Below are 125,102 nucleotides of genomic sequence, written 5' to 3' on the forward strand. Positions count from 1 at the left end.
AAACAACAAGGGACATGTGTACAAATGTACAAGTGTAATGTGTGTGGAAAATATAACCACATACTATAGCTCAGCTTTGCTACTGCAATCCTCATGGAAAAATCCCCACATTATTTAATCAACTTTTTGGAACTTTGGTGATCAAGAGATCTGTAAGTCTCATAAGCTTGCACATATTTTTGTGCACTTTTGATTGGCCCAATTAGTACTGACTAGCCTTATAATGGGCCAAATGCAATGCTGGAGACATCTATTAGATGTAAAAAAAAACAACCATTTCCTGGGGAAAAGAGTTGCAAAGTGAAGAAATTCTGGGAGAAACCCAAGTGGAATCCTGGACAGTGTAGAGATTAGGGGTAGGGAACCTTCAGCCCTCCAGAGGTTTTGGACTACAGCTCCTAAACAATCCCTTACTATGGACCAAGGTCTGAAGGGATTGTAGGCCGAAGACACTTGAAGGATAAAAGGTTTCTCACCCCTGATGCCGACAGACCAATGATCTGACTTCGTACAAGGCAGTCGTTTAGGGTCAGCCAATATCTCCCCAGGAGTTGCAGCTGCCACCACAGATTCAGAAGAGAAAGACCACTGCTCACATGGAGATGTTCCTGGGTTCTGTGTGAAGCAGGGACTGGAAAGACCTCTTCAGAGCCATGGCCACTCTGTGCATGAGTACTCCTGAGCTAGAAGAGCAATATATCAACCAAACTTGAGCTTGGTTCATAAGCTCTCCTTGCTATCTGAGAGAATGCCTACGGCCATACCACCTTGAACACGCCCAATCTCGTCTGATCTCGGAAGCTAAGCAGGGTCGGGCCTGGTTAGTACTTGGATGGGAGACCGCCTGGGAATACTGGGTGCTGTAGGCCAGTGGTCCCCAACCTTGGGCCTCCAGATGTTCTTGGACTTCAACTCCCAGAAATCCTGGCCAGCAGAGGTGGTGGTGAAGACTTCTGGAGTTGTAGTCCAAGAACATCTGGAGGCCCAAGGTTGGGGACCACTGCTGTAGGCCAGTGGTTCTTAACCTTTGTTACTTGGATGTTTTTGAACTGCAACTCCCAGAAACCCCAGCCAGCACAGTTGGTGGTGAAGGCTTCTGGGAGTTGCAGTCCAAAACTCCTGAGTAACCCAAGGTTAGGAACCAGTGCTGTAGGCTATCTGAGAACAGAGGTGGTCACCTGGCAGCTCCATCCTTGTTGACAAATTGCACCTCCCATCAGCAGCCCTCGGCAGCACATCCAGGGATGAGGGATCATGGGAGCTGCAATCCAGCTGCACCTCAAGGACACAGTTCCCCATACTATCTTCAGGGGAAGATTTCCAATTCCATCCAGCAGTCATGGAACACCAATGACGGAAACATGTCATATCCCTTACCTGAGCCCAACATGATGGGATCTGCCCCCTGAGTGGATATCCACTGCTAGTCACATGTGGTCGAAGCCCCACAAAAGGTCAGAGATCACACGGTGATGGAGGCAACGGCACAGAAGGAGCCAGTGCTGCCAAGAGGAGTGGAGGCCAAACTCCAAAAGATATCATGTAGGTCTGCTTATACCACGAAAGCTGGTCAAAAGCCTCAAAAAGTCTCAGCTGCAGGAACAGAAAGTCACGTAGAAACCCCCTGCGGAAGACACTGGTGGTCACAACAAGGAGACAGAGCTATGTGGGAGAATGCGGATCCCACCAGGGAGTGTCCCAGTTTGCTTGCCGACGCCACCACAGCATGACACAATGGGGTCGCTCTGTCTCGCTCTTTCTCTCATCAAAGGCAGAGCAAGAAGGCAGCCTCTGCAGAAGTGACAGCAGCACGGACGTGAAAAGCAGAGTGTGGCCATCAGCACGTCCCCAGTCCCTTCCTGGCACAAAGAAGGGAGAGGGTGGCAGGAAGCACAGGCATACGGCCGGCAGGAACTGAAGGCAAATCCTTCTTCAGTCCCAATGGAGAACGCTGGCAGACAGGACCTTGGTGTCTCCCGTCCAGCCCAGCTTAGCTGCACACACTTTCTCTCCTTGTAGCTGTGAGCAGCTGACATGCTTACTACGCAAGTGGGCACTGCTGGGAATTCCTGTCTTTGCTAAGCCAACAAATTCTGGGAGCTGGCCCAGAGAAGAGGGGGGGGCAGGCGGGTGGGGGGGGAGAGGCAGGAGGGTTAGTACAACTGGGGAATGGTGTTGGTTTTCACCCTCTGGGAGAGATGATAAAAAAGAGCGATGGGCCCTCCTACAAAGCAGCTGAGGAGCAACCTGGAAAGAACCACAGGAAACCTTCTCTGTTAAATAGGAAACCTTCAGAAATTTAAAAAGAAAAAGAAAAAAAAAGGATTTCAATCTCTTAAGGTTAACACTTGCTCTTACTGCCCTTGCTTCTCAGACTCTATTTGCAAATGGATTCCCAGGCTTTGAACAGGTAAGCCTGTAAGGCCTTCTTCCTACAAAGCAACCGAGGGAAGCAGAATTCACCCGGAGAAAGAAAAACACTGGGAAGCCTCTGTATTCTACCTCATGTGTAGGAAGAAGTGAGCGAAGAAGGGGCACGAAAGCTTACATTAAAATAGACCAGTTAGGCTTTAGGGTGACACAACGTTTTTGTCTTTTTTGTTTTGGCCTGATATACTAGGAAACCTTGTACTGCAGGCTAAAACCAAAACCTTCACAGCCCCCAAAAGCAGGGGTGGAGAGTTCAGTTCTCTTGGGATTAACACCTGTTTTTATTGGTCTTACAAATCCTGGGCTTCTATGAGCCACTCAGACTTCCAATAAATAAGGTTTTTGCACCGACTTCCTCTCCACAGCAGTTTTGTCTCTTTAAAAGCAGCCGTCAGGCTGCAGTTCAAAGTGCAACAGAAGGCCTCTTTTTTTGGAGTTGGTAGCAACTTTATAGCCACATACACAAAACAGAATTGATTGCTATTCAGAGGTCAGGATGAAGGAAAGGAAGTATATTTTTCTAAAATGGATAATTAGCATACAAAGTTCATTGTCACAAGGTCTGGTGATAATCACAAACTAGACAGCATGTTGTAAGTGTTCGGCAAATACCCTCCAAGAGTTTATTTCTCTCCGTTGTCTTTCAGTCACAAGGCTGGCTTTTGAGCTACACACAGGAATCTGGGAGACAACTGCCCAACTCTAACTTTTATCTAACTAGAGACCCAACCAGCAAATACAAAAAGGAATTACAAAACCTTATGAAAAAAATTCCCTGAAAAAGTTTGTGAACAAATCTTGACTAACACCTCAACCAGCCGCCTTCTACCAGCTACAAAAAATGCACAAACCAGGGAACTTCAGGAGGCCCATTGCATCAAGCATTAATACAGTCACTGTTGGGTTACCTGGATCCATCACGTCCACCCTCAAACCATATGCCACCAGTGCACCCCACTATGTAAGAGATACCACAGACCTTCTGAGAAAAGTCCAATCCACTCATGACCTCTCTGAAAACACTGTGTTGCCCAGGACTGATACAGGAGCTCTCTACACAAACATCCTACAGAGAGACAGTCTACAGGCCATAAGGAACACCGTACAAAATGAGGACACAGCCCACTACCCTCTGTGACTTTGTGCTCACACACAACTATTTAACCTTTGACAACAAAGCCTATCTCCAGAATAAGGGGGCTGCCATTGGTACTCATATGGCTTCACAAGATGCAGACATATTCATGGCTGATCTAGAACCACACTTTCTTATCTGTTGTACCCAAAAACCACTTCTCTACAGTGGACCCTTGACTTACAGACGGCTTGACTTACAGACGGCTTGAGTTACAGACTTCTCTGGCCGCAAAATTTAGGTTTGACTTGCACACTGAGATTTGACTTACAGACCAGAAAAAAACCCAAAATGGAACAAAAACAGCCTGTTACGGGATTAATCGGTTTTCAATGCACTGTAGGTCAATGGAGACTTGACCTACAGACTTTTTGACTTGAGAACCGCCTTCCAATACAGATTAAGTTCTCAAGTCAAGACCCCACTTGTATTTGAGGTACACTGATGACATTTTTTCCCTACAGACCCACAGAAAGGAAGCCGTAGAGAAGGATGCAAATGTCTCTTTGCAGTAAAAAGAAGGACATCCCAGCCACATTTTATCAACTGAGGCAGGAGAGCCACAACATAATGACACAACTCCAAGTATATAGTCTCCCAGGTGGGAAGGGCCTTATCCTCCTCCAGAGAAGCAACACCTGCCTCTCCAGCTCTCCCACTCTTTCTCAGCTGCAATCTTGGATCACAGCCCCCTCCTAAGACTTCCCCACCCACTGGGCAGAACCAAATAGTCTGTAGGGGGGTTACACCTGCACCTCCTCCTCCAAGTCAATAATAAAAATGTTGAAGAGGGCTGAGCCTTATGGTACTCCACTTGTTACCTCCTCCCAGTTTGAGAAGGAGCCATTGTTAAGCACTCTCTGAGTACAGTTCTGTAACCAACTGTGTATCCACCTGACAGTGGGTCTATTCAGCCCATGCCTAGTTAGCCTGCAACACAGAATATCATGGGGCACTTTGTCACAGGCCTTGCTGAAGTCAGGAAGATATATTCCATCTACACCACTCTGCCCATCTACCACAGAGCTTACCCAGTCAAAAAATGAGATCAGATGAGCCTGGCAGGATTTTTTTTCTTGACAAATCTATGTTGGCTTCTATTTAGTACTGCATTGTTTTCAAGGTGCTTGCAGAGCGACTGCTTTATAATGTGCTCTAGAATTTTCCCTGGGATTGATGTCAGGCTGACTGGGCTGTAGTTTGCTGGTTCCTCTTTTCCCCTCTTTTTGAAGATAGGGACATTAGTTCTCCTACAATCATCGAGCACTTCACCATCCTCCATGATTTTAAGAACATTATAGACTGTGGTTCTGAGAGTTCTAAAGCCAGTTCCTTCATGTCTTGGATGCAGTTCATCTGGCCCTGGAGATATCTGAACTCCTTCAAAGTTTCAGTTGTCCTATCGTTGTTTATTTACACTCTTGAACTAAGTTCTTCCTGTTTGTTTCTTATACTCCTCACATTCGTATATAGGCACCTGAGATGGTGTGATTTGTCACCTGCTTCCATTCATGCATTTTTATTAAAACCATTCTTGGGCCCTCTTATAGCTGCTTGCTGTGTTCCTCTTATTGCACATAAGCATTCATCTGTCTTTACCTCCAAGTTTATGATTCCCTCCACCTTCCAGTTTGGTTTAAAGCTTTCCTGATTAAATTCTTTTATTGGCACCTTCAGATGAGCATTTGTTCCGCTGTTTGGTGTGTTACAGGGGTGGGTCGGTTTGCTCCTTTTTTCCAGCAATCGCATAATGTGATCACCAGAGCAGTCGAATCTGTCTGCACAGCATCTCAACCCAAACCTTTCTGAGCTCCTGTCAAGGGCTTCTACTTTTTTGGTGCAGGTAAATGTGTTCTAGTTTAGTCCAGCACAAAATCTAGCCTTGCAGTCGTCAAAGCTGCCAAGGTTCCATCCTTTTTCACTATCTGGCACCATGCACAAGAAAAATAAAAAGAAATTTAATCTAAGTGATCCAATTCATTAGGAAAGGTCTAGCATAGGTAAACATTATAGTTTCACTTCCCCTTCTCTAGTGCAGAGGGGCAAGGGAAGTGTTCAACTGACAGAGGAAGGAGCCAAAAGATTGCTTGATGTTGATATGCCTCTTGGACACAAGGATCACTCCTCCCTGCAAACTCAAGCAATCCTATTTAAACCCTACCAGCCCATACTAAAAGGACCACTGTAGACATGTTCTATGATTCTATGAAAACCCTATGTTAAGGGATTCAAAGTTGTATTGTTATTTATTTTTTGTAAGATATTGCCCTCTTGTGGCTATCGTTTGCTAATGCACTGAGGTCACAGGGCTTCTTGTTCATCATCATCTTCTTCGTCTTTTGTGGGGGGCATATTTCTTTGAATTTGTTTGTTTCTCTGTCTACCCTCAAGGGGAAAAGAACACCTGAGGGCTGGTGGAGTGTACTGTTAATTAAACGTTGAATGCTGCAGGATTGCCAGTTGGCCAACAGGAATCAGCCGGGCTGTCTCCTGTGCCGTTAAAAAGTAGCTTCATGTGCAAAACTTGACAAGCAATGCCTAATTTGTTTGGCAGACTAAGTGGCTGCTGAACAAATAGAGACAGGTAAAAACCCTGGCTATCATTTCTTCATGGTTTCCTGAGGCAGTTATCAAGCACACATGTTTACAGGCATGAGAGCACAAGCAATGGGATGCTCTAATAAGATACATGTTAGAAGGAGTGAGGCGCTTAAACTCAGCTTCTTACAGGGGTAAAAGTTAATTGCCCATCTCTTCAACTGCACCATAAAGGGAACGCTTTAGGCCTGCAAAACTCCTCTTGAAAGCACAAAACCACCAGAAGAACGTCAAGAGGTGCTGGCAAGGAAGGAATGAAATAAGGTGATACAGGACCAAACCCATCCACTTCGTGGATAGCAGCTCTGTAGATGACAGCTAAAACTGAGGGAAAGTTTTCTACATACAGTACATCTCAAATTCCAAAGATTAAACCAGAAAGGCTAGGCAAAACCTATGGAGTCAAAAACAATGCTGCTGAATGGATGGATGCTGAACAGTGTCTCCCACCAGGACAAGATTTTAGCTGGACCATTTGGAAGTCACTTAATAGATTGTGAAGCAAAGTAGAAAGATCAAAGAATAATTAATGTTGATGTTTTAGTCGTAAGCCACCTGGAGTAGTGGCTTAGCCACTAGATGGGTGGGGTAAACATTTAAAAAGATCAAATAAGTGAGTAAAATGGGGCTACTTGGATACAGACAAATTTTCTGTGACTGTGGAGAGATTCAATCAATCAAAAGAAGATCTAGCAAATGACCAATATAATGCTATTGAAGAAACCCGCCTCTGGTTAAAAATTAGTCTATTTTTAAAATTTTATCTCTATTTCATATGCATCCAGAATTTTAAATTGTGCAACATTCTGATGTGAATAAAGAAAGATTATCTGATAACATTGGCTGTGATCAAGAAAGGATGCAAGTTGATCCAGAAACATCTGGAGAGCCACACTATCTTGGTACAATCTGGCTGATACTTTTTTCCCTTCCAGAGAAGAAAGTCAGGAGAGAGAGAGAGAGAGAGAGAGAGAGAGAGAGGTTTTCAGCTTTTAACAACTGTGTTATGGATGGATAGCCAGCAGGGGGAGCTTGCTTCATAAAATAGGGCCATGCTGGAAAAGAAAAGAAAAAAAACACCTGTGATACATTAATGCAACTTTTATGGCTCCAAGTCCAAACCATCTGGGCAAAATTGGACTCCCACTTGGGAATGAATGATGCCACTTGCCAAGTGGAGTGTGGAGGGGCAACACTGGTCAGACCTGGAGACCCAATTTGTGCCCCCTGTGCCTGTCAAAGGATGCCAACGTCCTTTGAAATGGCCAAGGTAAAGGTAAAGGTTCCCCTTGACAATTTTTGTCTATTCGTGTTCGACTCTAGGGGGCGGTGCTCATCCCCATTTCCAAGCCATAGCACCAGCGTTTTGTCCGAAGACAATCTTCCGTGGTCACATGGCCAGTGCGACTTAGACACCAAACGCTGTTACCTTCCCACCGAGGTGGTCCCTATTTATCTACTTGCATTTGCATGCTTTCGAACCGCTAGCTTGGCGAGGAGCTGGGACAAAGCGACGGGGGCTCACTCCGTCGCGTGGATTCGATCTTACGACTGCTTGGTCTTCTGACCCTGCAGCATACAAAGGCTTCTGCAGTTTAGCCCTCAGCGCCACTACGTCCCTGGCCAAATGGCCAAAAGGGGCCCCAAAAGTAAAAACTAGAAGTGGGGTAGGTTCATTGGTGTCTGGAGTTAATTGGGGAGCCCCACCCTACCCAAACCAGGGTTAGCTGGAGCAAAAACCTGTCAATCCTGGAGGCCACCAGAAGCAGAAAATATATTTTCATCTTTTTTTTTTTCAATTACACTGGATGGACATTGGGGGGGAAGGGTGTTGAGGGGATGCAACAATGTCAAGAGGAGGGTCTGCATCCATTCCAAGGGTTACACTTTGCTCAGCCACAAGGTGGAGCCGTCATGTCCTGAATGACAACAGTGAGTGACGGTGTTGTTTTCCCTCATGGCTGACCATGAGGGAATCATCCAAATCTGGACTATGCTTCCTGTCCTGCACTCTTTTCAAAATGTGGCAGTGCATTTCTCAACTCAAGACTGCCCACAAGACATGAACATACCAGAGACACTGTGTTAAAGCAACAACAACAACTTATTTTAAACCCCAGCTTCAACCCTTTCCATTTTCATGTGATATACTTGCTGAGGGAAAGAAAATGACTGGAAACCCACACCCCCATCACAGTCCTTACTGTGAGAGAGTGGAAAGTTATTCTGCAGCCACACAGGATCATGGCCCATGGCACTTCTTAATTTCTAGCAGCTGTTCACCACGTTATAGCTCTTTTTCAGTCTTTATTGCACCAACATGCATAAAGGAAGGAATGGCCATTACTTCAGACAGAAACTGGCCAAAATGACTTATAGCCCCCTGCAGTATTCCAATGGCTTAACTTGTTTCTGCCCTCCTGCCACAGGATGATGGATAGATATCCATTTAACTTTTCTGGATGTATATTCATGTGACTAAAACAAGGACGACCTACTGACGCCTCTCTAAATGTTGTTGGACTCTTGACTCCCATCAGCCCTAGCTAGCAGAGCCAACTGGGAAGGATGATGGTGGTCCAGCAGGATCTGGTGGGCCATAGTTGTCCACACCCGCCTTAAGAGAAGTCAGAACAAGAACCAGTATTTGAGAGATACGCTGGGTTTTTCCTTCCTTTCCCTCCTCCGAACAAGACACCAAAGGTACTTAAATGCAAGTGCTCTGTCAGACTCTGTAGGGAGAAAGATGGATTTCCTTTCACTTACAATCCCCCAATTAAGATTTGATAACCCTTCTAACCAAGACACTTTAGTCAAGCACAAGAAAATGAGCTTAATGCAAAAATGATAAGTAGAGGGAATAAATTCCCTTGCTGGCTTTGGAGACAAATGAGAGCCCTGCCATCTGCAACCGACTGGAATTCCTGCAGGAACGTCAGTCCTATGTGCAACATCCAGGCCTGAACCTTTCCATCACAGAAGGTCAGGTCAAATGGGAATGTCCATGTCTGTGCATACATGCACACGCACAGACACACACACCCTTTCTGTTGCCTTTCCTTTCCTACCCCTTAGGATGGCTGCTGACACATGGCATGGCACAAAAAGTCAAAAGATCTGCCCCACACCCTGCACAGCTAATTCCATTGGACACTCCAAATCTACTCATAGTGAAGTGCAATTTGAACAGGAGCAGCACAGTCATGGGGAAGACTGTGTTCAGGAGAGGTACATACCTGCTGCTCCCTCTGCTGTCCAGCTGCTCCAATGAATCAGGTGCATTTGTGATGGGAAGGAGTTCCACAGCAGAGAGACCACCACCAAGAAGGCCTTGCTGGTTTTGGTGGTAGCCACAAGAGACCACGTTTCTAGCCATCAAAGCAGAGAAAGATATATACGGCAAATATCGTGCTCAGATGCCCTGGACCCAGATAGCATAGGCTTTCAAGGCCATTACTCACATTGGAGAGTAGAAGGTTTCTCAGGGGACAGAAGTAAGCTAACTTACTTACCCATCCAAAGTGAAAAGTGAATCCTTAGCAACTAAATTTGGCAGGGCAGACCTACACAAGATGGATGGATGGATGGATGGGAGCCAGCCTGTTAGTGAGTCCACCCAACTGCCTGCCCAGATCCTTGCAAGGGCAAGGAGAATTGGTACCACCTTACAAACAGAAGCTTTGCCTCTCCAGCATACAACAGTGCCAGATGCCTAAAGAAGAGCGGGAAGCGTGCCTTTGGCAGTAGCTTTCTCTTCAGAGGACCCAGTGACAAGTCCGGCAGCAGTTGGGCAGGGCGCCCAGCAAGTGTCCAGCTCCCAGCGGGGAATATATATAGCCTTGGTAACCGCTTTCCTTTCAAAAGATCTAGCGCTGGGTCCAAGCCAAGAAAAGTGTTTCACTCAGAGGGGAAAGAAGGGGGGCTATAAGGTCCCCACCACCACCACCACTGTATTCGCCTTACCTGCAAATACAGGAACTGAGCAAAGGCAACAAGGGAATTGTGTGGTCTTATCACTAGGAGCTCAGCTTTGCAGAGTACAGGGACAAACTGGGAGCCAGATTTCAAAGATTTTATGTGGGGAATTAGGCAGTTTATCCCATACACTCCGTGCGTTTCCATGGCCAAGTGGGGATTTGAACCGTAGTCTCCACGAGTCCTACTTCGTCACTCGGTCCACTGCACCACCCTGGGTATCCCGATTATTTTAGGCCGCCCCAAAATTTCTTTTTCCCTGGGGAGAAATCCGGATGGGTTTTCCGGAGACCCAGACATTTGCTTCCACGCCCAGTTCAGCGCTTAGGGGCGCTTACTGAAAGAACAGGTCGGTCCTACTAACTAACTAACTGGACTCTCTCTCCCAAAGCAGAAGACTTTCCCGCCGCCTCCTGGATTCTTCGCCGGTTTTGTTGATTTCCGGCCCTTCATAGGCGGGACTGACGCGGGGTGTGGGGAGGGAGGGGAGGTGACAAAGTCCGCATAATTTCCTCCTTGTTTGGGCCCGTCCTGAGTTTACCCCACTCCCAGACAACAGAAGCGGAGGGTGAGCTTGGTGGAATTGTCGGAAGCGGGCAGCTTTCCGTTGTGGAGGTATTGTGTTTCCCCCGCGTCGTCTGCCAAAGCGTTGCAGCGTGTGCTGTTTTTAGGCGAAATGGAAGAGAAACAGGGAAAATTGGGGGGGGGGGGAGTTTGTTGCGCGACTATCACAACCCCGTGAAGAGAAGAGTTAGGCACTGGCTTCTTCCACGGCGGCCGTTGGGCGCGCCTCTAGGTCAGATTTGGCGGGCTGTAGTTGTAGCCTTGCGGGTTGCCCTCTTTCTGTCCGCCGGAAGGAAGGCGTCGACGAACGGGCGCCGTCTGAGGGCACAGGACGAGCTTCGCCTCGGCTACTCAACAGGAGAGCCCACTGGGTCCAGAGGGGGGGCGGACTCCCAGGAAAGCGGGCTGCCGCGCAAAGGCTGCTGCCGGAACTTGGAATAGCTGTTCTGAGCACTTGGTTAAAATGCCTTTGGGGCAGTCCGGAAGCTGACGGAGCCCCCTTTTATTTTGTTACGGACTGCAAGCTGATGTCTCGCACCGTGTGTGAAACAATCTGCTTTTCATGTTTCAAAAATAGGGGCGGCTGGAGGACTTGAGTCGCTCGCACGGATTTCGCCCGCCCACCCCAGTTACAAACGGCGTGTGTAGTTAAGTAAAGAGGGGGAAACAATAGGCGAGCGTCTGGGTTTTCCTCCCAGGGGGCTTTCAGATCCTAAAGTGTCAAAACACTTCTGAAAGTGCCAAGAGAAACCCATATCAGGGTGGTTGGACGGCAGATTTCATCAGATCTAGCCAGCGGTGAGGGATGACGGACGTTCTGCAAGAATCAAAGGGCCCTTGTGTTTCTCAAAGCAACTTTGCAAATGTCATATAGTTACACAGGAAAACTCATGGGTGTGAGTGTGAAGCTGAGCAGATTAGTAGTATTGGGCAACTGCCTGAAGACAGGTTAGTACCTGAGGAAGAGACATGACTGTAATGCACCTGTCTACCAAAATGATCTACTGTATGGTATCCATGGAAAATTATCTTGAGGCCTGAGGCAGAAGAAAATTATCTTGAGTCCTGAGGCAGATGTTGTTTTGGACCGTTAGGCCTTCAAATACCTTTCCTGTCAATAAAATTACGGCGGAGCATGAATGAACAGGTTGCTACTTCTTTCATGGTACCCCAGATCCTCCCTTTCTCTGTCTAATGGGAAAGCTGCCCAGAACCAGTTTGCTCCCTAAGATGAGGAGCCAGATAGCAGTATCGTCCCTACCAACATTCTGGAAGAGAAACTGGCTGGACTGGCAGTTCAGTGTTATTTTAGTACTAGTGGGAGCAGGAGAGCTGAATTGGGACACAGGCCAATTGCGTAATTTCTGTAACACGGTCTCCTGCTCTTTCACTGTTCCTGTCTTGCCATTTCACCCCAAGGTTAAGGTTTGCCCAGGATCCAGCAATGCAGCCCCTGGCAGCGTCTCCCCTGTTGTAGTAGGAATCTGTGCCATGACCTTATTTCAGTGCAAGGTGGGTTGGTTTAAAGCCAGTGCTGCCTAGCGTTCCCAACAAGAAAAAAAAGAAAAGGGGGTACTAAAATAAAGATTTCAATTGAGTTTTGGCTAATACGAGAGCCAATGTCCATCCACCCTTTAGTACTGGAGAACAATCTACTGTGAGATAAAGGGAGGAAATTCTTTGAAATTAACTGACCTCAGTTTCCAAACAAAAGCAGAGGTAGCCATGCTAGGTATGAAACAAACGTCATTTCCTGTGTGGATGGTTGTATCAGATACAGCTGCTATACCTAGAATTCAGGGGGGAAAACTGAACACTGGTCTAGAATGAGGGAGGAGAAGAACATGGAAGAGATTATCTGCTGAGGGCTCTAAAATCTTAATTGCTATACAGTATATCTGGTTCTTCATGTCATGGGAGAACTGATTTATACCAGATTGTGTTAATGTATGGTTTTGATAGGGTCTGGCATGTTTATCCATGTATTATGTATTATCTAGCAATGAAGGCAGAAATAAAGTGCGAATCTTGAAGAAATACTTGGTTTTTATAGATGGCTGAATAGCTCAATGGTTTAGGTCTCTGGCTGCAGAACTAGAGGTTGGGAGCTTGATTTCCCCCAATGTGTCTTCTGGGAGAAGAAGCAGCCTGGGTGGCTTTGGGCAAGCTGCACAGTCTCAGGACACCTCACAGAAGAAAGGAAGGGTTCTAAGTATTCTCTACCTAAAAAACCCTGAAAAAGTTCACCATAAATCAGAATTTAGTAGGCAGCATGCTATTATTCTTTGATGACGATGATAATAATAACAGTAGTAGTAGTAGTAGTAGTAGTAGTAGTAGTAGTAGTAGTAGTAGTAGTAGTAGTAATAATAATAATAATAATAATAATAATAATAATAATAATAATAATAATAATAATAATAATAATAATAATAATAATAATAATAATAATAATAATAATAGATCGAAAAACATAGAAACTAATGAACGTGCATCATGCAGTACATTCAAAAAGTGATGTGGACAGATTATATTAGCCACAAAAGATTGGAGGCTGTGGATTACTGCAAATACAGCAGATAGTAAAGGAGGAAAAAGAAGCCTAAATGATGGTATCAGTGCAAGTACAGAAAAAGTACTTAAGGTGGTGAAATGGGGAATTGGTTGGAAACAACAAAAACAAAGGCTCAATATAAGAAATGACAATTTAAAAATAAATTAAACAGTTGGAAAAATTAACGACCACATGGACAGCACCTGAGAAATACTGATGGAAAGCATGATCTTAATTCAACATGGGCACAGCTAAAACTGGGGACCCTTACGAAAGAAATCGAAGACTTGATTTTTGCTACACAGGAACAAGCACTCCAAACCAATGTGATGAAAGCTAAGATCCAAGGAATTACTGCTAACACCAAATGTCGGCTCTGCCAAGAAAAAGATGAAACTGTGTCACACCTTTTCCATGAATGTCCAAAGATTGCATAAAAAGATTATAAAGTTAGACATGACAGAGTGGCAAAATTAGTGCACTGGTCATTATACAAAAACTATAACTTGCCAGCCTTCAAAAACCCATGGGAACATCAGGTAAAGAAAGTGCAAAAAATGCAGAAGTCAAGATCTTGTGACGTTTCTGGATCCAAACTGATAAGACACCTTGAACATAACACACCAGACATAGTAGTAATAGAAGGAATACATGTTCAGAGTATTGACATTGCAGTTCCAGGGGATGCCAGAGTTGAAAATAAAGAATTGGAAAAACTAATAAAATACAATTGAACCACATAGTTGGTTGATGAAACACACTTCAGTGGTCCCCGTAGTCACTGAAGCTTTGGGAAACAATATTAAGAAATTTCACATGGTATTATAAGTAGTTGCATATCTCAGAAATAACACCATTAGAGCTACAAAAATGACAATATTAGGAACAGATTACATACTGCACTGATATGTAACAGATACTTAGGTTTTTGGTTAAAACTTGTATCTGTTATACAATACCAGTCAATGTTTTTATAATTTTGATTAACTGGTTGGTGTTTTTGAATAATAATAATGCGTTGCAGCACCCTTCAACTGATGTGCATTTTTGTTTCTGAATGCCTATGGAGTTGTAAGCCACTTTGAGCCCATTACGTGGAAAAGCAGCTCATAAATAAATGAAAAGTGATGGTGGGAGTGATGCTGGAATCCCAGTCTACATATCAGCCACTATCCTGCACAGGCTTTCTGGCAGAGAGAAAATTCAGACTGTAGGCTATGCATCTGTATCTAGGTCTTTTATCTGCAATGTTACTCTAGCTCTGTTCGGTTGATATTATTGATAAATAAGACACTGCTCCTCTCTTCCCCTATCAATGAGTGTTCTCCATAAACTTTCTTCTTCTCTTCCAGCCATACCAGTCATTGGCCATGTGGTTCTACCTGGCAGCCTTTCTGGGCCTCTATTTTCTACTCAAGTGGTACCGTGAAAAACAGATCCTAAGCAACCTGACGGACAAGTACGTCTTCATAACAGGTTGTGACTCTGGATTTGGCAACCTGCTGGCTAGGCAGCTGGACACACGAGGCCTTCATGTCCTGGCAGGTTGCCTTACACAGCAGGGGGCAGAGAAGCTGAAAGAGGCAACATCAGAACGCCTGAAGACTGTCCTCTTGGATGTCACCAGCACTGAAAGTGTGGCCAGAGCAACAGAATGGGTGAAGAGCATTGTGAAAGACAAAGGTCAGGGCAGAACATGACAGGTTTCAGGTTCTGTGTATAGTTCTAGGCCTTCATCAGTAACTCTTTGGAGGTTAAAGGCAGAGCACCAAAACATTTTGGAGTACAGGAAGGCACCTTATACCAAGGGAGACCATTGGTCTATGGTTCCCAACCTTGGCCCCCCTAGATGTTTATGGACATCCTAGAAATCCTGGTCAGCACAGCTGATGGTGAAGGCTTCTGGAAGATTTAGTCCAAAAACACCTGGGAACCCCAAGTTGGGGATCTTGACCAGTGGTGCTAAAACTGGGGTCTCCAGATGTTCTTGAACTGCAGTTCCCAGAAGCCTTCACCACTGGCTGGTATTTCTGGGAGTTGCAGTCCATCTGGGGACCCAAGTTTAAGAACCACTGGTCTAGACCAGCACTGTCAGCACTACCTAGGAGTAACTTTCCAGGGGTTCAGGCAGGATTCTTTCCAAACCTTCTAAGAAACATCAGGAATAGAACAGAACTTGGGTGATGTATAAAGCATTTAGGAGCTTAACCAGACCTGTTCTCTGTTCTTCCCATGGTTTCTGCACAACACACCCGAGATTAATATCTTGTATGATTTATATTCTTAGGTAAAGGTGTAAATCATTACTCATTTTGTTCTCATAGGTGAGAACGAAGCATTCCAAATGCTTTCTCACTGCTGGATGAGATCCTGAGCTTTTTTTGTGTGTATGTTTAATGTTTTGACTCTTTTTGCCAAAAAAAATCACACAAATGCTTTCCGTGCCGATAACTTCCATTTTGCATAAGGCCTTTATTTTTCATTCAAAACCAAAATACAAGGTTTTAAACATAACATAAAAAGTTATTGCATAAATATTACTTTTTTTCTTTTTTGCTAATGGTATAGCTGATGAAGTAAGTGTTAGACTTATCTCCCATGTGCAGGAGTGAAAACTATGGCAGTGTTTGACTGCTCTTTTTGGCAGGGTGTCTTGGAATGTCAAGACGTGCTTTTAGCTGAAAATAAAAACATTTTCAGTGTTACATACTTCAGCATACTTTGAGAATCCCACACATTACATAAAAACCAGTTCTATTGTTTCTGGATAGACCCATTTTCATTTTTTAAATCCCCAGAGTATCCTTTCAGAGAGAATTACTATATTCACATCTTGCCTTTCTTCCAACAAAGTTCATGGCTTTTCCTCTGTTTGCTCGGCTTAGCCTGCGGACGTGTCAAAGTTCAACCAGCAAGTGTCCTGGCTGAAACAGGTTTGGAATCAGGGCTCCCCCTTGTTCCAATTTAGCTTTCCCAATCTGTTGGTTTATACATATGTCTCTCATTTAAATGACCACCAACCAAGATGATAGTTGTTGATGGGAGTTGGGCTGTAGAATGTGGATGCATCAGATGGGGGAAAACTCATTCTGTTTCACAATTGTGTTGTCAACCTTCATGACTTTGTAGAGTTCCAGTGAAATGCATGAGTTGGGGTAGCAAAAATGAGTGACTCAAGAGCAGGAGGAGAATTTTTAATTTTTTTTAGTTCAGTTGTTGTATTTTACCACCCTGTAGAGTATCCTGTGGAATTTGCAGCTTTGGCACCAACAAGTATAGCCAGCTGTGGAAGTGTGTAGATGGGAGGGCAAGGTGCTCGAAACTGTTGTGTTTCTAACCATATCCTTCCTCTGCCCCTTTGATAGGGCTCTGGGGCTTGGTAAACAATGCTGGCATCTCGGTCCCCACTGCTCCCAATGAGTGGCTGACCAAAGAGGATTTCAGGAAGATCATAGACATCAACCTTCTTGGTGTAGTGGATGTGACTATCCATATGCTGCCCTTGTTGAGAAAAGCCAAGGGGAGGATCGTCAATGTTGCCAGTGTAATGGGCCGGATATCCTTCTTCGGTGGTGGTTATTGTCCTTCAAAATATGGTGTGGAAGCTTTCTCCGACAGTCTCAGGTAACTGCTATGAGTTGATGTCTTTCTTCCTAGTATTACACTGAGGTATCATTCCCTTTTAGAGGACAAAGGCCATCTTTGTGAAAAACAGGGCGTCCAAACCAATTGCATAACACGTCTATATTTTTAGCAAGGTTTGCAGAGTGTAACTTTCTACGTGTAGCCTGAGGATGTGAATAGGACTCCTGAAGAAGTAACGGCTGGTCCTTTCCTTTCCAGACGTATGAAAGCTGCCAGAGAGGGACTAGTCAAGTGAGGAGGAGGAGCTGGTGAATGTCTCCCTGCAGCAGAGTAGGGACCCAACATGCTTAAAGGAGGCCATTGCTCAAAAGGACATTCTTGAATCCCACCGTATTGGGACAATTATTGGCCAGCCTCTAATGTTCCATTTCTGGACAAGGTGTTGGAGTAAGTCCTGGCTTCTCAGGTCCAGAGGCGAGATGGATTATCTAGACTGATTTCAATCTGGCTTCAGAGATGGAGACTGGTTTGGTCAACTTGATGGATAACCTGGGCCAAGAACTGGACATGGGTAGCATCTCCCTGTTAGTTTTGCTGGACCTCTCAGCAGCTTTCAATACCATCAACTCCACAATATCCTTCCGGGCCTCCTCTCTGGGATGGGACATGGAGGCACCTTTTTATGGTGGCTCCCCAGTCCTTTCCTGGAGGATAGAAGGTGGTGCTGGGGAACTTCTATTGGACACCCTGCTCTTCAGCCTGTGATGTCCCTTGGGATTCTGTTTTGTCCTCCATGCTATTTAATATCTAGATGATGTATTTAACGTCTGCATCCACTGGGAGATGTTATCCAGAATGTTGGGGTTTCGTGTCACCAATATGTGGATGACACCCAACTCTATATCTCCTTCCCATCTGAATGCCAGGAAGATGTTTCAGTACTAGAGTGGTGTTAGGTGTCAGTAATGGACTGGGTGAGAATGAAATAAATTGAAACTTAATCCAGACAAGCCTAGAGGTGCTCCTGGTCAGTCAAATGACAGATCAGGGAACTGGCATCCAGCCTAGGTTGGATGGGATTAAACTCCACCTGAAAACAAAGGTGTATAGCTTGTGGGTCTTCCTGGATTCATCCCTGAGCCTGGATGCCTAGGTTTTAGCTGTGATCCAGGAGCACATTTGCACAGTTAAAATTAGTGTGCCGGCTCTGCCTGTTGCTGGATATGTCTTGTTACAGCAACTCTACTGGTTGCTAGTCTGTTTCTGGACACAATTCAAAGTGCTTGTTTTGACCTATAAAGCCCTAGACAGCTTGGGTCCAAGCTGTTTCAAAGACTGCATCTCCCTATATGAGCCTCCCCAGGTTTTGAGATCGTCAAGAGAGGCCTTTCTCTTGGTCCCACCACCCTCACAAGTGCATCTGGTAGGGACACAGGAGAGGGCCTTCTCTGTCACTGCTCCCAAACTCTGGAACTCCCTCCCACAGGAGGCCAGGTTGGCCCCATCTTTGCTGCTCTTCTGCAGGCAGGCAAAGACCTTTCTCTTCAGGCAGGATTTATCTTAGTCACTTGCTGTCTAAGAGGGTTTTTAATAATGGTGCTGTTGGGTTTTTGTTGTTTCAATATGTTTCTGTTACTGTTTTCATCTACTAGTTTTAATTTTTGTTTAATTATTTTTTTAATATAGTAAAAAACTTATTGTTCTTAGCATTTATTACGCCATGACATACAAACATTTTGAGTTACGAACAGCTCCGGATGCGAAATATTGCTCTGAGTTACGAACCATTCCTTGACTTACGAACAACAAAAAAAAACACCCCGCCTGCCCTTTTTTTTTGACCTAAGTTCATCTTAGGTCAAAAGAAGAAGAAAAATTATCCCCCTAGTGGTAGAGGATGGATTAATCTGCTGTGCATTAGTTCCTATGGGAACTAGTAATGCTTTGACTTACAAACCGTGCCTTGAATTAAGGACAACAAACAGCAGGAACGGATGAATTGGTTTTCAGTGCATTCCTATGGGAAATGCTGCTTTGACTTAAGAATATTTTGACTTACAGCCACCGTTCCAGTACGGATTAAGTTCTTAAATCAAGGCACCACTCTGCCTTGGGTCCTTTTTAGGAAAAAGACAGAATATTAATATTTTAATACACGCACAGAGAGACAGACAGAGAGAGAGAGAATATATATATTCTTTTTTATGTACCAGTGTGATATGTTCTGCTGTTTGTTACCAAACAGACTAATTCACTTGCTTTTCAAAAATAAAGATAGGAAAAATTGGTCAATAGAGAAGGAACAGTCTGATTTCCACACACACCTTTGAGTTATTTGTAGTGGTTTTTTATTGTCACCATCCCAAAGTTCTACCTGCTCCACTGAAAAAAGTATAAAGTAATCGGTGTCCTTTTATGGACATTGTCTTCTGGTGCTGCATAAGGAGATAAACATAATACTGTACTATAAAAATAATCTTATACAGCTGGCCTCTGATGTGCTTGTCACACATTTCACATGCATAAATACACACACACACACATAACAGCCCCAGTTCTGAGAAAAAGGAACAGGTAGCTGAGGCAAGAGCTGCTTTCACTCCTCTGTCTCTCTCTTGCAAAAGCAGTTTTTCCCTAACTCTGGCAGCCTGCTGTGAAGAAATGTCACCTTTCTTCTCACCTACTTCACAATAGGATTGCAGAGGTGAAGTGGACGAACAAACACTCAATCCACCCTTTGGTCTTTTTGATAAAAGTGCTAGGCACAACTTCAAGAATAGTCATAAAATCGTAGTAAAAACTGGAGGAGGGTTAAAGTTCAGAAGAAAGTCCACCTTCTACCTCAGATTACTACAGTTCATATTGGGATCACAGGTCACCTATCCTCCTCTGCCATTAATACTGCCCTCTTCCCCACCACTTAAAAAAAATTGGCAGCTGACATAATTCTGAATTGATAAGATAGTTTGCGAAACTGCAGTGCTAATCTGACGTAACACTACATTTGAAAAATGCAATTCAAATGCTTTTTGAAGGAGAGTCAAGAAGTGTTCATTTGAAGGGGGATGGCCCCCCTATACTGGCATACCTTTCTGCATCCCATAGTATGAACAAAAAGCAATCAGTTTACTATGAAAGCTGGAACCTATTCTATGAATGGTGGAAAACAAATTTATTTATTTATTTATTTATTTTATTTCTATCCCGCCTATCTGGTCGTACTAGACCACTCTAGGCGGCTCACAACAAACAGCAACAACAAAATTTTAAAACATTACAATTTAAGAAAGATAGAAATTAAAAAGATATAGAAAGAAAATCGTCAGGAGTTTTCTGTTGGAAAGGCCCGCTTATACAACAGCGTTTTTAATTGTTTCTTGAACATGCCCAGCGAGGGAGCCGCGCGAATCTCAGGAGGTAAGTTGTTCCAGAGGCGAGGAGCCACCGCCGAGAAGGCCCTATTTCTGGTCTTTTCCTTCCGGGCCTCTCTCGGCGTTAGGCTCCTCAGCCTCACCTCCTGGCTTGCACGAGTGACACGGGTAGATCTTGGTGGGAGAAGGCGCTCCATCAAGTATCGAGGTCCTAAACCGTTTAGGGCTTTGTAAGTAAGCATCAAGACTTTGAAGTCGATGCGGAATCGGATGGGCAGCCAATGCAACGCGGCCAGAGTGGGGGAGATATGTTGGTATCTTCTCACTCCACTGAGTAATCTGGCCGCAGCATTCTGCACCACCTGTAGTTTCCGCAGCAGCCTCAAAGGTAGCCCCACGTAGAGCGCATTACAGTGGTCTAATCTTGAGATTACAAGCGCATGCACCAAAGTGGTGAGAGCCCCAACATCGAGGTAGGGCCGCAGCTGGGCTATCCGCCTAAGATGAAAGAAAGCGGTGCGGACCACGGACGCCACCTGGGATTCCATGGTGAGCGCCGGGTCCAGATGGATCCCCAAGCTGCGGACCCCATCCCTGGCGGACAGAGTCACCCCCCCAAAAGTGAGGGAGTTTCCCATATCCCCAAGTGTGGGGGCACCCACCCTCAGTACCTCCGTCTTGTCCGGGTTCAGCCTCAGCCCGTTCTCCTGCATCCATTCCAGTACGGACTCCAGGCAACGCTGAAGGGACAGAACGGCATCTCCTGCAGTTGGAAAAAAGGAGATGTAGAGCTGTGTGTCATCCGCATATTGGTGGCACAGTGCCCCACACCTCCTGATGACCCCACCCAGCGGCCTCATATAGATGTTGAACAGCATTGGGGAGATGATCGACCCCTGTGGGACCCCACAATTGAGGCTCCACGGGGCCGAGACAGCCTCCCCAAGCTGTACTCTCTGGGGGCGGTCCACCAAGAAGGAACGGAGCCAGGCCAATGCGAGGCCACCAATTCCCAACTCAGAGAGCCTCCCCAGGAGGATACCGTGGTCAATGGTATCGAAGGCCGCTGAGATATCGAGGAGGACCAGCAGAGACACTTTGCCCCTGTCGGCCTCCCTCAATAGGTCATCACACAGGGCGACCAATGCCGTTTCTGTTCCATGGCGCGGCCTGAAGCCCGACTGGAATGGATCCAGGGCATCTGTTTCATCCAAGAGCGCCTGAAGCTGATCGGCCACCACCCTCTCGACTACCTTGCTCAAGAAAGAAACATTGGCGACGGGCCTATAATTGCCAATTTCGTCCGCCGCCAAACTAGGTTTCTTTCTGATGGGCCTAATGAGTGTTTCCTTGAGGGCAGAAGGAAATCTGCCCTCAAGGAAAGACCCATTAATTATTACAGTAGCCCATTCTGTTGTTGAAGGCCTGGCTGCCTTGATTAGCCAGGCCGGGCAAGGGTCCAAGGAGGAGGTGGTGGCACGACAGCGATCAAGCGTCCTGGCCACAGTGTCGGGCGAGACGGGCTGAAAGGAGTCAAAAGTCACCGGGCAAGACGGAGCGCTGGACATCTCAGCTCGACTCACTGTATTCAAAAAAAGGGGAGAGAGGTCCCGGCGGATGGCCTCCACTTTAGATTTAAAAAATGCTGCAAATTGGTCCGGTGTAAAACTAGGGGGAGGCCTATCACCCGGGCCAATTCCGGATAGGTCACGTACTATACGGAATAATTCCGCCTGCTGGTTGGATGCCTCACTTATCCGGTTAGTGAGGTAGGTTCGACTGGCAGCCTTTACCTTAGCTTGGTAAAGGTTAGTAGCGACCTTAACAGCTATACGATTAAAAACCGTCGGGTCCTTTCTCCATTTGCGCTCTAGCCGTCTCCTGACCCGCTTCGACGTCCGGAGATCCTGGTTAAACCAGGGCGCCGGGCGATCTCTGCGGCGGAGAGGGCGTTTAGGCGCGATCGTGTCTACGGCACTAGCCGCGGCGGTGAACCAGCCGTCGACCAGAGCCTCGACAGGAGCGCCAACCAGGTCAGCCGTAACCCCTCTCATGGCATCCTGGAATCCAGTCGGATCCAGTAGCCTTCGAGGGCGGACCATGACAATAGGTCCTTGCTCCCTGCGAGGGGGGAGAGCCATCTTGAGGGTGCATTTTATTAGGTGGTGATCCGACCATGACAAGGGAGCCGACTCAAGGTCAGTCACCATCGGACCACTCTCACTCCCATTGGTGGAAAAGACCAGGTCTAATGTATGGCCACCCACGTGTGTAGGGCCGTTAACATGTTGGGACATGTTCAAGAAGGCCATGGTCTCCAGGAACTCAAGAGCTGGACCGGAGGTCCCTGCCCCCGCATGCACTTTAAAGTCCCCCAGGACCAATAGCCTCGGGGAACCCAACAGTGCCGCGGAGACAAAGTCCACCAGCTCCGGTAGGGAAATGGCTGGGTCGCGGGGAGCACGGTAGCCCAGCAAGATCCCAATACCGTCCCTGGCCCCAATCCACACGTGGAGGGCCTCAAGACCCGGCTTTACCACCGAGGAGCGCCTAGCTACCTCCAAGGTGGATTTGTAGACGATGGCAACTCCCCCCCCGTCCCTCCAGTCTACCCTGGTGTTGGACAGCATAACCGGGTGGACAGATGAGAGCTAGGGGGGGACCCCCCTCACCGCCAATCCATGTTTCGGTTATGCAAGCCAGGTCTGCATCTTCCTCCAAGATAAGGTCATAAATTAGTTGGGTTTTGTTAGATACAGACCTGGCATTCAACAACACCAGGCGTAGAGTAGAGGGCTGGCTGGTCTGGTTACCTCGATATTGAAGGTTGGTCTCCGACTCAGAACAAGGAACAGCCTTTAAACATCTGTTCAAAGTTCTTCTGACACGAGTAGGGACGGAGCCAACGCCATATCGCCCTCTACCAATGGTCACAGAGATGTTTTGTGGCCCCTCGCTGGGAAAGCGGGCCCCCCATTCCATGACGAAAAGGAGAGCTTTGACGAAAAGCTTTGTAATACGTAAATAGAAAGTAAATGACCGCAATGAATAATATGGAGAAGATATTGTTGAAAGAAATGTATTATTATACAAGAAGGCTTATAGGCTAAACTTTACAGTATGTATTGTTTTTAGATAGAGATATATACATATAGATACAAACACACGCACACACACACACATATATATATACACACACACATATACATATACACATATACATATACACATATACATACACACACACATATATGATGCTGTTTCTTATATGTAAGTTTTTATGTTGGGAAAATAAAATTTATATATAAAAAAAGCAATCAGTACCCAAGAAAAGAGACCAAGCTTACTCACAGTTAGCTGTACATGATGTAATTGATGGAAAATACGTTGAACTTAAAGGTGTCAACTCCAGCGCAAATCACAGGTAGTGTAGACACCCTCAGACAGACTAATAGAGAGTTTGAGGACACTAATAATTAAAATGAGAGAACTACTTCCAAGACCTATGATTTCTCTTGATTGTCTAATCACAGCTAGGGAGATACATTGCATTCCCGCTGGGCTGAAACTCAGGCTGTTTGAGAAGTGGACTCTATCCTAGCTAGGAAATTGAATAGTATCATTCGCAAATACACTCACAGTGATCAAGTGGGGTTTTGTAAAGAATAGAAAACTAAAAACAGATTTAAAAACATTGATAGACAATATGAAGATCTCCCAGAAACAACAAAAAAACAAGCTGGTTTTCTTTTTCTAGATGCAGCATTATAGAAAAAGCATTTGACAGAATAAGGTGGGGAGTTCATGAGAACAATTTTGCCAACATTGAATTTAAGAGGACTGTTTAATCTTTTATATCAGCATCCAACATTAAGAGCACAAAAATCATCAACTCCTATTTAACTCCAAAGAGAGAGAATAGGGAGGTCCCTTGTCTCCCATTTTATTTGCAGCATTTTTGAAACCCATGCAATTATGATAAGAGATCATAGACCCAAACCCCCAGAGATACTCAGCCAACTTTGTCTAAGTACTAGAAGCTCCAAATCCTTGACCCGGGACCAGCAAATCTGGCAGTTCCCTTCCTTCCAATGCCAGCACTGCAAAGAAGTCCAAAATTCAATGTATAGCAGTAGCAATTCTGGTAGGGTATAAGATACCAAATGGCTAAGCACTGGATTTAGGGCGATTTTGCTCCCACCACACTCTGAAAATTTGGATAATTTTATTTTTATTTAAGAACAGAAGAAAGAAAGCCAAGTTACAAAAAAGAAAATGTTTAGATTAGTAATGTATTCACGAAGGCTTTAGATTAGTAAGTCAATTCAATTAAACAAGAAAAATCCAAATTGCAGCAGTTATAAGGAAAGAATATAAAGAATGCACATGCATAAAATAAGAAAACTAACTAGCCTGTCCTGCTTACCTGTAGGACCTAAGAATAGACATAGACAAGTTTCTGAGCTTACACAGAGCACATGGTTCCCTCCAGTGTGCTCCGGGGGGGGGGGGAGGCGATCTTAACAGTTCTTATATATTTATACCCTACCTGTGAATGGTACCTATCCACCAATCCTTGTGGGTGTTCCTCAGAACCTTAAAAAAAAAAAACCAACCAAGCAATTCCACTTTGATTTCTCACTAGAATACAGCTTTGAGTTATAACCAATTTATAGCCCCTATTTCAGATGGTGTCCGAGTGTCCTTTAGTTACTCCCTATAGATATCCTCTTGGTTAACCAGATGTCTCTCTCCTGGGAACTCTTAGCATTCTGTGCCAGCTGTCCTCTATCAGCCTTCCAGATGCTTCCGAGACAAGTGTAGATTGGCTTTTGCGGTAATTTATACCTGGGTGTTTTGGAGCATTTTACAATTTTTTCACACTTGGTTTTGATCGCTAATGACTAGAGATGGGCACGAACCTCAGTTCAGAGGTTCGTGGCAGTTTGTACATACAGCACCACAGGTGCTGCACATTCCATTCTGCCACCTCCCCAGCTAATAACCCACTCACAGCCAACTCTATATTCCAAGGTTTATAGTATATAAAGTAATTGCTGTTCTTTCTATTCTTTAAGGCTTGAGACTTCCAGTTTTGGAGTGAAGGTCTGTATAATAGAACCAGGCTACTTCAAAACTGCTGTTACAGATCCAAAAAACTTTGCGGACCACTTCAATAGCCTGTGGGAACGGATGCCAAGAGAGGCCAAACAGGCATATGGGGAGTCCTACTATAAAGGAAGTAAGTATCCTCCTGTTGTCTTAAAGTCTGATGGCTCTCCACTTCATGTTCATGGTCTTCTGTATTTTGCTGGATTGTAGAATATTGACCGATAGCACCCTATTTGTCCTACAACAGGATAACCTGGTTTCTACACTCAGAGTGCCTGGAAGTAAGTTCTGTTGAGTTCAGCAGAACCTGTGTCCAGATGTGCTTCTGCAGACTGACCTAGACACCAGTCCTACTCGAAGGAATGCAAGTTATTTGTCAGTACCTGCTTGCGATAAACACCTTGAATTAGAAATAGCCAAATATAATTCTTCACCAAGAAAGCAAAATGGCTAGAAATAGTGCATCAGCAGTTGTGCTTCTGTTCATATGGAAGCTTAAAGAATCATGTGGGTGAGTTAAAGATGTTTTGTTCTACTGTCCATAACTGTAACAAGTTTTGTACAGTGCACACAAATGCACGTGTGTACACGAAACTTTGCCAGTGATTATCCACAGGCTTTCAGAGCTAAGTAGAGGTGGATTTATCTATCTGATCTTTGGATGAAAGAGAGCTGTATCCTTCTGTCACCAGAGATTGCTATGATGTGTGATGTCAAGTCACTTTTTATGGTGACCTTTATAGAATTTTTCAGATAAACATAATGTGACATGTTCATCTTCTCACTTGCCCCAAGGAGCTCCCACGGATGAGAGGGGGTTTGAAGCCAAGTGTCCATGGCTCAGCTTCCAGATGCAGGATACTTTAGGGACCACCTTTTCCTCTGATCATCCCACCCAGACAAAATTGTAGAGAGGCTAGAGATGTGAAAAGGTCTGAGATTCGGTCTTGTATTGCTTCGCAGAATTGTTTCTATATTTATTTATTTTGCTTTGTGTCAGGTTGCCAGATTCTCTTGTTCCTCCCCATGCACACATGCCATCTTTATAGAGACGCCTTTCCTGTTTGGATCCCAGTTATGGCAAAGACATGATTGGAGACAAGATTTCTCGGAGACTGCACCTCCATGGGGCAGTTTCTTTGCCTCCGTTAGCAGCTTCTTTGATGGCATCTTGCTGGTTGTTAGGAGCCTTCTTGCTCAGCTCCTCTGATGTCAGAATGAGGTCACAACCAGGAGAGGTTCTTTTTCTCTGCAAACTGAGAGGCAGGTAATAGGCTGAGCCTTCAACTGGTCAGGATGGATCTTGTTAGGTGAAGATGATGGTTGAAGGTAGGCTATACAACCTGTTGACAGCTATGGTGTCATAGTGGATAGAGTGTCAGACAGGAATTTAGGAGGCCTTGAGCGAGGATCCTAGAGGAGTGAGCAGGTGCTTAAAAATAACTTTATTCTGAAAAGCTTCAAGGCCCCCTTGTACTAATAATCAACTACCCATTTTCTTTAAAGATGCTCCTGAAATTATTAATTCCTTATTTTTAATTAAGCTATTGATAGGAAAAATATGTCCTGTGACTGAGGATGTCACACTTCAGGTAACAAGTGATCCCCAGGGTTTGGGATCTGTGTCTTTGCTTTTCTACTGGAAGCAGGCTTTCGGGTCACGCTGAAGGTTTCTTTGAGTATTGTTACGAAGGCTGGTTGTGGAGCCAGAGGCTGGGAGTTGGATTTCCCACTGTGCCTTCAGGGAGGAAGAGTTGGGCTGTGTTGCTTTGGGCAAGCTCATGACATGACAAGCAGAGCTTGATAAAGTTGCTTTCTTTAAGACATAAGACATAAGAAATTTATTTGTCATTGCGCTCACAAGTGGGTGCAACGAAACGAGGTGCTCTTCCCCAAGGTAAAACTGGACAACACTACCAAAAAAAGTTAAAATATACACAACTTTCACCATCCAAATATAGATACCCCGTTTTCTCTCAGCAATTAAAATTCCACCAAAAACCTATGGCCCCGCATTTAAACTCAATACTGCACTTGGGTAAAAACTGTTCTTGAATCTGCTTGTCCTTGCTTTCAATACCCTGGATCTCCTTCCTGATGGTAATAGTTTAAAGAGCTGATGTCCCGGATGAGAGGAGTCTTTCAGTATGTTAGATATCTTCCTCTTACATCTGTTCTTATACAATTCTTCCAAAGAGGGGAGTGAACAGCCAATGATGTTTTGGGCCGTCTTAATCACCCTTTGAATTGCCTTTTTCTCTGCCACTGTGCAGCTCGTGAACCATACACAGAGACAATAGGATAATATGCTCTCAATCGAACTCCAATAGAAGGTGATCAACAAACTCTCAGTCAATTGTTGCTTTCTAAGAATCCTTAGAAAATACAACCGTTGTTGTGCCTTCCTGATTAACGCAGCGGTGTTTGCACTCCAAGTCAGGTCATTTGTTATGATAGTCCCAAGAAACTTACATTCAACCACCTGTTCCACACAAACTCCATCTATATACAGTGGCTGAATGTCTGCTCTTTTTTTCCTATAGTCCACTATGAATTCCTTGTTTTTTTGGATGTTAAATAAAAGATTGTTTTTTTTGCACCAGCGGGATAGCTGTAATACCTCGTCCCGATACGCAGACTCATCATCCCCAGAGATAAGTCCTACTAGTGTAGTATCGTCTGCAAATTTGATAATCCTATTACTGGGATGGTTATTGGTACAATCCGATGAATAAATGCAGCTCCCACAATTCTCCTAACCAGCCTAGCCATAGGTCAGAATCCTCTGATGTCAGAATGAGGTCACAATCTGGTCTGTGTCTCTGCAAACTGAGAGGCAGTTAAGAGTCAGGCTGAACCTTCATCTGGTCAGGATGGATCTTCCTGTTAGGTCAAGATAAAGGTTGAAGGTAGGCTATATGACCTGTTGACAGCTATGGTGTCATAGTGGATAGAGTGTTAGGCATGAATTCAGGAGGCCTTCAGCGAGGAACCTAGAGGAATGAGCAGGTTTTTAATAAATAAAGGTGAGGTATGTTTGAATACAGGTACACATTTTGAGGAGGTACTTTTTAAGGCTGACCTTTGTTCTCCCTGACTGCATTGTCTGATGGGGCGGGGTTTCAGCGCGCGAAATTCTCTGATTCTATTTTTTACCCTAATCTTGCATAACATGGGGGTAGGAAAGCTTTAGGGGTCAGATCATACCTCCACACTATTAGAGAGCAGGCTGGGTAGGTGGGGCTCAGCGGCCTTGGAAGGCAGCCCATCTAGGAGAAGGAAAACTCCGATTTCAAACCTCCACTACCTTGTGGCTATATCCACTGATGGAAAAGGCTTCAGGAGTTAATCTTGAGGCAAAATCCGGAGCCGGAGTCCCGGAGGCAGTTTGTGTCATTCTGGCAACTCCTGTGACATCACTGGAACCAATTGTGTTGGCTCTTGCCTTTCCATTGGACTATTTCAGCGACGTGGAGAGGGGGGATTTGCTGCTTGGGTAACAGCCTACCTTCCATGTTATTTTACCCAGGCTTTGTGCTCTGGAGAGGACACTCCAGCTTCACATACAGCGTCGAAACAACATAGGAAGTAGCAGTTCCTGGTTATAAGTCTTTGCTTGATTGGCGTAGAGCATGATGCCAAGGGCTACTTCTGACGCTGGGACAGGTCATTGCACCTCACTAGGTAGCTACCACCCGCCTTAAGCTGGGCAGTCCCCAGCCAGTAAGGTGCTACCTCACCATGGTCTGTTAACCTCACGGGGTGCATGGGGTTTAGGGGTGAAAGCTGGCAAGCAGCTCGATAACCCTGCACCATGCAACAACTGTAAGAAAACTTCTGCCCTAAAGTTGGGCACCTGGAATGTTCAGACAATGATCCCTGGCTTTTCTGATGAAGGCTTTTCTGACAACCTGCAGGAAATAGACAACGTGCACAAGACAGCTGTCATTGACATGGAACTGAGTAGACTGCAGATGGACATTGTTGCCCTGCAAAAGACGAGATTGCAAGACTTGGGATCTGTCAAAGAAAAAAAACTTCTCATTCTTCTGTCAGGGAAAACCATTGAATTAGACCAGGGAATATGGTGTTGGCTTTGCAGTCAGAAATACTCTGCTGAGATCCATTGTTCCACTTACTGTGGGGAGTGAAAGAATCTTGTCTCTGCAGCTCTACTCATCAGCGGGACTGGTCACCCTCATCAGTGCATATGCACCAACACTGTCATCCACAACAGAAGTGAAAGACAAATTCTATGATGATCTGGTAGCTACTATCAAAAAAAGTCCCTGAGAGAGAGAGTCACTGTTCATTCTCGGAGACTTTAACGCTAGAGTTGGTGCTGTTCACAATTCTTGGCCCACTTGTCTAGGCCGTTTTGGCATTGGGAAGATGAATGAAAATGGCCAATGCTTGCTGGAGTTTTGCTGTTATTATGGTCTTTGTGTCAGCAACACGTTCTTTAATATGAAGCTTCAACACAGAGTTTCCTGGAGACATCCAAGATCCAAGCATTGGCATCAGCTCGATTTGATCCTCACTAGACGTTCTAGCCTTCCTAGCATTATGATCACACGCAGTTGCCAGAGTGCTGATTGTGATACTGATCACTCCCTGGTGTGTAGTAGAGTAAAACTGCGAACAAAGAGACTGTATCACATGAAAAAGGAACAAAGACCATGTATCAACATCAGCAAGACTCACAATTAAAGAAAAGTGGAAGAATTTGCCCAAGCGCTTGGGGAAACCCTTCCAGGCCCGGCTGATGCAAATGCACCTGAATTATGAGAACATTTCAAGAATGCTATGTGTAACACTGCCTTGTCCACATTTGGCAAGAAGACCAAAAAGACAGCCGACTGGTTCGAAGCCCATTCGGAGGAGCTGATGCCAGCCATCGAGGATAAGATGTCAAGCTGCATAAATGCATTGGCAAAGCAGCTACCATGTTCTCTAGACTCACAAAGAGAGTATAGCTCAATAAGAAGCTGACAACATACACCAAGATCCAGGTCCATAGAGCCTGTGTCCTGAGCACACTCCTGTACTGCACTGAGTCCTGGACCCTTCATGCACGGCAGGAGAGGAAGCTGAACACCTTCCATATGCGTTATCTCTGATGCATTTTTGGTATCACCAGGCAGGACAAAGTTCTGAATAGAGTAGTCCTAGAATTTTTAGCATGTATACATTACTGAAACAGTGGTGTCTACATTGGCTTGGGCATGTTGTGAAAATGGCTGATGGTCGGATTCCAAAAGATCTCCTGTATGGAGAATTAGTGCAGGGAAATCGCCCCAGAGGGAGACCACAGCTGCGATACAAGGATATCTGCAATCTGAAGGCCTTAGGAATGGACCTCAACAGATGGGAAATTCTGACATCTGAGCGTTCAGCCTGGAGGCAGGCGGTGCATCACAGCCTCTCCCAGTTTGAACAGAACCTTGTCCAACAGGCAGAGGCAAAGAGGTGGTCCTGAAAGCAGCAAAATCAGGGAGCTGGACAGGGGACAGATTGTATTTGTCTTCAGTGTGGAAGGGATTGTCACTCTCAAATTGGCCTTCTCAGCCACACTAGACGCTGTTCCAAGTCCTCCATACACAGCACGTTACCATAGTCTCTCGAGACTGAAGGATGCCTAATCTAATCTAATCTTGCTCAGCTAGGGATTTGCTTCTTGAGTTGTGGCAAGTTCTATCAACTCCTTTTGTTAAATGTACTAATTTTTGTTGTACTGTGTACAGTACTTTTATTAAAATGGTGTTGGCTGCTCTGAAAGCACTAGTAGGGTATGTGCTGTTATAATAATAATGCAAAATAAAATGGATAATATAAAAGTTGTTTGATTTCTGTGGGTCTGTTCTAAGTGTAACAGCCTGTCTAAACTGATACATGGCTATGATATAGAGATGGCACTGTCTGGATTGGGGGAAAAGCACATGTCTGCAAGTCTTTGTAGTTAGAACAATCCATCCTTCTCCTTTGAGAGCTGTTGCACACCTTTCCAGCCTCACATTGGAAACAGCCGGTCTGGATAGGTCTTATGTTCAGATCCATCCTGTGAATTGCAAGTACCAAAACCTATATTTCCCCAGGAGAAGTGGCAGGCTTGTGGAAGGCATGAGGTCTGGCTCAACTTGCAATCCTGAAACAGAGTTTGGGGACTTCATTTCAGTTTGTTTTGACTACAGCTTATGGAAATACACACACACACACACACACACACACACACTCTCTCTCTCTCTCTCTCTCTCTCTCTCTCTCTCTCTCTCTCTCTCTCTCTCTCTTTCCATGTTGGCTAGGGCATTCTTGAAGTTGTGGTAGTGGGATTAATGTACACTTTGTACAAAGGCAACTGTATTTGAAAGTGACTGACTTGCTTCTGTCGTTGTCTTTGTCTCTTCCCCTTCTAGTGCTCCGAGGATCGCGCCAGGTACAAGATCAATGCAGTTCTAATCTCTCTCTGGTTACCAACTGCATGGAACATGCACTGACTGCCGTGTACCCTCGCACACGCTACTCAGCCGGCTTGGATGCCAAGCTGTTTTATATTCCTGCAAGCTATATGCCAACACGCCTGATGGATCTGATACTTGGTTGGAATTATCCGAAACCAGAACAGAACAACTAGGACAGTCAAAATGGTTACAAAGGAAGAGCAGATTTGTATAGGCTCCAGGCTCACCAGCATAGGGACCCTTTAAAAATGTTTTAGAAACTTCTAATTCTTACCTGGATTCTGATGTGTGTCAAGATTACTCGGTCAGAGAGGCCCACAATTCATAACCATCCACAATTCCCTGACTTCCCTGATGCTTTATTCCAGTGGGTCTGCTGTAAGGGTAACAACCTGTCTAAACTGATATACAGTATAGCTATGACATATGGATCGTCGATAGCACTATCTGGATTGGGGGAAAAAAAGCATATGGGTAAAATACAGGAGGGTGAAATTTACTGATGGCTAGGGGAAATTTCCCTGCCTAGAACCCTCCCCACCACTTTAAATGTGCTACTTAAGCATGTCCAGGGAGTTGGACAAACAGATTCTTCCCTTCCTTCTCAGATTTTATTTTCTTAATTGGTTTGGAGTTTCCTTCCACCCATTTCCATCAAATACAGAGGGAGGCCATGACTTTCCAGGTTTTACCTGGCAAACAGCCTCAAACCAAGAATATATCAAGGTTTTACAGGCTGGAAAAATTACTTTTTTCACACCAAAGTTCCCAGAGTTGTAACCCACAAAAATGACTTTTCCAAGTTGTACACTGATTTATGCCAGATTGAACTATGTACTGGATCGTCTACAAGTCAGATCATAAGTTGAAAATGTGTATTTTGTAATTGAAGATGGCAAGGATTGAACCTGCAATTTGGTACTAGCTGGGAAGTTGTTTTTTTTCTGAACAGAAAGCTAAGTGGAGTTAGGCCTTAAAACCTTTCAGTTTAGGCCTTTTGTCCCAGGTGAGCCACATCTGGCTTGTCTGACAGGTAAAACCCCCAGAATGTTTTAGTTTGTGCGGTTTGGAATTTTAAACTGTGAGCCACCTGCTCAGAAACTTCACAAATAAATGTAGTAAATAAATAAGAGGATGTGTCCTTCTTATGGATCACTAGCTGAAGAGCAAGAAGAAGAATAAAAGGGGACTTCTGCCTCCTGCCAGTTGGAGGTATAAGAGAAGGAGAAGTATGAAGAGAGTATTATTGGACTTCTGAGCAATATTCTTACATGAGCAATGTGGTGGTCGAACTGCCACAAGAGACAAATAACAATGCAATAACTTCAGTGTACAATAAGGCTTAAAATTCTGAGTGGACAAAGAGCTCCAATGAAATCTTTCTTGAATTGTGGACCGGCACCAAAATGGCAAATAAGGGCTCATCCAAGCTGTTAGGGGCTAGATCCTGCACAGATCGTATTACTGTTTTCTCCAATGTTTACCTGGCATTCTTGCTCATACAAATTTCACTCTATGAATGCAAATGCCAAACTAGATCAGTCCTGTATAGCATGGCCAAGTGTATCAATGGCTTCCTTATCATTGATGGGCATGTCTTCAGATTGCAGTTCATGATGCCACCAATGAGTAGTGGCAGGATGACAACTGTCTCCTGCCTCTCTTGTGTCTCACTGTTGCCATGGATAGCTTCTGATCTCAGCCCTTGACAATGGGAACCAATTTCATTCCTAATCTCCTTTGAACTCAGCTGTCTTTCACATCAACTCTCTGAAAAGCATTGGGGATACACTCAAAATGATCTTCTGTGCTAGATTTTGTTAGTTAGTTCCTTCTACCCAAGAAGCACTTGCTGGCTGAATGTGGCTGTTTTAGATGAATGAGCACTAGATTAATGGTGAATGAATGCATGAATGAACTTTTAATAATTGGTGCATTGCTTGATCTCCTAACTACTAAATAGTCAACACATTTTTGGGAGAAGGAAGAGGTCATGGACACAGAGGAGAGATGGGTGAACAGGGCAGAGAAATGGCAGAGGGGAAGGGGTGTCATGAGGAAGTGTTGCTGTTGGTCCCTCTGCATGTTGGCAGGAACATTGGAATTCACACTCAAGAAAAAGGTGTGAATTCTGAAAGTAGTGATTTCCATAAATTGTCCTGGAGTAATTTAATGGGTATAAGAGGAGGAAAACAATGCACTGCTTTTCCCCCCTCTGAAGAAGCTCCAAAGTTCAATGAAAACAAGTGTAAAGTGACAGATGTAGGACAAAATATTCTAACTATCTACAGCTGCTAGTGTCAAAATAGGTGCTGCTTACTCAGGGAGGAGATGCTATCCTCCATGAATGGAATCAAGTGGTGGAAAAAGGAAGGATGGCAATGTGCAAAACTGGCTGTGTTCAACCAGAATTTGCAAGTGCTGTGAGAGCACTTAGCACTTCCTTTCAGTTCTACACAAGAGGAAGGGGGAGGTGGAAAACTCAGTTCTCAGCCAAAGCACTCTTGAACTATTTCCAGCAGATACACATTTCTATCCTTATTGTTTTCATCTTTGCTGGAAAGGTATGCCCAAGTATTGTGTTTCCCCCAAAATAAGATAAGGTCTTATATTAACATTTGCTCCAAAAAACCAAATAGGGCTTATTTTCAGGGAATGTTTTATTTTTTCCCCATGCACAATAATATATATTTATTCAAATACAGTCATGTCATCTTCTTCTGGTTGCTGCACAATGGTGGAGGGTGGAGTTTCACTTAACTGGGGATTATTTTTGGGATAGGGCTTAGAATCATTCTGAAAAATCATACTAGGGCTTATTTTCAGGTTAGGTCTTATTTTCAGGGAAATGGTAGTAGTGCTCACTGTTATTGACTGAACACAATCATATAAACTGAGAAGCATAGGAAGTGTATAGATACAATGCATCCATTTAAAAATGCATGCTAATAAATAAATTTTTAAGGGATGCACTTATTGTTGGCCGATTCTCTTTTTCTGTATTGGGCTCCCTGACTGACACACAGCACAGTATTTATAGCATTGCACACATTATGGAAAAAAAATTGGAAAGGCTGCAGGCCAATCACCTGTCAACCCATTTAAAAAATGACTGTTGGATGAGTTATGGATATTCTACTAGATTTTTTTTTCTCCACTGAGTGCGGGTGATGGCTTCACCTCCAGCAACTTGATTCATCCAGTTCTACAATGAAGGCAGAGATTTTTTTTAAAAAACCCTCAAAACATCTTGTGGAAAGCCAAACTGACACTTGTGCTGGGGGAATGGGAGGATCAGTCAGAAAAAGTACCTACTCTGTGCACTTAAGACTTCAAATAAGATTTTTAATGACTTGTTGCAATTACTTTTTATATCTCAAAGTGATCACACATATAGTAACCACGTGTGATTAAAAGATAACGTATGGGAGAGAATGCCACTTGTGGGCAAGCTTAAGAAATTGCCTCTTTGCACCCACTGAGTCCGCGCCCTTCAAACAACTCACAGCCTTGATGGTTTTGCATTCAAACAGATCTTTTCATCTTTCAAAGCTTTAAAGGTGGTAGGCACCTAATTCTTCTACTGGAAAGAGGCCATTTCTGAACATGTTGAGCCTGAGCTCCCTTTTGTGCCTCTGGCAGACGGAGTGATTTTGGCATCAGTTCCAAGACGTTAAGCACGCTTGATGTGTTTCAGGTGGGAATCTTTGAGACAAGGATTCTGGGGGAATGGAAACTGAGGCTGCTGGTGCTGAGCCAGATTTAGTTTCTCCGCTACAAGGAACAGGGCTGCCCCAAGCAAGGTCTTCCTGCCCAATTTTGCTTCACTGGACCAACACCTCCAGTCTGTGGCTGCCCTTCTTCCTGCAGACAGGCACTGGACCTTGATTCTCAGCAGCCTCCACCATTTTGACAGCAATGCTGCCTTGCTTGAACTTCACCACACATCTGTAAGAGAAGAAACCACTCCCACATTAGGAGAAGATGCATTCCTGTACTAACATGCCAAGAGAGAGTATAAGAAGCAGTGCTTATTCAGCAGACCTCTGGGCTCCAGACTTCAAGCCAACCCAACACAAAGGTGGTGAAGGTGTTGCTGGTGATCTTAAGAATTTTTTAGAAAGTTGCCCATGGTATGGCAGCTTCCATGTCATGTTTACTCAAGTGCCTACAACTGTTGGGAGCCAAAAAATCAGGCAGGTTTTGCTGGGGAGTTTCACTATGCCAGCTTGTTTATCCTTAAATAGGACTGTTGTTTTGTTATTGCTTACAGTCATGTGAAAAAAAGAGAGCACACCTTCTTTGAATTCTATGGTTTTACGTATTAGGACATAAGAAAAATCATCTGGTCTTTAGCAGGTCTGAAAATTAGGTAAATACAACCTGAGATGAACAACACCACATATTACACCATGTCATGATTTATTTAACAAAACAACAACAACAAAATGGAGAAACCATGTATGAAAAACTAGATACCTCTTTTCTGATTCCATAGAAATTAAAAGGCTAAGCAACAGCCAGGTGCTTGTACAAACTGATTATCAGCAAGTGTGGCCACCTCTATAAAAGCCAAAGTTTTAGCAGTTTGCTGCTCTGGAACATTCACGTGTGTGTTAACGCAATGCCAAGAAGGAAACACATCAACAATGATAGTAGAGAAGCGATTATTGTTGCCCATTAATCTGGGAAGGGTTATAAGGCCATTTCCAAACCATTTAAAGTTCATCATTTTACAGTGAGGAAGATTATTTACAAGTGGAAAACATTCAAGACAGCTGCCAGTCTTCCCAGGAGAAGACATCCAAGCAAATTCACTCCCAGGTCAGTCTGTGCAATGCTCAGTGAAATTGCAGAAAATCCAAGAGTAACATTTCAGACTTTACAGGCCTCAGTTAGCATGTAAAATGTTAACGTTCATGACAGTACAATCAGAAAAAGACTGAAGAAGTATGGCTTGTTTGGAAGGGTTGCCAGAAAAAAAGACTCTTCTCTCCAAAAAGAACATGGCAGCACAGCTTAGACTTTCCAAGTTGCAACTAGACAAACCACAAGACTTTGGAATGGATGAGACCAAAGTGGAGATGTCTGGTCATAATGCAGTGCCCTAACAGGCGAAAACCAAACACAACATATCAGCACCAGCCCCTCATACCATCAAGCACAGTGGTGGAGGCGTGATGATTCGGGCTTGTTTTGCAGCCACAGGACCTTGAAGTCATTATGTCGACCATGGCCTTCTCTGTATATTAAAGTATTCTAGAGTCAAATATGAGGCCATCTGTCTGACAGCTAAAGCTTAGCCGAAATTGGGTCATGTAACAGGACAATGATCCCAAGCACACCAACATATCTACAGCAGAATGGCCGGAAAAGATAGAATCAAGGTGTTGCAATGGCCCAGTCAAAGTCCAGACCTCAACCCAATTGAAATGCTGTGGCGGGACCTTCAGAGAGCTGTGCATAAACAAATGCTGGCAAACTTCAATAAACTGAAGCAATATTGTAAAGAAGGGTGGGCCAAAATTCCTCCACAATGATGTGGGAGATTGAAAAAGTCAAACAGAAAACGATTGCTTCGAGTTATTGCTGCTAAAGGTGGTTCTACAAGCTACAGTATTGAATCATAAGGTGAACTTAATTTTTCACACACGACTTCTGTATTTTGGCCTTATTTTTGTAAAATAAATCATGACACAGTGTAATATGCCATGTGTTGTTGTTCATCTGACTTTGTATTTACCTAATTTTCAGACCTGATAAGGACCAGAGGATTTTTATTCTGTCCTATTATATAAAACCATGGAATTCAAAGAAACTGTACTTTCTTTTTCACATGACTGTATCCATTACTGAAACCAAAAGTTCTTCACACTAGTACACACCTGATGAAGTGGATGGTCCTGATCTACAAAAGCCTGCAGATTGATGATATTTTTAGTGGTCTATAAAAGTATCACCTATTCTTGTATTTGAAACCGACATACTGCCTTCTTGCCAACAAGAGAACAACAGGGCTTGAACTATATCAATAATCTGTACACAAATACATTTTGAAACAAGTAGCACCGCAGATTGAGCACAGCCACTGTACAATTGGTCAAGAAGAGCCTTAACAGAGCACACTGGGCAACTGAATCAGGCACAGGCAGACTTCAAATCTGTGAGCTCTGCCATTTCAAAATTGTCGCAATTCAGTTGGCATGGGCTCAGTTTGGTGCCACGAGTTAATAATTAAGAGTCAGTGCCAACTTACTTCCATTCATCCAGAGATCAAACAAGAGGTTCAACTTCTGCCCACCCTGCTATATATTATCAGGACACAGCTGATGTGAGTGAAGGCCTCTGGTGGATTTGTGGTGGCATGGAGACAACTCTGTCTTTGCATTTTCTCCTCTGCCTGCCTAAATTTTCAATAGCTTCTCAAGCAATATAAGCAAAAGAACACAATTAGGGGAGAAAGGGTAAAGGGCATGTCCAGACTCGCCCTTTTGGTGTGGGCATGGTGCCATCCAAATACAGCTAGTTGAGGTTGGGGAGATCGGGGTGATGTGCCATTTAGCCTCAGCCTCATGTTCAAATGGCATAAAGAGAGAGAGAGGCAAGCTATGTAAGGGGAGAAAAAGCAGCCATTCAAGAGTAGATACCCATCTCCCTTTTGCAGTCCTGTTTGGCTAGACTGGGTTGGGGGAGGGGGAGGAAGAAGGAAAGGTTTAGGACATGAAGAGAAGGAGTGTACGCAATCTTCCACAGCTCCCCAATCTCTCTCTCTCTCTCTTTCTCTCTCTCTCTCTCTCTCCACATATACATACAAAAGATAGGGATTGGTTAAATGCACAAAACAAATTAAAATAGCGTATGTGCCTCTGAACAGCCAGCCACGAAATTAAAAGACGCCTGCTTCTTGGGAGGAAAGCGATGACAAATCTTGACAGCATCTTAAAAAGCAGAGACATCACCTTGCCAACAAAAATCCAAATAGTCAAAGCTATGGTTTTTCCTGTCGTGATGTATGGAAGTGAGAGCTGGACCATAAAGAAAGCAGACCGCCGAAGAATTGATGCCTTTGAATTGTGGTGCTGGAGGAGGCTCTTGAGAATCCCCTGGACTGCAAGGAGAACAAACCTATCCATTCTGAAGGAAATCAACCCTGAGTGCTCACTGGAAGGACAGATCTTGAAGTTGAGGCTCCAATACTTTGGCCATCACATGAGAAGAGAAGACTCCCTGGAAAAGAGCCTGATGTTGGCAAAGTGTGAAGGAAAGAGGAGAAGGGGAGGACCGAGGATGAGATGGCTGGACAGTGTCCGCGAAGCAACCAACATGAATTTGACACAACTCCGGGAAGCAGTGGAAGACAGGAGGGCCTGACGTGCTCTGGTCCATGGGGTCACGAAGAGTCGGACACGACTAAACGACTAAACGACAACGACGTGCCTCTGAACAAGAGACCTCTCCAACAGAGTCTCTGTGCCCAGGTAAAAGAGACTCTTCTCCACTGTGGATCCATGTGTATCTCCATTTGCACTTTGCCTTCCAGCCGCGCTCACCTTTTCCGCCTCTCACTTGAAAACAGACAAACCCTCCACACACAAAAAAGAGGGGGGGGGGAAACCAACATGTCTGTCTTTGCTTTCTTGCGTGTTCAGTTTGCTGATACCCTGAAGTGGCTTTCTTAATTAAGTATTTCACAATACATTACTGGAGGTTCAAACCAGAAGGAGCTTTGCCAGCTTTAACAGACAGAATGCTTAATTTTAGCCTGTTCCCAGTGACCACATGTGCTTGGAACAGACTAGAGTGCACCAAAAACGTAGAACCCCCCCCCGATAGAGGGTCAGAAAGGTGTGGGTTGGGGTACCCTGGGATAAATTGGTCCACCCATCATGTGGTTCCTGGAAAAAAGAGTGGGCCAATCCACCCAGCAACACACCAGACAGGAAGACAGATGCCTGTGTTGACATGCTTGAAGTTCCACACAGGGGTGACTCATGAACCTTGTAGCTGGTGGGGCAGAAGATAACACAGGTAATGTTTGGCAGAGCCAAGGACAAAAATGGGTGCTCATACATACACACAAATGTGCACAGGCAAACAAGGATTCCAACACAGAGAGAGAGGCAGGCATTCAGTCAGATATTCTTCCACCCCACCCCCACCCCATTTGTTTACCCTCTAAACCCGCCGAGAACAGAAAATAGACCTTGCCCCTGCTTTAGGTAAAGGTAAAGGTTCCCCTTGACATTTAGTCCAGTCATGTCTGACTCTAGGGGGTGGTGCTCATCCCCATCTCCAAGCCATACAGCCGGAGGTTTGTCCAAGGACAGTTTCCGTGGTCACGTGGCCAGTGCAACTAGACACAGAACGCTGTTACCTTCCCACCGAGGTGGTACCTATTTATCTAGTCGCATTTTTACATGCTTACAAAGTGCTAGGTTGCACTTGTTTAGACATCATCATATCTGCTGTGGCTGCTTCCTTCTACTTTGCTTAGCTTCAAACCTGGGTTACTGACTTCTCTACTCACCTACTCTTATTTTCTTTCTCCCTTCCCTCTCCGCCAATGAGGAGCTAAAACCTCAGCAGCTGGAGAACTCAGAGAGGTCTCTGAGAACAGGGAAGCAAAAAGTGGTTTGAACAGGGACTAGGGCTATCACGGCTTCCCAGCACAGGCTCTGGGACCTCATCCAAATATCTTCTTTTCCCTCCCCTCCTCTAATGAAAAATATTGCCCTTACTCATCCATCACTTCAAGTTTCAGTTTTTGCTTTGTGGTCTCCAGCATCGTCTGGTGGAGCCGGGTGATCAGTTCAATCAAATGGTCGCTGATAAGCAGGAAGTCCCCTTTGGTACCTGCTGTGGAGCCCTGCAAAAGGAAAAGAAAGTCCACACAGGCTACGTCATGGAATAATTAGGCGTGTGCCAGAAAAAGAGAAGCCCCTCGCCCTGTGCCAGAAAGGAGCGGGACAGCTCTTAAAAGGGGCACAGGATGAGGCCATCTAAGCAGAAACATGTAGGGATGATGCACTTTGGTTGAAACCCAACCACACCACAGCGATCCAAATACCTATCCATATATCCCTCCGGACAGACCATTTCTGTCTCTCCGAAGAGGAGATTTCAAGCAGAGCAGCTGTGGGCTAGCGTAAAGCGCTAAAATATTTTGCTGATTGCTTCCCTCCCTCTGTTTTTCTTTCTTGACCTGTTTCTCAGAAACTTGGCTCCAGTATTAGAAAGAAGCCCTGTTAAGGGACAGGAAGTGGATGTGTAGCTTTTACCAGGGTTCCCAGTCACCCATCTTCCACTTCTGGTGTCACAGTAGTGTGAGAAAGGCAGATTGGTAAGGAGGCAGGCCAAGATAAGCCAGCAGTGGGTAGCTTATGGGAGAGGGATAGTACCTCTCTAGCCCTCATGGTCTAGTCTCTGTGGCCACTTCCATCACGCTCCACTTCTCCCACTCCCGCAGGCCTTGTGTGCAGCATCCCACTCCCTTTGCTGCCTCTGGCCCAGCCCGAACTTTTCAGTACCTCTTTGATATGCAGAACAAAAAACCCATCTGAATAGCGGCTGACAGAGACGCTGGTGATGTCACTCAGGGTGATGACCGTCTTAGGCTGAGCAGCTTTGGGGTCAGCCAAGACGATGTGGCTCTTGGTAAGAAGGAAGATCCGAGGAGAAGCCTGGAACAGGAACAAGGAGGGAAAGTGGCTGTTTGGAGCAAGAACTGGAGTGGAGTGGCCTGGGTTTAAGGAACTCACCACAGTGCTCTGCTTGTCCATGATCAACGTCTCATATTCGGGAACAGGGGTGGGACTTTTGGATTTCATCAATGACAAATCCCATAATTCTCCGCTCGGGAAGTTCTAGTTGACAGACAGACACTTAAATGTAGCTCACTCCCCTGGGAGAAAGGTCTCAATTGGAAGGCTTTGAGGCTTTGTTAGGCCTAGGTCTACCCAGGCTTCCTGTTCCTGCTGGGAGCTTTCTTTCCAACAGGCAGCTAGTCTGAGCTAGGTCTAGCTAAGTCTCACAGCCTTCCCGTTGAGATCTTTCTCCCAGGTGTTTAGGTGTTTGTCTGTTGTGCAGAATTTCCAGAAGGGAGAATTCTGGGATTTGCAGTCCAAGACATAGGGAAAAAAATCCATCCCTATTCCGAAATACACTATCACTGAACAGGCAGGGTTTTAGGTATAGTTGCTGTGACTGATGAATTTTAACCAGGAGTATTATTATTCCCACAGCGCAGAGGAGAGTTGTTGAGGCTGAGATGAGCAACCTCATGTAAGCCACTCCTACTCCTTTTATCAGCAGGGCCTGGTTTTCAGGACTAAACTTCCTGTACCTGAAGGGCATTTCCAAACAAAAGGCTCATTGAATTAGTTATTAGAAGGCCCTGTGTAGCTATTCCAACTTCTCCTTAAAGGGCCTCAATAGTAATTTTAGAAGTTGTGGGGTAGGAAACAACAGGAAGAGTTATGAGTGAAGAACAGAGTAATCTGAAGTTCCTAGAAAATTTAGCAAAAGAGGCAGAGCCACGATGTGATAAGTGCTTTCCTCTGCCACCATTCCAAGTTCATCTTCAGGAAAGCATGTGTGACACCACTCTGGACCAGGATGAGCAAGCAGAAGATACCGCAAATCTTCCTTTCCCCAATAACTGAAAGGGTTTTTTTTTAAAACTGCCCTCCTTGCTGGTCCTGATCCATACATGTAGCAAGTAGCTTAACCTCAGAAATGAAGAAACGGATCTCAGCTGGTTCAACATGATGCAGAATGAGCTTTTAAGCCAAGGGGACGGTTTATCATGATGCAAAAGAATGAAATAGTTTAGTTTTTAGAGGTCTGCAGGTTTTTCTTTCTTTTGATGCAAACTCCCAAAATTCTCTCAGAATTCCCCAGACAGAATTCCGGCAGTCCTTGCCCACAGACATCTACACCTGGCAGACATCTACATCTCACTCACCTGGATAAGAACAAGGCCACATTCTAAGCTTTCATTTCCTGCTGCAAGGCGTTCTGGTAGAAAGCTGCTGCAGTGCTTCTTGGGGAAATGAAAGCGGAGAAGAAGGCCTAGAGGGAGGCATCAGCTTTATCCAGGTGAGTGAAATGCAGGTGTCTGCAGTTTGTGGGCTGGAAAGCTCAGGATTCTGCCTGGGGAATACATGAAGAATTCTAGGAGTTGGAGTCAAAAAACAAGAATGAAGGGCACACCTGTATTTACTTTGAACATGCTGAATGTGATCATCTCAGTAAAAGATGCATAATTATAATGGTTGAGCAAGCATGTGGATTACTCAATTAAGACTGGGTAAATCCCTTGATCCTTGCTGAGCTTCATCTTCCTCTTGTCCACCAATGTTGCTGTTTTCACCATAGAAAGATCTACACCCAGAAAATTAGTTCAGGGCCCTCCAGTTATTGCATTCTCATTGCTTTGTTTTGTTCCCCCTTTTTCCTACTTTGTTCTGAAAGATTATGGGATTTATCCAGATTTATCAGGATTTCACAATCACAAGCTGCACATGTGCACACGCACACAAACACTCAAAATGCTTGAGCAATGGAAATGGTAAAGGAGAAACTGATCTCAATGGGAGGGCATAAACCCCATGTAGTTCAATGCAATTTGTTATATTATATTATATACCTGGATGTTGGGGGGGCATCTATTAAAATCAAGAGTTAATTGGGAACTTAAAGAGATACAAATGCCTTATGTACAAGAGCTCATTGTAACGGAATACACGTTGCTGGGGAACTCAAGTGGGAGAACTTGTTGCCCTTACTCCCTGTAGGAGTGAATGCAAAATTCTCCCCCCCCCCCCACAAACATAAACACGTTTCTCATAGATGTTTCTGACCTTTCCATCACCTCGGTTGACTTTCCTCACTCTGTCGGCCATAACCAGCTTGCCGTTGGCTGTGGTTTGCAGCTTACGATATTTGGGATTCTGGTCCACACCCAAGTATTCCCCTTTGAAAGGCTGTGGGAGGCTATCAGATACACACACACACACACACAGGAAAAAAACACCAAAATTAAACAAAAGAATAAATCTGTAATCTGTCCTGATCTGGGCTGGGTTGATGCCCATATCTTGACTAGAATGGCATTAGCTCTTGCCTTCCTGCTTACCTCTTTAGGTACAAACTTTTCTTGCCCCGGAAAAGTTCACTGGCACACATCTTGTCTTGTAAGACTTCTTTTTTTTGTGGTGACAGCTGATCCCGATATTTCTTACACTATACCAAAAGAAGGAGAAGGATGATGATGATGATGATGATGCAGGGAAGGGAGGAAAGAAAGAGATGGGATGCAATTGTGTGTGTATGTGTGGAAGAAAACGTGAAGGAGAGATTGAAACCACAAGTACGTTTGCCTTTAGTCACATTTGCTTTACTGAAAATGTTGCCAGTTATGGATGCTACTAGATGTAAGGGGTTCACCAAACATTTTTATTCCCTTTTGGGAGATCCCCAAATCTCCTGACGCAACTATCTCATTTTTCTCCAGTGGGGTCAGACTGGCCTTACTATAAGGCAGATTGCAGCAGCTGTCTCAGGCAGCAGATCCAGAGCGTCTAGAAAAGTGAGTCAATTGTGAAACATTTAATGTGGTGTTACAGTACATTTTACTGCCAGGGGCAGGGGAAAGTGCCTGCAGGGATCGGGGACTCAAGGCACAGGATTTGCTGTCAAGCTGGATTTAAATTGCACCAGTGACTTGACTTGGACTCAGCTTGGGTTGTTGTTTTTTCCCCAATGTCTCGGACTCAACTAGAAACTCAGAACTCACCCATTCCCTCCCTTTTTTTTTCCTTGGGGGAAAAAAACTTGTTTTTAATAGGGACTCAAATTTGGGGATTTAGGACCTGGTATCAAAGACTCGGACTCACACTTGGGTCTTGGACCCGAAGACTTGCCAACATCCCTGGGTGCCTGTGAGGCTTTCCACCTCATATGCCATCATCACTTGATGTAGGTGAGTGAAGGCACGATTTGTTTACTCTGTCACTAGCCCTTTTGTAGGCCTTTCAGAGCAAAACATGAGCTGGGCCTGGGAGATCCCCAGGTGGACTGGAACCCTCATCAGCTCTAGTCAGCAGAGCTAAGGCTGAGAGGAGATAGGAGGTGCAGTCCAGCAACCTTGGGTGTGTTCAGGTTAAAGGAAATGAAAGAGCCAAATGGATTAGAAAGAAAGACTTTGTCCGCAAGTGTTTCTACTTAGAACAATCCATCCTTTCCCTTGATGAGCTATATCACAGCTTTCTGATCCAGTGGTAGAGCATACTGTACAGTCTTTTAGCTACGCTTGTTGTTTAGCCTGGAGAGAGCAGCCTCCAGCAGCCTCTGCCACTGTGGTTGCAGATTTCACAAGAGCAGAGAGTAAATGGGGGTGGACAGGAATGAGGGAAGGGAAGTGAGGGTAAGGAGTGAGAAAACAGAACAGCACCAATAGTGGGAGAGAGGAGTGACATAAAAATTATTTCACTTCCTCTGACCCTCTGCAGACGATCAGGGGAAGTGTTGAATTGGAAGCTGATTGGGCTACCAGGAATCATTTGCTGTTTGTGGAGAGAGGAACGAGCCAAATGGCACATTGCTCCTCCCCCTGATCTCAACAGACGCTTTGTAGCCCTATACACCCCACACCCGAACTGGACAATCTGGACAGATCTTTAGTTCACATAACATACATACTCGGAGCTAATGTAATAGGTGGCCAAGCATACAAACAGCCTGTAATTTTCCCCAAAAGGTCAAACCTTCAGATTAAGTTTCATTCTGAAAACAGAAAACTTAAAATGAAGCATAAATACCACTAACCCTCCAATGGTGGAAGATCTTCTTCAGTTCTTGGTTGGTGTCTGTGAAAAATTTGTAAGGGGCAGGTGGCCAAGCATGGTCAGTCACTGTCATCGAAGGGAGATTGCTTTTCAGGCCCAAGAGAAATTTTTGCACCTGTAAGATGGGAGACAGAAAGAAAATCCTCAAATATCTAACGTGGGCCACCTGTGACTGATTTTGCCCACAATAACATTTGCAAGAAGGCCCAAAGTTCAGTCATATGACTTCAGTCTTTTCACATGACGCAAGCCCTGGTGCACTTTTAAGAAGCCTGCATTGGGACCATTAGCATAACCCTACCAGGGCTTCCGTCCCAGCTGGCTAGTACTGAGAGGCTTCCCAACCACTGGAGCTGCCCCTCAGGCAAGAACAGTGTCACTGCCTGGCCAGAGAGATGGGGAGGTTTTCCCAGCCACCTCAGCACTGACTGGCTGGCAACATTGTTTTGGCAAGGGGTAGGGGCAGCTCCAGCAGCTCCTTTTTCTCCACATGGCATGGGGACAAGGCTGCCTCAACCCCAGTGATGTCCGCAGTGGCCAGAGGCCTCCTAGCATTGGCTAGCCTGTGGGTCAGGGACTGCTCCATCTCACTGCATCCATGTTTTCAGATAACCTGCAGCAAAAAAAAACCTACTGCATGTTATCTGAAACATGCAGTTCCTGCCACTGTGGCTGCTTACTGCTGTTGCTGCAAATCTGTCCTCTTTTCTCTAGACTTAAATATGTAGAGTGGGCTGTTTGAACAAGGAATCTGAATCTTGCAGCTTCTAGCTCTAAGATTTTTCTTTTCTCCTTTCCCATTGTCAGATAACCCAGGAGAGAAATCTCGCAGGAAATCTTGCCCACCTCTATGAAGTCTTGGGGAATATTTCTTCTAATGTGCAGAAACTGAATCATCCCTATCCTGTGCTAGAATTAACTTATTTTCTGCTGGAATTTACAATTTCTGAGTAGGAATTTCTAAATCGTGCAGGATTTGAATTGCTGAAAACAAGAAGCCTGTTTAAAGGGATGTGAGTGAATCTCACTTAGTCAGGTAGAGCCTTCTGGGGCTTTCCCTGCACAATGAAACTGGAACAACCACCAAGAATGAGACATCTAATGACAATTTGTTACATCCCTAATTATAAACCCATTGCAAATGATATCATGCAACTGATACAGATAATGTCCTCCCAGACTAGGAAGTCTTTATGGCGATGTGGCATCAGTTTTATTATGAGTCTGATGACATACCTATGGGCCAGGGTATGAGATAAAACATACACCCCTACTCATGAGATTGCCATACGTTCTACATTACAGAGGACAGCCCTCCATTTGAAAGGCATTCTAAAGGAAACAGATATGTATTTGCAGATGTTATTACCAGGGAGGAGCCTTAAAAGTTACCATTCCCATGTTATCTTGAGAGCAGGTTAAGCAGGGACACAGGTCATAGCCATGGGCTGTATTTTTGTTAAGTTATAATTATTTCCAAATTTGAATCTCTTGGCATCAGCCTTTGCCTTACGTTATGAACCATGTTATGTTATGAACCAGTTATGTTCTGTTCAGTTATGTTCTATGAACCAGTATAATGCAGGTCCTCTTTCTTCTCTTGTTTTTGGAAACACAAAAGGGCCGCTCTATGCTATGAGGATATCTGTCTGAAAAAATAAGAGTGGCTTCCCAAAATACATACTTTTGGATCTCATATTCCAAATCAAAAGCTTCATGATTTCAGACTTGTAGGAGAAGTGCAGAAACTGGCAACAAATATGATCAGCAGGAACATCGCCTGCCTCCCAACTAGAATTGGACTGTGTGTGTGTCAGATGCTTAAAAAAGAAAATCTTACAAGGTTTTCCTAACATTTCACCAAAAACCGTAAAACAAGCCCATCTTAACCATCACACATACAGTATTCCTTCTTGAAGGCACCAGAAGGCATAATGGAAGAGAGGCCTTAGACCCAATTACAATTCCACCATGCTCTAGTATAAGGAGGGGCTGATCTGCCAATTTCATTTTCTCTCGTATTCATGTGTCATGAAATGTTGGTGGGTTCCAAGCAAACAGAGGAAAGTTAATAGAAAGGGGTTAACAATTGAATTAACTATCAGCAAACCCAGTATGAATGATCTCTACTTAAGGAAAAGGTAGCATTTCAGTTACTGAGAAGTTCACTCCATCCCAGCTTCCAGGCTCCATCTGGCAGGGATCCAGAAAGTCTGATTGTATTTTAGCTTCTATTTGCTGTGTGTAGACAAACACCTTTCCTTTAGCTCCCAATCCCCACCTCAGTCAGTCTTGATTTGTAAAGTCTGCCCTCTAGTGTCCTAGGAGTGCATTTTTCCTCATTTACAATATACAGTATCACAGAAGTGAGTACACCCCCTCACATTTCATAAATTTTAGTATATCATTTCATGTGACAACACTGAAGAAATGACACTTGGCTACAATGTAAAGCAGTAAGTATACAACTTGTATAATGTGCTGTCCCTTCAAAATAATGCAACACACAGACATTAATGTCTAAACTGTTGGCAATAAAAAGTGAGTACACCCCTAAGTGATAATGTCCAAGTTGAGCCCAAGTAGCCACTTTCCCTCCCTGGTGTCATGACACCCATTAGTGTCACAAGTCTCAGGTGTGAAGGGGGAGCAAGGATTATCGCTCGCTCTCTCTCAGACTGGTCACTGGAAGTTCCACATGGCACCTCATGGTACTGAACTATGTGAGGATCTGAAAAAAAATTGTTGCTCTACATAAAGGTGGCCTAGGCCAGTGGTCCCCAACTTTGGGCCTCCAGATGTTCTTGGACTTCAACTCCCAGAAAAACTGGCCATCAGAGGTGGTGGTGAAGGCTTCTGGGAGTTGTAGTCCAAGAACATCTGGAGGCCCAAGGTTGGGGACCCCTGGCCTAGGCTATAAGTAGATTGCTGAAAACCTGAAACTGAGCTGGAGTATGGTGGCCAAGACCATATAGCCGTTTAACAAGACAGGTTCCACTCGGAACAGGCCTCGCCATGGTCGACCAAAGAAGTTGAGTGCCCGGGCTCTGCATCATATCCAAAGACTGGATTTGAGAAACAGATGTATGAGTGCTGCCAGCATTGCTGCAGAGGTTGAAGGAGTGGGGGTGGGGTCAGCCTGTCAGTGCTCAGACTGTACGCCGCACACTGCATGAAATTGGTCCCCAGGGCTGTCATCCCAGAAGGAAGCCTCTTCTAAAGATGATGCACAAGAAAGCCCACATACGATTTGCGGCAGACAAGCACACTAAGGACATGGATTTCTGGAATCATGTCCTGTGGTCCGGTGAGACCAAGATAAACTTATTTGGTTCAGATGGTGTCAAGCGTGTGTGGCGGCAACCAGGTGAGGAGTACAAAGACAAGTGTGTTATGCCTACAGTCAAGAATGGTGGTGGGACTGTCATGATCTGGGGTTGCATGAGTGCTGCTGGCACTGGAGAGCTACAGTTCATTGAGGGAACCATGAATGCCAACGTGTACTGTGACATACTGAAGCACAGCATGATCCCCTTCCTTCAGAGACTGGTAACGACCCCAGACACACCTCCAGAACTACCACTGCCTTGCTAAAGAAGCTGAGGGTAAAAGGGGATGGACTGGCCAAGCATGTCTCCAGACCTAAACCCTATTAAGCATCTGTGGGGCATCCTGAAACGGAAGGTGGAGGTGCGCAAGGTCTCTTAACATCCACCAGCTCTGTGATGTCATCGTGGAGGAGTGGAAGAGGACTCCAGTGGCAACCTGGAACTCTGGTGAACTCTAGGCCCAAGAGGGTTAAGGCAGTGCTGGAAAATAATGATGGCCACACAAAATATTGACACTTTGTGCCCAGTTTGGACATTGTCACTTAAGGGTGTACTCACTTTTGTTGCCAGTGGTTTAGACATTAATGGCTGTGTGTTGCGTTATTTTGAGGGGACAGAACATTTACTGTTATATAAGCTGTTATTATAAGCTGTATACTCACTGCTTTACATTGTAGCCAAGTGTCATTTCTTCAGTGTTGTCACATGAAAAGTTATACTAAAATATTTATGAAATGTGAGGTGGTGTACTCACTTCTGTGATATACTGTAGCTACTTACAGCGATGTACAGATCAGGATCCTATTGGGGATTTACACTGGTTCAAGTGTGTATGTGTAAATCACAACAGCAAATTGCCACTAATTAACAAACTCATGCTTGCATTCGAGTTCACATTCCAACCATACAGGACTGTTGTGTCCCTCAGGCCCCCTACATCCCTCAAGGGTCCACAGTCAAATGGGCTGTACAGAACAAGCAACTGTTGACCTACACTGAAGCTCACCAAAGTCACCACATCCTGGCCCCTTTATACCTTTTCAGCAGCTAGCACACGCCCCCTTGGCATTCCTTCTTAATCAGCAACATGTTTGACAAATAACTCTGTAATTAGTACAGTACACTGGTACATTATGCCCAAACTGCCTATGTCACAGAAACACAATCTGCAAACACACCCTCTGTCTTTAGAAGAAGAGGGAAAGTCCATTTTGCATTGTTCTGGAAGCAGATTTGAAGTAGAAGCCCCCCAGCAGCATAGCAAGGAAAATAAAACACTTTGGGAGCAAAAAAAGGGCTGGTCTGATTTGAATTAGGCTTTGAATCATGTAGACTGTACAACATACTTCAAATTCACCTGTTTTATAAGCAGAGCAAATCCTGCAGTATTTAAGCCTGTAGTTGTACTCTAATCTAGATGAAATTAACTTTTTTTTGGAAGCAATGATTCCTCTAATTTTCTGCCAGCACTGGGCAGGTCCCCAGACCCCTGCGTGTAGGGTTCTGCCCACGACCGGAACCAAACGGGCAGCGACACTGGCTGCAGACATGCAGCTTAGAAGGAATGTTGCTCGGAAGCCAATACATCCATTGCCTACTCACCCAGATGCCTGTAGCAACACTTAGTGTTTCATTTATTAAGCCTCCAAAGCAAAGGCCAACCAGATGCCTCTCAGAAACCCACTGATGGAAAAGCTCTTTCTTCTCGTTATACCTTTCCCCATCAAATGCCAGGAAAAAATTGCTTACCAGGCTCCCATAGATAAACTTGGTGATACGCTCAGAGGCTCCAGAGCGGAAATACTTCTTGTATTGTTTTCGAGTCTGTGGGGAGACAAAAATCTTGCTTAGAAGCATGTCAGTGCTTGGGTCACAGGAGAATACAGGAAGCTGCCTTCTTTCAAGGCAAATGTTTACTATATTTTGGACATGACAGTCCGTTCTGTTTGGCAGTGCTCTTCAAAGAGACTTTCCCCTGTCATGTACCCCTGAGAACCACTGATTCATGGACCTCATACATGTATAAGCACCCTTCCTTCACCTGATGCCCTCTCCAGACATGTTAGATATGTCCTTGTTACAATGTAGAAAAATCCACTGGAGACAGGAGAGATTATGGGACACTTTCTTGTTGGCCACTGAAACCCAAATTCAAGAGGTTGGTATCATAGACCAAAACAGAAAACCTCTGTACTTTAATTATGGATGTTGCTTCTAGTGACATCTTTGGTATTATGTATTACCCAAAAGGCAAGGCAAGGTTGGACATCTCCTGTAAGAGATGAAGCAGTCAGATAATCTAGAGGAAATAAGGTGCTTCAAGGAATTCTCTGTGTGAATCTGTGCTACAAAGTGAACTGGATGTTAAGCACTACTCCCATTTGGGAAGCCACCTATCCTGCTTTACAGATGACAAGGCTCTGGAGGCATCCTGTCATGGAAGAGCTGTCCAGTCTATGCCAGCTTTAAAAATCTATACGACGGAAGCATACTCGTCATTTAGTAACTGGGCAGGAGACTGAACAGGTGCAAAGTCACCTGGTTACAGTTTTCTCTCATGAAAATATGTATGATGTTTCTATTTAAATCACAGTGCTTTCACATGTGTACATCTATCGGTCAATGTTTCATGCAAACACATATCCTCTTCTTTTTTTCTAATGACACATTAAGTGGACACTGACATCCATCCTGGAGACACTATGGGAATCGGGATTCATGATGCAGGGGGTGGGGCATAAAAGCTTTCAAATAAAATAGCCAGCATCCTCAAATAATTATGACTCTAGGATGCTTTGTGGGAAGTCACGTCAGTTAAATTAATACAAAAGCAATAAAAACATGCTAATGCTTGTTGAGACCTTATCCCTACTCAACCAAAAGGTTTCTGGAGGACTGTTCTCCATTAGCTCTCTTCCTTTACTCCACATTTTCATTTCAAATGGAACTGGATTTTGGAGAACAGGGAAACAAAAGAAAATCTAGATGCAGAAGCAGGAAAAGACAGGCAGGCTATCCTGAGCTGATTTTTCACAACAGAAGTGAGACCCACAGTGGGTATCAGAATAATTAGGTATAATTTGTATTCAGGTGAGTGATCAAAGAGAGGTGTGTGTGTATGTGCAGAATGTCCTTGTTCTCAAAAAAGATACACCTTTTCCTTAGAATAGTATTATTTTCTCAGATGTATATTTACACCACAGCAATCAACCAACCAACTAGAACCCATATGGTTAAATTATCTTTGTTAATAACATTTTAGAAAACTTTACTAGTAAGCCCTCTTCACAAAAATCAGAGCTTGGTTTCCACATTATTATGCATAATACACAGTATCATAATTTGCTTAATAACATTATTAATGACTAAAACCAAAATATATTGCTAAATATAATGTAACAACTGGTAACATGCTTATCCTTCCAATAAATCATGTTTAATTCTCAGTTCAAAAACTAGAGTCCTTCTGTGGGATTTCAGCATTTTTCTCTATTCTGATCATTTTTTAAAAAAAGAACTAAAAACTAAAAATTAACAAATTAACAGCATACTACTAGTGTGTCGTTAATTTTAAAAAATAATGCATAATGAGAAAGGCAGGACCTTTCTTCTTCTTTTTAAAAATACCTTTTAAACTTTCTCATGTTCCAAGCTCTGAGAAGAGAAATCAGAAGTAGACTGCAACTAGGAAGGGCAGCAATGAAGGAATTAGAAAAAATAATAAAACACAAGGACCTGTCACTAGAGATTAAGCTAAAGATCATCCACACTTTTGTATTTCTGATCACCATGCATGGTGTGAAAGCTGAACAGGAAAGAAAGATGACAGGGGGAAATGGATTGGTTTGAAATATGGTGCTGGAGGAGTTTTGCTGATACCCTGAACTGCCATAAAAAGGAACAAGTGGGTCCTCAATCAAATCAAGCCTCAACTATCTCTGGGGGCAAAACTATTGAAACTAAAGTTGTCCTACTTCAAAGTGTGCTGCTTCAGGCACGAGGTAGGATGCTCTGGAAAAGAGAATAACGCTGGGAAAGATGGAAGGCATCAGGAAAAGAGGAGGACTAAATGTGAAATGGACGGACTTCCTAAAGGAAATCACAGGCTTGTGTGTACAAGAGCTGAGCAGGGCCATTAAGGACAGGACATTTTGGAGTACACTGATTCATAAGGTCACCATAAGTTGGAGGTGACAGGATAGCACATATCAACTACAAAGCTCTGAGAAAAGGAGAAGAACGTCAAGAGTCATTATGTGAGCTCAAGCTGTGGTAGAGTGATGCCCAGGGGACACCACACGGTGGTTTAGTTGTCCCAACTGTGAGAGGCAGACAAATTAGTAAACCTCAGTGGGTGTGAGGGCCATAGTATCTACCAGACACATGTTGCCAACATGCAACTGTTACCTGATAACCTTTCCAGTGAGCAGTAATTATGGTGGCAGCCTGACTGCGGCATTTCTGTTCCTTCAACTGCCGTAGGAGCTTACGAGACTGTGGAGGAAGGGAGGCGATGCGTAAGAACCCCAGAGCGACTTGAGAAAATAACGTCATTGAAAAAATAGATACAGTAGTTGCATCTTAGCAATTAAGTAGACAAAGATTAGACAAGCAGCCCGCGAATTCTCACACCACAATCAGAGGAATCAGAATAAGAGCAGCAAGAAACAAAGTAACAGGGTGAACACTGTAAACAGACATACCACACCGGAACATCAACAATGGTTATATAGGTTTTAACTAGAGGAACCTCATGGCGCAGTGGTTAAACCGCTGTACTGCAGCCAAAACTGTGCTCACAACCTGGGGTTCAAACCCAGGTAGCCGGCTCAAGGTTGACTCAGCTTTTTATCCTTCTGAGGCGGGTAAAATGAGTACCCAGCTTGCTTGGGGGGGGGGCAATGTGTAGCCTACATAATTAACTTGTAAACTGCCCAGAGAGTGTTTAAGTGTTAAGGGATGGTATATAAGCAGCACACTTTTAACTATAAATGGCTAACTGTGGGTGAGAATAGTGTGTATTGATTTTATGAGTAAATGAGCACACCCCAGTGGGACTGAGAGCCATAGTATCTATCAAATGCATATGTCACTGAAATGTATCTGTTACCTGATAACCTTTCCAGTAAGCAGTAATTATGGTGGCAGCCTCATTGCGGCATTTCTGTTCCTTCAACTGCCGTAGGAGCCTCCGAGACTGTTGAGGAAGGGAGGCGATGCGTAAGAACCCCAGAGAAGCCCAGACATTGTGGGTGGATTCACAAAAAAATTTTTCACTCCATAGTCACATGTTTTGAAGCAGATGGATCAATCACCTTAAAATTCAAATTGACTGAGGTGGGCAGCGAGGGCAAATGTTCATCTATGAGACTAGGAAAGGTATACAGTGCCTTAATTTACCTTTGAGGCCTGTTTCTTTATGATATGTAACAGGGAAGACAGGAAATTCATTGCCTCCCTTCCCTCAACAATAAGTGCTATTTTTGTAATCAAAAGTTAACAGAGTAAAAAAAAAAAAGCAGCACTTATTGTTGAGGGAAGGAACGTAGTTAATTGTCTAATTAGCTTAAACACCACCTGCCACTGGGTACTATTGTTCTCCACAATAATAACATATCAATACATGACGTTCATTTATTATTTAAACATAATGGCCAAAATTCTGTTGCACAGTGATGCAAATATCATAACATTTGGAGGTAAATTGCATCAATCACATTAAGATGTCATCAATTCAATGCTAAGTCACATATTGCCCTATGCAATAGACGATGGCTATGGTGATTTTATAACTTAAGGCAATTTGTCTCTAAAAGTTCCACCACTTGTAACTCTTGGAGGTATTGGGTTATGCCAGAATAACGTGGCAACAGGATTTGGGCCATTATATAAAAACTGAATATATCAATCAGTTCAAAGAGGAATTATTAATTAATTAAAACTACTGTAGTAGGGTGTCAGTTCAAAGAGGAATTATTAATTAATTAAAACTAGTACGGTCCAGAATGCTCTCATGGGAGCATCTAATGCAATGTCTTGAGACACAGTCCTTATTACGTAGGCATCTGAATTCAACCAGAGGCATACAGAAGCAAATAAGCAGAGAGTAGGTCCCAGCAAGAAAGAAAAAAAGAACATTTCCCAAATCCATTCACAAAGAGGAGAGCAGCGAAATCCTGTAGTCACTGTAGGCAGGGTAAGCGAAACAAAGGCAGAATTCCATGTTTTGTTGTGGGAGTAGGGTGAAGTAGAAAGGGTGGAGTAATGGAAGGATGTGTTTCAACTCTCTGTCAATTTTGATTGATATCCACCTCTTTTGCTAGTAGGATGCAAAGCCTGTTGTAGACATTTCCAACCTCTAGAACACTGAGGATGCTAACAAAGCCCCTCTTCTCCATCATCCCAAGCTGCCTCTATTCAGCACCTCTACCAGCAGTGCTGGAGCAGCAGTGGGGTAACATCAACACACCCTGATGCAGGGGACTAAAACTCTCCAGACTTATAACTGAATTATTTCACTGTTGAATTATGACTCAACACAGGACCTTACCTGGCCTGGATACAGAAAGAACTGACAAATTGATGGCTCTTTCTCAAGCACTCCAACGCTGAGAAAGAAGATTAGGCAAACTTCTGTCATACTTTGATTTGGAGTCTTGCATTGAGCAGGGGGTTGGACTCAATGGCCTTATAGTCCCCTTTCAACTCTTTTATTCTATGATTTTATAATTCTAAGACACCCATGCCCCTCATCTGAATATATTGTTCATCTAGTCTGAAACCTAGACTGTTCTATGGGGGGGTGTCATTTTTTTTGCTTTCAGCGCGATAATCCTGTTAGCCACACTTCATCCATTATCCATTCCCCATATGACTGTTAAGAGAGAATAGTTTTGTTACACATTTTTAACATCACTATAATTTCAAAAGACCTAGTACTGGCCTGAAATACTTCACAGTCCAGACACACGCAGCATGCACAAACAAACTTCAAAATCCAGGCAATAGTGCATGCACACCTCTGTCAACCCTCATCTGGAACTTTAGCATCTTAGCCCTTTGTCTTAATTTGATTGCAAAGGATACAGATGTTCCAAACAATTGGTTACTGAATAGTGTGCCCCCTTTGGAAGCTCTTGTTGTGTGAATAATGATTCCGTAGGAGAGTCAGGGCATGACCATATGCCATAGGCTGCCTGGGATTGACACAGTCTTCTATATACTGCACCCTGACAGTTAAATCATTGTTGTTGTTCACCTAGAAATGTTTTATTATCCAAAGAAAATTCATTTCAAGTGTCCACAAGCCACAGAACCATCCCGTTCTCTCTCAGCATTCTTTGTCATATCACCACCCTCTTACCTGCCCCTTTTGTTGACATTTAGATTCCTTCTTTTAAAAAAATGTTTAGCAAGTGAAATAGCACTCAACTGACAAGGCACAGTACTGTATTTGAATTAGTGCTGTACAGGTTTAGCACTATAGCACTAAACTAGGAGGAAAATAAATATTTTAAAATACTATTTACAAACGGCATTGCAATGTGAGCAGAAGGCAGAAAAAGGAATAGGGTTCGCCTCCATACCTCACACCACTCTGTGCACCATCAGTTATGTGCTCTGGACAGACCTACCAACTGCATCAAATAACTAATATATGTGATCACGTTACCAAAACCAAGACAAAATAATGTAGACAGACACAGTACACACACACACAAAAAAGCATGACAGTTGAACAAAATGTACTGCATACTCCTGCCAAAAGAACAGACCTACTAATGATTAGCACTAATGTTGTAGCCACCTGGGAAAAAATATTGAAAGGAAGCAGAGCACAAATAGTGGGACAAATATCCATCTAATCATTCCTTAGTGTAAGTAAAAGAACCTTCAATGTTTGTGCAAATTACAGGTGCAAATTTGGTACTGGGAGGCCCAGTTGTATGCAGCTTCCTGGTGTCACAGTCCTCACCTTCCAACCTCGGACATAGGCCTGGATAAGAAGAGCTGACACCTTCATCTGTCTGTATTTCTTCTTTTGCTGCAAAAGAAATATTTCTCTTAGGAAGGGAAAAAACAGTCCCACTTGATCAGCACAAAGAGAATCCAAAGCTAGAATCTTGTCCATCTGCTTTGTGACTCCATTTTGCTTCTGCCTATGCAGAGGAATTCTGAATAAAAGATGGTTACTCTGCCAGTTACAAGAAGATTACAAGAAGCAAAATGTTCATATTGGGGTGCACTAATTATGCAACATGGAAATGAAATATATATACTGGCCAGTATCCTATTCTAGAGAGTAGACCCATTGAATCAACTACTTGAATGGTAAATCAACATTGTGTAAATTCCACTGAATCAATGAGTCTGCTCTAGGCAAAAGGACAGAAGATTAAATGACAAAAAAAACCCCTCTCTGATATGGCAATATAGCATAAAGATCTGATCATTATCAAAATCTATGCACTTTCAAACATGTTAATAAAGAAAATATCCAGAATTATCACAGTAAAATCCAGAGTAAGCTACTCTTCCCTATAAATATTGAAGAAGGAAAAGCAAAAATTACAGCATAGAAGGTGAAACTTTTTAAAAGGTTAATGCATAAAGTCCACAACTAGATGGTCTTCCATCAATTTGTTATTTTAAACAATTATATTTTTTTAAAACCTCTAAATTGAATGAGTTATTTAACAATGTCCAATAAATATGGTCAAAATATCCACATTCTTGGTGATCTGTTACAATTGTGTCAACCCCCAAATCCAGAATAGATGGTACAGAAATAGAGTTATCCTGCCTAATCTCCATGCTGAGTAGAAATTGTCTGGTGCAGTTCTAGCAGGGAGACTGAACAGTATCAGTTCCATTTACAAACATCCAGATCAATTCAGATTAATTCATGGTCACTATAACTGAGATCTAATTATTACAGGTCGCCTAACACTGTGATGCATAGCATATTTTTTAGAAAGTCACCTGGAACATACACTTTAGATGCCTAGAAGGAATTTTAATTCCCTTGAGTGGGTTTTTCTCACTAACAAAAATAAATACATAAATAAAAAATACTATTCCTGGGCAAACTGTTTCTCTCCAGCTTCCGTGAAGATTGCAGAGGTTCAGATAAAAGTTCTTTAAGAACAGAAGACTAATTGACACACTCTTTTCCAGAACATCTAAATGAAATCTGTGGAATCTATTTCCTGTTGCTAGATCTATATTAGATATTTATAGACATTGGCAGTGTAAAATATCTTCATTTCTGACACTTCTGACACCTATAGGATATTGCTAATCATTTTGGAGTTACTTGGAGGAATGGAACGGAGAGTATAGAGAAAACGTAATCAAGCAGCTACACCAACCCTTGTATCTGCATAAGATAAACTGGTTTCAAATCAAATGTGTCATAGAATAGAAATAGACAGTACCTAGAGTACATGATCTCTTTCTTAACAAAACAAAACCCATACAAAACTATTTAACAAGAGCTGGGGGTTAGATCTATGGGAATGACAGCTGAGCCAAAATTTGTTCTCAAAAACATTTTTGATCTGTCTCAACTCAGATTTGAGAACATGTGTTGAAAGTACTGCATAAATGGTATAGAATACCAATTCTAATTTCAAGAATTAAGGGCTCAGGATCAGATATATGTTGACGGATTGTGGATTTAAAGGCACTCACTGGCATATGTGGTATTTCATGGATTTTGTAATCTTTTAAGGCAAATTAACAATTCCTATTTATAAAAAGGCCTTACAGTGGTGTGTATTTGATTCTGTTTTGTACCAGTTTGTCTTGTAATAGCCCACAGCTGGAAAAATGATCATAAAGATTTTTTGTGTTTGTAGTAATGAAAAATTTGGTTTATAGCCATTATGAAAACACTATCATATAATATGACAATAATATGGAGGAGGGAAAAGTCAAGCCACATAAGTTTACTTCAAGGTGGCAGCCTTTTATATAATATGTGCATGATGAAAATGTGAATATTATGATTGCAGTCAATTATGGAGTAAAATGGTAGTATTATTTGAAAAGGAATGACTAATTGGTTTATCTGATGTTTTCCCTGATTAACTGGATTTATCAATAAGATGGCAGAAGATTGTAAGTAAAATTTAAGTTCTGTTATACTCTTAGTTGTTGCATTATTAGCTATGCTGAGAAGCAGGGTTGGGAAGGGAAGAATTTATTTTTTACATGAGGTTTAAAAACTTAAGAAAGTATTTTTAAAAGTCCAAAACCAAGCTAAAACATCCCTAACCTGAATCTGAACATTTTAAAAACCTTGTTAATAGTGTGCCCCCTTTGGAAGCTTATTTTAATGGGGGGGGCTAAGAGACACAGAAAGCATCAAAATTGATGCATTTCTCCTTATGGAAGGAATATAAGAAAATGGGGGGGGGGGGACAGGATGACAAGCTTTTTAACATCTAATCACAGTGCACATTTCTGCTAGGGCCCTCCAGTCCCAACAGGCTACAGGATGGTACACTTTTACGAACTCTCTCTCCCAAAATCAGAAATGCTAAGGATATTTTGATGGAGTCTGTGGAACCTGGAAGTATATTAACATTGGGAGGTTTGATGGAAAGTGTTAACTGTTCAAGAAGTTGCTTTTCTTGATGACTACAATTAGATGTTCAAGCAGCTAATCGTCTGAATCCTCCTGCCAACATGGCCCCTGGGGAGTCATGATGCAAAAAAGTAACTTTCCACACTCTGTCCTTCTCTATGCAATACATTGAACGTCTATTTCTGACTCCTTGCACTTTTTGCGACCATGATGCAAATGGGGTAGAAAACAAAAAAAAGTCAAAGGCTGCAGGCATAACAGGTCTGCAATACATACCGTTCTCAAAGAAATTGCCAAAAACAAAAACCAACCCCTCCCCCCTGCCAAAAAAACAAAACCCCACCATCATCTGCAGACTGGCAAAGGGAATGCAACATCACTTCCTTCCAAGTATCCGGTCTCGTAGGTTGGCTGGTGCAAACCACTAGCCACTAAAGAAATAAGCTACAAGCCAAGAAAATAATGTACAACCAAGAAGTGTGTTTATCTCTACTCCTCGTAAGTGCATTCTAAACAAATAAGAAGTGGTTTCATAACTGACAATAAAATGCAGAGAAAAATAAGACTTGCCACTTTAAAGCCACAAGAGAAGCATATATGTGTGCTATCGGCAGTGTTAGGGGGGAAATGTTGTAAATTCTAGTAGATTCTTGATGTTGTTATAACAAAAGAAAAAAGAAAAAAAAAACACTTTTCTAAATTCTCTCTTCATCTTACCATATGTCCCCGGAACCAGGCAGAGATAAGAATCTGACTGCTACGCATCTTTTGAAATGACTTGCGATATTTCCATGCCAAGAAGGTCGCTTGGATCAGGGCAACCAGCTCCTCTATTCGCCGTCGGCGTCTGCTCTCCAGATCAAAAAGCTGTGAGGGCAGGATTGGATTAAAAATGACATATAGGATGAGATCTGAGCACACAGAAAATTCACTTTAGTCACCATAAACTGTACTCTTGATGTTTCTTCAAACTTCTACTGTAAATGGAGTTAAGAGGTTAAGAACAGGTTGATTACTTGTAACCATGATGTTTCAGTGGTCACATGGACTCAACTCATGTCAATCATGCATCTGCAGAGCTACATCTGAATTTTTAAAGTACTGAGTAGCTTTAGAAAAGAACCCAACTCTATCTGTCATTACACAAGCATATGTAGATGTGTATCAGCTGCACCTTAGAAATTCCTATAAATATTATCAATGCTGCACCTTCTGTGCTGTACTAGAAGACAAAGTGTGGTATGCCAGAAATCTGCACATTTGTTCAGCTTGTGGTGCATTTCAGAGAAATCCATGTGTTCATTTTAAAATGTGAATGATCAAACTATGTATAATTGAAAAATAAGCTTGAAAGCCCATTAATCAACAGGGGAAAAACAGGTAAAATCATTTGTTAGGAAATATGCATGTGAATTACCATGTGCGAAGCCTCAGAAGCTGATGGGAACAAAAGATGGGGAAAGAATGCAGGTGGGACTCATAAAAACTGAACAAATTTGAGACTACAAGTTTTCATATTCCTCTCTGCGGATAGATTTATTTAATGTAAATCAATGAATTTGTAAAGAAACAGGAGGGGTGGTCCTTGCATTTCTCCACTTTTTAGCTGTAAAATGTGACCTAGAATGTATTGAATTTTTTTATATCTAGTCAGTATTAAATATCTAAGGCATGTGGTGGCGCTTCGGGCTAAACCGCAGAAGCCTGTGCTGCAGGGTCAGAAGACCAGCAGTCGTAAGATCAAATCCATGCAATGGAGTGAGCTCCTGTTGCTTTGTCCCAGCTCCTCGCCAAGCTAGCAGTTCGAAAGCATGCAAATGCAAGTACAGTAGATAAACAGGTACCACCTCAGTGGGAAGGTAAAACAGTGTTCCCTAGTCACACTGGCCACGTGACCATGGAAACTGTCTTCGGACAAGCGCTGGCTCTACGGCTTGAAAACGGGATGGGCACCGCCCCCTAAAGTCGGACACGACTGGACTGAAAATGTCAAGGGGAACCTTTACCTTTAGTATTAAATACTGACAACTCAAATGATGTGTATAATCATACTTTTAATACCACAAGCATCAAGAACTGGAGATACTCACTACTTATTTTTACCAACATCAAATATGCTTTCGCTGGCCCAAAATCTTTCCACATTCTTTTCAGAAATATTTATTAAAATTATCCTTACTTTAATTATTGCTTACAGATTAGCATCACAGCAGCAGAAATCTGGGATCTGAGTGATGCCTTGCAGAAAAAGGGTAAAGCTCTGCCCAGTGTCAATAATTTTCATTAAAAGATTCAACCCCACTGTAATTGCAACCTTCCACCAGCAAATACTCAATGCAGAACTAGAAGCAATCTCTTTATTTCCCCCTCAGTTTTGGAAATTGAACTAACAGGCATAGGATTCTAGATATTTTGGACTACGGATCCCATAATTCTCCATTCTGTGAGTTCCATCTGACATATAGATACCTACAGACACCTAAAAGTGGCTCATCTGGGAAAAGGCCTAAGCTAGAAAGCTTTGTGGCCTGGGTAGGCTTAGCTCCTCCTAGCTTCCTGTTAACAAGACAGGAGCGTCCTTCCTAAAGACGTCGAGGTTCTGTAAGTGTTTGTAGGTCAGGCGGAACTCCCAAAATGGAGAATTATGAGGTTTGGGCTCAAAACAAATCTGAAAATCCCATGCCTATTAATCAAAACACTCACTTCCTTGGTTGGCCCCATCTTACCGTGCGTGGTGTTCGGATGAAAATCTTAGTGTTTCCATACGCCACCTCTTTGAGGTCAATGGACAGACTGCTTAAGAGGGCTTGAACCCCATCTCTGCACCAAGAAAGAAATTACAGAAAAGAAACCAAAGATTACCTAGCTTGAATTTGGAATGTAGTAATGTGCTTTACATAGTACTTACTGCCTTTGGAAAGTCCTTGTAAACGTGAGCAGGTCCAGGGTGCTGCAGCTGGACTCCTGATCAGAACTGGTTATAGGCAGAAATTCCCTGATCCAGCTGTTTTGCTGGGTACCTGTCTATTTCTGGGTGCAATATAAAGTGCTGGTTTTGACCTATAAAGTCCTAAGCAACTTGGATCTCCCCGTATGAGCTTCCCTGGGCTTTAACATCTTTAAGGGAGGCTTTCCCCTTTGGTCCCACCATCTGACAGGCACAATTGTTGTGGAAACAAGAGAAGGCCTTTTGAGCCACTGCCCTCATGGCTATGAAACTCCCTTCCCCAGGAGATAAGATTGGTCCCTTTCCTGTGGTCCCTCTGCCAGCAAGTAAAAACTTTTCTTTTCCTTTCCTGGAGGCTTTTAATAGGTAAATTGCTGGGAAGGAAGGAGTCTTAATGGGTCAGCTGCATCTTTTAAAGTGTGTCCTTCAATTCTTTTAAGTGGGATTTATTCAGTACTTTCTAATCTAATTGTTTTCTAATACTGAAATATATATTGCTTTAGTCCTTTTAATACTTGTTTTTTTTAATTATTTGTAAGTTACTTTGGGTCTTTCTCTTGAGAGAAAGACAGGTTATAAATAAACAAACAAGCAAACAAATAAATAAATGTCTGTGCATGTTTTCTGTGCTGTCAAGTCGGAGTCAACTGATCATGAGCCAAATCAGGCTTTCAATATAAGTGAGATATTAAAGGAGTGGTTTTACCAGTCCCACACCCCCAGGGAGTTTCCATGACCCAGGAGGCATGTGAAAAAATCTTACTGCAGCATTAAAAATAAATAAATAAATAAATAAATAATTGTAACCAATGCAATCAGTAATAGGTTCACTCTTATTTGGCTTGGGGTATAAATAGGTGTGGGATTAAATTTATGGAAAAGACTGCTCCAACTTTATGGAACCAGCTTTCAGAATAACTCCACCTAGTCCCCTCCCTGTGGACTTTTAGGAAGCAATTAAAGACATTGATTTTCAGGGAGGCTTTCCACACCCACCCCAGCTGACCACCTTCCCCCCCCCCTTGTTTCTCTCTCTCTCTCTTTCCTCTCCTCTTCTTACATCCCCTCTTTTCTTCCATTGGCTCTGGGATTAGTTGGTACCATCTGGGTTTTTTTCCTTAGGGTTATTGGTATTGGTTTTAATATTTATATTTTATATTTTACGAGTTGTAACTCACCCAGAGTAGAGCAGTGACACTAATGGGAGCAAGATATAAATTGAATGAATGAATGAATGAATGAATGAATGAATGAATGAATAAATAAATAAATAAATAAATAAATAAATAAATAAATAAATAAATGTGACGTGTGCCATGACGTCACCTGCCTGTCTTGGCTAAGGCTGGAGTTTCCTGGCCTATGGCAGGGCAGGAGGTGGGTCTTAAAGGGGTGGAGTTTTTGTATATAAGGGTGAGGTGCAAAGAAGGGGGATAGAGGGCTGAGAGAGGGCTGGAAAGAAGATCTGTAGACAGGGTTAGATATAGGTTAGGTAACTGAGTGTTAAGTAACAAAGAACTGTGCAGGGTTAAGGTCTGAGAAATATAGTGTGACAAGTGTTTCTTTTACTAAGTGATTTACATTTTATTTTTGTATTCAATAAATCATCATTTTTATTTTGAAATCCATACTAAGACTGAAGTGTCAGGTTTATGTGTGGTTGGTGGCAGCGAAGTTGTGTATGTGTGTGTGAAGGATCGTGACCTGTCATCTCTTGTGGTGACGTAGGAGGAGGTGGCAGTCGCGACAAACTCGTGTCCAGCGGTTGGGATACGAGGGTCCAGTTGCCCAGTTGCCCAGAAAAGCCTTGGCTAGTGTGACCTGAGCAAAAGGATTTCAGTTAGGTGCACCTGAAGTGGGGTGTGGGTAACTCTCGAGGATTTGTCTCAAGGTGGGAGCAGATCTAGTAGAGAGGCACCTAAACTTCAGAGTGAGGGAACTGACTTATGAGCTCTGGAAGGTCCATTTTGTGAGGGAGATTGGCCCAAAGTAGGAGGCTGTTGTGACTTGGTCTGAGAGTCCAGAGTTGGGAGAACTCGGAAGGGACAGAGAGACCAAGGGCAGCGAAGATTTGGGATTTCTCTAGTGAACTACAGAACCTGAGAGAAGGTGAAGCTGTGGTGGATTTTGAAGTAGAGCCAAGGGCAGAAAAGTAAAGTAGCTCTGAATCTGGCAAGAGGCCCAGTGAAGGGGCAGAAGCCATTAGAGATTACAGTAACAAGCCTAGCCATATCTGTTGGTATACCCTGTTAAAGAGTGTCAGACCTAAAGCACAGCAAGAAGAAAAGTATTTTAAACAGAGGCGTGGAAATTGACAGGAGCCTTTTGAGTTAGTAAAATGCCTCTCACACGCAGTCAAATGGCAGAAATGAGTGAACTAAGAGACCAAGCGATGTCAGACTGGTCTGGGGATGAGTCAAATGGTGAGGGAAGAGTTGCCTCAGTGCAGGGAGAAGCTAATGGGGGAGAGTTATCAGAACTGAGGAAAATTCAATTAGCCCAGGAACATGAATATAGGATGAGACAATTAGAAAAAGAGGAAAGGATTGCCCTAGAAAAAGAGAAGATGGAAAGGGAGGCTGAGAGAGATAGAATTGCCTTAGAGAAAGAGAAAATGGCATTTGAGATAAGAAGAATGGAATTACTGAACCAGAACAATAATAATAATAGGGAAAATGGGGAGAATCAGTTATCAAAATCAGATTTGAAGAAATTTCCTACATATAAACAGGGGGATTGTCCTGAAAACTTCCTTAAAATCTTTGAACGAAGTTGTGCTGATTTTTCTGTGAGGGAAACAGAGAAAATGATAATTTTGAGGTCTCTCCTGAGTGGAAAAATGGCTGATGTGTATGCTGATATGCCAGTTGAGCTCAATAAAGATTATGCAGAGTTCAAAAAAATGGTTTTCAATCGATTTGGCATTAATTCAGAACATCTTAGGCAGAAGTTCAGAAAACTTACTAAAAAATCAGATGAATCCTATACCCAACTTGGTTTTAACTTAGAAAAGTGTTTAGATCGGTGGCTTGAACAGGAGAATGTAAAAACTTTTCAGGAATTGAAAAATGTTGTGGGCCTGGAGCAGATTTATTCCTTACTCCATGGGGAACTTAAATATTTAGTTCAAGAACGGAAACCAACTGACGTTAGAGAAGCTGCTCAAATAGCTGATTTTATTTCTCAAATAAGGGGTCCTAGTTGTTATGAGGGGAGAGGTGTGAGGAAAACATGGGACCCAAAGTTCTCTAAGGAACAAGGACAGAGACAGACTAAAGTAGGCGGCCATTTTAGTGAAAAGCCCTCAGAACAGGGCCAGCACAGTAAACAAGTTTTGGAGGGGAAAGAGAAACTTGAAAGATTTGATGGGAAAAGCTCATGGGGGGAGAGAATCTGCTTCATTTGCAAAAAGAAAGGCCACATTGCTGCTCAATGTTTTAATACAAGGCAAAATAAAGAAATTCCACCTCAGAAAGTTAATGTAAAAGAAGCAAAGGCTGTATTTTGTGTTCAGAGTAAACCTCAAGCTTCTTCTACTGAAAGTTCTGTTACCATGGAAACCCAGGCAGAAGCAGTTAGGAGCTCTGAATTGGATACATTGAAGGAGCTGCCTCTCACTGAAGTTGTCCACTGTTATTACATAGAGACTAATTCTCAGTTATTGGAATCTGCTGGGGACAGAATAAAGATTTTTGAAAATAACTACTGCTTTGAGAGACACTTGTTCTCAAATTTCTATTTGCCACTCAGACATAGTACCACAAAGTTGTATGATTGCTGACCAGACTCTATCTGTGAAAGGGATTGGTTCAAAACTAGTTTCATTACCTGTAGCTGATATGAAAATTGAATATAAAGGTTGGAAGGGATTTTGGAGAGTGGGGGTGTCTTCTGAGATTCCTACCCCTTTTCTTATTGGTAATGACTTAACAAAGCATGTCAAGAGTGCCCTGGTGGTAACACGTTCACAATCAGTCCAAAGTGAAACCAGTAAAGAGACTGACTCTCAAGAGCAAGAGAAATTTGTACCACAACCTGAGGCATTCTCAGTTGAAATACCTCAGAAAAGCCTCTTTGTCAAGGAACAAACAGCAGACCCCACCTTAAAAGACTGTTTTGGAAAGGTGACTGATAAAGAGTTATCACCTGAGTGCCCTGAACGTTTTATTATTAAGGGTGGTTTACTTTATAAGGAAAAACTGAATAATATTTCAAAAGGGGGGCCTGAAGTTAAGAGACAGTTGGTGGTGCCTGAGAAATATCGCCCTATGATTCTGGAAAAGGGACATGCAGACATTTTCTCAGCTCATATGGGGATAAATAAGACCAAACAAAGAATACCCCAAAACTTTTACTGGCCTGATATGGGTAAACATATTAAGAGTTTCTGTCAAAGATGCCATATTTGTCAGAGACAGGGCTCTAACTGTGATAAAACTAGAGCAAAGCTATGCCCATTACCAGTGATTTCAACTCCTTTTACACGTCTAGGGGTGGATATCATAGGTCCATTGCCCAACGCCACTAAGCGGGGGAACAGATTTATTTTAACTATAGTAGACCATGCAACGAGATATCCGGAAGCGATCCAATTACGTAAGATAGAGACCCAGACTGTAGCAGAAGCCTTAGTAAATTACATGAGTAGGATGGGTTTTCCTTCTGAGATAATCACGGACTTAGGAACCTCTCATACATCCAAACTTATGAAAAGGTTAGGCAGGGGGGTCGTTCACGTCAATGCCCTGAAGCCTTATTACAGAGAGACCAACCATGTGCAGTTTGCAATAAAAGCGGCTGATAAGGAGGAACATGAGTTGCCCTTCGGGGAAGGGAGGGGCCCACAAAAGTTCAATCCACAAGAGGTGCAGATCAGCCCTGCTCTATCCAGAGAACAGCAGAATAGTCGTAGAATGCTAGTTACAAAACATCAAGAAGTGTTCTCAAACAAACCTGGTGTTGACAAGGGAGTGCTACCCAAGACTGACACAGGGAATGCTCCTCAGTCTGTAACACCATATAGAGTAACAGGTTATTACTTTGGCAATATTTGCAAAGAGCTAGACGAAATGCTGAACGATCAAATTATTGTACACTCATCTAGCGCTTGGTTAGCCCCTGTAGTTTTAGTAGACAAGCCGGATGGCAGTGTCAGGTTCTGTGTGTACTACAGCAAGTTAGATTCAGTAACTAAACCTGATACTTATCCTATGCCTAGGCTTGATGACCTAAGTGAGATGATTGGAGGTTGCAGAGTCATATCCTTTTTAGGTCTAACCAAAGAGTGTTGGCAAGGAAGAAGTAATCCTAGAGCCCAAGAGAAAATCGCATTTTGCAGTCCATTTGGTCTGTTTGAGTTCCGGGTCCTCAGTTTTGGCCTGAGAAACTCACCAGCTACATTTCAGAGGCTCATGGACCATACTCTGAAAGGGCTCAGTGACTTCACGGTAGCTTATATCGATGACATAGGGGTCTTTAGCAACACCTGGCAAGATCACCTACATCACTTAGAATTAGTGCTACAAAGATTGAAAGATGCTGGCTTAACCGTTAAAGCTAGTAAGTGTCAGCTAGGTAACTCAGAGATGAAGTACCTAGGTCACATAGTGGGAGGAGGCCTAATCAAACCTTTAGAGGCCAAGGTTGAAGCAATCCTGAATTGGCCCAGACCTACCACTAAAAAGAAAGTGAGATCCTTTTTAGGTCTGGCAGGGTATTATAGAAAGTTTATACCCGGTTTCAGTGAGATTGCTGCACCTTTATCAGACCTGACAAAGAAGCAGAGCAGCAACAGCGTTTCCTGGTCGGAAGAGTGCGAGATGGCGTTTGGATGGCTGAAAGATGCTCTAACCAACCATCCAGTGCTGCATGCTCCTGACTTCAGCAGAGAGTTCATCATCTACATGGATGCGTCTAATGCCGGTGTGGGAGCGGTACTGTGCCAACAGGATGACAGCGGAGACCAACATCCGGTGGCGTACCTGAGCAAGAAGTTGCTTCCCAGGGAGAAGAGTCTTTCTACCATCAAGAAAGAGTGTTTGGTGACCATCTTCGCGATCCGGAAGTTGAAGGCTTACGTCTGGGGTCGACATTTTACCTTGTGCACTGATCACTCACCTCTGTCGTGGTTGCGGACTATGAAATCACAGAACAGTAAACTGATGAGGTGGGCGCTTCTTTTGCAGGACTATGATTTCGAGGTTAAGGTGGTCAGAGGGACGCCTTATCCAGAAGACCGGAAGACGACATCTGAAGAACTTATGGACTCTGTACATGGTATATGGCAATGTAAAATGTTTGGACAGTTATTGTATTGTGTTATGATAAATTTTATGCATTGCATGTTTTTATATACCTGTAAGGCGGACGTGTAAGTATATTTGAATAATGTGGTTATGTAAAACTGTGTTGTTATGTAAGAAATGTAATGATTGATGTTGTTTTCAGTTGTTTTGGGGAAAAAGCACCTTAGCTTTCCCCCACAAAACAACTTATTAAAGGGGGAAGGTATGTGACGTGTGCCATGACGTCACCTGCCTGTCTTGGCTAAGGCTGGAGTTTCCTGGCCTATGGCAGGGCAGGAGGTGGGTCTTAAAGGGGTGGAGTTTTTGTATATAAGGGTGAGGTGCAAAGAAGGGGGATAGAGGGCTGAGAGAGGGCTGGAAAGAAGATCTGTAGACAGGGTTAGATATAGGTTAGGTAATTGAGTGTTAAGTAACAAAGAACTGTGCAGGGTTAAGGTCTGAGAAATATAGTGTGACAAGTGATTCTTTTACTCAGTGATTTACATTTTATTTTTGTATTCAATAAATCATCATTTTTATTTTAAAATCCATACTGAGACTGAAGTTTATGTGTGGTTGGTGGCAGCGAAGTTGTGTATGTGTGGGTGAAGGATCGTGACCTGTCATCTCTTGTGGTGACGTAGGAGGAGGTAGCAGTCGCGACAATAAATAAATAAATAAATAAATAAATAAATAAATAAATAAATAAATAAATAAATAAATAAATAAAGTCTCTTTGGGTCACTTCATTGTCACAGACCTTTGTCCTTCCATTGTGCCCTTTTAGGATATCCTGTAGCCCTAGACAGGTACCTGTTGCAAACTTTCTTTCCACTCTTGCCTCAATGATCAAGAGAGGAGACAATCTGTGGGGAGCCTCAACAGACCAGATAAGGAATCTCTGTGAGCCAGATTAGACCCAAAAGCCAGAGGTTCTCCCCCGTTTGTTTAATTTTTTAACTACAACTGCCAGCGACCCCAAGGTCCAAGCTGTGCCATGTCTCAGTCCAGCTAGCAAGCTCAGCATTGTTAACCCCCTGGATGTTGCAACCCACTGAGCATTCTGTTGATTCTTGAACCCCATCGGTAAGCTTCCAGCTGCCTCGCCTCTAGCACACCCCATCTCTTCTGTCTTACCTGGCACTTCCTTTCCACTGCGGCCAGGTCTCCTTGCAGAGCATCTTGTAGCGCTTTAGATACGGTTCATACGGTTGCCGATACGCATATCCAGCCCGACGTACTCGCACATTCTCCAGTAGGCCAAGGTAGCGGACCTGTGCACGAACTATTGCATCTGTGAACACAGCTGGCTCTTTGGTGTCATTGGGCTTGATGCACCTGGCAGCAAAGGGAATGCAAGATAGGACAGCCGTATTGAGTGAGACGGTTGGTATCCCCCATTCCTGTCAGTAGTTGGCTGACTCTAAATATAATAATGATAGTAATTTGGTGGCGCTCCCCTAAAACATTAAAGAGTTTGCTGCTTAGGTATTACCATGACAACTGCTTACACAGGAAGTTTCTGGAGGCTCTGCAGAATAAAGTTGCCTTTGGCTTGCTCCTCACTATTGTAGCTGTGTTCAATGGATTTAAATGGGGAAAACAAAAAATCACCAAAAATTAACGAAGACTCAGAACAAAGCCAAATTAAGTTTGCACATGTTTCACAAGGTGGACTACCGATTCCAAGCATTTAAAACAGGTTTCAAACATTTTAAGACACTTAAAAATGAGCGAAAACGGACATTGTTAAGTGAAAATCCCCCATAGAGAACATCGTTAAATGATGCGGAAAATTCCTCCAAGAAACACATCGTTAAGTGAATTCTTCGTTAAACGAAGCAATCGCTAAGCGAGGCACCACTGTATTTCTTCTATCGATGTGCATGCTCACAAATTACCTGATATAATTGGGGTTCTTGGAATAGAGGTTTTTCATGAGGGTGACCACAGAGGCTTTGAACTGGAAACCCGCAGTGGGTGGGCGCTTCAGGGAGGCCTTCTTGGGATCCCCTTCAGGGAAGAGGCTGTGCAGGAGGGAGTGCTTGGCCTTCCACATGGCTTGCGACAAGTCTCGGTACAGCAGATCATTGTTCTTCTCTATGAAGCCCTCCACATTGTAAGACACCTGAAATAGAGGCAAATCATCTAATAAGTAGCCCTTGGACTTGTTTCATTTTGATTGGCACACTTCATCCACTGATGTGCTTGTGTGGCATACAGAGGTGGCGGTTTCAGAGCCCTATAGAGACGTAAAGATGGCAACCAAGCACTCTCGCTCATGGTCCAACTCTTCCATTGCTCTGACATGACTTCCAAAACTTTTCTTAACTAAAACCCTTTTAGGGGATCCCAACTGCTCTTAGAACTGCTAAACCCTCCTTTTACACCAGCTATGGAAACATTTGTGGTACGTTTTGCCAATCTGGCCTAGTTCTCACTGAGGTGATTATCCTATATCAGGGCTGTACCATTTCAGACACAAGTAGAAATCCACATCACTGAACAGGTCCCCATGAAAATATGTTTCCCTCCATATTGAGAACAAGCATGTTAGGGAGAAGCTAGCCTGTAACTTTGCTTTTCTGCTAATACAGAGGGTGAAATCCCATAGTAAGTTGCAGTTAGAGTAGGCCTATTGAATCACTAGGGATTTGGTGAGTCAACTCCTCTGTAAATTCCATCAATTCAATGGGCCAGCTATTGTTGCAACTTGCTACTAGCTTTTAGCCAGAAAGATGTGTTTGTTTATATTGGTATGGAGCAGTGGGTCACCCAGATGTCCTTGGACTGCAACTCCCAGAAGCCTTCACCACTAGCTGTGCTGGCCAGGAATTGTAGTCCAAGAACATATGTGGACCCGAGGTTGGGAACCACTGGTATGGAGGAACATCCACTTGTTTGAGCCCATACCTGCCTCACAAACTGATACAGATCAAGCCCAGATTTGCCACCTCAGAGGTCATAGTTAAAATCCCTGGCTAGAATCCTAATTGGTGCTTGCAGAATATAAACACCCATGGGTGCAGTAATACAGAACCTTAGTTGTACCCTCGTGGAAGTGGAAAGCTCTGCAGACATCCGGGATAGTCCATATCAGCAAATGAAGGACACATTTTTTGCAAAGTTAATGGCTCTTAATTATTCATTGAAGACCACAGTGCCCTCCAATGCTTTGCATTAGAGCAAGGATAGACTGCAACTGTATATTGTTCCTAAGAAAATTCATTTCTGTCTCATCTCCTGTGAAGACTGGAGCTAACGCAGAGACAATAGGGATGCCCAAGAGAGGTGGCAGATGATGTTGTACTCCCCCCCCCAAGCTCAGAAAGGCCCAGCGCTGTGACCCTGCAAGCCCCGGCTGCACTACACCACGGCCGAGCAGTTTGATCCAAATAAGATCCTGGCCTTTTTCAGCCACAGGACTCAACTTGGTCAGGGTGAGAGCCATCCCTATCTGCAGACAAGCTGAAGCATTCACATCTCAGATCACCATCTATGAGCAGCAGACTATCCACTTGACTATATTATTATATTCTTGTTCTAAAAAATGCTAGTTATAAGAGGATACCATTACAATGTTCTTTCTCAGACAATATTTCAGGACATCTCAGGCTCAAGATCTAAGGACTCTCTAGGCAACGAGTCCCACCGAGCTGGGATGCTTTTTCCTGTGCTTTAGTCAGAGCTTGGAAAGGTTTCTTCGACCACAACTCCCACAATCCTTCAGGCAGTGCAGCTATGTTATTTTCCGTGCTTTACGCCAGTGGCAGTTCCCCTGCTCCCACTCCTCTTCCTTCCACCTGGGCTTCCCAAAAGAACTCCTCCTAGGCCTTCGGTCTCAGGCAGGCCCTTCTCTAGGATACAGCCCTCCTCTAGCCCATTGCCCTTCCGAAAGACTAGCCCTCCCTCTCTCCCTCCTTCCCATGTCCTGCAGAAAGAGGCTGCACCGTTTACCTTGCCAGCATAATGGTGAATACGAAAGCACTTTCCAGACAAGCTGTTATCTGTGATCATCTTGGCATTCTGGGTAGATCTGCTCTCGTAGCACTGGTGGGCCTTAAATGTTTGGTTGAGTTTGTTCAGGAATGTGTCTGAGTTCACCTCTCCTGGGCGAAGGCACTCCTCATCCAACACGGCCAGGATCCCACCTTTATTCTGTTTAAAGAAGGACAAGTTTATCATCCAGTTGGTAGCTACATCGCTTTCAGGCCCGGGCCTATCCCAAGATGGCCCAAATGTTTGTCCCAGCTGCTGGCATGGAAGGAGAACTTTTCAAGATGGATTTTTTACTCGCAGTCCTCATTTTTCCTATAAAACTTTTAGAAACTTTTTCCAAGTTTTAAATGGGGTCCTCAGACTACAGGGCAACCATTCTCAACGGGGGCCATATGACCCCCTGGCATATGTGAAGGGAGCCACAGACTGGAAACAATTCTTTACACACCACCTTATAAGATTCATTCTGCCACTTATACAATCCTGATTTGGCCTACATTCCTTTCATGGTGTGTTTATGGCCATGGCCAAAAAAAAGGTTGAGAATGGCTGCTCTAGGCACTAAAACAGATACGATGAATGGCAAAGCAACAGAGCACATGCCAATATAAAAATTCTATCAGTAGCCTTTTTTTTCCAAAGGAAGATTTTCCCCCCAAAAAAGGCACAGTCCAAGATGCATATCCAGTGAAGAATGGCAACAACATCTGGAAGACCACACGTTCCCAGTCTCTATGCTCAGTGAATGACTGAGCAGTATGCTTTTTAAAATTCTCTTTCCCAAAGTGGGTCAACCTCCATTTAAAAAAGGATCCATGACCAGGGCCCACATCTCAGAAACAGGCCAAAACAAACCTTCTGGTTCCAGCACAAGCATATCAACATGGCTGATGAGTCCCTGGCATGCTAAGGCTGTACATGGCACACCCTAGAACTCCCTGCTGGGATGTGTCACAGGGGGCTAAGGAAAGCACCTAGAACTGAGATGGATTCATAGACAACTTAGGAAGTTCATGGAATTAAACTCTCCTATCATCCCATTCTCATATGCAGTTCTTATATATTTTGTATTGAAATTGTTCTCATACTGAAGTTCATTTTTAAATCTTGCAATGTCACATGTAACTGGAAACTGCTTCCATTCCTACGTAGAGAAATCTTGGGTAAAAATGGCATTCTGAACAAAGAGGCCCCTCTAACATTGATCACTCCATGGTCCTCTTCCTTCCCTTTTGGCGAGGAAGCAGCCCTGCCCTGCCACTGCATCTTTCTCCTTCACCTTGGACCCCCAGATGTGCTTGATCTATGCACAGGAGGAGCAGGAATCCAGACAAAAATCACAGCCTTGCTTCCACTTTACCCACCCTCCTTTTCAACACAACTTACGTCTTCTATCAGGTTACAGATGATGCTGTTATCAAAAAATTCCACAGGAGTCCAAGTAATGCCCTAAGGGAGATAAAGGACATGGCATCAGCAACAGAGCGGGAGATTATTATTTGGCTTTCCTTACATCACTCTGAAATGCTCTCCTGCTGCCTTCGCAACATCTAGCACAGTCTGTAGTGCAGCGAAGGCCAGAACTCAAGGCCAAGATCCAAGGCCCTCAAGAGGCCAAGGAACTCCAAAGAACTACACAAAGAGTGGCACATGGGGCTGGCCTCAACCTCTGGGTTAATTTGGATATTTCCATGTGTATTATCTTATAAAATGCCTGTCACTGGCAAGCAAGCTGGTGACCACAGCCTACTTACTGGCAAGTTACAGGCAAGAATGGTGACCAACTATGTGTGTGCGGTTACTGATGCTCACTTTCTTATTTTTGCTTTCAGAACAGTATCACCCTTTTTACAATGCTTGTTCTCCAACAAATAAATGCATTTCACATCAGGGCTACAGAAACAAAATCCATTTAATTCCTATATCTGAGTTCAGCGTGCAAAATTCAAGTGAGAGAGGAACTAGTTAAGACACAGCCCTGGAGTGATGCTTTTTTTTTCTGTACTGCACCTGGATACTTTTCACCATCTGATCTGAAATCATTGTTGTAATTCACATGATAATTTCAGGAAAGTGCACTGCAAGTTTCTACACAGCAGAGAATCAAATTATTTTCCTTTTCTTTCTTTATTGTGAATAACTTTGTTTCTTTTCCGTCTTGTTGTAGCTGTTTATTGTATAATAACTTGATTTATATATATATATATATGTATGTATATATATGTATGTATGTATATATGTATATATGTATATGTATATGTATATGTATATGTATATGTATATGTATATATACGTATATATATATGTATATATGTATATACGTATGTATGTATATATATATATGTATGTATGTATGTATGTATGTATGTATGTATGTATGTATGTATGTATGTATGTATGTATGTATGTATTCATGTATTTTATGATGTAAGCCGCCTAGAGTTGTCGTAATTGACTAGATAGGCGGGATATAAATAAATAAATAAATAAATAAATAAATAAATAAATAAATAAATAAATAAATAAATAAATAAATAAATAAATAAATAAATTTCTCCCTACAGTATCTCATAACTTCTTCTGCTATTATCCCCACTCTATCCCCCATAAGCCCCTTCCATTTTCTTTTAGCCTATGAAGTGACATAACATTAAATCCACAAGACACAGCCATTTTTGATTTACTGTTGCTTCACTCATCCAATGGAATGCTAAGATAGTAAAAATTTAAGAAAAACTTTTTTGAAAAAGTAATTCCAACCTTAGGGTCATGAACTTGAAGGAAGTAATGCTAAACCATCACAGCCTATTCCACTGAGGATGTCATTCTCAGTGTGCTCAAGACAGGCCTCACAACTGCCCCCAGTACAGGTGATCAGATAAGCCAGATGCAAGATAAAATGATGCAAGTGGAAACTTGTTGCCTGAGCAAAATAACCCAAAAACACATGGAAAAAAGAGCAGGTCTACTTGCTATTTGATTTACATTGTGTAGTTAAGAGAGAGGGGGAAAAAACATTTAAATTGACGGTTACAACACCAGCACTAACAATTGGACCAGTAGGCATGCAGTTGTATCCTTGGTTTGAAATACAAAACACACACATTTAAAAACCAGGAGAAAAAACATTTTGGCTTTGTCTGTATGCTGTAAGGTTAAAGGAATACGGAAGCAGTTTTGAACTTGAATGGTGGCTGAAGCAGGAGAAGTGAATGCTACTTGCAAGCTTCACAACCAACGTGCGTACGCCCTCGGTTATCTAAGGAGCACTTCAGTAAGATTTCCGCACTTCAGCCATAAAATTACCTACCGTAGCTGCACGACTGACATCACTAGCCACACAGAAATGCCGGGAAATAAGCAATACAAGCCAAATGCTAGTTTGTCATGCTAGACATGACCTGGACCCCACCCAGCTTAAAAGAAGGACACAGGCTGAAGAGACAAAAGTCTGGATAGAAGCTCCCCCCCCCCCGTGTTCTAAGCTGTATGGAAAGACTCCTTGGCACAAAGTGCTTTCCTTAAGGGGAAGCAGCTTCTTTGGGTGGGGGGAAGCTCTTCCTCCCAAGGCAACCAATGACCCAAACTCTTCCCCCGCCTACAGCTGGATGGTGGGTGGGGCTCCAGGAGCCTAGCTATAGAAATCTTCAATTTGTTGCTGAGTCTTGAATTATGCATAACCTTTGGCCCGGATGATTATAGCCTTTGACATTTCCTGCTGATTTGCAGCAGATACCAGTCTGGTTTAACATTTTAGATTGTTGCTAAACTCTTGCTTTGGATCTCCCTAGATTTGTTTTCACCTTGGTTAAGTTTCTGGTTCTTTGATCTTGCTGCATTGCCTTGTGTCTGATCTGGGAGTTCTCTGGCCTTGTTCTTCAACTGACCAAGACTGACTTGCTGGACCAGCCCAATGCAGAATACTAAAAAGCAAGCTGTTGTTTCTGATCCTGGAGGACCATATAATCATCATGGCTAGTAGCGATAGACAACCTTATTTTCTTGTAAGGAAGCAAAGGACTTATCCATTGATTCTATGTAACAAGGGTCTCCTTTGAACAAGTATATCACAGAAGTGAGTACACCCCCTCACGTTTCATAAATATTTTAGTATATCTTTTCATGTGACAACACTAAAGAAAATGACACTTGGCTACAAGGTAAAGCAGTGAGTATACAGCTTGTATAACAGTGTAAATGTGCTATCCCTTCAAAATATTGCAACACACAGCCATTAATGTCTAAACTGCTGACAACAAAAGTGAGTACACCCCTAAGTCACAATGTCCAAAATTGGGCACAAAATGTCAATATTTTGTGTGGCCACCATTATTTTCCAGCACTGCCTTAACTCTCTTGGGTATAGAGTTCACCGGAGCTTAACAGGTTGCGACTGGAGTCCTCTTCCACTCCTCCATGACGACATCACAGAGATGGTGGACGACATCACAGAGCACCTCCCACCATCATGCTTGACTGTAGGCACAACACACTTGTCTTTGTACTCCTCACCTGGTTGCCACCATACACACTTGACACCATCTGAACCAAATAAGTTTATCTTGGTCTCACCGGACCACAGGACATAGTTCCAGAAATCCATATCCTTAGTCTGTTTGTCTGTAGCAAACCGTATGTGGGCTTTCTTGTGCATCATCTTTAGAAGAGGCTTCCTTCTGGGATGACAGCCCTGGAGACCAATTTGATGCAGTGTGCGGCCTATGGTCTGAGCACTGACAGGCTGACCCCCACCCCCACTCCTCCAACCTCAGCAGCAATGCTGGCAGCACTCATACGTCTATTTCCCAAAGCCATGGATATAATGCTGAGTACAGGCACTCAACTTCTTTGGTCGACCATGGTGAGGCCTGTTCTGAGTGGAACCTTCCCTGTTAAACTGCTGTATGGTCTTGGCCACTGTGCTGCAGCTCAGTTTCAGGGTTTCGGCAATCTTCTTATAGCCTAGGCCACCTTTATATAGAGCAACAATGTTTTTTTTCAGATCCTCACATACAGTGGTGCCTCACTTAGCGATGTTAATTTGTGCAGAAAAAATCGCTGCTAAGTGGTAACATCACTAAGCGAAAATAAAAAGCCCATAGAAACGCATTAAAATGCAATTAATGCATTCTTATGGGCTTAAAACTCACCTTTAAGTGAAGATCCTCCATAGGGCCGCCATTTTTGGTACCTCTAAAGTAAGCAATCCGTGCATGAAGACAGCCGGCGGCCATTTTGTTTACCCGGCAGCCATTTTGAAACCGCCAATCAGCTGGCCAAAAATGGGGGCTTTGCGATGATCACTTCCCTGCGATCATCGCAAAGCGACATTTCCCCATAGGGAACATCGCAAAGCAATCGCTTTTGTGATAGCAAAAACAGCGTCGCTAAGCGATTTCATCGCTGTACGGAGCGATCGCTATGCGAGGCACCACTGTAGTTTAGTACCATGAGGTGCCATGTGGAACTTCCAGTGACCAGTCTGAGAGAGTGAGATCAATAACCCGTGCTCCCCCTTCACACCTGAGACTTGTGACACTAATGGGTCTCATGATACCAGGGAGGTAAAACAGCTACTTCGGCTCAATTTACTTTCGATTGACGATTATTTCATTCTATAGCGATTTTGCTGGAACAGATTATCCTTGTCAAGCGAGGCACCACTGTTTTTTGAGAGGTTTGTACCATTACTCATATCACTAATGCCATATTTTCCAGGACTCATGTCATGCCATGGTTGCATTATTGTATAGAAAATATATGTACAATAGGACCCCTGTATCTGCGGGGGATCAATTCCAAGCCTGTCCCAGGATGCTGAAAAAGGGAAATTATTACAAACACTGTAATAATCATGAATGGTCTTTGTCTCTCTCTAGTGGCCACATCTGGTAACTTCATGGTTCAAAATATTTTGGGGATTTTTCTTTTAATATTTTTAATATTTTAATATTTTCAGATTGTGGATACTGATACCAAGCACAAAGGGGTCGCACTGTACTGTTTCTGTCTGTATTGTCTTTAAAAAGGCATCTATCATTTCTGCCCTGGCTTTGTGATGGCACATTTGGTGTTATTCACAGCTGCCCATTTGCAGTTATTTGTATTTGCACTGGTTCTCTGTTAACCTTTTTGGTATGGTTTATTACAAAATGTCAGACCTAGCTCCGAGGAAAAAAACAATCTACCTCCCGAATGTATTCTTCTTGCTCCTCCTTGAGGGTCAGCAGGATGAATATCTGCTGGAGTTTCTCATTACAATAATTGATAATGAACTGCTCAAAGCTGTTGTTCTGCAAAGAAGAATAAGCCAAAGACAAACGATAAAGCAAAATATGGAAAACAAAATCAAACAAGGGAATGTGTGGTTAAAGGGTGAGCAGTGATATATGGCTCTTCCAATTTCTGGACTTCAGGACCCAGTATCCCTTCCCAGAGGCCATCTGAATGGGGCTAATAAGTGTCGGTCTGAATGGCTCCAGTTTCCCCACTTCAGATATGTGAGAGATGTAGCAACTTTTCCAGTCCTGACACTCTCCTCTGATCTTTCCCCAGCATTAACTCCACATCTACCACTCAAAGTCTTTATCAAACTCCTACTTGAATAATAAATTCCCAGCCATATCTACCACTCACCTGAAAAATCTCAAAGCCATAAATATCCAGAACACCCATCACTTTCTTACGCTCAGTGGTTGTCACCTAAGAAAAGAAAGAGCTGGTGATTATCCGTTTCAGTGGATCAGGCTACCCTGAAAGCATTCATATGTCCCAATTTTCCCAGTCATTTAACTTGGAACAGCTACTATCCCCTTTATTCACCTCTCATTAAGCATAGCAGAAACAAAACACAGACCTTCTTGAATAATTCTAGCAGAACACCTATCAGACGTTGTCTTTATTCATGCAAAGGCAGTCTAAAGGGAGCTGCAGGATACGTCTAATCAGATAAATGCAGCTACCACACACACTCACCTTGATGCTCTCATTGATCCTGTTAACGAGCCAGTTAAATAGCCGATTATAAATGTTTTTTCCTAGGGCATCTCGGGCATAGTAACCCTAGGATCCAAAACGGAAAAAGTCAGACCATGAAGTACAGCTAGTTCAGAAAGATAAGGATGCTACATTTTATTGGTTACATTACACTGAGGCAGCCACACTGAGTGAAGTAGGACCCACATATCTGTGAGGGTTGGTTCCAAGCCCCCCCCACAGATGCTGAAAACCGCAGATAATAGCAAATGCTATATATATAGAATAGCAAAAGAAAAGATTTCAGAAATACATATTTTCACCATGCATTATCAAAACTGCCTACTAGAGCCAGAGACCATACTATGTACTCTTCAGCAACAAGTAAATACAACAAAAATATTTATATCTAGGCTTTTTTTCTTTTAATATTTCCAGACCACAGATAAGTGAAGCCACAGATACCAATCCCACAGATATGGGGGGGTCCTACTGTACTGTAAAGCAGTCAAGATTTACTTTCCCCCCCCCCTTACTTCCAAATAAGCACATAGCATTCTGGTTCATTATCTGAACTAGAAAAGGTCCACACATGGGTCAGAGAGATTTGAACTTCAGCCCCCTTCAGACAGATTTTCCCTTTACTGTAGTTATCTGATCACACTAGGAGGGAGTAAGAAACTATATATTTAGGAAACAGTAGCAGCTGAGTTAAAAGAATTCACATCTCCATTCTCATAGGAGAACAATTAGGTTTTCATTCACTTTCACTTTAAGGAATTTCCAAGGAAAGGAATTCAATTAAGAAAGTGCCAACCGAAAAAAAGGGCTTTACTGTTTTGTTCCACTGGGCTGACACTTTGGGGTTGCTACCGTTTATACTATAGCATTTTGTTTACATGAGTACTTCTGTGTTTGCAGTGGACTGCTACTACAGGCGAGCTCCAGCATGGAACCAAATATGCATGACAGAAGTGGCTTGAACTGTGGTGACCATATCAAACAGAAGACAGGGCTCCTGTGCCTTTAATAGTTGTGTATGGAAAAGGGAACTTGTATGGAAGTTGCACCTGCTCCCTCTTCTCCTTAACTATTAAAGGTACATGAGACTGCCTTTTTTTTTCATGTGATCACCATAACTAGGAGCTAGCATGAGCCTAGGACACTGAAGGGGTCGAGTCTCTTGCAAACTAAATTTTATTTCTCCTGGAACGCAAGCTACTGAATGGGGACCACCAACATATCAGGGTCATGTACACATAGGAACCCATACTTACTTGTGAGATATTCAGGGATGTCACCACCTTCTCCTGACGGGCCTCCACCGTGCGAAAGCACAAGGCTTGCTCTAGCACAGATTCATCCAGCTGGATCAGCTGGCAGATTTCCTGCACCACTGCCAATGAGGAAAGGGAAGGGAAGGGAAGGCAAAAACAGATCTCCTGTTCATGTTTTATAATGATAGTGGCCACATATAGGAAGTCAAAAAGACTCTGAGGACCAAGGATTTACAAGAGGAGAAGGCAACTGGTTTGGCGGAAGATGCATCTGGCAACCATCAGTTTGTGGATTGTATGGCATGGACCTGGTGGGAGCTGATGCCAGACAGCTCATGGACCGACAGCAGATGTACGCAGGGCTATCCTACACAGCCTTCTTCCTCGCAATCTGTTATAGGCACATTCATGGAGGAGAGGTAGAATGTGGGAAAGAGAGCATTAATCCAGCCTATGTGCCCTCCTCTCTGCCAGTGCTTTCCCGAAATATATTGCTACCCAAAGCAAGGTCCAAGATGATTCCTCATCTGATACTATGTTCAATAGCTGACCCAAAGGGCAATTGAACGCCCTTTTATGATAGGGCACCACGGCATCAGAGGGTAGTGGGCCAGCTTAAGGGGAACAGAGCAGGCGATGTGGTGTATACAGCTCTCTCCTCCAACACGTCGCTATATTTTGCTACCCCTCACTATCTGCTGACCCAGGCCTTGACGGCAGACTCTTATGTCAGGATTTGAAATTTTGTAGGTGTGAAATGTTGGAGAAATGCAAGGGGGTTTATAAAAAGCAGCTCTGAGAACAGAAATGTGTTTAAAATTACAATATAGAATAGTTTACTATAGTAAAGTCAAACAAGCCAGCTCTTCAGCCTTCAAGATCACAGATATATAAACCTTTTTGGTAGCTGAATGTTGTTCATATAAAAAGGCATTTATGTGTCCTATAGTACACCCTACTGTGATTGTAATACTATGATCTTGAAATAGTCTAGAATCCTGGAAAGACAGCCAAGATAAAGGAGCAAAGGATGTCAGGAGGACACCATTAAAGGAGTGAAAACTCTGCTGGGGTGCAGGTAAGAATTTTCATTTCTGCGTGTATGATTTCATATTTGCTAATGCTCTAATATAAGATATTTTTCATAGATGTGACTTAAATGAGAGTTAAACTCCCACAGCTTAGAAAATAAGTCTTTGTAATATGTTCTAATTTTAGTCTTATGTATTTTATAACACTTTGAGCTACAAATATATTATTCTACCTTTAAGCATCTTATTAATTTCATTAGAGCAATTATTATTAATTTCATTAGAGCAATTTTTATTGGCAGATGCTACTATTGAAATTATTATTGTTTTTGAATTGTGGTGCTGGAGGAGACTCTTGAGAGTCCCTTGGACTGCAAAGAGATCAAACCTATCCATTTTGAAGGAAATCAACCCTGAGTGCTCACTGGAAGGACAGATCCTGAAGTTGAGGTTCCAGTACTTTGGCCATCTCATGAGAAGAGAAGACTCCCTGGAAAAGACGCTGATGTTTGGAAAGTGTGAAGGCAAGAGGAGAAGGGGATGACAGAGGATGAGATGGTTGGACAGTGTCACTGAAGTGATCAACATGAATTTGACCCAACTCCGGGAGGCAGTGGAAGATAGGAGGGCCTGGTGTGCTCTGGTCCATGGGGTCACGAACAGTCAGACATGACTTAACGACTAAACAAACAAAAAATATTGGAAACATAAATGGGGGCTGGCCAATAATCTTAATTGTGACTGTGGGTATGTCCCGCAAACGTGACATCCCAATGTGATGGAATGCCCTCTTAGAAGGTTCCCTGGCTCCCTGCAAGAACTTCATCCTCTTGAGGGCACTGCTGCTCAGTGGTTCAACGATTTAGATATCCAGCCATAGGCTTAGTTGCTCTAGCAACTGCTCATAATTTATTTCACTAATTATTTATTATTGTATTGCATGTTTTTAAAAACTTGTAGAATTTACTCTTTTAATGTTTTACATTATATATATATATATATATTATATTGTCTTTGAAAAGTCCTATACAATGCTGTGTTCTACTATGCCATATGAAATAAATAAATTAAGAAAATAAATTCTACCTTTAAGCATGCTATTATAGCAGTTATTGATATTTTTATTTAGTCCAGTTAGTTTTTATATTTTTATACTGTTGTATTATGTTTTGGATATGTTTTTGAATGTCTGTTTTTCAAATACAGTCATATATTCATTTATATGTGCTTGCATATACCTGTTCAACAAAAAGGAAAAAAGGAGAGACCTTTTGGACATTCAACGTCATCCATCTTGCCAATGGCAAACAAATTAGAAGGATATTCAGAAGAATCTTTTGTCCCCTTATGTTTAAAACAATCCATCCTCCCCTTTAAGAACTGGCCCACATCTTTCTGGCAGAAGGCAAGGACATGCAATATTTTTGGGATGATTCCTTGAGATGCAAAATAGTTCTTTGTTCTGCCTTTGCAGATAAGTACCAAGAGTTCAAATAGATAAGGACCTGAAGGTAAGGACCTCTTAAGCACCAGTCAGATAGCACTAAATTTCACAGTAAGGACAGGCCGTAAGCTGGATTCTCTCAAGCCCACCAAATATCTGTTTAACAATGCATGGGGAACACAGGACGAGGAAGACAGTATGTGAAAGGCATGGTCCCCACAACTGCGCTCCCCACAAACCATCAAACAGCCAGCTGGTAGTCCCTTACATTTGGAGGTAGCAAAGAGGGGTGCGTGAACAGTTTGAGTGCTTGCAATGGGCTGCCAAGATTGGCGGCTGGTTGCCACATTCCCTTTACATGATGGAGAAGAGCCACTCCCTTCCCTCTTCTACCCTGCAGACTTCCAACTCATTTGTATCTCTCAGGGTCCACACACAGGGAGTGAGGTTTTATACATGGATTAGCTAGGCCGTTGGGTCCTTATCAGATGTTCTGGAGTACAGCTCCCATGAAACCAGGTCATGATGATGGTGGTTGCTGTCTAGCACAGGTGGAAAGTACCCGCTTGTTGTGGAGAAAGATAAGGAGGAGGAGGAAGAGAAGAAAGAAATATCCCCCCCCCCGATGTAAAGGCAATTTGCTCCTCTGAAGGTGTGGGAGAGGAAAGAGAAAAAGTCTTCTCCCACATTTTTTCTGACAAAACAGAGCCTGTCATGTGAGGGGCAGCATGGCCATGTCTACTTCTCTGTTCTTCTTCCACCTCAGAGTCTGCAGCTTCTAAGTTATAAGGGCACAGAAACTTGCACTGTGATGACATCAACTTGTTAACAGAAGAGTACAAAGGAGGTGTGCATTTGTAGCTTTCAACAGAAGCTGATTATCTTAACAACATCAGACCTAGGAAAAGTGATTGCAGGGTACTTCCACCTCTCTCTCTCTCTCTGTCTCTGTCTCTCTCTCTCTCTCTCTCTCTGTCTCTCTCTCTCTCTCTCTCTCTCTCACTCACTCACCATCTATAACCATGCACAAAACGCCATGGAAGTCAGAATATCATGCCAATGAGAAATAGCCTGCAGGTGGCTGCACAGCAACTGGAAACACCAGATTCTGACCTTTGTCATCTTGAATTCCACACGACTCGGCCCCACCGGCCTGAAACTGCACATTGCCTAGTTTGAGGACAACAGCCGTCACCTCCAGCACTGCCGTCACTTCCTCTGCGGAGAAGCCAATGGCCTGCATGGCAATCTTGGTCAAAACAGAATGAGGGGAGAGTGCTAAAAATGGTGAAGCCGCTTAGTGCACTTCTTCAAACCAAGCAAGGCTCCATATGTATGAGAGCGCTGGGTTCAGAGACAAAATCCAACAACACTTGGTATGTGGTGAGAAGGATCTAGGTAACACGAGATACAAATTTGGGTAGTACAGTGGATCTGTTAAAAGATACTACATTGTATTCCCAACCTCCTGCAAAAGGGCTTGTGTCTAGGGCACTTCTGGCCAGCCAAGTATACCCTCTAGGGAATGGGCCATTTGTGGATTTTAGAGGGGGTTGGACCACAAATCCCAGAATTCTCCAATTATCCACCTTTTCTCCAATGTTTCCTGGGGGTGGCAGGGTGTGTGTGTTTTTTTTACCCCCAGGAAGGCACCCCTTGAAGAACCACCCTCCAGGAAATATTGTGACAAGCAATGGCCTAGAAGAGGCCTCAGCCTTTCTCCGGGTGGGTGAAATGAAGGTTTCTGCGGGTGTGTGTTTGTGGGCTGGAACTAAGGGCATTCCGGGATTTGGAGTCCCAAAAAAGAAAACGGGACATCTCACATACTGTCTTCCAAGAGTCGGACATTCCATTCCCTCCCACTCCCAACTTTTTTGCTGAATCCCACCCACTTTTGCCTAACAGTCAAAGTGCACTCCATGACCACTGACGATGCTCAGTCCTCTTTGGCCTGCATTTAAGCTGCTGATCTTCTGTTTTCTTTCAAGGTTTCATGTACTTCTGTAAAATCGGGGGTGGGTGGGCGTTTCTCCGAAATGAGCACAGGCTTTCCAACTGGAGCTGGTTAGTGTCAGCGTTGAAAAGTTCTGAGTCTGCTGATGGTAAACACAGGCAACCTTTCGCCTCTCACAGAGCGATGCAACTCACATCCCAGACCCAGCACAGCACAGACCTACCTGAAGGGCCTTGAAGTTGGCTGCATCATCCACGCCTTGAAGGTTTGGCGCCTCCCTGTTGAGGTAGTAGTAATGGCTACAGTCTCGCTGTAGCTTCAGGTGTCCTGATGGAAAAAAGGAAGGATGGTCATGGCTGCTTCCTGAGTTCCATCCCCCTCTCTTTTTTTATAGACGTTCCTTTGCATCAGGGATATTCTGGTGGTGTCCCCATTTTCAGGTCTTCCCCTCCCCTGCCAAAAGGAAATGCCCCAACGCCATATTCCCTGAGCCAGCCCTGTCATGAGGCAGACAAATGGCAGCTTTTGGAGGGAGAGTGAAGGGGAAGCAGCAACAGCAACAGCAGCAACCTCCTCCTGGCTGCTCTTCATGACTGGACTGGGCTCCCTGAGGTAGCCTGCTGCCTTAAGTGGGCCAGGGGACACTATCTAATGGCTCCATAAGACAGACCAGTGAGAGTCTGCATGCATAGAAAAGGGCTGCGGTCGTCTCCTTTGCTTCAGGCAGCAAACATCTTGAGCCAGCCCTGCCCACTTCTCCTGTGTTCAGATCTCTGGTCTAAAACATAACCTTTTACTTACTGCCATTGCATGTTTTGGACAGTAATTTTTAAAAAAAAAATGTATCTTCATTAAATTTAAAAGCAAATTGATATTTTGCTGAATTTATAACACAACTCTGTTCACATCTATTCACAAATAAGGCCCACTAAATTCAGTGGGCTTGCTCCCAGGAAAGTGGGCATAAAACTCCAACCGTAAGGTGACTTGTAACGTGTTAAATAATGAAAGTTTGTGTGTGTTTTTCTAAGTACACCGTGAACAATGTCCTATTGATTAGTCTCAGCTAGAGAGCAAACCCATTGAACTTATCACTGAATTGTATGTGAACAGTTCTGTAAATCCCATTCGGTCAATGGGTCTACACTGGTTGGGATCAGCTATACTATAGGATTTGAATAGAGGCTAGCCAGCCAGTATTTCTTCACCTTGATAAATATGTAAAAAGGGGAAATTTTCAGTAGGGTTGGTTGTCATGCCAGCTGCAGCTGCTGAAATTCCCTCTTCTATACAGAGCCATAACTAAAGTGGAGTGACGGGCTCTGTCCTTCAGCACCAAAATTTAGAGGCAACCAATATAGAGAGGTGAACCTACCATTGAGAATTAGAAAAATAAATGACAGTAACTTCCAGCCCTATTATTTTTCCTCTCCCCATTTTTTTATTGAAAGCATAAACTTTATCTTAGAAAGGTACCTAATCAATAGTTTTAGCTACATTTTGGACCCAATGCTCTGCAAGCTATTTTAACCCTCATGATCTCACTGTCGCCCATCACCCTTGGCTAATCACACTTCAATGTGTTGCTAGGACACGAAAGTCCTAAAATGACTATATCACTGCTAGATCCATTCTGCATTTCCCTTCCTTTAAAATGCCTCTTCTGGGTTCCTCTCCATCTCCTTGGGTTCCCCATCCTAATTCTAATCCCAAAACAGTGGAAGAGATCCTATATATGAAGAACATACTGAGCTGCTGGTCAGAACCCCCAGACAGCATTTGATAGAAGATGTGGAAATTTCTCTCCCCCTTCACATGATGCACCACCCGGGATTTCTCTAGTAGATCTGAAAGCAAAGCAGACAACAATAGGATTAGGCGGGGAGCATGACAGAAGGAAGAAACAAAAGATGCAAGGTTGGGAGAGTCACAAGCCAAGATTAGGTTGCTCTGTGTAACTGAAAAAGCTGCCTGTTGTTGGTAAGTACTTTTCTTCTGCCAAGCCAGAGAAGGTTGAGACTCTCAAGTTCACATTTATGTTTAAGCAGTCCCTTCTGTTGGTTGTTGTGGGTTTTTTGGGCTCTTTGGCCGTGTTCTGAAGGTTGTTCTTCCTAATGTTTCACCAGTCTTCAGAGGACAGGAGTCAGAATGCTGTCTGTGCTCTGTTGCAGTTTGCTGGATAGTTGAGTATTTATAGCTGTGGGAACAAACTGCAACAGATATAGATATAGATATAGATATAGATATAGATAGATAGATAGATAGATAGATAGATAGATAGATAGATAGATAGATAGATAGATAGATAGATAGATAGATAGATAGATAGATAGATAGATAGATAGATAGATAGATAGATAGATAGATAGATAGATAGATAGATCTTGTTTGTTTAATACTCTGAGATCAATTACAGTTGACATCTATCCCCATTAAGAGTTAATTCCAGTGTGAGATCAGATAACCATATCAATCATATCAAAGTCCATCTAGGTATCAAGGTATAAAGTATTTCATTGTTTACATGTGCTCTCTCCCTTCACAGAATGCAAATAAGCAACTGTTCCACTTATATGGTGAAGTAATTCTTTCTCTAGATATTCCTGTCATATTTAATTTCTCAGGTAGAAATTGATTCTAGGCAAAATCAGCTTGCCTATTTGCACAGGCTTTATTCATCTAATTGCTTCTATGTTCCATATGTATAAAAGTAAAATAAAAACATGTAATCCTTGAAAAGTAACAAGCATATTTTCTTTGTCTATATAACAATTCAAAACATCTTGCAACTATAAAAGGTTGTAGGTATCAATGATTAAATCATATTAATGTCATCCAGAATTCTTAAAACTATAGAAAGTTGCAAAGAGAAATACATTTAAAATACTGTATATAAAACTTAAGTTGCAGGTAATATGCAAGTCATGTTTCAATCATGTTTCAAAATATAGAAAGGTTCAAAAATCATGTAGCTCTTATAGTTACAGGCAAAGACTTCAATCATGTTATAATCATGCTTCAAAATTCAGGAACCTAAAAGGTACAATAAAAATATCCAGGAGAATGATTACATTATAAAAATGCAAGAGCTTATAGCCTTAAAAATGCACAATCAAAATCAGAGAAACATATCACATATTATTTAAGTTTTTAGAAAAAGCCTTTAGAACTGTGCTTACCCAGGCCATAGCCAATACGGCGAAAACTCCATGTTAGGTGCCTCTTGATCTTGCCTGTGTAAGTCACCTGCTCCCAGTGATGATGTTTACTGCGGCTACAGCTGTTGCCTAATGGTTTCTGCTATCTGTGTCTCGTTTGGGTATATTTATACTTTTCTCATCTATTTATATTTACATTCTCAGCCGGCATATTTCCCCTATGCTAGCAATTTGCTACCAGGGCAGTCGACCCCAATACCTGCTCACTTAATTTTTCTGTGCACATTGGTGTTTCATCTGCTCCCTCTGCAGATTTCTAGAACAGCAAATCACTTGTCTATGTTTTGATCTGTTAGCACAATCACAAGCTAATGTAGTAGGTTGTTAAGTTAGGACTTTAATGGGCATGCAGGACATTAATCCTGTAAACTTCCCATGAAGGAGTTCTGGGAGGATGGGGCCCAAATTTTCTTCCTTCAGCATTTCGCTACCTACGCAAAATGCCATCTAGTTGACATTTGTAAATTTAATCCTAATGTTAGGAGTTCATCTATTTGTCAGCACCAAATGTTTACATATGCAAAACTAGCAACCTGAACAGACCTCAACAGAGGCCTGGCTTCAGCTTTAAGAAACAAAATGTCCTTTGATGCCCGAGATCTGGTCTCTTCCTTTCCTCTATGCAACACAGCACATTCTTTAATGCCACCCCAAGGCATCCAGAGAAATTTATATAGCAGTTGAAGCATAGGACATACTTCTGTGCAGGTGAGAGCTTGGGACCTGGACCAATGTCCTAAAATGTCAGATGTTGGGAACCTGCCCACAGTCAGACCTTTAACAGAAAAGCAAACAAAAGTCCCTCTCATGGCATCCTACTGTCTCCTTCCCAGGAGGATATTTTCCATTTGTATCTATAAATATATAAAAAGTGGCCCAGGGCATCTGTGCTGCCCTAATACACTTAACAAAAAAAGCCGTTCCCCCCCCCTTCCTCAGCCCTTCCATGGAGCTGAGAAAGCGTTGAACTTGCCAATATCCTGATATGGCTCTCTTCTTAAGCCACTCCAACATACTGGCAAATGGACTGCAGAAGGTTCATTTTGGTTCATTTCCAGCCATCACACATACTGGGAACAAAACAAACCAGAGCAATCATTCCTGCGCCAGAGTCCCTCACAGTGGCGAGAAAGGTGCAGGTAGGAACCACTTTGGGGGCAGGCAAGTTTGCTTCAGTAAAGACATCTGATTGCCATCTATAGGAGTGAACCATCCCATCCCCCCAGCAAGCTACATGCTCATATAGTCACCTTCATCATCCAAAGCCTTGCTTCCTCATTGTTATTGACACCTTTGGCTTTGATTTCCACATGTTAGGGATTTCTATTTGTGCCGATATACAAAGAAATATGAAGAATTCCATGAGCTATAAAGAACATTCCTCTATTGACATTATACAGTTGTCTTAAGTTGGAGGTGACTTGATGGCACTCAATGACAAAAAAATCTTACTGCATCCTGTTGTATTGTCAGAATAACAAAAATATATGTCAGAGCAGTTTTCAGGCTGGTTAAAAGGACTATGTAATTAGTATCCACCTTGCATATCTTCTCTCCTGCCCATCTCTCCAGCATCTCTTGCTGGAACCTTTAATCTAGGATGTGTCAGGATTCATGTCTCTACTAACTTGGCATCGCTGAGTAAATATGATTTTTTGCTTTGCTTAATATAGCACAAATTTATCTCCAGGTTTGCTTGTGTTATAATTATTGTCTAAAATTGAGTTTTTTTCATATGTGAAAGTATCTACCTAAAGATAAAAGAAGCCTTAGGGGCCACATCATTATCCAGTCATTTGTTGTTGCTGCTGCTGCTGCTGTCGCTTTCTTTCTTTGTTCACTAATATAACTGAACAACCTTTAGGTCTGGATGAACCCACCATCAAGGGCTGTCCATATTCTGAACCATGGGGCTATCTTGCTCTGAAATCATAGAGGGAGGCACCCCTGAGCTGCCTATACCTCCATTGCACAGATGTTTCCTCTTTCCTGATAAAACAACAACAAAATTGTAGAATATTTATGATGCGCTTTCTATAATAAAATTATGTCAGGAAGTGTCTTTTCAATAGCTTTTTTATTCCCTTGTATTTTACTACAGTGTCCAGTGGCTTGACATTATATTTTAAAAAAACCTCTCTCTTCCTAAACACTTTGTTATTTCTAAATACTGTACTTTCTTCCAGTTTCTTATTTGATTGGATGTAGCAGGGAATACTGTTGAATGCTACAATGTTTTGCAAACTTTATCTTCTCCTAAAGTTTATTATATTACTAGCCAAATTTAGTCATGTCACAGTTTTGCTGAAAACATAACCATTTTGTTCCATATATTTCCCTTCCTAAGATATCTGCATGCTGAGCTTACAATTGACCTTTGGCCTCCTCTTTTTTTAAGCAAAAATACCATCCACTCTCCCCACTGCACAATTGCAAATAAGCTTCAAGCCTAATTAGCAAAACAAGGGCGTATCTAGAGCAGTCTTTCACCAGGATAGCAACTCTTTGTCAGAAAGACCCAGTTAAGATCTTAATGATTCTTAATGATGAGGCTGGAGGAAAACTCCAGCACCAGTGTGTGTAGAGGAAAGACAGAATCTCCAGCATTCAGCTGAATTGTTCATCAATGCTGTGATGCCCTGAAGAAGAATTTGTTCATGGTCCATGTTTTCTAATTGATCTTCCAAATATACATCTTTGTTCGTTTGTTTTTTGTCTTCTACTTATTGTTGCCTTTCATATTTCTTACTTCACTGGGAAAGGAGGCTCAGTTCAAGATGCCCTCTTGTAAAACTGAAGCCACATGCCCTAGATGGCAACTTTCTGAAGGGAAAGCATATTTAAAGTGTGGATTCCAAACCATGCAGAAAACCTCCACAAGACAGTGAGAAGGCACTTGCCTTCAGAAGCCTCTCTATATACAAGAAGCGCAATCAAAACAAAGATAGAAAGGGGGAGGACCCAGCACATTCTTGCCTGATCACTTACCTCAAGGCTTTGCCCATCTTTAGACAACCAGAATAGGGCAACATTCACATATTATGTGTAGTTCTGTTCTCATAAAAGAGAACTTACAAAATACAGAAAGACATCGTGTAGACCTTAGTGCCTTGTAAGGTAAAGGTAAAGGTTCCCCTTGACAATTTTTGTCCAGTCGTGTTCGACTCTAGGGGGCGGTGCTCATCCCCATTTCCAAGCCATAAAGCCAGCGTTTTGTCCGAAGACAATCTTCCGTGGTCACATGGCCAGTGCGACTCAGACACAGAAAGCTGTTACCTTCCCACCGAGGTGGTTCCTATTTATCTACTTGCATTTGCATGCTTTCGAATGGCTAGGTTGGCAAGGAGCTGGGACAAGCGACGGGTGCTCACTCCGTTGCGTTGATTCGATGTTACGACTGCTTGGTCTTCTGACCCTGCAGGACAGGCTTCTGCGGTTTAGCCCACAGCACCACCACGTCCCTTAGTGCCTTGTACTTCCAGAATTATCCAACTGAGAACTGTAGTCCAAAAAAATCATTACTTTTCCAAGCTGTGATTATTTTGTGTGACTTTTGGAAGTGAAGCATCCCTGTTCCATTCTAAACATCAGCACATGCTCTCCCGCCCCTTGATTCTGCTTTTCAGCCTCCAGTTCAAGCAAGTGGCCAGAGGATGAAAGTCTGCCTGTGTCCCATTCTCTTAAGGATTCTGTCAGTCATACTCACAGTTGCTGATGACACCACCCAAAGGATCGCCCTTGAAGTCAAACTCAATATCCATGTATTTGCCCTAGAGGGAGAAAAAAAATAAAAAAGGAATAAGCAGGAAAGCCGATGGAGCAAAACGAAGCGCCTACAATTCCTGAATGATGTGAAAAGGCCCACATTATCATTGGGATTCTCATTTGACCCATGTTACTACATGTAGGCATGAGAAATGAATAGAAAACAATAGTTACTAAGGGCCAAGCTGCATGTTTGAGATATATGTATTGAATGTGCATGGCTATCCCAGCAAAGCAAACAGCAGCTTTAATGGAGCTCTAGATGAAGAAAATCACTCAGGGCCCATTAAACAGTTTGTACCAAGCTGTATAAGAGGCCAAAGGGATGCAGTCACTGACCCTTTCTGAAGTTCTCCACCCTGTTCTTGGCTTTTTGGTGTGCCAATATTGTGCAAGAACAGGACTCATGGAAACACTGGTGCCGGCTGTGAATGAGTGAAGATCTGTGCCCAGGCTTTAAAACCCCATCACAGACAAACACAAAATTTTCTCTTCTTCCAGCATTGCTCCCTCTGAGATTTGTTTCTCTCTCTCTGGGGAAGCCTAGCAATTCTGTGAGACTTCAGAGGGTGGCCTTGAGATCTGGGATGACCCGCTGCTTGTATTTCATGATTCTGTGATTTCACTGACAAATGGGCTCCAAATGAATACATTGAGAAATCTCAGTTTTAATTTTCTTCTCTTACAATTATAATCCAAACTCTGAACCTTCAATGCTCGTGAGAACAGACTTCACACCTTGTTGCCTATCTCTATGGTAAATGGAAACATGATACGCTACAGAGACAATGCTAAATGTTTGATTGATTTGCACTGTTCATGCAGCTTTTGCTTGGCACATAATTTGAGTTGCAGAATGTAGAGGCAGTTGGCTGGGATTAGCACAGAAGCCTTGCCTCCTCCCGTCCGTCTCTGGGTTTTTGAAAATTGCATGTCCATGTTTTCCAAGAGATCCTATCAGCCCCTCACAAGGCATTCATTCCCCACCACCTACTTACAAATCGCGAGGAGTTGTCGTTGCGGATGGTTTTGGCATTCCCAAAGGCTGCCAGAGAGAGAAAAACAAGAAGATGAACGTTATGTAGTTGCACATTTTTCTTGGAACAACTTGCCCAGGCTAGGCCACCCCAACCCCTGCCAGGTGGACCAAACAAGTCCTCTGCCCTGCAAGTGACACAGCCTGGAACTCAAGCGCTGGATAACTTTGGCACGGCACAGACACAAGGGCTCTCAATAGTACTAACCCAGGGCAAGCACTTTCCTGGGGTATGGGAACCATTTGAGGGAGCTATCTTTGCCTTTGCTTGTACTCATTTTGCATCACATACCTCCAAAATACTAAACTCTCTGCTTTCTGAAAAATGACTGACGGAAAGAGAGAGGAAGGTATTTGAAGGTACCAGGAAGGCAAAGATTTAAAACAAGAAGGAACAGGCTTAGTGGAATCATAGAATAACAACTGAGAACAAACAGAGGCTGGGCCAGGGACTGCTGAAATACTTGAAGGGCAAGATATGCTGTGATAACAACTACAGCTAATTATTTCAATGCCAGGAGAAATGCTGTACCTTAGTGGCAGAGTTCATGTTTTGCATACTAAAGGAGTCCTGTTTGATCCCTGGCCCTTGACCTTCTGACTTGCAAGAGCTACTGTCAGCCATTGTAGACAATACTGAGCCAGACTGACCCATGGAATGTCCCCATACAAGGAAACATCCTTGGTTCTCTTCAGTAGCCATCTGTAGTCATTTCAATCTACCATCTTTAATGCAATATTTTGTCTGCGTGATTAGAGGAAAGGGTGCATAAAATTGCTTCAGCATAATTCCCCCCCCTCCATGTCACAGAAGTTGTGAAATAAAGAAATTGAATGAACACAGGTTCATAATATGGCTTGCTGGGCAATATTCATTCATTCATTCATTCATTCATTTTAAGGTGGACTATTCTGATTGTAAAGAAGCAAGAATAAAATAGTTTTTAAAAGGAGGTAACCACATCAGTCCGTTGGAGCAAAACCAATGAACAGTCCTTTGGCACATTTAGGACCAGCACGTTTTATCTGGCTATGAGGGAGTTACTGCCGGCACTCCAGGTGGCCATATGCCCTCACCCTGTGCCCCTTGGAAGGCTTGTCAGAAGGTGCAAGCTACGGGCTTCTGGTGGGCTATGATACAGGACAGCTTGCCCCAGGGTGGAGAGGAGGAGTTGTCATCAAGGTATAGGACCCAGCAGGATGAAGAGGCAGAGGCTGGGGCTGGCAGGACCCAGCATTTCAAGCCTTACTTAGAGGGCATCAGTGGCTTTGGGCTGTATTAAATCCCCAAAGCCAATATCAGCCAGGAATGTCAACTGCAGTGACGTCAAGCTGGGACTGAACAGAAACTGCATCACATGGCAGACAGGTGTCGGCAACTTGGGGAAAAGGGGACTGGTGCCCCTTCTTTTCTTCTTCCACATTCCATGACCCTAATAGAGTCAAGTTCTAGCATTACCTTGAGTTTATGGGGACTATGGCTGAAGAGGTCTAGCCCACCACTCTGGTGGCCACAGCAGTGGTCACACTGGCACAAGCCTTTGTGGACTGCAGCCTACTTCTTCAGATGCACTTCTTGCATCTGAAGAAGTGGGCTGCTGTCCACAAAAACATGTGCTAAATAAAACCTGTTAGTTTTAAATGTCCCACAGGATTCTTTGTTGTGTTTAAGATTAAAATAATAAACCTTCTAAAAATTTAATTACTTTTCAAAACCACAGACATGTGGGACCTCTAGCACGGAGGAGACGATATCACCCATCAGTGGCCATGACCCTACCCAACCTATGTCCTTTGTAACACCAGAGAAAACTCTGGCTTGAATAAAGGCATCTGGACCCTTCCTCTTTAATGAGTCCTCACTGGACACAGTCAGCACTGCAAGAGAAGGTCTTGACCTACCTTAGAGTCCTGTTCACACCCTATCTCCTTCCCTTAGAAGAAAGCAGAGGGCACCTACCTTCCAGCACTGGGTTGGACTGCAAGAGCTGCTCTTTGACACGGTTCACCTGCTCCCCTTTCCCACATACAGCTGCCACATAGGACATCACTAGCTTGCTTGCCTCTAGTGGAGAAAAAGCGTGAAGATCAATGACTAGGGTGAGCATTTAGGACCGAGGTGAGGCATGAGGAACCTGCCACTAACTCAGGAGCTGTTTCTGCACTGTGAAGGATTCTTTGCTTGGGAGGATGTACACATAGCAGTTCATCAGCATCTGATGTAATTTCACAAGCAGGTGGGGGAATCCAGATGAAGGCAATCAATTGGTAGTGATTTTTCTACAAGTGGAGGGATGTAGTTGCAGTTCATTTGCTTATCATTTATCACAGGGCTTAACTGTTCATTATAGTTAGAAGCTGTAATCTATTAGTGTTCCAGAGACTGTGACTTTTTTATCTGAAAAATCTCAGTTGCAAAAGAAAACTCGGTTTACATCTCAAAGACTGACCATCAAAACAAAATAAGCTAATTTTCAAATTATGGAATGTGAGGAAAAGTTCTCACTGTGACAACCAGGGGTTCTCAGCACTTCCTTTCTCTAATGATGGATTATCTGTAATTTATAGTTCACCATATAGAAGCAAGAGCAGGATTCTTCTGAATTTCATGCTCTTATTAGTGCTACTGATTAAAAGATATAATGCACTTCTCTTTCATCCCCCCCCCCCCCACACAAAATGGTTTGTGCTTATTTTTCTTTTGTGGTAAGAAAGAAGGAAGAAGACATTTTGGAAAAATATGGGAAGAACAGAAATGAAAGATGGTGTCATCTCCTTCCCCTGTGAAATTCTATGAATGAAGCTAGACAATTGTGTAATAAAAGCCTCTCCAGAACCATCCCAAGTTTCTTGACAAAAACGCAGCACTGCAATTAGCCAGTGCCACTAAATATATGTAACCCACAACAGATCTTTTGCATCCTCCTTCATCACCGGTACTGAGGGGTTTGTATATTATTCAAGCATTTTCTTCTAAAAAAAAAAACCCTTGTGTCCCTAAATTCATGCCATTTACACTCTGACATGCTACTGAAGGCCTTGTTTCTCCTTGACCTTGTCTCTTTCCACAGGCCATTGGGCCTTCTCCTACTGAACCCTCTTTCTTTCTTTCTTCCATTCCAGTGGACAAATTTTTTTTAAAAAAAATAACAGCCTCTGCAGTTGCTGCTTCTTCAATTTCTACACCCCCCTCCCAGTACTAGAGCACTCTCTAGGAGGCTTACCGTCTAATTATGCAAATAAGAGCACTACAGATCCCCACTCACCTGTTTTGCCAGCCCCACTCTCACCAGTGATCAGAACACACTGGTCCTTGTCCTGCTCTCTCAGGGAGTTATAGGCATCATCAGCTATGGCATAGCTATCAGAGAAAACACAACAGAGAAGCATGGGGAGGATCTGAACGCATTCTCACAGCGCGCGCACCCCTGCCCCATGTCCCAGTCCTCGAGGGTATAAAGATCTGAAGGTTTGTTGAGGTTATGCTCCCTCAGCATCTCACTTACATGTGGGGTTTTACAGCAAAGAAGTTACAGTTCTTATACTCCTCCAACGTCGTTTCTGAATAAATGGGCAGCTGCTCGTAGGGGTTCACAGAAATCAACACATTCCCAATGTATGTCTATGAGGCAAGAAGGTTATTAAACTCTTATGACCCACAACAACAGATAGCTTTTATCCTACATGAATTTGTCTAATTCCCTTTGAAAACCATCTAGGCTGGAGGCCTTATCTTGGGCATCATTCACATGGTTAGTCAGAGCATGACAATTGCACTATACAGTAAGGGATAGGTTGCTAAACACCTAAATGCCCTTCATAAGCCTGCTTGAGTGTTAAGATCACCAGAGGAGCCCTTTCTGTCGGTCCCGCCACCTTCACAGGTCTGCTTGGTGGGCACCTGTGAGTGGGCCTTCTCAGTTGTTGCTCCCAGCCTCTGGAACTCCCTCCCACAGGAGTTCAGGCTGGCCACATCTTTGCTGTCCTTCCACAAGCAGGCAAAGAACTTTCTCATCACACAAGCTTTCCCTTAATGACTGGCTACCTGAGTGGGGTTTTAAAATGGATTGTTGTGCCTTCCTGCTTCAAGTGTGTTTTTAGTGTTGTTTTTGTTTACTGTCTTAATGTGGTATTTGTTTAATCCTTTTAAACATATGTATAGATACTGTTTTTAGCATTAATTCTTGTCTTTTAGTGATGTAATATTAGGTCAACAAATGGAAAACTGCTGTTCCAGGATGTAAACTTTGGTTGTTTCAATGATGTAAGCCACCTTGGGTCCTTCTTAAGGAGAAAGGTGGGGTTAAAAATATTTTAAGTAAGTCAGTACTGTAAGTAAGTAAGTCTGAGATAAAGGAGATAGTTAGTGTCACCATGGGTGCAGATGTCACAACAAGACAGTGGCGGTTCTTTAGAGTGGAAGAATGCTGTGTCCTATGTTTCTGAGAGGAGAAGAGGCACCTGAATACGTCAAGGCCAGAAAAAGCCTTCAAGCCTGGAGGGAGGTTAGAGGTAAGGGTGAACAAACGGAAGCCTATTCCAGCAGAAGGTTCTATCACCCTTTAAGATCAGCAGTGGTAAGAAGCGTTTCCTACTTGACCACTTTTGAGTACAACGGAGTGAGTAAGAACATAGAAAAGGGCCTTTCCAACAGTGGCTTTGCCCCACTTGGAGTACATCTCCATCTGAGATCTGTCAGGAAGTATTTATCCTTTAGAAAAACTCTGAAGACCCATTGGTTTCCTTCGGCTTTTTCCTGTGGTGTATTGGACTGTTTATTGGTATTAAAAAAAACAACAATCTGTTTTATTGGTTTTTTAGCTGAAATCATATGTTGGATTATATTATTTTCTCAGCAAATACTAGTGTTCTTACTACTGCTTGTGCCTGTTTGATGTAATTTGTGGTTATTCGGTTGGTTATTGTTGTGGAGGGTGGTGGAATTTGTTGTCAGCCACCTTGAAAGGAACTTTGCTCTTCAATTCAGCTTAATCGTATTATCTGAAACATCTCATCTCCTGTCTGCTTCTTTTTCTCAGCTTCCTAGAACAACAGTTCAGAACGAGGGGTTGGACGTGGTAGGTGGAGACAGGCGCACCAGCAGGAGAGTGGGGCTACTATTCTATAACTCCTTGTGTAGTGCAATCTGCATGTGTGGTGCTTTACAAAGTGACAAAATACGATCCGAGGAAGTGGAGTGGAATCATGAACTGGATCCAGATGTAATTTGTGCTTAAAGAATAGACATGTTGAAATAAATGGGACATACATGACTCATGCCTAACTTGGGTCCTATTGATTTCAACAGGCCCACTCTTGGTATGTACAATCCTAACTAGCCAAGACAGCCCAAGGCCAGCTGACCTGACACCCGGCGAGGGGATGCTGTGCTAAATCAAAGCCTATCCTGTCCCAGACATGTTGGAAGTTACTTAAAACTTGCCCTTTTGTGCTGGCCTTGTGCCTGCGTCCCATGACTGAAGGGGGCTTAAATATGGAATAACTGTGCTCATTTATCAGGTTGTTATGTGAGCAGATCCCCAGGTCTGCAGACAGAATCCTAAACTCCTAAATTATTGCAGTGGTTCTCAACCCTGGGTAACCCTGATGTTCTTGGACTGCAACTCCCAGAAGCCTTCACCACTTGCTGTGCTGGGTCAGGTTTCTCAGACTTGCCAAGAATACCTGGGTCACCCAAGATCTAGTGCATCTTTGGGTTAGAAATGCATGTTAAGTTTCAAACCAGTACAACCCTGTTTAAAGATAAAACTGCTTCAAACTGGTGTTGTTTTCTCTTCACATAAACCCCTCCCTGTATTCTGTAAATAAAAAGATGATTCTGGTACAAATAAGTTATTAACACATGGCAGTGCAAACACACACACACACACACACACACACACACACACACACGAAATATTAAAGTTCTTTCCTTCAGATTGTGAATTATATTTGTTTACTTCAGACATGCTTGTGAAGCAAAATATTTAAATAAAATAAGCATAAAGCATTTAATTAAACATCTTTTAAAAGACACACATGCACACAGTTATTCAATGACCCCACACTTTCTCACTAGGGTGAGCAGCCCCCTGGATGCAGCTAACTAGTATACTGTTTATCTGATGATGTGAACTATAGTCCAGTTAACACATATAATATCAATAACATCATGGTTCCCAAGCTTAACGGGCCACCTATATTGTTGGACTATAATATAGGGTTCCAGGAATCTCTTGTCATTGCCCATGAGGTTTCTGGGGAATGAAGCCTAACAACATCTGGAGACCCATGACTGGGAACCACTTTTTAAGGCATAAATTTCCTGTTCCGGTCCCAGGGACTAGGCCACATTCAACACACAGTAGAATCTACTTCTGAGTAAACATGTGCAGGCTTGTGTTGCATGTAAAAAATGACCATGCGTCCCACTTTAGAGAAGGTGTTCTCTTCTGGAGGGTCGGGAACCCTTGCCCCTCCAGATGTTTTGGGCAACAACTCCTACAGCTCGTCAAAGGTGGCTGGGATTTCTGGGAGTTGAGATTCAAAATACTGAAAGATCCTCACACCTACCTTGTTTCAACATAACCAATCTATAACTTAGTCTATGCTATGTTATGTGCCTTCAAGTCATAATCAACTTCTTGCCAACCTAAGAACGCTTCCAACGTGAGATACATATTGAATGAGTGGTCTTACCAGTGCCATTCACACACCACACAGTCAGTTCCATAGCCAAATGGGGTTTGAACCCAGGTCTCCTGAGCCCTAGTCTGTCACTCTGTCCACTACATCACACTAGGCATCCAACCTAGTCTAAATCCAATTTAAAAATAAAGATCCTTAGAAGGGAGAGCAGGGCAGGACCTTGGCATCACAGATCCACAGTGAGCATCTGGGCAGTGGACCGAGGACCAGACATACTGGTCCCAGTCTTCCCTACTAAGGTAAAATACATTGTAATATGTCTATTTATATTGTAGTAATTATACTGAACCGTGCATTAATAAATTTACATATGCACATTTTATGCCTTCTTCCTGAGGGGTTTTGATGTATTTTCTGTTTCAACAAAGCCTAAGTAGCCACTAAAATGCCCCATATCATCCCATACTGTTCCTCCTTTCAAATCTCCATCTTCCCACAGTTACGTTTTGTCTGTCCCCCCCCCCCCCCACACACACACACTTTCTTCCCACCCTTCTTACATAGATTTCCTTGTGCTGGAAGCGTTCCTCCAGATTCCTCATCAAGGTGTCTTCTGTCAAGGGGTCCAGCAGCACCAGGTCTCCCAACCCAGTTGTGTCAAGATGAACCATGGCCTCCATGGCTTTGTGGGGGACAGGAATTCCAGACACAAAGGACAGCCTGCAAGTCAACGGGACAAGAAGGTTAAAAGCCGAGAGCCTTGCTAGAGGAACAGGAACCTTCCCAGCATAGTTGATAATGTGTGGCAAACTCTTGGCATGGACCGAAATCAGGTTGACAATAAAGGGCAGTTTTGTATGACAAGAGAGCCCAGTGTGAGTTTTTGGAATAAGAGAGCAGATGTGTAGAAATGTTGCTCTGTATCACAGCTTGATAGATCAGCTATAGATTCTGACACCTTGTGTGTATTTCTGTTTGTTGCAAAATTCAGAGGTTGCATCTCTTTCATCAACTTTGAACTCACTCCCAGTTATTATTTTTTTCTAAAATTCTGTGCTGTCACAAGCAGAACAAAACCAGATCTGTACTATGGTCTGCACGGATGCATCTCTGGAGACTGCTTCTCCTTTTATGTTTCATCATCATATTAATAATCAATCAAAAACACCCTCTCTGTTACATTATTGTGACTTTGCTTCCTGATTACTATGAGAATTTATTATTATTATGGATGGATGGACTGGGGGTTTTGTGTAGCTCCAGATGGTTGTGGCCCATTACTTGCTATCTGTGTTTCCAAAATGGGCAATTGGCCTGCAGTGTTGGTATGGAGATGAATGTTTGCTTGTCAGACTGTGTCTGAGAAACATGTTTTATGCTGTTAGAAAACCAGAGAAAGGTGAACACTGGCAATGCACCTTGGGATGTAACATTTTCTCAAATGTAATGTGGGGCAAATATATTTAAAGAGTTCCTGGCTGCATATATTGCTTGTGCTATGCCTGTGTGTCAGTAATACAGGAAATATTACAAAAGCCTTTTCAGACATTGAAGGTTTGATGAATATGCAAGGTAAAGACAGTGCCACAGCAATAAGCTCCATTCATCTGTCCCATTCCTAGGTGGTTAGGTGCATGCAAGCACAAACAAGAAATGCATGGCAGAGGTCTGAGCCTCCCTCCTTTCTTCCCACATTCACAACCAGGAAGAGTGGCTCAAGCGTTTGCGAAAGGCTCTTACATCTCTTGTAATGATAGTTGCAGTCCAATACATGCACATCTGGGAGTAAGTGCTATTGCATTCTCTCCTTGGGACTTTATTCCACAGAAGCATCAATAGGATCTTATAGAACTGGAGCTCCCAAAGCTAGGTCTCCAGATGTTTTTTTGGATTGCAACTCCTAGATATCCTAGCCAGCACAAGAACCTCTGGGGAACCAGGATTGGGAATCACTGGTATTGAAAACACAGCAGCAAAGATTTATCCGATGGGTTGCTCCTTGGAACAAGAGTGGGCAAATTTTGGCCCTCCAGATGTTTTGTACTTCAATTTCCCAAATCCCCAATCAACTGGATTATAGCAGCTGCAGTCAAAAACATTTAGAGAGCTGGGAGGGGAGAGAGCTTTGCTTTAAATTCTTTACTTCTATTGCAAAACTTTGTGATTATAGTTTTCCTGAGTGATCTCTGTTGTAGTATATACAATGTATATTGTTTTACCCTGTTGTAAATTGTTTCAACTGTTTCAAATTGTTGCTTTATATTGTTTATTTTTTATTATTATTTAACCCTGCAGCAAGATCTTGGGAGATAACGCAGGATTGAAATAATTTATTTAAAAAAACAAATTAAAAATGTATCTACAGTGTGAGAATAACATTTCATACATCCAATGATGTGAGCTCCCATTTATGAAAGCCGATGATGCATTTTTGAATATAAGATGCTATGCCAAACTTTAAGTTCAAAACAAAAGCCAAACAGAGATTCTGAATCTCTACTCTGTGCTCTATAATGAGAAGTAGATGCAAGCAAGATAGGATAATCACAAACCCTGCCTCTTCCCTCCCCACCACCACAGAGATTGGATAGATGACTCTTAGTTCTGTCAGAATTTTGTTCTTTTGGTGAGCAGAGAGTTAAATTTTAATATTGTAATGAAAGTGCAGAGTCACCAATGTAGAGTAAAAGCCAGTGTAATGACCAACAGCATACAGGTGTAACAAGATGATGTAATGCTTGATTGTTAAGAAAGACCAGCTGTAAATGGTGAAATGTGATTGGTTGTTGTGGGTATAAATGTAACAGAGACAGAGCAGACCATTTGCCACTCAGCAGTAAGTCTGGTGGCCATTTACTTCTATATCATTGCTCTGAATGTTGTAATGCCAAATGTATCTTGCCATGTATATATGTTTAGCCATATCCAATATACTATATTATAATCACTAAGGACTCTCTCATGTTGTTTTGTCCCATGTCTAAGTCTCTTACTTTGCTAAATTTAAGTGGGAGGAATGGAAGCAGTCTGATAAGAGACTCTGTATAACTAGTGTCCTTAGTTTTCAAGGCTTGTCTTTTAAACAGAGTGCTCTTGCCAAGCTTCTCATTTCAACTGGACTCTTAAGAAGTTTTTTTCAGGCCAGAGCCTCATTAAGCCTCTGGGGTTTTGGCCCCACGCCAACAGGTTCACAGCCAACTTTACAATTCCATTAATCTACGAAAGAAGCAATTGAGTGAAATGTAGGGAAGACCAAAGGTTGGCCTGCTCAGATATGCTTTAGGAGGAGATGGTGTGGCTCTTCTGCTTCCACCACCAATGCTTTCTATGACTGTTCTTGGCTGCCCAACATCCTGCTCTGAACCACCAGAGTTCTTGCAGCTCCGAGGAGTTCTTCAAAATGATGTCTAACCCCTCCTGTCATTGCTCAGTTCCACATCCCTGGCCAGGATCCTGTTGCACTACCTGCTTGCGGAAGAGCTGCTACGTTAGCATTCCCCTCTCTCTGACAAGCCCTTTGTTGCATGCCTGGTCTCACACTAATTGTGAGACTGATGGACCAGCCGCTTGTGTGCTTGGTGATGCAACAAGGGGCCAGCTGTTGCTGGGGAAGCTTATGCTATTTCCCTTATCCTCTGAACAGGAGACGAGCACTAGAGTATTGAAGAGGCAGTCTGGGACACTATCCTGTGTTGCTCATCTACGGTATCTGCCTCAGAGCCCAACGACGAGATTTACCATGCCGGCCTTTGTAGATACATAAATTGCAAACAGAAGCCCACTCTGCCATTAAGGTTCCTCTACTTGGGCATAGGTCTCATTAAAATTCATAGAATAGGATCCAGCAGCATCTGGCACCCATCATGGCTGATCAGGTAGAGGAAGGGGGAGCAGTTCATTCCAGTTTCTCTCTTCCTTTTCCTCCCCTCTCACATACAGCTAGTGAAACTGAAACTTCAGCAGGAGGGGAATCCAGGTAGGCCTCTGACACCATCTGTCTCTAGTAAAGAGGTAGGGAAGAAGGAGCTTGCTAGGGTAGCTTAATGCTGAGATGGGGGTACTGGCCTATCTGTCCCAGGGTACTAGACACTACTGGAAGGATTCAGCTGTACAGATCCTGCTTGTTATCAGAGTCCATAGTCTGAACTGCCCTTTTGTCTTCTTTGTGCATCCGGGCATAGAATGAGCCTCCATGAATGTTTCTGAAGCTTTTAAAAAATAGCTAGAAAAATCTGTTTTACCTAAGAGTTAAGTTCACCCAACAGGAAGAGAACAAGTGCGGCTGTCAAGGAGTGGCCAGGATTGCTCTCTTATACTACTTATCCATTCACTTGGGCTTTACTTCTGAGTAATCATGTAAGGCATTGTCTAGAATTTTAAATGATCCAATTGGACTTCTTACTCTTATTATCCCTATTATAATAAACGATACTGTATTTTCATACATGCATCTCTCTCCAGTTTAATCTGCTCTGGGGATGGGTTGGTTTGATCTTTTTTCTGGTGATCAGATGATGTAATTGTCGGAGAGAACCAAATGGTCCTCAGAGCATTCCTACCTACACCCTTCTAAGCCCCTTTAAGGGATTTCTTCTTCTTCATCATCATCATCATCATCATCTTCTTCTGTAGGTTGGACCACTCTAGTTGGTTGGATAACTTGGTGGTTTAGGTATCTTTTTAGGGAGCCTGACACTGGGAGTACAATTCTCCCATTTGCCTTCTCTGAGTAGAGCCAGCCAGTGTGGCCTTGGGCAAACTGCACAATCCCAGGGCATCCCCAGAAGAAGGGAATGGGAAATATACTTCTGTGTATTCTCTAAATGGGAAAGCCTAAAAAGGGTCACTGTAAGTCAGAAGTGACTTGATGGCACACATTTATTATTAGGATCACCCTGGTTTTGTCCATTTCCAGCACGTGGTCGCTAGAAACAGGCCAAAAGTAAGCCTTGCAGTTGTCAAAGCTGTCAAGGGCCCTTCAACTGTCAATTTACCATAGTGTAAAGTGACTTAACAAAGTATTAGAGCTGAGGCTCCAATACTGTGGCCATCTCATGAGAAGAGAAGACTCCCTGGAAAAGCCCCTGATGTTGGGGAAAGTGTGAAGGCAAGAGGAGAAGGGGATGACAGAGAACGAGATGGATGGACAGTGTCATCAAAGCAACCAACATGAATTTGACCCAAATCCGGGAGGCAGTGGATGACAGGAGGGCCTGGCGTGCTCTGGTCCATGGGGTCACGAAGAGTCGACCATGAATTAAAGACTAAACAACAAAGTGATTTAATAAGCAAACTTAACTCTTCCTCTGTTCCTTGGCAGAGGAGCAGAGGAAGTGATTTTTTTTTTAAGTGACTGTCACTAACAATTGCTGATGCAACGCCTCAGTTATCCATCTGTTTCAACTGGCCGTTTAAGACCAGGCAAAGAAAAATATATTGTTTAATTTTTTTTACAAGTGATGCATTTGCATCATCCACAGTCTGTTATATTCTTTAAGAATATTTTGCCAAGCCTGGAGAGACCAGCCTGCCCACTGCATGCAGCCAGTAATCATGTGGGAAGGTTGCTGCCAGATTCACACTGAGCCCAAGCCCCAGTTGCAAACCAGGTACGTAGGCAGACAGGAAGGCAACGAAGGAAGTGGAAGGTGTGGCAGCCATGAGAGGCAGAGATCTGGGCAGTGACTCCACATGGAGAGGCAGTGGCAGCAGGACCACAAGGGTGCGTGGGCTGAGGGAAAATGTGCCAGTTGGAGCCAGGGAGATCCAGCCAGATCCCAATGCCCACAGCCAAGAGAATTCAAGGAAAGGAAGGAGGGAGGGAGAAGGGGTACATTCCACAGTCCTTCACCTTTTGGGTACACCCCCCCCCTCAGTTTGAGGCTCTTTTCTTTCACAGCTGGAAGGCTCTCATCCAGACTGTACTTGGAGGTGGCATCACTCTGGGCTTGGATATTGGTGGTGGTGGTGGTGGTTGAGGGAAGGTTTGATCCTTTTCTCCAGCTAATCTCTTCCCCTTGTCAAATTCCACATGGCTGCAGCAAAGCAATGGAAAGGGAAAATCCTTTTGCCGAGAAGCATAAGTGATAGTAAAGGTTCCCCTTGACATTTAGTCCAGTTGTGTTTAACTCTAGGGGGTGGTGTTCATCCCCGTCTCCAAGCCGTAGAGCCAGCATTTGTCCATAGAGAGTTTCTGTGATCACATGGCCAGCGTGACTAGACACGGAACACCATTACCTTCCCACCGAGGTGGTACCTATTTATCTACTTGTGTTTGCATGCTTTCAAACTGCTATGTTGGCAGGAGCTGGGACAAGCGATGGGCGCTCACCCTGCTGCACGACTACTGATCTTCCAATCTTGCAGCACAGAGGCTTCTGCAATTTAACCTGCAGTGCCACCATGTCCCTATTTGGTCTGGCTACAAATGATAGCAGCTGGACCAAATAGGGTTGCTTGATCATCGAGGTGCGATGTGCCATTTGGATGCAAAAACTGCACAAAATGGCATATTACACTTCTACCTGACCCAAAGTGATTCTATTTAACTCACACCAGCCTGCTCCAAAAGAGATAGTGTGTAGACAGACAATATCATTAAAATCAGCCTTTTACCTGCACTACCATCTTCAGTCATTAGGTGACAGATCTTCTTTGAATGAATAACAGAATGTTACTACAGAAACATTGTGGCACATTAAAGGCTAGTTGCTATATTATAATGTGAACTTTCATGGATTAAATCCACTTTTTCAGGTGCCCCATAGTTTTTGTCTCTTGATTTTGGTTTCAGGATTCCCACCCACTCCTCTCCCCCCCCCTTTTTTTTGCCTGATATGCTTGCCCCAACTAACACAACTACTTCATGAAAGCTGTTTAATAGAACAACTCTCTGGTCGGAGAACAATTTGGCCGTATAACTGACAGCCAGGATTTGCATACAGTGTCACCTGTATCAATTAGAATGTTTTTCCAGTCATGGCTTTGACCATCCTAGACAGAAGCAGCCTAGATCATCTTCCTATGGTTTTGGTTACTTATCTGCTTTGGTTGATGCTCACAGCTGTCGTTGCCTGCTTTGTGACACTGCGCAGATTCTGATTTTCTGCCAAATTGCCCTTCAATGGCAGTAGGATCAAGAGAAGACCCCCACCCTTTCAGGACTTAGAAGATCTCAGAGATTGGTGGGGACATGAGGACAGCTCTCCTTCCTTGAAGGGGAGAAAGAACCTTTGACCTCACTTTGTGGGTAGTCATGGAATTGGTGCTCTCAGGACATTGCTTGTCAGGAGTGACAGACATACTCTCTTGACTATGCCCATTGCCGAGAAGCATCAGCAGTTCAAAGAAGAGACACCCAACAGACATTCTCCAAGAAGTTCCATCACCCAGAGATACCTTGCCTTTGACTAATCTACTTTGGGAGTTTGAACCTCAAATTTCATACTCCTGGTTTAGCACTCTGACTCAGGCTTTATAAAATGTTGGGGGATTCTGGGAGCTATAGTCCAAAGGAAGGGTGCCCAGCTGCTTTCCAGCCTCGACACCACAATAGTGAACCTACATGAAACTGACATGCCAGCATTTCACCAAATGCTGGGAAAACCAACATCTTTTTCGTTTTTGAGAACGTGCCTCTTAAGCACACTGAATAGTAATAACTAAACCTCGAAGAACCCTTCCAGTTGTGATTATGCTTCTCCTTAAGATGTATTTAGAACAATTTCATTGAATAATGGCAGTAGAGGAGAGGGGGCGACAGCTGTGTTGATTAGAAAACCGTTCCACTGTCCTCCTCTGTGGCGGCCATAAGATAATGGCTCCATCGCCCACATGGCAAGAAAAGCAGAATCAGAGTCCTTCCTGCAGCAAAGTGCTCTAACCACCACACCACACTGTCTGGAAGAGAAGAAGAAAGTACTTCCACGATACTCCAGGAGTACTGGCTTTGAGCAACTCTAGCCCAGGTTCTCTTCAGAGTGTGGCTCTCCATAAGGCGCACACAACACTTATTTACCTTTCTGCCTCTACTAGGAGGCATTTTAAATGAGCTGGGAATTACACAAGTTACAAAGGACAAATCACAGCATTCAATAAATTCAACTACCTGAACACCCTTTTTAACAAGCCAGGGTAATGACCGTGCTAACAGGAACCTCTCCGTCAGTGCTGCTGATGCAGCTGTATCAGACCTGCTCGCTGAGTCTTTTCTTAGGTAAACAGCAATCTCCTATCTCAGAGAGCATCTAAATCATTTCTAAAGTGAGGCTTGCATGAAGATTGTCAGACAATGCCAAGAAAAAGAGACTTCCTTAGCCCCCACTCTCTGTTTTACACTCAGGCAACAACCTGACTATCACAGGTGTAATACTACAATGTCAGGTATACTCCATTTTTTAAAATACATCTTCAGCAACCACTTCAGCGAACACGGCTATGTACCACAGAATCCGTGGACTTGCAGTTTAGTGAAGTATGTAGAAATTGCTGCTAAAGAGCTTGAGTGCACTTCCATTAGCTACAGGACCAGACCTCTCTAGCAGAGAAATCTCAGTCCCTCACCAAACTACAAATCCCATGATTCCTTAGGATGGAGCCATGGCTATTAAAGTGGGACCGAAGCACCCTAATAACTGTATCCTGCCCATTCTCTCCTCTTCCTCTCTCACACAGAGTTCAGTTGCCAAAATTTCATTTCATAAGGAAGATGATGAGAGAGGTGTTCCTTAACTATTTATTTTCCTATCATTTTGTCACCTCCAAAATAAACAAGCACATACCAATACACCCTACTAGCAAAGAAAAAAAACCATAACTTTTACACTGCAGTCTGACCCCTTGGGTTGCATTTTTTTTATTTTATTTTGAGTACAGAGGGGAAATGGGGAAACTAAATATACATTGAGCCTTAGTCCTACTGCATTCAATATTTTACATTATTTTAGAGTCATTGTTTTTTATTAGTTATTTTATTTTTAAATATTATGCTTTTTGTGTTTTTTTTTTTAATTGAGTTGTTGTGTATTTTGCATTATTGTGATTTGTTTGCTGCCTAGAGTAGTAACTCTGCCACTATTTGGGCAGGATACACAAACAAACAAACAAATACAGTAGTCCTAAATCTGAAAGATGTAGAGGACCTTAAAATACAGAACTGGGGGGAAAAACTAGAAGGAGAGAACCTGAAGCACTTCAAATCTGTACCAGAATTGAGCATACATTTCTACAACATGCTTTACATTTTTAGCTTTTTAAGCATTTAGACACTTCATTTCTTTTTGTATGAAATAGTGCTGAGTTTGGTAAGTCGATCTTTTTCACATTGCTATCTCAAGATTCAAAATGGGAACTTATTGTAAGTACGGTAAATCTCTAAACAGCAAGAAGCTAACAAAACGGGAGAGGGGAGAAGGATTTTTTTTAAAAAAAAAAAGCTGGATACTCATCAAAGGGTTAAATATAGAAGTGACAATATGGTGTGTTTTTTAATAAATGGGAGACAAATGTAAACCTAGAGAGAAAATGTTCAGATGTGTAAATGAGAGAGAAGAACAGGGGGGAAATATGTAGTGGGGACACCTGTATGTGTACGCTGCAGGATCTCATCTGCACAAATAAAATACTGTAACTCTCTTGTCACCTCCACAAAGGTTGGTTTCCGAATTAACCATGTTCCAATCTATAAATCTGGATCCAGACTTTATATTGCAATGCAAAGCAACCTGGGTTGAGACAATTTTGATGCTGGGGGATGGGGAGAAAATTTGGCAGTTCGTGTGTGGTTTACGTTTAAGCCTCCCTCTCTGCTGTTCTATTCTTCATATTTATAACAGGCCTGCCAATGACAGAAGTCTTCCTTTAATTTGTCCCGCATCCAGGTGTTCTCCCAGGAGGAGGAAATCTTGCCATTATACACCTTTCCTTTTCCTTTAATACAAACGGATCTTGCTCTGCCCCAGTGTTGACCGAAAACAATGGGTGACAGTGCTTCACACCACATGGTTTGTCAACCTCCTTTTATATTAGAAAAGTTAACTCCTTCTTCAGCTGGAACATCCTCTGTCCCTTCTAAATCTTTCAGTGATTTTGAATGCCAAATTCTGCCCAAACATTGAAGCCATCCAATTTATCAATGTAATTTTTTGCATGGCAGGATAGTCCCACAAAGTTGGCGTGGTGTAACTGGACTCAAGGGGCATAATTTGTAAAATAAGAGGTGGTCTCTCACAAGGATAATTCTGTGCCTTTAGTGAAAAGCTAAAGGCACAGAATGAGGGGAAAGTTCCACCAGTTTCCTTCCTCCAGTTGGTCCCTGTTGGTCACAGATTATCATGGGGCTTATTGCACTCATATCCAAACCCTCATTTAAAATGCCACTTCTATAAAAACTGCTTCTGGTTAGGAAATCTTTGAATGCCTTTTAAAAGTATGAAGGAGAACGTGCTTCCCTGTTGGAACAGAACTTCTCTTCTGTAGTTTGGGGTGGTAGGTTCACAGAAAACATGAACTGAAAACGTCTGATGGGAGACCACAACCGGGAGATGAACCTTTTCCAGTAAGAGCCAAAATGCTAAATTATAGCTATCACAGCAAACAAACAAACATAACAGCCCCAGAAGGGGACAACTGCCCCCCCCCCTAATAAAAATAACAGATTTTGTCTGCTTTGGAACCAAGGAAAGCCTAGCATTACCTGGATAAAAGAAAAATACTGAAACAGGTCAGCATTGAAACAGGCAAAAATGCTCAATCTCAGAAATACTTCTGTGGAGTGTTTTTGTCTTCCTGTGAAACAGCCACAGTGGAATCTTATGCAGTCTTTTCTCAAAAGTAATCTCCAGTGCGTACAGTAGGACTTACTCTTGAGAAAGCTCACATAAAATTACAGCTGGAAGGTGTCTCTCAACCCATCTAGCAATACTAATAAGAGGTGCAGCAGGTGTATATTTAACAGGACAAATGGGGACCTATAACAAAATGTGCAGGATGCTCATCCTTAAATTCAGAGTCTCCTCTGAGACACTACTCTTCATCCCACCCGCCCCACATTTTTCCCATTGCCAACTAACATTTGACATTCCCTACTCAGCATGAACCCACCTCCGTGGGCTGTTTTGGAGAAGGAGGGCAGTTTTTCCCTAAGCAGCTGTTGCAACATTTTCCCCCTGTATGTTTGCCAGCCCTGGGTTTCTCCTACACATGTGGATCCTGTCCTTTTGTTCCCTTGCCACTGGCTTGCTTCACTTGAGTTCACTCTTGCAGCGAGTGATCATCAGCAATCTAACATGTATTCAGATCACTGACTCATGTAGCCCCGCGCTGTCCATTTTCAGTGGCAGCTGCTGTCTAGGGTAGAGGTAGGGTGTGTGTGGCCTTTGAGATGCTTTTTTGGACTCTGAGTCCCATCATCCCTCACTATTGGCTGTGGTGGCTATTCCCTACCTGGCTGTAAAGGCTTAGCCTGTAGCCTGAGATCCTTTTGGCTGGCAAAACTAGGGACTGAAGCCCAAAATTTTAACACAAATATATATACTCTCTTAGCTCACATACACCCGAAGGAGGTGTAAGGAAGAGGTTTCTGAGTGATTTATGGCTAAAACATAGAGATACCAAAGCAGACTCCAAGCAGCCCCCATTTCCTCAAACTATGTTCCAAGTACAGCATCTATATAGATAATAATAGGAACTATAATCAAATACCTTGTTGTTAAGATCAAGAGTTCAGCACACCATCAGCTACTTTAAAATACACATACACACATATGAAATAAAAGCTCCACCCCCTTGTTTTATAGCACCCCATAAAAGATCCAGCCTTCACCTTTGTCTTGGAAGGCTGCCCGTGGACTCTGCACTAAGACCATAAAACCTCAATTACTTTATCAGCTGAGCTCCAATCAAGTCGATACCTGAAAGGAGCCATCTTTGTCAACAACCATATCTTCAGGGGGCAGGGGCAGGATGAGGAAGTACTTCCCTGGCCTCAGGAGCCCATGTAAGCTGTGCAAGTTTAAATGGCTGCATAACTTCAAAGTATTTGAGGAAGGGGTTATATTCCACCCAAGCACATGTTTAATAAAGGTAAAATAGTGGTATTCTTAAAAGGATCATGCTACTCTTTGCTGCTTCTTTTTTTCAAGCTGAAAACATCTGGGTGGCTGCTGGGGTGGGCAAAGTCCTGTCTATGGCTGGAAAAAAAGTACCTCTGTATGGGAAAGACACACTGTGACTCTAGCGCTCCTGGACCCCTGGCTTCAATTCTCTTTCGCTCCAGTGGCCACCATGTGTTGCTGGAGAAACAAGCAGGATCACAAAATAAAACAAACCATTGACCCTTCTAGCACAGAACTATCTTTTCTGATAGGCTTTCTCCAGCAGGGAATTTAACATGTCCCTTGAAAGAGACTTTGTCCACATACAAACCACGTGTTCTGCGGCTGATTTCTGGTCCCTCCCACGTGTTTCTCAGGATGGGTACTTGATTAATTTTAGCCGTGTTTGATAAAGATCAGTGGAGACACAAAATGTCCACGAGCTCGCATCAGGTCCCCTAGAGCAGTGGTTCTTAACCTTGGGTTACTCAGGAGTTTTGGACTGCAACTCCCAGAAGCCTTCACCACCAACTGTGCTGGTTGGGGTTTCTGGGAGTTGCAGTTCAAAAACATCCGAGTAACAAAGGTTAAGAACCACTGCCCTAGAGCAGTGGTCAGGGAACAGGGGTAAATTACCCCAAATGGGGTAAAAATGAAAATCCTGGGGGTAATGAGGACGTGACCCTAACCCCTTTCCTTCCTCCTCCTCCTCTGCCCAGAGGGGGGGAACCCAGCTGTCCGATCGCCCCCTTCCCATCCCTTTCTCCGGCCCGGCTGCAACTGAGCTACGACTGCTGGCGACTGGCGATGGGCCCCGGCCGGCAGCGTAGGGTAGCCGAGGCGGCGGCGGCAGCGAGGCCAGGGCAAGTGGCCGAAGCACCCCGGCAAGGAGGAGCCTGTCCTTCCAGTACCTGGCAGAGGTGGACTGAGGTGGAGGGGGGCGGGCACAGCCACGACAGCAGCCCGGGCCAGGCTCAGCCTCCTGGTGCCAGGAGGCCTCCGCCCCATGCCCCGTCCCCGTAGGAGCCCATCAGGCAGCAGCGGCGCTCGCCCAGCCACGCGCCTTCCTTCGGTGCTGCCTCCGCACTGGCTGGCCGGGCCTGGTGGAGCCTCTCGCCCTCTGTGTGGCAGCTATCACGGCACTTCGACAGCAAGGGCCGTGGGAGCCCCAATGTCAAAGCCCGACACAGCTGCCCCGGCGAGCAGCTGCCAGAGCCGGTGCCCATACTGGAGGGAGGGTTGGCATTGGGCACCCCCAGTGGGCAACCCACCTGCTGCTCTTCAGTGGCCGCCCAGGAGCCGCCCGTCAGTGGAGAAGGGGAGCTGCCCCCATGGGGCCAAGGACTGAGTGCAACCCCACGAGGTGGCGGCGGCAGAGGTGGCGGCCTGTGCACGGGCGGTGAGGCTCATAACTCTCTTATAACCCATGACCTAACCATCCTGGGTCTCCACCGAAGAAGGGAATCTTCATCTAGCAGTACTGACAATAATACCACTGCCTCTGGCAACACGTAGAGTGATAGAGCGCTTTATCCAGCACCACCATAGAACCTTGGGACATCCCTATGCACTTAAAATCAACTGCGAGAGCTTCAATGTGACACAGCAGTTGCACAGAGAGAAATTCCCTCTCCCACCACCACTCCGCCTCCCTCCCCCACACACATCCACTTTTCTTAAATTTCTGTGTACTGAATTGTAGAAGAAATTGTCTTCATCTTATCAAAGTGTCTCCACACACAGATGCTGTGTCTCCTCAGGAAGCTTTGGAGAGGAGGCGGACAAGAAGTAGGCGACGGAACATGTTTTTGACGCTTCCTCTTGAAATAAAAATAAAAAGATGTAATTTACATTGGGATTTCCTACAGACGGCAGCTGTCTCCCCAAAGGAATGAGGTGATTGGTTTATGTAACAATACGGAAAAGCTCTCTGCCCAGAAAACAAACATTTCAAGGATGTCTGTCTTTGTATTTGATAGAGGGGAAGAAAAGCACTCTCAGAGCCTGGGGAGAGCAGCAGAAGGGTGTTCATAGGTGTGCCAGAATGAAGCAGGCAGGCAAGGAGGCAGGCAAGGTGAAGAAAATGCCAAGGCAGGGTCAGTACTCACCACCTGTGAACAAAGAGGCCAATAGATCTACGGTCATGGACGGAATTCTCCACCAGCCGAGCCCCGGGCAGGGTCCAAGAGAACAAGGAAGCAAACCTTGCTCAGCAGGAGCTGTCCATGGTTTGTGTGTGCCGAATGGCCCTCTCTAAAGAGCAGCCCTTTCAGCCCCACCCACTTCCTCCTTGCATTGCCTGCCACCCCCTTCCGACCTCCCCCTTTCCCCCCCCCTTTGGAACCCTGCAGGGCTCCAAAGTCAAGAAAGTTAATCATTACATCCTAGCAAAGTATATATCAGTCTGAGAGATGGATGCATGGTGTGTGTAAGAGGAGGGCTTATATCTGGTAGGACTCATGATAGAACAGTGTATCTGTATTCACATAAAAACACCTTGTACACACACACACACACACAGAGAGAGAGAGAGAGAGAGAGAGAGAGAGAGAGAGAGAGAGAGAGAGAGAGAGATAATACTAGTGAGGGCCAGACTACCCAGCCTAAGGGGGTGTGGCCTGGTTTTAAGACTCACCACAGTGACATTGCCATTCTAAAGATGCTGGTAAAGATTATTGAGCTAGAGCTAGTGTGGTGTACTGAGTAGAGTGATGGATTTGGGAAGTTGAGGTCCTATGCCAGACTTCGGCAAAGTGCAGCCTGAGGGCCACATACGGCCTGTGAGCTGCTCCTGTGCGGCCCACAGACAGTTTTGAACATCAAAACCATTTATAGCTTTTGTCTAAAGTTGATCAGTTGCTTATCTTCAAAGGTAAAGGTAAAGGTTCCCCTTGACATTTTTAGTCCAGTTGTGTCTGACTCTAGGGGGCGGTGCTCATCCCGTTTTCAAGCCATTAACACACCACAAAAACCCTCTTTAGTATTTGTGAAGATTAACAAGTTTAAAATAAAAACAATCATAACATCACTGTTTTATTTTATTTTTAAGTAAAGTTGGTTCGGCCCCCGAACACCGTTCAGATTTTTCATGTGCCCCCCCTATAAAAATTAATTGCCCACCCCTGTCCTATGCCCTATGGAGCCACAAAAAAAAAAAAAAAAAAAAAAAAAAAAAAAAAACCAGCTGACCTTGGGCCAGTCATTTTCACTTACTCTGATCTACCCATTTTATCATAGGGGGATAACATGGGGAAGGTGGTACATAATATGGTTTATTGGACAGCGTGTTGGGTCAGGACTCAAGGGACCCGGGCTCAAATCTCTGCTAGGCCACGGAAAGTTACAATGTGGTGGCAGGGGTACTAGTCAAATCACTCCTGAAATATCTCATTTATCTTCAAAACCCTATTAGGATAATTATTAGTCCAATTTGACTTGACAGCACATAGCATATCACATGGGGAGGAAGAGAGCCTGCATATACCACGCTGAGCTCATTGCAAGAAAGGTGGGGGCATGCATGTAAGTTAGGAGGAAGAACAGAAAGTCTGTTGGTAATCACACTACCATGGCCCCTTCACACAGGAATGCGATATACTGCAGATTTCTTTAAAAGCCAGAAGCGTCTGCAACACCATCCTTAAAATAATTAAGACTCTCCACCTCCAAGGACAGGAAGATACATACCTCTCTCCTTCCCTCTCTCTTCCTTGTTTGCTTTGTAGGGTTGGGATGGGGGTGAAGTTGTATCTATATACATTTTTTATGCTGGCTGGATAGCTCAGTGAGTTAGACCTCTTGCTGTAGAGCCAGAGCTTGGGCATTCCATTCCCCACTGGGCATCCCAGAAGAGAAAGCCTGTTCCAGTGGAAACCAGCGGCAAACATCATTGTAAGTGTACACTAACTTTCAACAGTCGGTTCACTGTTCTGCTCCCCTCCTCCCCTTCCACCTCCCCATTATTCTTTTATTAACAAGAATAGACTCAACCCTTGGTTTTCTCCGTAAACAAGGAAGCAGGAAATAGTGACAAAATGCTACAGTCATGCACAGGAGACCTGTTTTAGAACTAACATCCGGGCAGCAGCTTTAAAAATCAGCAAACCAAAAGGAAGGGAAAAAATCAGCTGTGGAGCTATTAGAAAATAAGTTTTAAAAAAAAAACAGCCACAGTTGTTTTTACTCCTTGAGCATGGATTTCACGAACAAATGGACGTCTCCGTATTTCCCATCAGGTGTGCCCAAATTTCAGCTTTCAGAGTGGCCTGGAGTATTCCACAGTGTTCTGAAGGAAACTATGGCCTCATTCCCATATTATATGCATGAAGGGGGCTCTGCACTTTGAAAGGGCATTAAGGCCAACACTGCTGGCATGTCCTTTTGGCTAAACAGAGAGACGGTAAGATACCATCTTTCCCATGTTCCACCACTGCTATGCCAGGTCCACCTTCCACAATCTGACGCCTTGCTGTAGTTTATTATTACAACTCTTATGAGCCCCAGGTAACACAGTCAATAGTCAGGAACGATGGGATGGCATAGCCCAAAAACATCCCGATGAAATCGACTTTCAAATTTATCCAGCAAGCTTAAAACCACAGGGGGAGATTTAAACCACTTCTACTCAGTTCAGGGGAAAGCAATCACATCACAGATACGCTGTCCTCTTTCTTTTGTATTCTCCAATGTCTTTCTGACTTAGCCTCAGGTGCCAGCTTCAAAGCCTGCCTTAAGTGGTGCCAACCATCAGCCTTTATGGAGGCATAGATTGCTTCTTATTCCTTCCTTTCTCGGCAACCCCACGATTACCAAGGTAGGCAATGTGTCCTGGGGGTTGAGGTGGAGAGGGAGTAGGCCAGTCAGCAGTGGCCCATGGTGTCTGGAGCTCAAGAACAGAAGCTAAAATGAATCAAACCCAAATGCTTTCCCTCTGCATATACCTATTCACCATTCCCAAGGGTGATATTTCTACATACGTCTTTGTAATGATGTGACATTTGTTGGAAATGAGTGATCCTGGTTTTCACAAAAGCTGTCCTGTCTGGGGCCTTTGGACAGGTTTGTGCAAGCGAGATCCATACTACTGCCAAATAGCATAACACACGGTTGTAGTTATTAAGTGGAAAAGGGCTCATAACTAGAAGTGTGCAGATTGGTGCTTTTGGACTACATCCCCCAAAATTCCCTAAGCAGTATAGTTGCCTGGGGAATTCTGGGAGCTCTGATTTACATTTGTTGTTGTTCTTTAGTCATTTAGTCATGTCTGACTCTTCATAACCCCATGGACCAGAGCACACCAAGCCCTCCTATCTTCCACTGCCTCCCGGATATGGGTCAAATTCATGTGATATTGTCCAACCATTCAGTGACATTGTCCAACCATCTCGTCCTCTGTCATCCCCTTCTCCTCTTGCCTTCACACTTTCCCAACATCAGCGTCTTTTTCAGGGAGTCTTCTCTTCTCATGAGATGGCCAAAGTATTGGAGCCTCAGCTTCAGGATCTGTCCTTCAAGTGAGCATTCAGGGTTGATTTCCTTTAGAATTGATAGGTTTGTTCTCTTTGCAGTCCAGGGGATTCTCAAGAGTCTCCTCCAGCACCACAATTCAAAAGCATCAATTCTTCGGTGGTCAGCTTTCTTTATGGTCCAGTTCTCACTCTCATACATCACTACAGGAAAAACCATAGCTTTGACTATGTGGACTTTTGTTGGCAAGGTGATGATGTCTCTGCTTTTTAAGATGCTGTCAAGGTTTGTCATCGCTTTCCTCCCAAGAAGCAGGCGTCTTTTAATTTTATGGCTGCTGTCCTCATCTGCAGTGATCATGGAGCCCAAGAAAGTAAAATCTTTTACTGCCTCCATATCTTCCCCTTCTATTTGCCAGGAGGAGATGGGACCAGTGGCCATGATCTTAGGGTTTTTTTTTATGTTGAGCTTCAGACCTTTTTTTGCACTCTCCTCCTTCACCGTCATTCCTCCTCACTTTCTGCCATCAGAGTGGTATCATCTGCATATCGGAGGTTGTTGAATTCTTCCGGCAATCTTAATTCCAGTTTGGGATTCCTCCAGTCCAGCCTTTCGCATGATGTATTCTGCATAGAAGTTAAATAAGCAGGGGGATAATATACAGCCTTGTCGTACTCCTTTCCCAATTTTGAACCAATCAATTGTTCTATATCCAGTTCTAATTGTTGCTCCTTGTCCAAGTATAGATTTCTCAGGAGATAGATAAGGTGGTCAGGCACTCCCATTTCTTTAAGGACTTGCCATAGTTTGCTGTGGTCCACACAGTCAAAGGCTTTTGCATAGTCAATGAACAAAGTTCTTCAGGCACTCTGTCCACCAAATCTAGTTCCTTAAATCTGTTCTTCACTTTCACTGTGTATTCATAAGGGATTTGGTTTAGATTATACCTGACTAGCACAGTGGTTTTTCTTATTCTCTTCAATTTAAGCTTGAATTTTGTTATGAGCAGCTGATGATTGGAGCCACAATCAGCTCCAGGTCCTGTTTTTGCTGACTGTATAGAGCTTCTCCATCTTTGGCTGCAGAGAACATAAGAAATCTAACTTCGGTATTGCCCATCTGGTGATTTCCATGTGTAGAGTCGCCTCTTGTGTTGTTGAAAAAGAGTGTTTGTGATGACCAGCTTGTTCTCATCACAAAACTCTATTAGCCTTTGCCCTGCTTCATTCTGAACTCCAAGGCCAATGTTGTTCCCTGTTGTTCCTTTTATCTCCTGACTCCCTACTTTAGCATTCCAATCCCCTATAATGAGAAGAACATCTTCTTGCCTGAAGTAGTAATAGATTATTGAAATTTGTTCTTTTTTACTATAATTCCCAGAATTAACCAGCAGTTATAATGCCTGGGAAATTCTAGGTATTCTAGTCCAAAAACACCTCCAGTTGATCCCATAACTCTTTTTTTCCTAATTATTAGCATGACAACTGCACTGAAATGAAAATGTGCACTTGTTACCCACCCAACCCTTGCTTCTCTTCACCTGAGATCTGCCTTCCACTAGTACCTGCTGCCCACCTGCACTTTTCCATTACAAGGAGGTTGGTGCCATACAGGGCAAACCCTGATTCTCATTTATTTCAGTAACCATGGCCAGACTCCTATTGATGTTTGCATAACTTGCCACAGCTAATTGCAGTTAATTAAAAAGTCACCAGGGTTTGTCTCAGTCACATGATTGGTCACACACCTAAATGTACTATTACTGAAACAAACTCAGCACCTCACCAACTAGCTGCAGCTTGCCATGGAAGTTACACAAAGCTTATGTGAACACCTTTAAGGTTCTGGGCAATGATACAAAAAGCTGCATTTTTTATAGAGCAGGCATATGAAAATCTGTTCAGTTTGGCTTTCTCCTACATCTCCATTTTGCAGATTTTGGTAAAGTCTGATTTTAGAAGCCACACTGAAGTGAAAGTCTTCCAGCAAATTTCTTTGTTTCATTTTCTTCTTCATTGCAGTTTTTAAAAAATGGATAGGTTTTGATCAGAAAACCAGCTAAGAGTTCTCAGCTGTTCTATAGAAGTCCCTTGACCTTCCATTAAGAACAGAATCCATCCTGGTAACAGTAGGAAGCATCCAAAAGAAAACTGATCCCACACCAAAACAAGAGATGCTTATAAGCACAAATGACTGGAACACAAAAGTAGGGAATATTGCTGAACAAAATGTTATTGGAAAATTTGGCCCCGGGGGACAGAAATGAAGCAGGAGAATGACTCATAGAGTTATATGAAGCTTGTTTATTGCAAATACATGGTTAAAGCAATCAAACAGATGGGTGTACACATAAATATCACCAGATGGTTAATATCGAAATCAAATAGACTATACAATTGGAAGCAAGAGGTGTATTCTCCCTGCCAAAACAAGACCAGGAGTGGATTGTGGTACTGATCATGAACCATTAATACTCGACATTTGTATAAAGCTGAAAAAGAACACTAAAAGAATTGTAATAGTGCCAAAATATAATTTTAATAACATTCATGATGAATTAGGAACAGAAGGAACAGAATCGCATTACTAAACTCAGTTGACCATGAACCAGAAGAGCTGTAGGGTATACTGAAGACCTATATAGAAGAGATTAAAGGATGCCTTTGAAAAGGAATTATGATAAAGAACCTGCAGTTTTAAAAAAGTGAAAACTGATCTGAAATCATGAAGAAGAAATAAGTCACCAGAAAAAGATGGTATACTAATAGAACTATTTCAAACCACAGACACTGTCAAAATCCTAACAAGAATATGCCAACAAATATGGAAAACAAAACAATGGCCCACAGAATGACAATGTTCAATATCCATTCCAATCCCTAAGAAAGAAGATGACAAGGAGTGCAGTAGCTACAGGACTAGTGTTTTAATTTCCCATGCAAGCAAAGTGCTGCTCAAGATATTGCAACAAATGGTTTTATTTTTTGGAATGAGAAATGCCTGATATTCAAGCTGGATTCTGATAAGGAAGAGGCACTCAAGGTCATATTGCAAATATCTGGTAGCTACTGGAATGCACCAAATAATTTCAAAAGATCAGTGTATGCTTTATAGTCTACAGCAAAGATTTTGACTGTGTAGATCATGGGAAACTACATGGGTTGTTCTGAAAGAAACTGAGGTGTCTCAACACTTGATTGTCTTGATGTGTAATGTGTATTGTGGACCATAAGGTACCATTAGGACAGAATATAGAAAGACAGAATTATTTTCTATAGGCTAAGGTCTTGGACAAGGATGCATTTTATATCCTTATCTGTTCAACTTGTATACAGAACATATGTGGAAAGCCAGACTAGATTCAAATGAAGGAAGAGTGAAAATTGGTGGAAAAAAACATTGATTATTTAAGATATTAAGTTGACACCATCTTACTGGCAGAAAGCAGCAATGACTTGAAACAACTTTTAGTGAAAGTGGATGAGGAAAGTGCCAAAGGATGAAGATCAGGAAGACAAAAATCATGACAGGAGAACTACATAACTTCAGTGCTGACAATGAAGAAATTGAAATAGTGAAACATTTTGCATACCTCGGTTCAATCATCAATCCAAAGGGTGAGCACAGCCAAGAAATTAGGAGAAGACTGAGACTCGGAAGGTCAACATTGAAGGAAATAGAAAAGATAATCAAATATAAGGATGTGTCACTGAAGACCCAACCAAGAACATCCACACTTTCATGTTCCCAAACACCACAGTTGGGTGCGGAAGTTGGGCAGTAAAGAAAGCTGACAGGAAAAAAAAAAATGATTTGTTTGAAATGTGGTGCTGGAGAAGAGCTTTGTGGATATTCTGGACTGCCAGAAAGACAAACAAGTGGTTCCCAGAGCAAATCAAGTTTGAATTATCTCTGTAGGCAACAATGATGAAACTGAGGTGGTCCTACTTTGGGCACATTGTGGGAGAAGGCAGGACTCTCTGGAAAAGACACTAATGCTGGGAAAGATGGAAAGCAGCAGGGGAAGAGAAGATTGACTTCCTAAAGGAAGCCACAGGCTTGAGTTTACAAGCAGGGCAGGGCTGTTGAAGCTAGGACATTTTGGAGATCTCTCATTCACAAGATCTACATAAATTGGAGGCAACATGACAGCACTGTACTACTGTATTCCCAATTCTGTACAGGTATTTTGCATTTGTGCTGCCATCTAGTGGTCACCCAGCAGATTGCTGGGGTTCAGACAGATGTCAAATGTATTAAACAGAAAATTAGGAAAACCCACAGCTGTTGCCAATTCCACATTCTCTTCATACAGCAGAACATATCAGAATTGTTGCAAATCTGTGAGATTTCACCTATCCTGCAGAGACCAACAGCCCTTTTCTATGGTAATCCATTCCCACAGGACTTTTTCTTCATAGGGCTTTAATACCTGTGATTCTTCCTACTCAGTTTTATATTCACAACAATCCTGTGAGGTAGATTTGCCTAAAAGAAAGCAACTGCCCCAAGACCACCCAGTAGACTGCACGCTTAATGAGGTATTCGGGTCTATTGCTCCCAGTCTACCATGCTTTCTCGTTTTACTATGCTCTCAGGCAGGACGTGGTTTTAAAAGCAACACAAAATATACCATTATTTTTTTTAAATTAAAAGCAAAACATACTCTAGGTCAATGATGAAAAATGTGCAGATACTGAACTACATCTCCCAGAATTCCACAACAACCATGGTTTGTCATGTAGGATTCTGAGAGCTGCAGGCCCAAAACCAAGTACTGTATTTCACATCTCTGCTATAGATTTTGGTTTTTTAAAGAGCTATACCTCATTTTCCTTCTTTCTCAAACACAAACAGAAGAATTCGTGAGTCCTGAAAAGGTTTGCAAAAATATGACATGGGGCCAGGAGGTCCTTTCATTTCTCCTCATGACTTCATGCTTGGAAATGGTATTTCTAAGGGCTCATCATTTGGTCGGTTGGAATTTGGCTTTTGAACAAAAGGGCTGAAAGAGTGAGATTTAGGAACACAGGATCTCAGTGAAGATCTGCAGCACAAGACTTCAGGAAACCCGTCTCTTCAACCATCTACTCAACAGGTGAAGTCCAATGTAGAGTATCTGCCTTTGAGGACTAGTGCTGGCCATATCTGAACTGCCGAGAATGTCGGTGGCTTCATAAGATGGCTGCCATGGTAGACTTGCCCAGTCTCAAAATATGCACTTGTAGAGGTTTCAGGGTCCTGAGTCTCACGTTATTGCCCTTTCCCCCCAAGGCCAGCTGTGTTCGAAAAAGATGACATTTTATTTTTATGAAAAGGATGGTATTAAAGTCTGGGGTACAAACTCTACCTTTAGGCTTGAGTGGTATGCCTGAGTGCATTACACTGCCCAGCAGGTCAAACGTATTGTCTTACGGAATTAAAATAAATTCTGTTCCTCACTCTTGCTACCAGGGCACACTTCACAAGATATGAAAGTTACTATTCTGGGGAATTAAAATTACAGAACAAGAAACCAGAGAGAAACATCTAAGATAAAATATGTACACATGCTGGACACCAGATCAGCAGGCAGTGTAGCTGCTCTCCATCTGTTTCTGGGCACAATTCAAAGGGCTGGTTTTAACCTATAAAGCCCTAAATAGCCTGGCTCTAAGCTATCTTCCTGCCAAACTAGCAGTTCGAAAGCATGTAAAAATGTGAGTAGATAAATAGGTACCACCTCGGAGGGAGGGTAACAGCATTCTGTGTCTAGTCACGCTGGCCACGTGACTACGGAAAATTGTCTTCAGACAAACGCTAGCTCTATGGCATGGAAACGGGGATGAGCACTGCACCCTAGAGTTGGACATGACTGGACTAAATGTCAAGGGGAACCTTTACCTTTGCCTAAGCTATCTAAAAGACCATACAGTATCTCCCTTTATGAGCCTTCCTAGGTATTAAGATCATCAGGGGAAGCTTTTTTCTGGGTTCTACCATACTCTCAAGTGCGTGTAGTGGGGGCACAGGACAGGGCCTTCTCTGCCACTGCTTCCAGAGACTAGAACTCCCTCCCACAGGAAGCCAAGTTGGCCCCGTTGCTTCTGGCAAAGAACTTTTTCTTCACTTAGGCTTTTCCTTAGTGACAGAATGTCTAGGAGAGATTTTTTAATGAGATGTTTAGCATTTTGCTGTTTCTAAATCTGTTTTAGTAATGCTTTACCTAACATACTTACTATGTTATTAATACATTTTAATATTAGAATAATTCACTGTTTTTAACTTTAATAATGTGCTTTAATTATGCCAGCTGCCTTGAGTCCTTTCTTTGGAGAAAACCAGGTTAAAAATATTTTAAATAAATAAATAAAATAAATAGTAGCCAAGGTTTCTGAAGCCGTTACCAAACGTGATTATTATGATGCTATCAACTGTTATTTTCCTTCCCAACTAACCCAACCCACCTTTTCAGAACAAGGCTCAAAGGTAAGTCTATCATACTCTACATTACATGTTGTTCCAGCTGTTTCCTTTAATCATTGTTGCTGTTTACTGGACCAAGCTTCAAAAGAACTGAATACCAAATATACCGTAGGCCTTAAATAATTTCTATATGTGAAATGCAACCAAACACCCCTGTAGTCCTTCATCTTAGAGGCTTGCCTGAATGTATTACCTGTATTTTCTCTCTGTATTCTGACTCTTATCTCTGATGAGGTGGACCGTGTTCCACAAAAGCTCACATTAAAATATAGCTGTTAGTCTTTAAGGTGCCATGTCTTGTAGTTTTGCCACGTTGTTTTGTGCTTCCTGTTGAAATCCTTCCAAAATTGTATGCCAGTTCCTTAGAGATGCATGGCAAAACATCCCCTTTTCTGAAAGACAGTCACTCCATTACTTTCTTCAAAAGTTTTAGGCCTCTGGCTGATGAATCGGAGATTTGGAGTTTGATTCCCCATGGTGCCTCCTTGACAGAGGCTGGACTCCAGAGACTCTTTAAAGAAAACATATTGTAATGCAATATAGACGCAGGGGACATCTATATTAGATGACTTTAAAATCATTATACATTAAAATACAATAGTCTTATATTGTTTTAGTTTTGTATCTTTGGATTTTGCCTGATATAAAAAAAATCAAGTACATCGCAAGCTTTCAGTGGTAATTTGACCCTTTTCATTAGGCTGTTTTCAAATTTTCTTGGGATGGTTGTTGTTCATGCCAGGCAAGCATTCTTAAACAGCATGCAAATAGTTTGTGAGTGGTGGAAACTCCTCAGTCCAGTAGTGTCCCATCTTTTCAAACAAAGAATCACCAAGGGGTCTGGCCTCTCTCTCCTCCCCTCACTACGTGGTCTTTTCCAGCCGGTCTTTGTCTCCTCATGATGTGCCCTGAGCAGAGCAGCCTTCGGCTTCATCATTTATGCTTCCACGGA

The 125,102-nt window shown here is 43.2% G+C and overlaps 2 protein-coding genes, 1 long non-coding RNA gene and 1 other non-coding gene across 6 annotated transcripts; 3 read left to right on the forward strand and 1 right to left on the reverse strand.

The window, feature by feature from the left end:
- Positions 1 to 750: 750 nt before the first annotated feature.
- On the forward strand, positions 751 to 869 carry LOC140705031 (5S ribosomal RNA). The gene has a single exon (XR_012084600.2). It is a non-coding gene; the product is annotated as a 5S ribosomal RNA (ribosomal RNA).
- Positions 870 to 7,846: 6,977 nt separating this feature from the next.
- Positions 7,847 to 32,912, forward strand: LOC110074425 (retinol dehydrogenase 16). The gene is made up of 5 exons (XM_020784573.3): positions 7,847 to 10,753; positions 14,609 to 14,939; positions 16,622 to 16,880; positions 25,291 to 25,454; positions 31,738 to 32,912. Exons 2-5 carry the CDS (start codon positions 14,627 to 14,629, stop codon positions 31,953 to 31,955), a joined length of 954 nt encoding a protein of 317 aa, XP_020640232.3. The 5' UTR covers positions 7,847 to 10,753; positions 14,609 to 14,626; the 3' UTR covers positions 31,956 to 32,912.
- LOC110074448 (unconventional myosin-Ia) lies at positions 32,716 to 114,485 on the reverse strand. 2 transcript variants are annotated; one of them, XM_072991140.2, is made up of 30 exons: positions 114,328 to 114,485; positions 100,688 to 100,847; positions 96,986 to 97,101; positions 96,746 to 96,840; positions 95,440 to 95,544; positions 93,442 to 93,488; positions 92,385 to 92,448; positions 87,209 to 87,307; positions 85,684 to 85,787; positions 84,620 to 84,755; positions 81,032 to 81,150; positions 79,755 to 79,841; positions 79,416 to 79,481; positions 78,968 to 79,072; positions 74,166 to 74,228; positions 72,738 to 72,938; positions 70,682 to 70,908; positions 69,918 to 70,118; positions 62,276 to 62,369; positions 60,267 to 60,416; positions 56,934 to 57,002; positions 54,069 to 54,155; positions 53,366 to 53,452; positions 50,708 to 50,782; positions 45,610 to 45,744; positions 43,919 to 44,025; positions 43,644 to 43,776; positions 41,310 to 41,462; positions 40,521 to 40,648; positions 32,716 to 35,730 (listed from the first exon to the last, which is right to left on the reverse strand). In XM_072991140.2, the coding sequence occupies exons 2-30, from the start codon at positions 100,805 to 100,807 to the stop codon at positions 35,607 to 35,609; spliced, it is 3,297 nt and encodes a 1,098-aa protein (XP_072847241.2). In that variant the 5' UTR covers positions 100,808 to 100,847; positions 114,328 to 114,485; the 3' UTR covers positions 32,716 to 35,606. The 2 variants fall into 2 exon arrangements, with proteins under 2 accessions (XP_072847241.2, XP_072847242.2); XM_072991141.2 differs by lacking the exons at positions 53,366 to 53,452; positions 54,069 to 54,155; positions 114,328 to 114,485 and having other exon boundaries at positions 100,688 to 105,119.
- LOC140704682 (uncharacterized) lies at positions 42,751 to 60,067 on the forward strand. 2 transcript variants are annotated; one of them, XR_012084038.2, is made up of 4 exons: positions 42,751 to 42,879; positions 44,297 to 44,371; positions 44,630 to 44,764; positions 56,874 to 60,067. It is a non-coding gene; the product is annotated as an uncharacterized LOC140704682 (long non-coding RNA). The 2 variants fall into 2 exon arrangements; XR_012084039.2 differs by lacking the exon at positions 56,874 to 60,067 and adding an exon at positions 46,437 to 47,428.
- Positions 114,486 to 125,102: the final 10,617 nt, after the last annotated feature.

This window comes from Pogona vitticeps, chromosome 2, assembly GCF_051106095.1.
Source record: "Pogona vitticeps strain Pit_001003342236 chromosome 2, PviZW2.1, whole genome shotgun sequence".
NCBI lineage: Eukaryota > Metazoa > Chordata > Lepidosauria > Squamata > Agamidae > Pogona > Pogona vitticeps.

Excerpts from the sequence above, each read along its gene's own strand:
- LOC110074425 (XM_020784573.3), top strand. The coding sequence starts at position 14,627 with ATGTGGTTCTACCTGGCAGCCTTTCTGGGCCTCTATTTTCTACTCAAG. Across the intron at positions 14,940-16,621 it reads GAGCATTGTGAAAGACAAAG|GGCTCTGGGGCTTGGTAAAC; the intron begins GTCAGGGCAGAA and ends CCCCTTTGATAG. Across the intron at positions 25,455-31,737 it reads GGAGTCCTACTATAAAGGAA|TGCTCCGAGGATCGCGCCAG; the intron begins GTAAGTATCCTC and ends TTCCCCTTCTAG.
- LOC110074448 (XM_072991140.2), bottom strand. The coding sequence starts at position 100,807 with ATGGAGGCCATGGTTCATCTTGACACAACTGGGTTGGGAGACCTGGTG. Across the intron at positions 70,119-70,681 it reads AAGAACCCCAATTATATCAG|GTGCATCAAGCCCAATGACA; the intron begins GTAATTTGTGAG and ends CTTTGCTGCCAG. Across the intron at positions 53,453-54,068 it reads CTTACTGGAAAGGTTATCAG|TCTCGTAAGCTCCTACGGCA; the intron begins GTAACAGATACA and ends CTTCCTCCACAG.